Below are 109,458 nucleotides of genomic sequence, written 5' to 3' on the forward strand. Positions count from 1 at the left end.
AAAACAAAATAAATGTTCAACTGTGTGGAAAAAGAGTAGCTTGCAGAAAAGGCCAGAGTGGGTAAAGCAATTGTGTTAGGATGGTTTTGTTTGTTTTCAATTATATACAAATAAAAGAAATTCACTGGCGATTACGATACAATCCATTGTGTAATTTGAGCGCAGCTGTATACGTTTTCATTACGCGATGTATTGGCCAGCGCTGACAATCTGTCTCGTGCAGCACGTTCCAAGCGGAGCGAAGTGTGGCGTGTTTGCCTCACTAATTGGGTGATCGCGAGAGGCAGCGCGTGGCTGCGATTCACATTAGCTGCCGCAGACAGACCTCGGCTCGTGCAGCGCTTTGTTTCCATAGAGACTACGTGTGCTACTGTGGCGCCATATAGCCATCGTCATCGTACAGCCCATCTTGCGTGCGCTGCACTATGCTTTTCATGCTTTCGTCCCACCAACGACAATTAAGAGCGGCCCTTCGTCGCGGGGAAGTCCAAGCTTTCCAAGCTTCCACACAAATTTTCCAAGCTTTTTCACACAAAAATGAATATGCGACTGACCGGCAGCTAGGGTTCTGAACTGAGAAGTACTGCTTCATATAGTAAATAACACTGATTCGTTTGCATTTCGGCAGTGTTTATTCTCGAACAGAACTATGTAATGAACGTGACAGTGCAAGTTTGTGTAGTGTGCGTACTGGGCAAAAATAATCTAAACTCTTGCAGTGCACATAATACAGCAGAAACTTGTTGATACAATCCCGTTACACACGATTTCGGCCCCAACGTTCGCGATGGAGAACAAGACAACAAAAGAAGACTCAATAGAGTAACGCTTATTTTTGACCGGTTCATACGTTCCCGGAATACACGATTTCTCGGCACCAACGTTAAGTACATCGCAAAACTGCGATCGTATGATACGTTTTCCGGCTGCTAGATCCTGCGTAAAAAATAAAATGCGCGAGGCGTGCAAAATCGAGAACAGTGCAGTATACAGCCGCCCGCCGGCGGCAGCTTCACCGCAATACTCGCCCGCCCGTCTCGCGGGAGAACGCCGGCGCATAATTCCGGTACCAGCAAACCTTCTCCGGAGACGTTGCACGTCACATTTACAGCTATTGCAGCCAACCCTATCGCGATAAGCATATTCGGCCATCTGTTTCACAGCGCGTGGTGCACGCTTTTAACAGGCGATTACACAAACGCGCCGCCTTTCCCTGCAACAGTCTGCAATCGTACCCGTTTTCCGGCCGTTAGATGCCATGTTAAAAAAAGAAGAAAAACAAGGCGTGAAGAGCGCGCGATCGAGAACAGTATATAGCCACTCGCCGCGGCAGCTTCACCGCAATACTCGCCCGCCCGACTCGCATGAAAACGCCGGCGCGCGCTCAGTTTTATTCCGGCACCAGCAGATCTTGTGCTGGGACGTCGCACACCTTATTCACAGCTATCACCGCCAAACCTATCGCGATAAACTTCTTCACCTATCTGTCTTAGAACGCGTACTGCACGCTTTTAGTAGGCAATAATCCAAACCTGCCGCCGTTCCCTGCTGCAGGCGGCGCGACGCGATCATCGCGTTTCGCTTCGGCGGCATGCAGCATCGCCTACTACCTCGATTTCTATTCGGTTTCCTGTCGCTGTCTTTAAACACTGCGCAATAGGAAAACAAGAAAATGTCTCTCGGGCCGTCGAAGCCCCGCCAGCTCGACGCGCTTTGTCATCTCGTGCGCAACGATTCGCGCACCGCTTTGCATTACGTAATGTCAACAACAGTTGAGTGTGTCCAATTTTTAGTCACTTCGGATCGTACGTTTTCCCGGTTATTACGTTTCCCTCGCATCCCCCCCCCTCCAACACGTATGAACGAGGTTCTACTCCGGTAGCCAATGACTGAAGTTACTAATATCAACTGTTGAAACTGAACTTGAAGTAATGGAATATGTTCAAGTAAATTTTTGCAAAAGAAAGCAAGGTGGGGGGGGAGGGGGTAACAAAAAGATAATGCATGGTCCATGGTAATTGTGTTAGGATCATTTTATTGTTTTCAACTAATTCGTATACAAATAACAAAAAAAATGGCACATTTAGTAAACAATGTCAACAAACAGTATAAACAATTCAAAAGTATACATAATGTTCTGTAAAAGTGGAAATACACGAGACACTGCTAAAAAAAAGCTACTCAACATTTCGACTGTCTGCAGACATCGCAACTAACTGTGCAGAGCAGCTTTACCACAGCACACAGACTTTAAACATTCTCTTTAACAACACAGTCGCAGAAAACTTGCAGCACACCGATCACTAGTGGCAAACAGCTGATGAAGGTAGTAATACCAGTGCTTTTCGTGTTCGATCACGTGGTGCATTTCTTCATCTACAAAATTGATTGTTCTCAAAAGAGAGGACGCTCTTGTGTTTGAATTAGGTCCCCATGTAAGACTGCTTTGCAATACGACAATAAAGGACTTTCAATCAGTCACCGTGGAATGTTTCGTTGATATGGCGACATTTTTGTGGTGAACTTTAATGCCATGCTTAAAATGCAGCACTAGCCCTGATTTGTTCAATTGGAATGAACGGAGAACATGCATCTGTAGTGCAGCCGAATAAAGAATTCAGATTTTTTTTTATCAGTAAAAATGGCAGCGCCTCCATCTGCTGCCTGGAGCAATGAAACTGCTCCACATTTTTTCATCTTGAATGGAATTTATTTATTAAAAAAAAATTGAGTGTGCGCACTTGCAGTGTTGCCGAGTAAATTTTTTTTTTTTTTCACAGAAAGAGGGATGGTGGTGAAATCTGCTGCCCAGAGTGTGAAATTGCTTTGCATCCTCTCATACACGTGGCAGCTCTTTTTTTCCCCTAGGAACAGATGGCGCAACTGTTCCTTTAACTGTGACTAAACGCATTTCTTTTGTCTGGAATCACTGCAGGCAGTGTGCGCTGTCAATTTACCCTGTTGAAACAGGAAATTGGTATACATTTAAACATGGCAGTAAACTAAATCATGAAATGGCCACCTTTCCGAATGTTGAATGTGCAAGTGCCAGCAGATCCGCCAAAACAGTTGATTATACTGGACCCCCTTTCCCCAGCAACGTAACCTACAGTAGACTGCAACTGCACATAATGAGCTGCACTTCAGTACAAGTTGTGATACTAGCACTAACCAGATAGTAATGTGAGCCTCATGTTTTCATGAACAACTCTGACTAAAAGTTTGAACGAGCTTTACCCAGCATACAACCTCTCAACTACATCACCTATGGAACTAGTTGCAACAGTCCATGTTACTCAACGGAAAGGAGAGAATAGCCTCGTGTTAGTGGATCCATGCAGTATGTGTGCATGGCATTGATTAAAGGCAATGTGATCGAACCTGAAGGAAAAGGCCGTTCTATTTGCATAAGCGGAGGATTGTTTCTACCTGCAAAATCACAATTACAGATATAACACATAGTAGAGACAATTGCATACTCAGCTGCGAAGTAAAAAACAGAGTGCCAGTCTAATGTAGGTTTGTTAACAATCGCATGTTTCACCGAAACTGCATTTTGCCATCTGTGTTTCTGTCGTACTCTTCCGTAGTTTTTCCAGTAGTAACAGTGGTTGCCATAAAACATGGTCTTCATACAGCAGTTTGTGTTGGCTGGTTGGTTTAGTGCTTTCATGTGCCCTTGGGGCATATCTCTGCCACTATCGCCCTTTCACATGCAGCATCACGCAGGGGTTAGACGGGGGAGCATGACTTCCCTGCAACAATTCACATGAAAACCACTGCCAACAAACGTAGCTCAAGGTGTTCCTGGCTTGGCCCAAGCATTAACGTGTCTCCCTGGTGGGTGTTACGCATTGAATGAACAGTGTAGAAGGTACCACAAGGTACCGCAAAGTGTTGTGGTGTACCATTTTAGCTAAGTGCTAGCACTAGTGGCTACTAGTACTTAGCAAAGTACTATTTTACTGGGAAGACTTAAAGTGCTCTGTAACGCGCATTGTTGCAATGCCCAAAGAAGTATCTATTTGACAATGGAGCTTAATGGAGCATATGTTGGGTACAACAAAGCGCAGTGCAAAAAAAAGACATTGCTACTGAAGCGCGCGCATGCGTGCACAATGGTGGCCATTCTTGACTAGCGCACAATTAGCAGCGCGCTAAATGAGCATGTTGCATGATTAATAGCATTCGATAACACGCATTCATAGAGCACAATCGCTGCAGAGAAAAAATTTTTTATGGCAAAAAAAAAAGGAAAAGAAGAAAGGAACGAGTATATTGTCAGCATCTCATTTAAAATCCACAATACAGTAGCTTTGCTTTTTTTTCTGAGTTCCCCTTGTTAAAAGTAAAACCTAATGTATATGCCAAAAACACTGTACATAAAGAGTTTTGCATAATATATGCACAAACTATAATACTACAAACGTGCAGAAAAAAAAGTAAGCAAGAAACACTGAAAAAATAACATGTACTATAAATGGCAGCTATCACACAACGCTTGATAACATCTCTACCCAAGTGTGGCATGCACATTACGCCCTTCATATCATGCATGTATGCTGGCAGAGTGAAATTATTGCTTTGTAAACTATCTAGTCGACAGGCACTCTGCGACTCTGTATATTCAAGCTATGATTAACCACTACGACAATGTGATTTTATTAACCTTTAGCTGGCTACGTCTGGCAACACCAATATAAGATTGAGGAAACGGCTTCTATTTTCTAGCACAGACGAAGGCGAAAAAAGCACAAGCTGAATGAACACTTCCCCGACATCGCAATACAGTACATTACCCATCGCAGACAAATGAAACAAGGCCACTGAATAGGGTTGGCTGACATTAATTGCTGAAAGTTGACCAGTACGGCTCACTAAAAGTTAAAGCTACTTTTATTTTTGTTTTGTTGACTGCAAATGTTCGCTGCCATCTTATACTTTGCTGTTTAAGTTCGAATTCTCCTGTTCATGCTTCATAAGTCCGTAAGAGTAATATCGCTTAGCTATCCATCACTTAGCTCTGATGGTAGCTCTAATTGATAACACCGTTGCAGGGTGCCTAGACGACTAGAAATGATGTTGATTTGTCGCCTGCACAAAGATTTCTAGTCGAGAAATGCAAGACAGCTGCCTTTTTCTTTCACATTTCTTGCTACAGTATGAAGCAAGACAACTCTCTGCACTTAAAACGACGAGCAAATGCGAAGCGCATTGTAAGGACAAAAATTTGTATCGCGCCACTTACAGGTATAAACTATGTCAAGAGTGACTAAAAGCAAGAAATGATGCTGGTGTTTGTTCTACGTTCCGCTGCATTATACAGAAAGCTTCAGAAAATGACAGAAAGAAAAAGTTTCCACAGTGGCTTCCACAGATAGCAAGCCTAATAGACAAAACAGTGCCTATCTACGATCTGCATTTAAAGACTTGTTTTTGCTTGCTTATCACTATACCTTCGGCCGGCCCATTAATTAGGCAAAAGTATACCGTAAGTTCATTCGTGGCAATAGCAAACTTATTCATTCTAACAGCTTGGAGAAAAAGTGTTAACTTCACAAATACTGATAAGACCTATGCAAGTAAACATAATCAGCCTAGAACAAAACTAATTATATAAATAAAACATATAGGGACACACACATGAAAGTAGGTGCCCATAATGTAGCAAGAGTTTTTCATGACCAGAGCTTACCAGTTCTGACTTGAGCTGACCTGGTCAGAGCTGACCTGGTCGTAACCTGGTCGTGACCTGTGTCGTTACCTTCTCGCCAGAATAGTATATAAACATAGTAAAATTTTCCATTCACTAAACAGCTGCCCTGCGCATCGATACCCGTGACCTTTTTTGAGCACTGGGAAAGCGAGAAGAAAAAAATTTAAGTGCGTTTCCTTCGGGCGAGTTGAGTAATTTTAGCTGCCACAGCCGATAGTAGTGATGCCAACTGGACCATCCCGTGGGAGCTGAAGCTTCACAGGTGTAGAACTTTGGTAGTGCGCCGACTGGGTTGTTGTTCTTCCTTAAGTATCCCGTTGAATACACCTCTCCTCTGTCCTTTCACAACACAGCTTGTGAACTTTCACTTTTGGTTCCCCTCTTACGGGATGTGGAACTCCCTGTACTGGTAGAACACGGCGACCTGCAAGAAAGATGTGAAACAGGTATGCATTCTGCAGTACATGCTCACGTTCATGTTAACTCCAACTGCTGAGAACTTGCAGTTATAATGCGGAGAGGCCGGAATCTTGGGCAAGCACCTCTAACTATAACTGAAACTGAGCAAGGTGCAGATTTGGCCTAGTTGGTTAAACATGACTAAACTGGCAGCACGAAGTTAGGACTTGGGACAAAAAAACAAAACAAAAATGCATAAATTCATTACTTTACTTCATTCATTACTTACTTTATTCATTACTTCTCTCCACCTTGCGGGTTTCTGCAGAACTACTACGGCAAAACAAAAATAAGTCAGCGCTATGTATTGGTTCTTTCTTCTGTCCAAGTTCTATCTTCGTGCTGTTAACTGTTTAACCTCTAAAAATACTTGCACTTTCACATTGTTGCATCTTTTCTGTCACAATCTTGCATGTTGTGCTAGGAAAAAAAAAGAAAAGAAACAAAGCTCATGAAGTAATTACTGAGTCTCGTGCAAGTGAGGGCTGAGTGCCATACCCAGCTAATGTGCTACAGAACTTAACTGCACTTAACTGCACAGCCTAAATTTGTTGGGACTGTGCAATTCTGTAGAAAACATACAAAGTGACCTCCTGAAAGGTGCTTCACAGAGTGGAAAGAGCACAGAAGCTCGACAGACAATGAAAGAGTACAAACTCTTCCTGGACAATGAAATGGAAAGATGGCGTATTCTGTCTGTCTGTGTGCTCTTGGTCACTAAAAATGTACAGTTAAACCTGAATATAAGGAAGCAAGTAAAATTGGCAATTTGCTTCGTTATATTGAAATTTTGTTGTATTCAAATTCTTTGTATTCCACCTTGCGGGCTTCTGCAGAACTACTACATCATAGGACATGATGCGGCTTCACTTTGGTGGTTGCTGTTGCGGCGCCGCACGCAATTTGAGAGGCGCATTTGCAAGCAGCCACTTGTAATTCAATCATTTGACGATCTGCGTCTAAGGAAGTTTACATTTACTGTCTCGGCATTCCTTTGCTGTGGAAGCAAAATTTCGTTATAGTGAAATCGCATACAAACGCACTTCGTTATATTGAGGTTCTAACTACATAGTGTTCTATGGACAAAGAGGTTATGAAAAGTTAAATCCTTAATTACATCGAGAATTTCATTATATTGAAGTTAGTTATATTGAGGTTTAACTGCACCATTTTTTAGGTTCCGATTGCTCTGTGCTATTTTCTTTGAATTTTCCACAACCCTACATCATCATCAACTATGGCTAATACAGCAAAACAGTGCCGAATGTGCAAATTAGCTAGCAAGATTCTTTACTGTTGATGGGCATTTATTGGTGTTACCACATTTTTACTCTAAATCTACGGTAGCCTAATCTACCCCAAGTGACCGCAGCGTGAGGTCAAGATGGTCAAGGACACCATCCTGGCTTTCATAAACCAAGCAGGGTTTCAGGATGCTATCTAACTTGTAGTTTATCCTTCTGAACCTAACACTCCAACCCCTGCATCACAGGTGACTCCAGTCAAGAGAGCACCACTCGAACAATTGACAAAACACCAAGGGGAATATATAGTACTAGAACACAATTGCTACATTATCCTGCCTCTGTTCTTCCCTCCAGATTTCAATATTTGGCCACGGCGTGCCAACGTGAGATGTATCTACCTGTGGTGCACTTACATGTTCTCTTTCAACAAGCTTAAAAAAATAAATTCACTCGTGTCACAGATTACTTGCAGTGAAACAAAACACACACAAAAAAGAAAGAAAAAAATAAAGCAACTGATTAATATTTGAACTTCTCCCTCTACTCATTTTTATGACAAAATGACATATTTGATGATCATGAACACTTTACGACCATGAAGTTTGTGTGCATAGGCAGCATGACGGCTCACCTTGTCCTTAAGCTGCTGGCAGAGCTGCAGGGCTATGGTGAACAGTACAAGGACTTCACTCAGCCAAGGCACAGACGTCTCTGCCTGAAATGCACAGGTGTTGCAAGTTGTGTAAGGACAGAATCTTGGGAGAGAGAGGGACAAACTTTCGTCATGTAATTAGCAATTATTTAAACAGCTTCTGTCTCCAGTAAGCTCGATTCAATAATACTTTGACAAGCTCATCAGAGCTAAAGTGATCTAGGATATTTCGGAGCACTAATCTGTCAGCTTATCTTGGCTTGATGTATGCCTACAGTGTCCCCTTTAAAGAACCAGTCCTGTTATAAATTTTACCAAAACACTGGAAGTTGTAAAGTGCTGTCCAGAGAGCGTATCACCATGAGAACTTTCCAAATGGGGTTAGTAATAGTGGAGACCGAAATAACTCAAATGTTGTGAGCCGATGGTGTGAAGAGGCAAACTGCTCTCCCCAAAGCAGAGCCTCCCTCTCCTTGCCTCGGCCAACGAAATTCAGCATTTCAACAAGTTTAGCATTAAAGGGACACAAAAGCAAAATAATAAGCCAAGTTAGATCTATGGATAATTTGTCTGGAGGTCTAGTGTTGATTTCTGGGCGATCTTATGTAGTCCCCACGTGATTGCGCTCTCTCCCGCTCACTGTAAATAATCAGCCAATGCTGATGTCACATGAGAGGTGCCACAGTCCAAAATAGGTGGAACTACTCCAATTTTCTGTTTTCCTCATTTTCTTTTTGCTCACAGAAGCTCTACTCTTGCTATGAATGACAAATTGGTTATTAATAATAATAATAATATTTGGGGTTTTACGTGCCAAAACCACTTTCTGATTATGAGGCACGCCGTAGTGGAGGACTCCGGAAATTTCGACCACCTGGGGTTCTTTAACGTGCACCTAAATCTAAGCACACGGGTGTTTTCGCATTTCGCCCCCATCGAAATGCGGCCGCCGTGGCTGGGATTCGATCCCGCGACCTCGTGCTCAGCAGCCCAACACCATAGCCACTGAGCAACCACGGCGGGTAAGGTTATTAAACAAGCCTAACTTTTCAATCAAGCTTGACTTAACATTATCTGTTAGCATCTCTTTTAATTAAGATAGACTCCAAGTGTTTTCCAACCTCCATACTTGATAGGCCTCATTCTTCCGTGCGCAAGAAGCTGGTAGTATGGTTTGTACAACTTTAAATATGTATAACTGTCAGTATTTCTTTTACATTTCATCTGTTTACTTGACATTCATAGATATAATATTCTGCCGATAAAATTGTCAGGCTTCCATCAGTGCACCAATGCTTAAGTGCGGTTAGGAGATATTTAAATGGTTGCAGAAAGACACTAACTGCATACACAAAATAAAAATTACGCCACTAGGGCTCATAGAAATGTACTGCAGAAGAATTGACATTTGGGCAAGTTGATACTGGATGAACCTCTTGATGAGGCAGTGCAAATGACGGAGACATAAGGAAGGAAAAATAAAGGACAGTGCTATCCTGTATTCGTCGTCCTGTACACAGGACAGCGCTGTCCTTGCGTCTTCGTCATTTGCACAGACCCATCAAGAGGGCTCATAGCTCTTCTGCGTGCCTTTTGTGCGAACAGCCTGTGGTTTCAACGGCACCAGTGCAAGCGGCCCCGTCTTACCTGAAAGACATCAAACTTCGTCTGGCCGTGCGAGTCCTTATGGACGTAATACACAGCAAAGATGAGCTTGTGGGACTGCACATAGAAGCTGGCGCCCAGATCTTGAGGCAGTGGTGGTTGCAAGGATTTCTGCACAGACATTCCAGAATCGAGCTGTCTAATTAAGCTCCTCCGGTCACTTGCGGCAAAACTTCAAAATGCCAACAGGCGAATTTTACGACAAGCTTTGCAACATCACGTCTACTGCTAGAGCTGCCACAGTACAGCAGTATTCTTTAAGGAACTGAATGACAACAATGGTTCCAATGTTGTTTTACGATTACTTTTTGACGTTCCCTTGCCGTTCCAAACCAGCTTAAACCATGCAATTTTACAGCAAGATAGAAAACTTGGCAAGTTAGTGCTGATGCATATTTGTGAATGACAGAATGGAATTAAAGGTGTAATTTGTCTTTATCTGTGTGTCTGTTCTGTATTTTGTGCCATTCACGAATATAAACCATGCAGTGCTCCTAGGAGCTGGTGATGTGGATCAAATTATGAGAGCACGAGATAATTCTACAACAGATGCAGAGTGAAGGAGATGCTCCTCTACTAGAAGCAGCTGTCATGCATTGCGCTTAACCAACTCTGCCTTTTCGGTGTTGCAGAGAGCTAGGCTGACATCAGACCAAAGCGGATGTCTGGAAGGTTCTCTGATGGAAAGCAGAAAGTAAAAAAAACGCTGCTGAGCACGCACCATGTTCCGGCTTCCAAGAATCTCGTCGATGGTGCGTTTCTTTGGAATTATGAGGCTCGCCCTACCCCTCTGCAGACAACCCATTACGGTGGTCATAAGCTGCACAAGAAAGTTCCAGGAAGGTGAGCAGCTTATAACAACAGTCTTGAGGGCATTGGATGTGATCAAAGTAATGAAAACAGAGTGAATTGTACCACGTGGAGATGTAAAAACGATAGCACAAACACTCACTCGCAAGCAATTTCTATTATGCGAACCTGTAACATCTTGCTACCTGGGATATTCGGTGGCTTACGTAAAAGGACAGCTGAGACAGAAGAGGAAGAAGTGGACCTGCTCCTGCTCAAGACTTGGAGCCAACCAACTTTTCTCCGCAAGCACTGAGCCAGCTGCTCCTAGAAAATGCCGACAGTTCTTTTCAACGTACACGACAATATACATAAATTGATGTTGCAAAAAGCAATATTTAAAGAATCTTTCAGCGGAAACAGAGAGAAAAAAAGGCATGTGCAGTCATAAGTGATGACTTAATGCAAATTGAGATATTGTGAGCAAAGGCTGCAGAGGCCTGGCTAATACAGGAAGCACTTGTTTTATCAATTCTGTGCGCTTCATCACTTTTGTGGCCTCTTGCTTATTGACAAGAAGTACATGCATGCCGTCAATGCGGGCTTTACATTCACACGCATAAAAGTGCTTAACTCTAAAGAGTTTTTCAAGCATGAGGTTGATCATCTTAGTGGTGGTGTTGGAGTCATACAGAGAAAATTGCAGGTGTTGCATTATTTAAATGGAGTAATGTTTCACAGGGTATACATATATTACTTATATATCTGTGGAGACCAACAGTTCTGCAAATTTTGGGCTACAACAGTGATCCTTTGAATATGACCATTCCACTGCTAGTGAGCACACACGTTTTCACAGACAGACATGCCGAGTGCGTTACATGTGAATGGCTTGCTTGTTACTAGTTTTGCGGGAACAACTATGTAGGCAAGATGCTCTTAAAGTGAACTCACAAGGTGTTGAGTAAGTGGTAAAAATAGTGCCAAAATAGCCACGAAGTTATACCTATGTCTCACAATAGCTGCCTCTGTGGAAAGTATCAAGTACAATGGATACAGACGTGTACCACCATCTGCGACATACAGTCTATATATATAAATATATATATGTATATAGTCACATGTCTTGAAAGAGGACTGACAACATTTAATGAGGACAGCTGGCTCCTGAAAAATAATGGCAGTGGGAACAAAGCTGTTCTATGTGCTCGGTTCATCAAAAACCCTGCCTCCACCTTTAAAATATACTCTATCTAGGTTTGCCAAAAGCCAAAAACACATATTTGTCCGGAAACACTTTGATCTATTCTAAGTCCTTTAAAAAGGTTTAGAGAATTAAGACCCGGCTAGCCAAAAAAGTGGCCCAAATATCTTTTCACATTCCTTCACTCCAGCTTGGTGTAGAGTATCTATTTTTGCTTGATAGCAGTTCTGCGACATCCTTGGATTGAATTAGCCTTTGATTTAGCCTTCGCCATAATCCTCCTAAACAAAGTAAAGGTTCTGAAATGCAAGAGCACGGAAAGAATATGGGAAAGACTGAGCGTTCTGTCTTTCCTGTAATCTTCTCACACTCTTTCACTATTCTGTCTTTCCCGTAATCTTCTCGTGCCCTTGCACTATTCTGTCTTTCCCGTAATCTTCTCGTGCCCTTGCACTATTCTGTCTTTCCCGTAATCTTCTCGTGCCCTTGCACTATTCTGTCTTTCCCGTAATCTTCTCGTGTTCTTGCACTATTCTGTCTTTCCCGTAATCTTCTCGTGCTCTTGCGCTATTCAGAACCTTTACTATGGCACACCAAAAGGTCCAAATTGCCATGATGGTGCACATCATGAACAAGACAGGAAATGTTTTTTTTTTATTAAACAGCATTTCTGATGGTGCCACAGTTTTAAAGTGATGATACCTCTGATTTTACTGATTCTAATGCAATAATTATTTTTTTTTTAAAATAGACAAGTAACGAGTGCAGCAGGCCTAAGACATGTACAAATATTGTTACAAAATTCTTAAAAAGTAGTTTGTCATGGGTGTTACTATGGCTTCTTAATTTAAAAAGCTTGGCAGGCTTTTCACTTCATATAAAATTGGCTTAGAGCACTGTATTTGTTTTGCACTACTTCTTGGTTCTATATTAATTGCCTCAGTAAATAGCTCACCTCCAACCAAGTTGTGCAAAAAATTAGACTTTTTGAATTTCTAAAAAGTTATTTACCCTGCAAAAAAAAGTATATCTTAATTTACACATTGAAATACATAAACTCAACAAGTTTCATTATTAACCAGAAATAATAATACTACTAGTAATAATAAAAAAAACATTTCAAAGTGCAGGGTCCTGCACATTAAAATACATAAACTCGGCAAGTTTTATCAAACTCTACCTCGAAATTAAAGCACATTTTGAAATGCAGGGTTCCACCTTAAAGTGTCATCTTACAGAGATCCGATTAGGAGTGGGGCTTGCAACATTTGTTGGCTCTTTCGCATTCAAGTAACTGGTGCTGCACCTAAGCCTTGCACTGGATAGAAAATAATACAGACTGTTGCTAGTTTCTTGTGAAGAATGAAGATGTAAGCAAAAAAATGTTTTCAGTGGCCGCATTGTGTAAGGATTCTTTTCCGTCAATTACATTCTTTTCGTATCGCCCTTCATAGTAAGTGGCCGATTCTGGCAATAATGTAGGCATGACATCCTGCCAATGAGCAACAAAGTGCGAAAAGAATAGCAAATGAGAGGAATCACTACATAATATGGCCTCATATCCCGATGGTTGCTTTCTTCATAGCCAAAGCGGGCAGCCTGTGTTTGGGCAAGTGAACCTGTTCAACAGTTGCACCTCGAGTGGCAAACTCTCGCGTGGAAATACAGCTTCGCTTGCTTTAGAGTCCGTGTGGTTCGAAAACTTTCCCGCCTGCGTGGACATACCCCTCCACTGCTGCAGTCTGATGCAAAACGATGTCACAGTTAATGAAGGGGCCTTATCACTGAGCACTTGCCTGGGTTACTTCTTCCGCAGACTTGAACTGAAACTTGGTTTTCGGTGGCGGCGGCGTGAGCAGTTGCAAAGCAGTCATTAGGTTGTTGCCCGCGTCTTGCACCTTTGATAAAGGGCAAACAACCACAAGCAAGAAACTGATAAGCCTTATTCCCTTCATAGTGCTTTTTTACTTTGTCGACTCTGTTTTCAGCAGCAAGGCAGAGCAGGGTAACGGAAGACAGTCGGCCATACCTGCTGCAGCTTCCATTGGCAGTCATTCTGCACTATTGTCCTCAAGGTGGTGCCGGGATGCTTAGGAATGCGCAGTGCAATGTCCTGAAATATAATCAAGGTGTGCATTGCATTACTACAGCTGTCCTTTCTATTCTTTGTTTTATCATAGTCTCACTGTCATCAAGAAGTTTAGAAAGCTATCATCCACAAATGCCTCTCGTGAAACTCGTTGCTAATTTGCATAACATTCAAGAACTGCAAGTACATTTGGCTGAACAGCCTTCGTTATAGATATCTATAAGCGCTGTAGTCTTATCCTATAAATCTGATCTCTCAGCGTTGCCTACGTTTAAGGTACAGTACTACAGATTCATGTTGCTTTCCTTGAGCCCTCGAACTATCTTTGAAACCTTGTATGTGCTTTCAAATACGAATTCATTTGTTCAGCAGCACAGCGTTCCATACCTCTGCATAGAAATGACGAAGCTGTATGTTAACCCAATTTAATGGCCCGCTGTGCATGTATACGTGAGAGATGGCATGCAAGTGAACAATTGCACTACATTACCCTACATTTCCTACTTTTGGTAATAAGGACTGAATGTGTCCACTCTACACACATCTTTCATATCTACTACAGGCTACAACACGATAATAATGAGCTTTTGCCTGTGCATGAATTATTATCGTTTACTGGAATACCACGGATGCAGAGCGCTAGTGATATCATCTTGTGTTGCCGAGTTGAACGAAAGCACGAAAAACTAAGATTGCAATGACCACGTCCTACTTAGCTGCTGATGTCGAGGTATCAGCAGTAACATACATTGGCCTAGAGTGGCTTTCTTATATTTTGTTGTTATTACGAGGGCATCCACGCAACACAAATCAATTCCTAACACATATTCTACTCGAACAGAATTTCAGAAAATGTGGCCAACAGTGCTACTGCCATTCAATATTCTGGTATTTTGTAAACGAGAATGGTTCATGGACATGCTAAAATTGTCTAATATCTGCACTTAAGATAAACAAAGGAAATGCATCAGTGTAACATCACAGTTGGGGACTGTGGCCATTTCGACCAGTGTTTGGTAACGTTAACACAACGAGATAAGACCGAATAGGTTTGCTAGTTTCAGGACAAAAGCAAACTCTTCTGCTGTCTTTCCTGCTTCATTTTTATGACAAACTACAGAAGAGTGGACCTGAAATTTTAGATCTGGTGCACATGATTCTATAAAGCCTCAGTATCCCATTTGAACAGGTCTTTAGTGCAGACCTTTGTTAATTTCGACTATGAATGTACTCATGCACCATAATTTTCGTGCATCATCAGTACATTAGGGCAAGAAAAATTGGGAAGTAATCAATATGAAAATTTCCACTTACTGCGTGGCTGATGCTATCCCCTGACATTGTTGCCAGGACTTTAATTTGCTCAGGGGCAGCTGTGGAGCTTTACCAAAGAACAAGACAAAAGAAAGGAAACGTCAGCATAAAATAAAATAACAATGCTTTGCAGTTAACAGACGCTGCAATTAACTGCTGCGAGCTCATTCAGCTTAAGTGAAATCACACATTGCATGCATGAGAGATGTCTACAGGAAAACCATGTATTTATGTGGTGCAAGATGTTCCTGTAACTCTGAAGGTGGGCTATAAGATATAAGATATAGGTTACATTATGTCAGTGCATATTACCGAGTTATGGCTAATGTGGTCAGGTTATTGATTCCTGAAACATGGTTAACATGGCTGGGTTAGAATGCTGAGTTATGATTAGGTTAAGTCAGTTTGGCTAGACTACTGGGCAGTACAGTACAGTTAAGTCAGTACAGATTACCAAGTTATCGTTATAATACTAAATATATTACTAAGCTAGGTTAGATTGCTAGGTTCAGAGTCCTGTTATGGTTTGGTTAGTGAAGATTGCTGAGTTATGGTTAACATGTCATGGAGACAAGCACAATTGTGATCTACTGTGTCAGATAACATTGGCAGTACCATGCACGTATGTATATGTACTATCATGGGCAAATGAAACGTGTACAAGTTTGGGTTAACTAGAGCACATTATTTCATTCTTGCCTTCGCCGCAACGCACAATGTTGTTATGACTTTAGTTTACACACTGAATTTGAAGCCTGCACTGTTTTCAGCAACAGGATAGTAGCTGGACAAACTCTCACTCACATGTTATATTACTTGTAAGATGTGTTCTACTTTGTATTTTTTTATTCGTGTTTAATTTGTCCATGGTCATAAAACAGCACACAGTGAACTTTCGAAACAATATTTCACATAAAACCTATTCAGCTTAGTACAAATCTTTATCTGTGCATTCTGCTCACTAAAAAAAAAAGTAGAAAGAACTAGGGAAAACATATGTTAACACAAAATCGAGAGAGATATAAAGCACAATGTTACAAGGACACGTTGTAATTACAAGAACTCCCTATAAAACAAACATCAAAGGACCTTGGAAATGTCCTTGTCCTACCACATCTTCATTAACAGGTCACTCAACCTATGGAAGCAAAGGGCTTCCCACATAGCTCAGTTTTAACTTATGGAGATTACCACATGCAGAATACTGTGAATAATGGTCAAAATGGCAAAGCATATCAGCACTCAAAAGGATGATTTTTTAAATGATATATATCATTGCGAACATGTCTGGCTCTGATAAGCATTCATACCTTGTGCTGTTCAGGATCAACTTGTCAGTCTTGACTAGGTTTTCTTGGTCGGAGAATGAGTGTGGGAAACGCTTGGAGCACTCCTGAAAATTTTACAAAATATAGCCTTACATAATGAAATATATAGTGTAAGGCTGAAATCGGGGCCAGTTGGCTGTACATTGTGTTGGACGAATGCGATGTCTTGCACAAAACCAAGAACAACGTTGAAACGGGACGGGACACACACACACACACACTGCGCATGTGTTCCTTCCCTTTTTTGAAGTCGTTCAATTATGTGCAAAACAGCGCACTTATCTAATATATGGCGACATATGCCCAGATTCCGACATACATTACAGACCTTTCCAAGACTTTAATGAAATTCGCATTCGTTGAAAACTTTAGCTACAATTCCAGTTTGTACCTAGCTCTCTTCCATGCCAACTTGGTCCCTCGGTGTGTGCCCTAACAGAAAACCTCGGCAGCATGTATGTGATATCGGCATGTGCCCATTTTTGGCCATTTCTCCAGAATGGATGTGCCAATGTAATGTAAGGCGTTAAATACATTAAAGTGACAACGCCCCATCTGCAATTACAAACACGGATCCGCGTTGAGTGTGGCCTCATGTTGGAGGGCCACTGTAATAAAATTGCAGCAAGGATACTATAGAGATTCCACAGAGTTTCAACTGGGGTGCAACGATTACAACAAGATATACTGTGTTGCGGCATCATTTGGTGTTGTGGTTAGCAACGAGACTGCCACTTCGTGTGTCTGTGCAGGCAATACAGTGTGTCATACTGCATTGCTTCAATTTACATCGCATTAATGTCGACATTCATCGTGAGATTGGCTCTGCCGGAATGTTTTATCTTTTGTTTGTATTTATTCGTAACAGCAAAACAGTGTATTTATGACTTAAGCTAAAGTTTTCAATCAGCAAACCTGCAGTCAGTGGAACCGTGACAGAATGAGCACCAGAAAATGGATATCACACACATATATGTATATTTTCACAAAATGCTCTACTGCAGCTACGTTAGCTCCAGTTAAGATTTCAAAGACTTGCACGACACACGTGCTTTAGCAATTACAGAAACAGCCAAAAAGAAGAAAATACAGCCATATATAAACAAAAAGGCAACTTGTTTTTCAATCACTGATAATCTGGTTGCCAGAAAGCCTCAACACCTATAGCTCGGGTTAATTAGTGTCGACAGAAAAAGAATAATGGCACCGTTCACTTATCTCAATAGGAGCGACATGCTTTTGCTGAAAACACGCCAGCGTGTAACTTAATATCAAGGGCAGCGTTTCAGCAGCGATATGCAGAATGCAATAAATGTGATAAAAACAGACATGCTGTAGATATACCAGCATGATGTCTTGCAGCTGCTGCAACACAATGTTTACTTCTTCTTGCAAAATCCATTCGAATTCTGATTTCTGAAATAAAGAGAGAAATCAACTGCGGCGGGTAATTTACAGTGTCTAAAACGTGCAACGATGGCCACGTTCTTGCATTCTGCGCAAACAAGCATCAACGTGACGAGGCGGAGCGGCGTAAGCTGGCGAAAAAAAAAAATGACGATGTCTTAGTTCCTCTTCTTCATTCGTCATTTTTCATGCTCTGAGAGCGAAATTGATTTATTGCGATCCACGCAAATTTGCTCAACTTAACCACGAGAAAGCAAGAAAAAAGAAATTCATCTTTTGGCGACTGCCCATTTCTTGTTCGCGTTCTGTAGCGAGCGCTTCGCGGTGATCGCAACGAATGAAAATTAGCAATGTGAAACTTGGTTAAGCATTGCACACGATAAAGGTAATCACGGCGCAAAAACTTGCAACACTCAGCAATCACAAACATCTAACACCGATAGCTTAAAGGAGGCAGTAAATAGCACTTTTTTTCACGCAAGCACGACTTCCGTGATTTGCAAAATCAGTGGCCAAAAGCATGCTTAAAAATTTACTCACTAGCGCTTCAATCTCCTCGACGTCTGCTTCCGCCATTGCAAGATGGTTCTGAAAGCATCAGCTGTTTTTGGTTAGTTTCGTAGACGCCGAAGGCATTCATGCTATCGCCTAGCGATAGCATGAATGGGTGCGCCAAAATTTGCGTAAATATTTTTGCAAAAATGGCCTGAGTACTCTGCCGCTCCGTGCTGCGCCATGATTCGCTTATTAGCGCATAAATTTGCTCAAAACGGTTTACAAGCCAGCAGCCCACCCTCCTTCACAGGGGTCCTCTCGGCGTCCGCGGTCGCGGTTGTGTGTGCGCCAACTGGCCTGCGGTTTAAACGTGCATTGAAAGGTCGAGTTATGTCTTGAAAGTGCGGTGCGTTTGAGTGCGTCGGTTCCTGCACGTCGCGGTGTGATGACCCTGCGATGAGTGCGAATTAGCTCGTTTCAATGGCTGTCAACTCGCCGGCGACTTCGCAACGCCAGGACGAATCTGCCGACAATGTGTCTTTCGAGGATTACGTCGGTGTGCTGTGCTACCATAGTGATACGCGATGTGGCTTGGTGGACTACCCAAACAAGGGCCTGTGGTTGCCCCACAAGGAGATCGTGCCCGGCGAAAGCTGGGACTCTGCGATGGAGACCTTGCTGCGAGACGTGAGCTTCCTTTCGCAACACGCTCGCGCGCTCGCTGAACACACCCTCATGAGATCGCCGCACCTTTTGACGTCGAAGTACGCTTACTTCCTTAGCGGCAGTGTACATGTTACGTTCGCTTTAGAAGTTGCTAATAAACGCGCGACGCCTTCGTCGCGAGCTTGGTTGCTCAGGAACGTCGAGATGTGTCGCCTTTTTGTCGGCAGGAAGTTTAGTTAAGCTTCGCCCTGCAGGAAGCAGTCTTCGAAAATGAGGTGCAGCATTCACGAAAGTTTATTTCATGTACGAAATGCGCGAGCAAAATAGTCACGCAGCCTGAATACAAGGTCGCGCACACAAGTGCGGACCTAATAACGTACTGCTCGACTTAGGACACGGTTTCCACGCCCTAAACACTTATATGTCAGTTGCTGCACTACATTGAGCGATTTCTCAAGCCACAGAAGTAAGCACATGCGCCCGTTTGGTAAGTTCGTGACGAAACGTCTTGAGTGCAGAACGCACGCCGTCCCATGTGTACTAGAAGCCGCACGCGAGCGCGCGCGATTTAAAGCGACGTATCGTGTCTGAAGCACGGAATACTCAGTCGCTTCTCACCTATATGAACTTGGCATTCGCAGTTGTCGATCAGGTCGTTCACCAATCAGGGCATCATACAAGTGTTGCGGATACAACCAGCTCTTCACCGGCCGTTCTTCACGAGGGTCATCTTCGCAGTACGGGTCAACGAGCAGACAGAACATCCCTCCGACGAAGCGGTACGGTTGGTCATGGCGTTACTTTTTATTTGTGGTGCATTTTTCGGTTAGCTGCGAAGTTATGACGCGCTAAACAATAATCTGGGACTCGTCTTGATGCACATGCATAAAGGAAGAAACCTTGGCTTGTTTTTGTGCCAAACAACTTTGTAATATCTATGTTGCCAATTCATGCAGCATCTTGTAGGCGAAACAAAGGGGTCGTAGGATGATGGATACTTGTAGTGATCAATGGCGGGCGAAGGAGAGACGCAGCATGGGACAAATGCTTTGACAAAGACTTTTTGAAACTCCCTGACAAAGACAATGCCCCTTGTCTTGACGAAGCGTTCACTCCAATCTAAGGCTTTGCAATTGTTTATCTATACCGTGCACTTTGCAGATGGACCACTTGTATGACACTTCTGTGAGCTGTGGTAGCTATGACTTGTGTTGTACTTCCACTGTTTTAACTGAACACACGACTAGAGGTATCGGTGAGGGAAGAAAAGAAAATGTGCATACCACTTTCGTACTTTTTATTTGCTCTTGTCTAACTGCAGTGTTACGAATGAAATCGATGGATTGTCACATGCTGTTCTGCTGCAGTTATGTACTTGAAGCTTTTGTGTTTTACCATATACGTTATCATCTTTGTTTTAAACTACACCAACTCAGTTGACCAAGCTTTGGTTTTAACCAAACAAGAAAGTTGCCATCCAATGTCAGCAAGACACAGAAAATGCGCAGTTCATTTCTTCTCGTGGATCATAACTCGGAACAATGTTTATTTAGCAGTAATCTGTACATGTTCTCACTCGACTTCAGTAGCACTGCATGCTTTGAATACAACAATCACGACTTAATAGAAACAAAACAAGGTATTGTACACCAAGGCTTTCTTAATCAATGTTCATGATTTAGCTCAATCTTTTTTTTCTGTAACATATACTATAACGAACTGGCTCGTACAGTGTTTATTGCACAGACATATTGACTGTTTCATTAATTAGGAATAAATGACAAAAACAATTCTGACTGTGATTGTTTACATAAAGAAAAAGTGTGAACTTAGGCTCCTTTCTTTTTATATCTTGTGCTAAAATTGAGCATTCAGCAGAATTTATGTCCATTTGTGGAGTCTTCCCTCCTAAAACCCATGGCATGCTCACTTTAGAATAAACATAGTATTGGCCTTTCCAGATTCATAAGATAGGTGCACCCTGCTTATTAAGGCCATGTTAGGTTGTTATTACCTTAATTTTTTTCAGAAATTTGTTGCCTATAGGCTGATCATTTCTGAATTCTCCAGAATTTTAAAAATCCCCTGTGGCAGATCGCGTAATTCTTGTCATTGAGCTGGATCATTCGAAGAGGTGAACATTACAGGCATGAGAGATCGAAACAGATAGTCAACTAATTACCTTCTCGCTTAATTACTTTATGGCACATATTGCAATTTATTCATTGTAGCCGATGACATTGCAAACATGTCCATTCGAAGTGAATCTCCAGGATCACACCAGTTTTGCGATATTATTTCCCACGATGTGGGATGAAATACATGGGTGTTCCAGTTATTTTCGTGCTTCAGTGCATAGCAATTCTTTTGTTCCAAAATAAGTGGAACAACAGTGCATTTCTACTGTCAGTTTGATGGCAGATAACTCCAAACTTGTGTCATTCTGGAAGTTAATTCCAAGTGAAAACTGACCAGCTACAATTCGTAAATTGCAATATGTGCTGCAAAGTAATTAACTAAAGTTAATTAGTGAATTTTGAACATTAGTTTAGTGTGTGTTTTGATTTCTCGTGGAAGTAATGTCCACCTCTCTCAATAATTCAACTCAAGGACTATAACTATGTTATCTCCAACAGGTGATATTTAAGAACTCCAGAAAACTTAAAAAGGATCACCCTGTATATGATTGCATACCTGCCGACTTTCATGGTATTATCATCAAATGCCTTATTTCTGGAGCTTTGCTTACGATTATCATATTGATGCCAATAAAATTAAGATTTTTCATTGGTGTACTATTTAGAGTTGAACTGATGTCAACATAATGCAAACAATAGTGTTTTTTACTTTATTTTAACAGAATTTTTAAATGTTGCTTGTGACATGTAGCGGAATTCTACTTGAGCTAGATTGCTCTCAGATTCAGTCAATATTTGCACAAGAAACGAAAGTGGGTATTTTACTAATTAACAAAATTATGATAATCATATATTTAACTAATTACTTAATGCTGCGTATTGCAGCTTGACTAATTGCAGCCAGTCACTTTAATGTCATATTAGAATGAATGACGAGGATGACATCAGTTTCAATACATGCATTCGCATAGTCTGTGATGAAATTATTGTGTTCCAGTAACTCTTAAGCTTCAATTCATAAAAAGGCATTTTGTTAAAAAGGGAAGTTGAACAGTGCATTTTCACAGCAACTTCAACTGCACTTATCTCAGAACTGGTGCTAGTTTCAAAATTTGTTCTAAGTGGAATCATTGGCTTCAATTCATGTGCACTACAGTGATTAGTTGAAATGCTAATTATTGAAAATGTGTTAATTTGTCAAATAATTATGCATAGTGATCTCCAGTATATGTAATGTATACCTCTTAAGTATTCTAGCTCAATAAGTAGATTTCTCTCAAATGCCACGAGTAATTTAAAAAAATTCTGTTAACCTTAAACTAAAGCACCTGCTATAGTTGTCGAGTGATTTCTTGGAGGCTTACTTTTTGGACCCGCATGATTATTCTGATCTATCGGCAGCAGTGCCACCACTAAAATACCAAGTGAAATTTTGACTGCCATTACATTTCACAAATAAACATCATGAACATTTCCCTTTTTCTGCACTGCAAATTGTTTTTGTTTTTTTTGCTGTGAATGTAGAGAAGCATCCCTACAGAACAAAGGCAGGTAATTAAAAATAAATAAAATAACCCGTATGTGTTTTCACTAATGCAGGAACATTTAGTATTTTTAACAAAATTCTGGCATTTATTGACCCTGGTGGTAGTAATTTTTAGATTTTCAGTTTGGCAGGTCTGTAATTGCTTCTCAGTAAAGTTCCATACTGTGAATGGTACGAAAATGTGCTTTCGAGCTGATTCATACCTTTTGCTGTGTTGTAATGTGGATTATCTTATAGTCTAGAAAACCATCGCAGTATTGAATATCCTCCCAGAATATGTTATCTTGCAGAACAAAATTCCTTGAATTATTCTAAGATGACCAAAAATGTTCTTTATTGTTATATAATTGTTTTTATAGACAAAATGCTGTAGTACTGGCTTGAGTTCTTTCTGTAGATTGGGGCAACACCACAATTGTATGCCATACCTGCTTTCAGGTGAACACAATGTCATACATAAAACTACAGCACACATGTGTCTTACCTTTGTAAATAAACATAGTTTTTGACATTCTAAAATATGCTGTGCTGAAATCATTGAACTCGGCATTTTACAGGGCCTTAAATATAACATATTTCTGCCCTCGATGACACCTTTGACATCTAGGATAATTGACCTTGCATCAAAGTCGTCTGTGCAATTTTTTTTTATTGCAGTTGTTGCTATAATCCCATAGTGCACACTATTATCCTCTTCTCTAACAGGATTTTGTAAGAAAACTAACCCAAGCTTTTAATTAATCTTAGTTCATCTTGAGGATCTAGGATATTTGGGATAGGGGTTCTTGAGGTAAAGCTTCCTTGTAAGATGGCCTTGTACCACTTTTTGAACGTGGTAAGTAACCTATATTAGATGCATGGCTGTGCTGTCATTAACACCTGAGACTGCTTGCACGCATCCGAGAATGTACAATAGAACAAGATAAAGCAAAAGAAACACTACATCACTGTGGCGTGTAGTGTGTTAAGTGTTTGCGGCAGCCTTCACTGTGTGTGGCATGAAAGAAGTGGAAGTATCACGGAGGGGTTGAAAGGCAATCTTTGATTGCCAATCACTCCGCTTATATGCAATGCATTCAAATCACCTTGCTGGTGAGTGTTCTTAAACTGGGGCCATTTAATGCCAGATTCATTCCACAATTTTGTTAAAGGAGGGCTGTAGGGGGCCCCCTTTGAAGGGGTGAAAACAAATGCCTACAAGCCCATCTGTTTCCTTCTGGCGTGAAGCTGGCAAAACAGGTGCACATGCAATGGGTGTCAGCCGAGGAGATCCAGCGCATGGTGAAGCTGCGGCCGTTGCCATTCCTAGGGGTGGAGCCCGCTGAGCTTTGCAAGCTGCTGCTGCAGAACCGGCAGCCACCTGTGCCGTGCGAGTTTCTCGAGATGAACGCCAGCACGCCGCTGACGGCACAGGGCACGCCTACACGCCCCAATGTGCCCGCCCGAGAGTCCCAAATCGAGCAGATGCTGGAGTCGGCAAAGTTTGGTCAACAAGGTTAGTTCAATCGAAACAGCTCCCAGCTGCTGGGAAGTTGTGCATTGCATTGTTCTTGCAATGGCATTCTTGAGAGTGCTACATTGTGAGTGGTACACCTGCCTTAAAATGTGTTGTAAATAAATATACAAGAGATATAAAAAGTATAACACGAAATGGTGCTGTGGTCTAGCTGTCATTTATGAGTTAGGAAGTTGAAGTCTAGTTGAATAGAGCATCTATATCCAGCGGTCTGCATCAGTAAATTTAACAAGTTGATATGTAAATGTATTTAGACCGCAACACACTGCTTTCTGTACCAGTAGAACTTTTTTTGTTGTGCTGGTGGTGGTGGTGTCAGCAATTGTGTAAGTAAAGCTTCATTGGTATTCTGTGGTATGATTAGCATACTCCAGAAGGCACATAAACTGTTGTCGAGTTGTTTTGCTTGCCCGCGCAGTGTCTTCTCTTTCTGATTCTTCTCACAGAGCAAGATGCCGTGCGCTTTGACTTCTTCAAGTTTACAAAGCCCAGCACATACATGAATGAAGCAATATTCCAGAAGTACGTCACTGGCCTAGGTTGGGAAACGTCAACACAGCTGTCTGACCTGTTCAGGTGAGTTTTGTCCCAGACGTATCAAGCTTTTGTCAAATTAACTGAAGGCATTAAAAAAACGTGAATGTTGCGAAAAATGATGTAGATGCCATTGACTGTGTCAAAGTAAAACTGTGTTACAGAACCCTTACATTCTGCTTGATCATACCTGTACCATTTGGAATCAGAGAACCCAAAATGGTTCAAAAACTTTGTTTTATTTTGACGTGGTCATAAGTCACAGTTTCATCTGAGTAACATGTCTGAATTCTCTTGAACACTCAGCTTAGCACGTAAGTGTTTCTGGTCCTGATGGTGTTTTGCCACTCCCATAAAAAAGGTGCTGCGAACCTACAGAAGGTGTGGACAAGGGTGTTGTCGGTATATTGACAGGTTTCGGGTAATGTAGACGCAACAGGAGACAGGACGAGACAGTGTCGTTTGACATTGATGACAGTGTCAGTGGGCAAATCAGTCGGCTCATTATTTACAGAATACCTGCATTGCCATAAAGGCATTACGTAGGGGGAACAAAACATAATCAGTAAAAACAAAAAACGAAAATGTTTTGCACAAATATACTCCTAAACCAAGCACTGCAATAGCATTTAGAGAAAGACATACAAGTAAAGTGAAAACAAACGGGTTTTCAGGAGCTAGAGCATGTATAATTGTTTTACAGGAGCGACATCACAGCCTGGAATACAAGAGTTTGTTATGACACATTTACTATATCAGTTTGATAAACTGTTCCATTATCTTATTTATTTAGGGAAAAAAAAAAGTGAAAAGTTTTAGGCAGTATTCGCAATTTAACATTAACATCTTATGTATGCCATCAGCTGTACCCACACCTTTGCCACAGTTATTACATATGGGGTGGGTACAGTTGATATTGTACATAAGATGTTACCCTACATACATAAGAGCACACCCTTCTGTAATACCCCTAACAAAGGAGTCTTTAAGGAAATAAAAAACTGACCATGATTGACTGTCATGATCTAAGACAAGACGCCATTGCTTCCCTTACCTGAGCAACAATGTGTGCATTTGAAAGTGAAGAGAGGGGCTTTTGCTGGCATGGTTTCCATGGCAAGGGGAACGGGGAAGTCTGTAATATTTGAACTAACAGAAAAGTAATTTTGGAATTAGTGCTGACCTTGCACTGAGTATTATTTGTTTTTTGAAGCACTGCTGTCGAGGCCGCACAGTTTGATGCAGTAAAGTGAATTCGCTGGACACATTTGCTGGCAAGCGTTCTTCAGCGAGTCTCCCTAAACCTTTCCAAGTGAAATCCTGCGAATTACCCTAATGGCGAAGTCCATTCCCTGAAAGTGACACCAAATTTTCCCGTACAACACTAGTGTAGTACCTTGTGGCCTGAGACAGCAAAAAGGTTTTCATCTTGAGGATTGGGTTGGGCGTGAGAGCAGAGCAGTCCATTTGTTCGTTTTGTGTGCTCAGAGCGATGGACGTGCACAACCGTGGGGCGCTGACCTTCAAGGAGCTGGTGCTTGGGCTGGCAGCCATGGAACCGGGAACACAGCATGGCGGCAACCCTGGCGAGCAGCGCTGTCGTCACATCTTTCGCCTCTATGACACCAACTGTGATGGCATCATGGAGTATTCAGAGTTCAGGCAAGCTTCCCCTTCTGACAGCGTACTACGAAAAGTAGGCTGCTTATGCCTTTGCTAAATCTGGCCTTCAGTGAGTGTACAGGCAATATCTTCTCCCAAATTTCGTATAGATTTGCGAGTAGTACATGGCCACTGATGACTTGCTGTGGCGGGCCAACCTTTTCTATGAGTGTCTTGTTGTTAACACCTTTGCCTTTGTAGGTACCTTAAAATGTGCAAGCGCCCTCGAGTATACTGCTTCTATATCATTCAGGCCGCCTGAATGTTTAAACTTACTTGTTGGTCAGATTCAAAAAGTATGGTTACCCAGAATTGCGCGTGGTTGACCAAGTACTAATTTACAAGGATCCAAGTACTAAATGACCGAGTACTCTGTATGAGGTAGAATAAGCACCAAACGAATTTGTGTTGGTATTTAATGCTGCTAAGAGAAGTGCTGTCTGTCCCTCTGTCTTTGGTTAGTAAATTTTCTTTACCCATGTGAAGAGCAATGGTATAAACTGGCGGTTACATATAATGCAACATTATGTGGAAGGAAAATCCTCTAAAATATTAGTTTTGGGGCATTTTTGCACTCACTCATTAAAGTTTCCTTCTCACCTGTTTTCCTTGGTGGTCTGCAGAAAGATGGTCAAGGACATCCAAATCATGAGAGGGATCACCATGGATGAGGCTGCCCTGGACAAGTTCACTGCTACAAGTGCAGTGTGAGTGCTTTCTCAAAATTATTTGATGTCATTTAAAAAGATTTTACATAGCTGTTATTGGGACCTTGCAGCTGCATTTGCATATAGTAGTAATTTCTCTGTAATGACTATCATCATGCTATCATACGGCAAGTCTAGCTTAAAACATAAGCAAGAGTTTAACCTGCAGAAAGGAGCTTAGCCAAACCTGATGCCTTCTTTTCTAAAAGTAATGTTGACGAAGTGCGTGCTCTGAAATCAATACTGCGTTGCATTGTTGGTTGCAGCTTTGAAAGTCTAGCAGGGATCGACTTCGGGCCTTGTTAGTTTCTCGTGACATCGCTGACATAGTGTTTTAGCACGAAAAATTTTTCACAGACACAGGTGTGTGTGTTGTCCCTTCCTGTGTATTCAGAATCTCGTACTCTACAATACTGGGCAAATGCCTACCCCAAATTGGTAGATGTAGTAGAACCTTGTTCACACGTTTCTGAACAAAAAAAAGAGAACAGTAAAAACCGTATTAACCGAAAAAAAGTATAACCAGTAGTAATTAAAGAAAATTTACAGACTCAACTTTAGTTGACATCTACATAATGCGAAGCGTTGCTGCATGAGACTCCAATGTGAGCCAAGCTGGTAGGTCTTGAGCGGCTTGAGCAGCTGTTGTTTTTAGGGCTTTGGCAAGGTTCTGCCAGGTTCTGCCTGGGCCAATTCCGCCTGGGTCGGCAGATTCTTCGAGCAGGGCATTTTGGTGGGAAGTTGGTAGGGTCCAAGCAACCAGAGACGTGTGTTGTCCTTTCCATATTGCATAGTGTTTTCAGAGTACGATGGGAAATATAAACGAAATTGGGCTGGTAAGCAACAGCGCCATATGATGCCTATGATGCTGCCAGAGCGATACATGACAGTCCCTTTAAGCCACCTGCAGCAGGGAACGGCTGTGCTTTTAGGTTATCGCCTATTAAAAGCGTGCAGTACGCTTCTGATGGAACTACGCTCCACGTGCTGTGAAACAGACAAGTGAAGATGCTTAACGCAATAGGGCTGCCGGCGATAGCTGCGAATGTGGTGTGTGGCGACCCTGGAGGACGTTTCCTGGTACCGGAGTAAGCAACATGGTGCGCACCAACATTTTCATACGAGACAGGTGGGCGAGTATTGCGGGGAAGCTGCTGCAGTGGGTGACTACTGTTCTCGATCGCGCATGCCTCATGCCTTTTCTTGTTTACACGAGATCTAGTGGCCAGAAAATGTATCATACAATTGCAGTTTGGCGACCTACTGAACACTGGTGCCAATAGATCATGTTTTCTGCGACCTATGAAGCGGTAAAAAATAAGCGTAACTCCATTGGGTCATTTTTTGCATTCTCGATCGCTAATGTTGGCACCGGGAAATCGTATGCAATTGGATCGTATCAAAGAGGTTCTACTGTAGCTGCGAAAGGAAGCTATACAAACTCATACATTGGTTAAGAAAATTGGCGTAATTTTCTTGCAGAAACCCATGTCATTTATGTCGGGAGTGGGCAGTGCCTACAAATGTGTTTTGTTGTACATGTCGTGGGCAGGAGCTTTAACTTGCCGAACGGTGGACAGCTGCCGCTGAATGAGTTCCTCCTGGCCGTTGGGCAGCTCAAGTTCAGGGGGACCTCGCTGCTGTTCCGGTCATCGTCTTCGGTGTTGCCCACGCTCAAAAAGAAGTAGTGAGTGCTCAGCTCCTTTCCCTAAAGTGCCCCTCACCAGGTCCCAGAGCAAATTTTGGTTAGACCCTGGAATTGTAGAACGTTCTAGGGAGCATTCTATACTGCAAGAATTTTAAAACTTGATTCATTAATATCAGAGAAAGAAATATCTCAAAATGTTGTAAACCCATAATTTCAGGAGGCAAGCTTTACTGCCAACATAGACACTCTCTTCCGTATCCCTGTCTAGCCTCCACAAGTGAAATTCCTTCCCTGTGTTCTCCCGAACCAGAGCCGGAGGATCGTATCACATATGTGTCACGGGCTGCCCCGTCTATCCTTTTGTTTCTCTTGTGTTCTTGCTTCGCAGTGCACTTCCGGTCACGCCCGAGCTGTTGTGTTTGTCTCGTTTCGCGCTGTGCACGATTTTGTGTGCTGTGCATGTGAACACCTACATTGTTGCCTGGCTGCTGCACTACATTGAAATGGATACCCCTCAGTGCACGCATGCTTGGAGATAGTATAGTTTTCCGCAATAATGACTGCACGATGTGGGAATGCGGCACACAATTGAGAGGGCTTGCGGCAGCTCAGGATATTGTATAATATCTGTCACAGCCAAGTAGAGTTTCTGAGTCATTCCAAAACAGATTGCATTGCACTGACTTGACACCTTTAGGCCAGGATTTCTCCAAAATTCATATCAGACTGAAATGCAGATAAGCCACAACTGTATTAATAAAGGCTGGACCCTAATGCCAGGCACAACTTAGACTACTGGGTGTGGGAGAGGCAAAGCACTTTGCAGGTTCTTTAATATAGATAATGGTGCTTAAAAAATATGGGTGGGCAATATTTCAGATGTGGGCAAGCATTCGAAGCTTTAAGGTAATTAATAGTCTCTTCCCTCCCTGCAGAAAGAATGCTTATATTCTTTTTCTCTCTCTCTTTTCCTTCTTCTATCTGTGAAGTTTTCTTTGTCATCATCACAGCGTGAAAAGTTGCTCAACATGTGCATTTGCTGCACTTGGTTGTCTGCCATCAATAAGGCATAAAATTGTGTTGCTTTCCTGCACGTTGAGTTCCCTCGCATTTGTTTTCCTCGTTGCTTTGTTGCAGCACGCAGGAATCGCTCATCGAGCCCACCACTAAGAGGTCCAAAATGTTCCATCCAACCATTGGCAACGACAACATGGACCAAAGTGCTGTGTGTGAGTGCGGTTTGTGCACTTCTTTGTGACAAGTAATTGTGTTGTACACTTGCCAAAATAATGGGCCTCTTTTATTTATGGCAGTTGGGTAACTTGCTGGCTCCTAGATGCCAGCCAGTACTGAGTCGATAATCATCACAGTCATGCAGGCTGGGAATCCTATGCAACTGGATCTGTTTTGATGGGGTAAGAGAGGGGGCTGTATGGCTCGAACCAGTGTTGTTTGCCGAGATGCACATTCCTCCCAGCTGACCACATGTGCTGACCACATGTGCTGATGTCGTGTCATTCTTTTCCTTACTTCCTGAGCACTGTTCATTCGATGCTGATGATGACTGCATCAGTGAAAAGAGCCACTTGAGCAGCTCTGACAGAGGTGCTGTGGCTTCACGGTTATAGCATCCATCGTTATAGCAGTGTAAGAAACGGTCACAGACAAGAAGTAAAAGGATGACATTAGCTCTCTTCCAACTTAATATTTGGGAACACCTGAAGGAATAATGTAAAAAGTGGAATGTGCCAAAACGAAAACGAAAGAAAAATACTAAACTTGTTACGAAAGCACATATAGTACACTCGGTCCTGTGTGTTAAAGTATGATCCCAATGCGAGCACTCGTGCTTTGATAGGCAAAGTAAGTGAAATGTGAAAGAAATTCGAAACTTGTTCAGTTCTTTGTATTCTTGGCCAGCTACGGCATTCCACCACTGAGCACAATGTTGCAGGTTTAATTAGTACCCTGTCGTCACAGCCACATTCTGATGGGATGTGGAATGCAGAAATTGTTGCATTCTTGTAGATTCAGGTGCATGTTAAAGAATCCCAAGTGGTTGGAAGTTAGTTTAAAGCTGTTTAGTGTAACACCTCTGGCAGTCTGCTGTTTATGTATGAAAAGTGAAGAGGCGTCATCTGACTAACATCTTCCTGTACCTTGCGTGTCCCCCTTGCAGCGGCCATAGAAGACTCGGCATCAGCCGAAGCTACCAGCCGGTTCCCTTCCCACGTCGGTCACTACGAGTTGGCGACTCACTCTGTGAAGGTGCGTCGTACCGGCACCCTTGTGGATGTTCTCTCACTTTGGCAACTTGAGGGTGAGTACTGGCAGCATTGTTTGGAAGCTTATAAGTGTACCAATTACGAGTAGACAGCAAGAGGGACAGAAAGAGATGTTTACAAATACAAGGCACAAAAGGGCCTGTCTGTGAAAGAAAGGACCTTAAAAGTGACATGCATCCCCATGAGCAATAGGGGATGGGTCACCCAATTTTGCACTCAAGTGCTCACAGCTGCTAGAAATCTGTGCCAAGCATGAAAGTTGTCGACAAGGCGAAATGATCAGCCAAAAAAGCTACTCTGTACATAGGTATTCTCTCATTGGCTTTAAATCTACCCTTTGCGACTAACTGTTCGTAGTGAATAAACTTTCATATTGCCCACTGGTGTATATATGCAAGTTAGTGCATGGCATCTTGGTAAAGAGCAATGACGATAGATGACAGCAAAAGAGATTGGATAAGTTGGCAAATAGAAGACCTTTAGAAAAGGGGCCCTGAGCCAGAGTAAGAAACTTTATAAGTTAGTGTATATAGCAATTTATCATCCCTGCTCTTTCTTTTCTTAGTGCTCTAATGGTTTCATAATTTTAAGCAGGATAAGAATTTCAGAACTGTTAAAGAGACAGATGATGGAAGACGTTGCTGACACATCTAGCTAGCAGGGCTGGTAGCTATAATCATAGAAAAAAAAAAGTGCTTGGAAAGTTATGTGTAGGACAGACATTAGGGCAAGAACTAGGCTACTGTGTACATTAATGTTTTTCTTACTTTTGTTTTGCTACCATACTGTACACTAGCAGCTACTTTTAAAAAGGGCACCTGTGAACTTTTTTTATAATGTCTAGTCACCTGGCTTACCATAGCTAGTTGACAATGCGTGGTATCTTTCAGAGCTGACGTAAAACAGCTCTAATTCTGCTGCTTCAGTGGTGAAGGTTGAACAGATAATGCACCTAACTAATGCTATTTCATGGAGCAACAGGCTCCTTCCACATCGTTTGCTCTGCTATGAGCAGTGCAGACTGTGAACTTAGTGTTAGTATTTATGTATGCTCTTTGTGTTGAAGTGTAAATCTATTGCTGGAAGCTAGACGAGTTATTGTAGGTTACTAGCTGGAGGTTATGGGTGCTGTGCAGCATGTTTGCAACACTAAGGAAGACAACACGTAAGCAAAAAGGTGCATAGGACCAGCACTCGTGTCACAGTGCACTGTGGACCTATCCTGTACTGCGCACTATAGGTTGTGTACCCATTCTTATCTGTGCACTGCGTACTGGGAACTCATCTTGTACACTTGCAGTCCTGTGTTTCTGTTCCATCTTGCTCAGCAGCGTAAACATTTTTCAAAGTGTAAATCTGTCTCATGGCTTAACTATAACTCGTTGTAACATGTGTGATTGTAACTGTATAACATGGTTTAAATGTAACTGTAGCTCGCATTGCGTGTGGCTAGTACAGAAAGTGAGCCTCCATTTTATGCATTATTGTTGTGGTCGCATGTCCTTGGCTTCTTACATGTGAGTCATTGCAGCAGCAGGTTCAGGAAATGAGGCAAGCAACGCTGTATGTCTGTGACAATGTCCATTTGTCTCAACAGCAGTGTTGCTACAACTGCTAGTGTTGAAATATATTCTCTTTGTAACGAAAAAAAAAAATGTAGGTTTCTTTCATACGTGCCAGAATGTGGAAGCACGAAATGCATCTTTAATTGAGGTTGACTATCATTAGCGCACATGGTCTATTCCACATCTCGAAAAATGTATTGCTAATTGCACACCTCTGTGCCTCAGAGGGGGGGTGGGGGGGGTTTCAACACAGTGGTTACGACCCACCAAAACGGCTTTATGGCTGTGTTTTCTGCTGCCATCACGAGGTCGTGGGTTCGATTCCCGGCCAGTGGGGGGCAAAAGGCAAAAATGCTTGTGTACTTAGATTTAGATGCATGTTAAAGAATTATAGGTCGTCAAAATTGATGTGAAGTGACCACAGTGTCTCTCATTGCCAGTGCGTTGCTTCTGGAGGGGAAAACGAACAATCAAATTCCTTTTTCTTTAACTGTAGTTACATGGCAACCAGTCAGAACCACAGTTCAAGCACCCTGCATGCTGCGGCAGGCTACGAGGCTTTGACAGCGAATACTATTTCAGTAGCAGCAACAAATAGAACACTCAACCAGGCACCGCTTGCACTGTCGAAAGCACTTAACCTTTGACCCTGTGTTCAGTGGCTGAACAATGTCATTGCACCTTGGAAGTGGCAGTTTTCATATAAGCGCCCCTTTTCAAGCTCTGTTTGATCAGAAGTTGCTGTTTGGCGACTACTCAACCTCTCATAATTGATTACTTTTCCTGTATCAAACTGATACAAAATTTATGGATTTGCCTTCATTGACTGAATGCTTTCACCAGTGGAGTAGTGGCACTGCTTACTGTGTGAAAGCAAATGTGCTTCACCGCCCGATGGCAGCTATCCTTTACTTATTTTTGCAGGCACGGCTGCCCTCACAAAAAGTTCTCGACTGGGTGAGAAGACGCGGTTTGAGAGGCTGCCCTCAATGGATTCGTTCAACCAAGTAAGATGTTGCACCTCCCATCTCTGCCAAGAGATGACATGAAAGTGTGAAATATTGGCCCGCATTGAAGAAAAATATTTTTTTTATACTCTAGTCTTGATGTAATAAACTCTAATATAATAGAATATTTGGACACATTGAAGTAATCCTTAAATTCAGTTGTTCACACCTGCACTATATGAAGGGGCGCAGAACGGACTATATGAAGTCCACAGCAGATGTTCACAGCAGCATACGCTGATGTGAACATCTCAGCCAAGTTTTGCTGTTGTACGTGGTGCATGGAGCTTGCAAGTGGATCGCGAAGTCACCTTTCTCGCAAACGCTCTCTTTTCAACAGAAGGCCCTGTCCTCATTCCCTTCTGGACGCACTATTTTGTCATCCTGTTAGACGGTTGCTATTGGCCGATAGTTGACATCAAGCTAAGGTCGGCTGTATGGTGTAGATACTATGGGCGCCGTGGGGTGCTGCCATGAGTCCACTGGCTAAGGGCACTGTGGCTCGCCGAGGACAGCCGCATTTGGCTTATCTTTAGCACGTCGTCGGCAACAAAGGTGGAAGTCATGGCGTCCACGTTAACATCCAAAATTAAATTTGAACTGCATGCCACGGTGAAATCTAGAAGGTGGAGCATTGTGGGCGTGCCCCACTGTGCCGTAGGATTTGCACTGCAAGGCATTGAAGAAGTAACGGGAGCACAGCGGAGGCCAATAATTCCGCTTCTGCTGAACGCCCTGAAGTACATATTGCGGCAAAGTATTTCTGAAATAGCCTATTTTCACTTCTAATGCCTTTCTTCTCATAGATAAGAAGTGGTTCAGGGCCCCTTTAATTGCTTTTATTGCTTTAATGGAATTGAGAGAGCAGGCTTTGAAGCTGTTTTGGCTGTAGCAAAGCAAACTTTGTTTGCACGCTGCTCAATGTTTGTGAGCCATCTGCAGAAAATATAAAAACTGAGTAAATTACAAATGCGCTCTTTTGTACATTTGAGTAATCTTATGTACACACATGGAACTTTATTATTTCATTTTTATGTCAAGTTTTACACAGAAGGATTAGTATTTGTTCAATTTCTCTCTAACAATCACTCACTGCTCTGTGGGTATGGAGTGGACTTTGGTAGACTGGAGGCATTCTACTTCTTCTTCATCTGGTCAGTTTCACCCTTTCTAACCCTGTTGGTTTCCCTACGTTGCATTGGAGATATGCGGCCTCCTCATTCCATATTTGACATTGTGGCATGTTTAGCCCCATGCACATTAAAAGGAGACACTCCTGCAGAGTGTTTGCTGGCATGCCCCGCAGCTAACCGCCTGTATGTAGCTATCAGCCTGTAGCTAACGCTGTCCTCGCCTTCCTTCACTATAGAAGTGGGTAATGTTTTAGTAAAGTGGCTTATCACTATGTGGGGCAGAGGTATAGAAGGTGTGCACTGTGTAACAAGCATACGATGTTCAATCTTGTCTTTGCCAGAGCCAGACAAAGACAAGATCACTTTTTGAAATGTTGGCTCCAAGCAGGGGCGTTGATCACTTCAGGTTGCCATCTTCCTGCGAACCTTGACCGCATTCCTTGACCTTGGCAGTTGTTCAAACTAGGGAGCTTGGAGCTAAATCTGGGTCGTTGGTTGGGGGGGCTGACCTGTCAGCGCAGAAGTCCCATGCCAATGAGATGCTGGCGGGGCTGCGGTACTTTGAGCGGGCCATCCGCAAGGACAACCCGGAGGGACGTCCTGGAGGGGGTCGCATGTCCAAGGACGCCTTCAGCTGGGGTGAGGTGGACCGGCAGGCCCTTGCACGCTGTCTGCTTGCCATGTGCCGGCAGACGCGCGACATCATGTTCACTGAGTCGCGACTGCTGAAGCTCAGCGTACCGACCTACATTCTGGGTGAGCCTCGCACGAGAGTTCCAAGATGGACTGTTTTTTTTTATTTTCAAGAAGGTGAACAGTGAAGACAATAAGACAATTTGATCAGGACAGATGTGCTGGCTTTGAACAGCTCATTTGTCCTATTCACATCACTTGTCTCATTGTCTTCACTGTTTGCCATGTTAGGTATATGTAGTCTTGCTTTCTTGTTGTAGGATGTAACCCTACACAAGTGAAAAAAGTAGCTAAAGCACAGACTTGTTTTGAAAAATAGGTGTGCTTGCCATCATATGCAACAACCATTGGAAAAGCCTTTGTTTCAGCTTCAGTTGCTTTCTCATTTGTCATCGCTGGCACGAACTCTTGAAACTCCTGCTGTATACAGTGAAAACGTCATTGACCCAACTCTTGCATAACCAAGTTTTTTCACTTTTGCCTTTGTCAGGTGACATCCATGGCAATTACCGGGACCTGGTGTGCTTTGAGAAGGCGCTCTGGCGAATGGGGCCTGTGCTGACGCCAGCCAACTTCCTCTTCCTCGGTGATTACGTTGACCGAGGAGAGCACGGTGTGGAGGTGTGTGCTTGTGTGGTTTTATTTGTTTATTGCTCCTACCTGTATTTCTCCTCCTGCCTGTAGCCTCATAAGTAAAAAGGAGTAGAGTACAAAAAGCTAACAAAGACCAACTTGAAATTGAGATCATTTGCTGCATGGTTTGATCATTGCTACATTGAAATTTCTTCACTGGCTCTTCATTTAATAAGAATAGATGAGTGTTCATGCTGACATCAAACGCCATGTTAAAGTTGTCATTGCTCAGGTCACTGTAAGCTTAATTATGACTCCGCAGAATTGCAATAGTTGCGCGCATTTACAGACAAAAAGTTTTCAGCCACGTTTTCTTTCTCATGTCAATAGAAAAACTGCAGCAAAGTTTGAATGTGATAATTTCTTCATGAATGAAAGATGGGTGTTCAAATGAACTTTTCTATGTTGCAGGGTGACAACAGGCATTCTATGGTTTGTTGCAAACACATAAAGAGAGATTTTTGGAGGTGTGAGCATGAATTTCATGCTCTGATACCAGCCATCTTGCATTGAAGAATATGTCACACCATACTTTTTATTTTAGTGCGAACAGAAGGACAAATAATGGATTGGAACATAAAACTTCTTGCTAGGCGTGCATGAATGAATGCTCTCATATCGCCGAATGGAAGTGAATAGTGAATGGTCATACAATTTGATTTGAAAATCAAATATGTACTATTCGATTTTTTTGAGTATTCGGTGTATTCAATCAGTGTAAAGACCCATGCCATGCTGCATGTCATATGCTCTGCGAAGCCTCCCATTCCCGGTGCCACACAAGCGAGCACTTGTTTTTGCCGAGTGGTCTGCTTACGGGCCACCTTGGCTGACGCAGTTGCATACTTTGTCTTTGTGAGTGCTTTTGCCCTACCCGATGTCAATCTGATGTGGGGATTGTATGGTGCCGCAATAGCCAGGGCCGTTATGCCGGCACAGTGTTCGTCCAGGTCAATAGGACCAATCGTAACTGTAATGCAACATGTACAAAGGTAATGGCAACAAAAGCAGCATGTATTTTGAAAAGTGTGAAAGCACATGTGAAGGCATGTAGATCCTACTGTACTAGATATGCGGTGACGAACTTAATGCCTTTTCAACAGCCGTCAATATAACTAATGCGCGTGATCTCTGGACCTATCACTGATGAGCCACCTGTATGAACACACTATAGTGGCAAGCAGTCCGTTATCGGCCAGAGCGAATTTTCGTAATGGCCACACTCTCTAGGCCATTAGGCTTAATTGGCGCTGCTAGCTTCGTTGGGTGTCGACGACTAAAGTTATGATTTGGTGCCAAATTGACACAGATCTATTCATAGCAGCCGCGCTACGCTCAGGAAGCCGACAAACCGTCTTACAAACAAAAGAGAGTGTAAGGATGGCAACAAAGTTGCTCTCGGCCGCCATCTCTGTGATACACCGTATACGGCAACCTCGTTCCTGACATTGTGGACACACATTGATCTCTTTTTGTAGCTTTGAGCAGCTCGTCATAAGATTAGCTTGGGATTTACATGGCGAGTGCAAAAGTGTCATGTGACTACAGTGCACTGACCGCCTGCCTGCATACACTTATGCGGACAAAGGATAGACGAGTTGGGGTGGTGTCGCACATTACTTGCTGTGACACTCCCGATTTCAGAATCTTTGACAGGTGGCAAATCATGCTGCACCTGACAATGAAAAGGTGCCTCTTTATCATTGGCTCCAACCACAGTGGACCCGCACAATGGCAACGATGGCTACGCGAGGAGATCGAGTCACCTGATCCGTGGCCTGCATGTTCGTTTGTCGCACAGATTGACCTTCCGATAACCCACCTGCTACAAAGATGTGAAAGCCCTTCTGCATTTTGGAGCAAAACTTGAAAGGAAAACTCTCAGTGCAGTATGATAGTATCGCAGGGCTAATTGGGGATCTCGGGGAGAGGTGTTCGTCCTGCAGTGGACATAAAATATGCTGCTGCTGCTGGTGATGATGAAAACACAGGCCTACTATTGAACTGAGAACCTCATCGGCATTCAGTACAACATAACGTCACTATCTCTTTAGCTTCGGAAGGAACAAAGTATCTGATTCTATTCAACACAAGTTCTATTGATAAAAAATATTTCCTAGATTATCATATGCTAGAACTGAGCTGTAATAACATCTGTCGTACTAATTTGCAGTTCTCTTTAATGAAAGTAGACCATACGGTGTATCTTGATTTCTATGCATCGAAGTCATTAATAGCTTGCTTATGCTTGTTATGCATGTGCAGCTCTGTGTTCTATTTTTGCACAAAATTTGTAAGCATTAAATTTTGTGATAATTGATACTCGATTTGATATTCAATTCCAAATATACTATTCGGTATTTGCACACCCATACTTCTTGCACTGCTTACTGATCTGCCTTGTGTTGCAGTTTTGCTCACAATAGTCAAGTCTACCCTCACGTGAAAAAGTTCTTGAACTGTGACACCTAAAAAAAATTGTCACTGATAAAGTATCCTCTCAAAAAGTGTAATGTTTAATGTATACTTCCTGATGTGACCATCATACTCTACTTTAGATACCTAGCAATTAGGTGAATTTACTCCTATATTCTTGTGTTATTAAGTTGCTAATAATAGATTACATTTTGCTTCACGCATCCTAGTTGCACTTAAAAGTAGTACTTGCCTTTACTTTTCTCAATTTTTTTATGATGCTTTCTCCTGTTTCTACAACAGGTCATTGCACACCTGTTTGCCCAGAAGATACTGGCGCCCGACAAATTTTTTCTCCTCAGAGGCAACCATGAGGTGCGAAGCGTGCAGAAGATGTTCACCTTCTACACGTAAGCTCGATTGAAATGTGCACCCTCTTCTGTCAGGTTATTTGATGTCTAGTTCGCGAACCTGGAAGCACCTGCATATGCTTTTGGAATATGGATGCTACAAAAAGAAAAGGAAGAACAAGAAGAAATAATTGTGTCATAGCTGGTGCATGACTTATTCTTCCGCTTCACTCCCTGACATACATTCTCTCGTTGATCCCTGCTGCACAAGTGCTAGGTGGGTACTCTATTTGTGTTCACCTAGTGGACATGTCCATTTTGTCTGCTGCTGAAGTGCTGATTGACTGGGGGTGCCTGTCTCCTTCTCACGCATGCCCCAGCCCAGCCAGTCAGAACTTCAGCAGCAAACAGAATGGACATTTGGAAAGATTGGATGCCCTCTGTAGACGATCACAAGGAAGAAAACGGGACAGGCGCAATACTGCTATTTTTTAAACAAAATCTCTTACTCCCATGCACCGTTTTTCAAACAAACCTGAGCCAGAGGCGCCTGTCCCGTCTTCTTCCTTGTGATCATCTACAAAGCACATCCAATCTTTCCAAATACAATGAACCAACTTGCCCAACAATGCATCCTGCTAAAATGGACATGTCCACTAGGGGAACACTTACAGAATACCCCCCTGAACTATTATTCTTAGATGGCTTGCTGTGGTAACTCGGTGGCTGTGACATTCCGCTGCTGAGCGCAAGGTGTTGTGAGTTCGATTTGTGGCTGGTGAGTGCCCGTGTGTGTGCTGGGGGTGGGAGGAGCCCCCTTCCTGCTCCTTCTAAGCTGGATAGTAAAGGTCTTGGCTTCCCATGCGTCTTTCCTTGTCATTTTTTATGGCATGTAACATTACGGTAGCTAGCCACACATTGAACTTTCGCCTTTGGCTTGGGTTTGTTTGAAAAACGGTGCATGGGAGTGAGAGATTTTGTTTAAATATAACTGTTGCATGGCTTTTGGAGTTTGAATTCGTAGGAGTTTTTCTCTATTCAAATGCCATAGGACTTTTCCAGGACCAACCGAGCAGTTTGAATTATCCATTGCTTTGAATTGTAAGAGATTTCAAATTATAGAGCTTTCACATTGCCGGCACCAAGGATCTCTGATTGTTCAAGGCACCTATCGCCTAACATGTCCTGAATTTTCACTTTAGGAACACGTCATGTTGTGGCTTGCAATGTTACATGGAGTATTGCTGAGTTTTGTGCCCAGTGGCCGAATTAACATGTGATGTCTCGTGGTTGGCTCTGAAGTCTTTTTCAGCTTTGTCAATGACTGGTATTGTGTACGTATCCTGATTGAAGCTGTACCACTGGTACACAACTGCAACATACTGGCACACACCAGGATGATGCTTCAGCTGCCAGGAGTTAGTGTGACTGATTTCTGCCAATATGCCAGTGCACCGCCAATATGCAAGAACTTTGCTAGGCAAAGAAGCCGACAAAGTTAGGCTGGCATCTGTCTTGTGCTCGAACTTGTTTCAGCCTGACTGGAGTCTTATACTGCTACACATTCTCCCAGTAAACACACTCATATACACTTGAACTCCATTATAGCGAAACGGGATATGATGAAATACAGTCGAAACCCGTGATAATGAAATGCTGTGACTACGAAATTCTCGCGACAAGGAAATATTTTCGTATCCCCAGGGAACGTCTGTAGGATTCAGTACATTTGGCTTCTCTCGACAATGAAATGTCACTGTACTACAATCCTGCATCAATGAGATTCGCTGGAACATGAACCCGCATATTACCTACTTGCGCAAGACGAGCAGGCTTCAAGATGCGTTCAAATGCAGTTGCTTTGCTCTAAGATTGCACAAAATACCACCACATTACACTTGCATGGATGCTGCCATTTCTGTGTATGAAAACAACCAAGCGCCAGAAGCGATCGTGCCAGAAACACTTCATGGCCGCCATCTAGTTTGTTGATTGCTTGTTTGAAGTGGCAAACATGTGGCTACCGACATGTGATGGCAGTTTTTGCATGCCTAGTGCAGTGCATAGCGAGAAAAATGCAGCAAAAACAGAAAATCCACGTCCCACCAACGTAGAATTGTTTAAGGGGCTTGAGACGGTGGTTGCAGGCATGGAGTGCCATGCGTTGGGCCGTGATTGAGCGATTGTTCAGGAATACGCATTCCTTGCTTCAAGAAGGCTATATTTGGTGCCACCTGACAAGCATCACTGGCGAATTCTGCGCTGGATGTAGATTTGCACAAAGGAGCCGTAATCTCGATCGACTTCCCTCGGTTATACGAGATATGATCACTTTCACGCTCGGCGCAGGACACGTCGGCGCCTACAGGTGACAGCGTGCGCTGGAGAAATGCTGTTGAATGCACGGAGTGGTGTTGCTCTGCGTCTGGTGCTGAGTTATGCAAAATCTCAAAAAAGTGATTGCATCTCTGAAAGCAATTGACCGAGACTACCGCTCCACTGCCGTGCTGCCACTGCTGATCGATGCGTCCCACACAATTTCTACTGTCAGCAATGTGGTTTTATGTCCTTGAGCAAGCTTGCCAAAGTAGGCGAATGAAATTTTGACTGTGAAGTTTCATTCTGCGATGCGTTACCTAGCTGTGCCGTCTCATTTTACAACATTGAAATTCTCGCGAAAGCTAATTTGTTCGCAATCCCCGCCAATTTCCTTATGGGGAGGTTCAACTGCAATGGATATAACGAAGTACTAAATGTAATTCCCTTTGAAATCCCCATAGAGATCCACGTACATTAAACCTGCATTTTAAAGAAGTGAAATTCTGAGTAAGTAACTCTAAATAAATTCTGTAAATATCTGAGTAAATAAACAGACTAATGGATGGAGGTGAAATTGTACTACATAGATTACATGCTAACACGGCAAGGAAGTTCAGATTTTCTGAAGCTTCCATTTTTAAATAAAATGTTATTCTTTTGCTAAATGTTCTGCAGGAATGGTGGAAATATTGTGTGGAAGTTCTCCAAGAACTTATGCAAGCAATGCATGCCACAGAGTTTACTTCTTCCTTTTCTCTCTTTTGTTTTGTGCAGTGAGTGTGTGAACAAGTTTGGAGACCGTGTCGGCGTGGAAGTCTGGGAGCAGATAAATGCCTGCTTTGACGTCATGCCGATAGCTGCTGTGGTGGACACAAAGGTAGACCTGTAGATGTTATGAGTCTCTGGCACACCTGTCCTGGTTAAGACAGTCATGTTTAAGGAGTTGCAAGAAAAAGAAAAATGGGGCTATTTGGGTTTTAAATCAAATTGGGTCACCGCGGAAACTGAGGGCAGTGAGTGTTGTTGCAGCAGCAGCTGCAGCGGCGAATCCGCTGCTCTCTCTCGGTTCGGTGCCGCCGTTTGTCGGGCGCCATTTTACTCACCGTCGGCAGCAAATGGTGGTGATGGCGTATACAAGGTCACTCACCACTCCTCTGGTTGGGTGGCGGGAGATTTGAATGTCGAAAAAGGTATTCGCACCCTTCAGATTCAATTCTCTCGTGAACTAGGTCTTTTCTTAGCACGAGACAAGCGTTTCGAGGTTTCTGGAAAGGTATTTAAACAGTCCACTTCGACTTAGTATTTGCCTTTAGTGTCCCTTTAAAGTCCAATAATCCGCAAGTTTTTACGCCCCCTTCCATCCAAGAAAAATCGGTTGGCGACTGTACTTATTTGTATAAAAGGTTGAATCTTATTATAAAGAAATTTCGACATAACGACATAATGTCCCACTGTAACCAACTTCGTTATATCAATATTTAGCTATGTATTGTCTAAGTATCTAGGAAGGTAATTTTTGCTGTGCTAGCTTCAAAATTAGTCTGGGATTTTACTTTATATTTAGTTTATCCTTTCATGCCTGAGGTTGCAACGAGTCAATTTAATACTGTTGTGAACCTGTCCTTGTGAAATGTCTCTTTGGTGAGTGGTGGAAATGGCATGCATCGACATTGTAGCATCAGATTTAACACAAGTGCTGCAGCGCTACAGCAGCAATGGCTAGATTGCTGGATAGGAAAATTTCCTGCCAACTTTGTTGCTTTGTTATGGCCTTTAAAAAATGGGAATAAATGTCCTGCTTTCAAGACAAAGTAGAGTTAAAATGCAGTTTTCCAAAGCAGGAAGTCCTGCCTCAATGTGTTCCAGAAAACTGCTTACGGTTGACCGCAGGTTTGTTAATGGCAAGCAGAGATTGAAACTTTTGATGTGCTTTTGTGTAGGTATTCTGCGTGCATGGAGGCATCCCTCCTCCATGGCTTGGTGGTGGCTACCTAGCTGCGATAAACCAGATACCAAAACCACTGAACGATCCCGAAAGCCAGTCTTCACTTGCCTGGGAACTGATGTGGAGCGACCCCATTTCGTAAGGACACTTTGTATTGCTTTCCGTGCGACATCTACTGGTGTAGTTATACAGTGACCATGTAGACCACGTAGTTATGCGTGTATGTCACATTAAGTTATACAGAAGACTTCCATTCATTCGACTCTTCGATTAATTTGATCCCGACCGAAGGTCCCAGCCAGCGCCCTTGCATTCCTATTGGCCGAAACTTTCGTTATTCTGATCCTAAAATTGGCCTTCGCCGGATAACTTGAACTTGACCGGTCAACATGCACGCGCCTGACCCCTATGGTAACCGCATAGCAATGCCTTTACTGGCAGCGTATGTCTCGACAGAGCTTGAGGGACAATAATTGCATTGAACACGTGTCATCCCACGTCGAAGGCAGCTATGCCTACCCCAAAGAATATTTCAAGCAGCAACGGTAGCTCATAATGTTTGATTGTTGTATTTACCCTATTGTAATGCACACCCTTTTTTTGCCCGTAAAAATCAAGCCAAAAAACCACGTTTGTATGCTTGCAAGGTACCTTGCGTCAAGCTGATTTTAAGAAATCGGCTACCACTGTGCAACACATATTAGACCCTTGCCCATTTTTCTTGCTAAAAATTGGATGCGCGTTAGATTTCTGCTTTGGTTAGGAGCTTTAATGTTATCGGTACGTTAGTTTTCTACTTTGGACACATAGAAAGCAGGCACACATTTGATATGGGGGTGTGTTAGAATAGGGCAGACACTGCCCACTGAATAAGCTCTGTGTCTTGACGTTTCTTCTGCATCTTGTTGAATTCGACCCAGAATATAATTCAATCAAACTTGTCGGTCTGGTCAGGGTCGAATTAACAGAAGTTGTCTGTATATTTGGCGAGTCAAACAGACAGTCAGCTGTCCGGCAGAACACCTGCTATACTCCAACTTCCTCTTCCTCCTCCTCAGATTTTCTGCTTAAGCTTTCTTACGTGCAAGCACACTGTGCTTGCTCAGAAGTGATAACCCGTGACTCCTTTTACTTTGGAGCTGTCTTAAGCTAGTTTCCAGTGTTTCGTGATGTGCGTAGGAAAGAACTATCATGTGGGGCCAGTCTTGTGATAGTGCGGAAAGGGTCCCAGCTCAATGGCTCATACCCCTGTGGGCTCGGGGACTTGTAAAGGGCCATTGAACTACCCTTGTCACACCTAGGACCCAAGGAGGTCCCAGGCACAAGGGTAAGAACAGATGTTCTTGAAAAAGTCTTTCACACAACTTTTTCAAAATGGATTGTTAAAAAATTCTCGGCACCAACCACGCAACATACTCGTGCCACTGATCGCACATTAGTCGTCATCTTCTACAGCTGGCTCTGTTGTGCAAAAAACTATTATCATGAACAACGGCTCGAGCATCGTCGTCTTCCACAGCTGGCTCATTGGCGCCCTCGATGTAACTGCACTTGTGCCACTGCTCACATATTTGTCGTCGTCTTCTTCCACAGCCGGCTCCATTGCTGCTCCACATTCCATTGTAAAATTTCACTTCTGTTCTGTTGTTGTAATGGGGAAGTCGCATTTATGGGGGTATGAGTCATTGCTTAAGAGGGTATGAGCCATTCATTGTCTTAAGTGACAGACACATTTAATAACAGTGGGGATACGTGAATGTGTGTGCATACCTACCATATTTACTCGCATAATGATCGCACTTTTTTGTCAAAAAAATTGATGCAAAATCAGGGGTGCGATTATTACGCGGATTAAATTTCCCACGAAAAGAAACATTTTCTTTTGTCATCCTGCATTCGCTGCAGAATGACAAGCAGGCGGCTGCCGCTGTCAGTGCGGGACACCAAAACAAAAATGGCAGCCTGCTGAGCAAGCCAAATGCGTCGAACGCGATTATTTTTCTTCTTGTGAGTACATTACGCTCATTGAAACAATTTCTTCTGTATCAGTAATGAATAATATCGTTAATATCAACAAGTTTGCAACAATAACGTAGCCATGTCCTCTTTGAGAAGATAGAAACAGAGCAGTCATTGAAAGAAACACATGGCGGGCATGCTGTGGAAACTGCAGCATTTGTCTTCACTGCTATCCTAATACGGCATGTTTCCGCTAAGGGTGGGTGTATATCTTAGCTGCATTACAAGCGTCGGCGTATGTATAGGGTACACTTCTAACGTATCAGTGTTAACGTGGCCACTATCGTTTTCGCTCGCGATTTGCGGCGTGCCCACGAGTGCAGACGAGAAGAATCGAAAGGCGCCCTTTATGTTGTTGTTTTTGACCAAAACCATTGTGAAGCCTACAAATAATAAAGCCGAGGCAAGTTTGGTTGTAGCTTTTTTTTTTCATGGAAGTGCGGGAAGTGATGAAAAGAATGAAATAGGGCATCTGCTTAAGAATGTTGGGTGCATGCAGACTGCTTGGTATGTCTTTCAAGAGTTGTTCGTGTAGCATTCGACTGATGGTAAGCGCAGTCATCATTAGCTAGACTTGGCACATGACATATCGCTGTGGCAAGTTCAGGGTGCGATCATTACAAGTAAAAGAAAAAAATCATTACGCGATCATTACGCGAGTAAATTATATCGACACCCCACCCCGCCAAATCGCAGGGCACTGAATAAAGGTATTTGAATGAATGAATGACCATAGATCAGGGCAATAAATGTGTTCGTACCTTCGTTCATAATTCAGTATCACCTCTCTGTTGTGCGCTAAACAGCTTCACTGGTCATCCCTCTTCACAAAATAGATTGGCTCGTGCTTTTTATTGCGAAGCAATACTACTTTAGGTCGCACTTCAGCCTGTTCCGTGGCGAGGCGGTGGTAGGCACCATTGACCTTTAGCGTGACCTCGCTGCGTGATGTCACACCACGTGACCTAGAGTGACGTCACACCAGCTGTGTAAAAACGGGGCCCCATCTCACGCCGTCGCAAGGCGAGGTGGTAGCCACCAACGGCGGCCTAACTCCCGCTCCTCTCACCAGGGGCGCTACGGTCGGTGTGACGTCGCACCAGCTGTGTAAAAACGGGGCCCCATCTCACGCCGTCGCGAGGCGAGGCGGTAGCCACCAACGGCGGCCTAACTCCCGCTCCTCTCACCAGGGGCGCTACGGTCAGAGTTTCCCCGACAGTGAGTCTCCTTCTAGTTCAGAACACTGGAACGCGACTAAACGGCAGAGGCGTGTCCAAGAAGCCCGGAACAGCGGCAGCAGCGGCTCGAGAAGGAACGTGCGTTTCGAGAGAAGGAAAACGAAAAGCGAAGAAAACAGCGTGCAGAAGAAACACCCCAGCAGAGACAAGAGCGTTCAAAGAAAAGACAGGAGAAATCTCTCACCAAGGCTGGCCCGACTCAACCCGATTTTTTGGCAATGACGCCGTAACGACGCGGAGAAAAATGGAGTGTTACCGCACCGTCGGCCAATCGATACTGGAAGATTTTGTAATGGGCACGCTGGTGAGGGAAATGTTTGTCGGCATACACGGATTCGACGGATGACTTCCTCTTAGATGATTCACTGTAAGCCGTAACACTAGCATAACCCAACACTACCACCAGCCATACTACCAGCTGATCCGAGAATAACACGCTATTGCTTGGCAATCACCAGGCTTAACCAAGCTAAGCCGCGGCCGTTTTTTTTTCACTGCCTGCATTCACGAACAAATGATAGTGCATTATACGCGAAAGATAGAAATAGGTGTGCATTATGTAACTCACTGTGACGTTAACTTCATATAGTCACATTGTAGTGATGATAAACATTCCAAAAACCGTGAATTGGGAAACTAACTCTCTATTGGGCAAACCTATGCAGAGAAGAAAACATTTTACACTCAAAGCACAATGGTATCGGTGAGTACAGTTGGCAGTCGTTGAAAATCTGATCTGCCGTTCAGATGCGCGGGATATTTATACATGACTCATTGAACCTTCCAGCTTAATCTCTGGTGCTCACGTAAGTTCTAGAATGTACACCACTAATCGCACTGCGCATGCAATCTGGTTACACAAGGCTTGGTGAAAACATAGACAACAGCTGAAACCAGCGATGACTTTTGAGAAACCTCCGATGCAGAAAGGTGCGTCTTGCTCTGAGCGATAGCCTTCAACATTTGTTAGCTGGTGAAATGCAGTCACCAGATAGAGCTGAACTAGTACGCATATCAATATGCTAGTGACAATACATGAACAAGTTATTACGTGGCAGAAGTTGCAAATCTGAACATAATCGTCATAACATGAACGCAGCGACACATTTTTACGAGCGCACTGTTTTCGCACTCACAGTCAAAACATAACGGAACCCTAAACATACGCAAACAATACGCAATTTGGTGGCATATTAGCTCCACAGGTTATAACTTTAGCATTAACATATGAAGAAATTGCTCTGTAATAGATATTGTGGACCAAGAACTTCACCATGAAACAGGTGAAGTGGCAGATTTATATCACCACAATAGCTTCTGCAGAACTTATGCTAAGTATTGTAGAGCCCTACTCACAGCACGGCTGGCGCTATCACACCTGTCATGAAGACATTGTTGGCCTCATAGAAAGCACACATGCGCACAAAGCGATGGTGCAGTCAGGTAGCCCAAAGGCAGTGTTTGGCCGGAATTGCCTTGGGATCATAGCTTCAGGACGCTGGGAACGGGAAATGGGTTCCTTACTTTTTTTACTAAAGAAGCATAGGTTTGTTCTGACGCTATGCTATCTATATGTTTGTTCTGCGACTACTTTCTTTACTGTTTCTTTTCCACTTTCTTTTTTTGAATTGCCAGTGCAATATTATTGCAGCCTTTTGCCTAGCTGTGTGCAGCCCCGTGTTATTGTAAAATGTACTGTTGACTATTATAAAATGAAGGCGCTCTTTTTTTAATGCAGCTTCCATGCCCATCAATTGGGTTAGGAGCTCTTGGACCTTCTTTCTTGATACAGTGCCCTCAGCGTGAAATTAATTAAATAAACATCTGCTTCACGCAGGCATCCAACCTGCCCAACTTTCACTGTTTATGTATTGGCAGCATGGGGTGGTACGAGGATAACACAGAGCGAGGATTGTGCACCCAGTGAAACTATCCCACTGTGTGTCACTGTCTACATTTCAGCACTGAAGCAGACCAGCAGAGGGACTTTGTGCCCAACATGAAGCGAGGCACAGCACACATGTTCAGTGCAGAGGCCCTCGAGGAGTTCCTCACCCGCAACGAGCTCTCACACGTCGTTCGGGCACACGAGGTCCAGCAGGCTGGATTTCAGGTGGGGGAACTTCTCCTTTGTGCTGCAGATGTGTGCTAGAAAATAAATTGATCAAGTGACTGTGGAGCTCATTACCTCAGTATTGCATGGCAGCAAGCTTTAATTGCTGTCCTTTTGATTAGAAGTTCAGACAATTTCTCCTCCTGTGTCAAATGAGCAAATGAGATGAAATGACAGAGTTTTGGATGTGACACTATAGTTTTTGTAGTATGAAAATGCCATTAATACTGGTGGCCATTCTTGTGGTATAGAACATGAGGCTGGAAGGAACCTTTCCACTATATAGCATCGCCCGTTATTGTCGTTATGTTGGCCTGTAAGAAAGACTTTAGTAGAACTTGTGTCATGTGTCTGCTAACAACATTGAACTACGGTAGCAGCACATAGTGTTGTATGTAGATTGGCTTTGGCAGACTTTAACCATGAATGGTCACACATATTGTGGGATATATTTAAAATGGGCCACTTAGAAAGTGTTGAGCAACGTTTTCGTCCACCACACTTGTTTTCAGCTACCAACAGTAGCACTGTGATGAATATTTGGCCATGGTAGTGTGCCCAGATGCCATGTTTTATGTCTCCTTTTTCAGATTTTGTTTGAGAGGAGTGTTTCTTTTACATTAGGTGCTTAAATATAATGAGCACCGTAGAAAGACGTCGCCAGCTTATGTACACTCTGTACATATTTTGTGTAATTAGCAGCCAACTCAGTTACATGTAATCAATGAATTGCTTGAAAGAATTTGACTGCTACCGCGCTGTGCCTTGCTTGGTCAAATGTCCAGCAGTCCGCACGCCTAGCTTTTGGCACAGACTCCTTTTCACTGCACCTGCCTGTGGTGACAGATACAGCTCCCATAATTTCTCCTGAGTTCACGCGTAAATCAGCACTAGTACAACAACGCAGATGTGGTAGATACACTCTAGGCCAAACTCTGCTGTACTGAGCAGCTTAAGGAGTGTTTACATAGGCACAGGGATGCCTGCTAGTGGGCAACCCCGTGCCTATGTAGCCCATTTATCACCCACCCCGCACAAAGGAAGGAAACGAAATGTAAAAAGGTGCATTGAAGTTGACTGAAGCTACATGCCTTCAGTGCTTACTACCAGACGCACTACATCTATAATAGAAAGGTAGTTGGGGAAGCTAGTGTTTCCGTTGAAAAAAAAAAAAAAACTGTACAGGGCAGCCTACCTTACGAATTTTGCATGTGGTCTTCTTATGTGCCCCTGCCTGCCCCGACGTGCGCTTATGCCTAAGAGCATTTCTGCAATAAAGCTAATACTGTGACATAACCGACCAGTGAAACTTTTTGTCATGCTCTTCTGCTGCAGGTGCAGCAGAAAGGAAAGTTGCTGACCGTCTTCTCGTCGTCGCACTACTGCGGCGGGTCCAACGAGGCGGCCTGCATCTTGGCAGACCGGCAGAAATTGAGGACGATTCGACTGGACACTACCTGAGTGCCACCCATGCACCTCTGCTCTCATAATTTGCCTCCATTCCCTTCTCTGACTGCTCGTGTACGGAAGTGCAATGGACAAGTTCAGTGTACAGGGCTTGAGCTGTTATTTTCATACTACATGCACTGCATTGCTGGCATATGCGTGTGATTTTCAAACTGTGTACAAATGAGATAAAGCTGCTTTGCTTGTTCCTTTTTTTACACATCTTTTCTTGCTCAAAGCCTCTCATTTTGCATCACTTGCTAGGTTTCTTTGTTTCTAATGCTCCTGGCAGAAAATGTCTACGTAAAGGCACTAAAGGTCTGTGCACTTCACTACACTTGTTTTATTTGTCTCATTTCTCTCATTTTCTGATTAGCAATATGGATAGATATATATATATAGGGCATTAAGCATTGATTTACTGAACTGCTGTTAGGCATATGAATTTTCTGTCACTGGCATGTCTGCTAGCATGATATAATCAGCTGTAGGGGTGTTTTGCTTACAGGGATTCGAAGTTTGTGTAAAAGTATGTGCTTATAAACCAAATTCTTTGTTCGCGGCGTGCTTAAGTTGACTTGAAGCACTTCACTACATCTTGTTTTAAGTGGCTTGTGAGTTTTGAAGCAGTAGTCGCTGGTTTGCTGACTAGTGATATATGGTGTTTGTAAGTGCTTCAAACACCCTTGTTTTAATCAGCTTGTGGCTTTTGCATTATGTGTTGGTTACTTTTTTGCTGATTAGCAATATGTAGGGCATTAGGAATTGATTGACGTAACAGCTGTTGGGCATGTGAAATGTTTTTCACTATCACATCAAGCAGTGTGATAGTTGAGTGGAAGTGTTTTGTTTACCATAGTTGGAAATTACTGCATATGCTTATGAGCACGTAGATAATTCTTTTTCTACTGGACGAATAAGTTGGTATGAATCTGAAAAGTTCACTACAATATGGCCTTGTACACTGACTATTGATTTATGTAGGCGTAATGAGAACCACTTCACAAATGGAGCTGGATCTTTATTGATCTGATGGTTGATGTCATCCTACACAGTGCATTCAAAGAAAAGAGCTGAATCTTTATCCTATACAGATGCTTACAGGTGAATGAGTACTTTCAAAGAAAGTCTGTCAGCCAGTGCGAAGTAGGAAGGTGGAAAGGAATTTGTGATTTATTAAAGGTCTTCACAAGCATGTGCACCTTCTGACATGCATATTCAGTGATGCATCTTCCTTTTTATTGGCAGAGAACTATCTGCCATTTCAGCACTCGTTTGTAAGCATCGACTTGTTGGTTCCATGTGATAACATCTCTTCAAACCTTTACGATTCAAAGCGTACAGATTATGAGGAGGGAGCTTTATAGTATTTTAGTTGTAATTAAATGTTTGTGCAGTTCATATGGAGAGTATGTTGTTAAAATCAACGACAGTGTCACACATAGTGCACTTGCAACCACGCTTTATTCCCTACAGCCTGCCAAGATGGTTTCTCCCTCCGATGTGCCACTGTGCTCTTAACTAATGCCAGCCTGTGTTTGGTGTGGAAACCGCAGCCCTCGCATTGGTGCCGTCTATAGACTATCCACATAACTGCTTTTCATTGGCGCTGCTTCACTCTCATAACATTTCACAAAATGAACATGGAACACTAATAAATGGTCTATACCATCAAGCTAACTTGTGTATTTTACACAGCTTTAGCAAGATACTACCTTTCTAAAAAAATAAAGCTCAGTCTGTCTGGAATCTACTGGCACTAAAAGGGCTAAGTTAGAACTTCATCCTTGCAGTTAGTTTTCAATAAATGGTGAGACTATTTTCTTATACTGTTTAAGCCCAAATTCATTCCACCATTTATCTCCTATCCATTTTCACCCTCAGAAAAGTTACCCTTTGCGGTGTGGTAAAACATATAGCTGCAGTTTTGCAGTGAAACTATATGGGATTTCACGGCATGTAACAGTGATGGCTAAGTACGTTTTTTACACTTATGATAGCACAGATATTTGTAGGTTTGGTGTTACACTTATGATAGCACAGAAATTTGCAAGTTTAATGTTGTTATAAAAGTTACTCTTATAAAAGAAGCAGCACTTGTTACTGGTTCTTGTTACTCTGTGTATTGCATATAATGAGACTGCTTACATGTTGTGTCATACAGAACATAATGCTGATGGTCCCAGCCCAGCGAGCCTCATCTGGTATGTGGAAATTAATCATAAAACAGGCTTAGCCTGGTGCAGATTGGCCTGTTCAAGTACATGTAAAGTGGAGATATAGCTTATGTTATTGCATATATGAACTGATTTGAATGACATTTGTTTCGTTTAGAAAAGAAACCTACTGTAATTGCTGTCGAGAGCAGATCTTTCATTTAGACCTGACATTTAATTTAGTGTGTTAAAAAAGAGAGAGAACTACAGTACCAGGCTACTACTTTAAATCACTGCTACAAAAACACACTATTGCATACCTGTGAACTGCATCATGTTAAGAGCAAATAGAATATGTTTCTAGTTTGCATGCAAATATGAAATGTGCTTCAGAGAAAAGAAAGAAGAGTTTTCATTAGCGTTCCTATGCTTTACAGAATACATGTTTTAATAAGTAAGTGAATCATCAACATTTGGTAGCTGCATACTCCAGTAGATTTATTACGGTGCGCTTGCCAAATTACATGCCAAAGTTACATGCCAAAGTAGCCTACACAGTACATTAGGTGCCAGCTGACATACTTGTCGTGGGAACTGCCAGTGAGCTCTCCTTATATGAATGGAGAGCTTCACACGTTGTTCGCATCTGTTTGTGACCATTACTTAAGAATCATAATTGGTGCTTTCATTGCAGCTTTGCGTCGACTGATCAAGCCAAGTGAAATGTGATCAGCTTAGTATTTAAACTTGTTTATAAAAGCAGTTCAGAAAAGTACATTGCTGTTAAGATTTGTCAAATTTACACGGCAAAGCTGTCAAGGAGTCTTCGACAACAGTTCCTGTGTGGCGATAGTGTGCGATGGCTTGCTTAGTATCAAATGTCAAATCAGATAGCCAACAACGAAACCTGCATTAGAGTACCGAATTTTCGCTTTGAAACATCATCAATTATGAAATAAAAGTTACCTCGTCTATACCTCATTCGAACAGACAAAAAGATTTTAACATGCTTTTTTAGCCAATAATTTGCGGCTTTTGTTTCTTATGTCACATTTCAGTAGCTCCATATTGGAGGTCAGCTAGAAATTATAGATGCGGCCGTGAAAGCCGACGGTGTGATCCAGCAATGCTAGGAAAGCCTGTAGTGGCCGTATGACCTGGTATTCTTGGTGATGAATCATCACCAAGAACAGCCAGCAAACAGACTCCTAGTGCTACCGACAGTGTCCGAGAACTTGTTTACACACCTTTACTTTTTTTTGATGTAATTGTTGCTCAGATTGGCATAGATTTGCAGAACCTCTTTTTTAGATATACCAATATGGAAAGGAACACTTAAAAGGCCTACTGCAACAAAATTTTGGACAGTGTAAAAAGCCTAGTCTAATATCATGTAGTTATAGAGGTGCCTCCGTCCAAAACTTAAAGTTTGAAATACGAGCAGAAGCGTCGTGAAACTGAAGAACAGAAACAAGAGAACACCGCCATTACTGCTCGCCAGAAGCAACACATGCAACGTTTGCTCAGCATGACCTCCAACACTGCGACGGCTCAGCCCCGTAACCCAGAGACCACGCTGCCGTGTAGCGTCGAAACTGTGGCTGCTGCGGGTTGTGGCGATGAGCCCTCTTGCTGTTGAAGTGCTCGGAACTACCGCGTGCTCCCATTGGTCTCTATCTCCATGCATGGCAAAACAACTCCCTCCAAGCACCCACGATGTGTACTAAATAATTTTGGATGCAGCATGCTGGGACTGGCACCATAGCGACACCAACAGGTGCCCACACTGTCTGCTTAGGTGCAATTGAAAGGCTAGTGACAAGAAAGCTGTACGATGAAATGCGCTGCGGCTTTGCAAAAATTGGTTTAGCGGTACATATTACTCATTTTGTAACAAATTTAGCCAATGTGAAATTTGTTTTGCAGTCGGCCTTTAATCAGTGTTCGAAATAGCATTTCGTATAAAGGTGTGAATCAGAACATATTTGCACTACTATTTCGTGCACAATTTTCGTGTTGGATGCCACCTGCCAAATGGAACATTTTTTTATCTGAGCATAGGGACAAGAAAATTATCTGGCTGTAAATGAAAGTCTGGTGTTCCCTTTCATATTGGTGGTTCTTTTGCATAAAATGACAAAACTGGGGGGGGGGTACATGTCTGTGTAGTACTGTCGGGTGTAGTACTGCTGCTTTTGAGTTCATGTACCCAATTTTAGTGTTAAGCAAACTTATTCAATGAACAGCCTTTCCTGCTGAGTAATACTCGGCATGCCTGTCCCGGTGTACAGTTTGAATTGAATTTTCTAATATGTTGCCTTAATAAGAGAAAATAAAGGATTTGAAATGTGGCCCGCTGTAGTGCGTTTCTATGCGATGTTAATGGCAGGCTTCCAAGCATTTCTCCTACATCTAAAGATCATTTTCTTTGAGCAGCCTAGATGCAAGAATGATGTTGCTGTATCAAAGTGCAAGGTGTAGGACCTAGCAGATTAGAAAATACAAATGTGGGAGTGCTTAAAAGGCCTTGAAGATAATCGAAACTGCCTTGCGATTGATTTCTGTGAATCAGGCATGAAAACTTTTGCTTTTTAAATGTGTTGCATATAGATACGGGCGGGAGTAAGTTTCAGCAACAAAATACCCTGTGAGTATAGTTGCCATTGCCCAATAGGTCTCAAATGTTTTACTGTGTATATTGTCAAAAACGTTTGTGGGGCGCGGGCAGAAATGGTACTGTTTCTTGGATCCCTTCATCCCATTAACTTTCTATGCCGGTAGGACAATTTAAGAATTTTTACCATTTGACATTCACTTTATACAGGTGGCTTTCACTGTTTAGTGCCATGAAAGAATCTGCCAGTCACCAGGGTACCCCAGTGGCAGTAGTGTTCTGCTGCAGAGTGGAATGTAGGTTGCAGGTTCGGTTCCCACCCAGAGCGGATGCATTTCAGTGAGCGTGGAATACAAAAACACTGGTTTAAATTTCGGGGTTTAACATCCAGAACCTGCACAGTGGATTAGGAGGGACGCCATAGTAGACCACCTGGGGTTCTTTAATGTGCGCAGAAATGTATAAGTACTCAGGATCTTTTTTGCATCTCATGCCCCATTGAAATGCAGCCATCCGTGTACCATGCTTCGGGTGGACAAGAACCACAGGCAGTTAAATTAATCTGAAGCCCCACTCCCCCTCAATGCTCTCATAGCCCACGAGTTGCTTTTGGGTGGCTAAGCCCCACAATTGATGCTTCTGCCATCCTCATGCAATCAAAATGCTTGCAACGCTTAATAGGCAAGTTGACATCTTTGCCTATTGACTCATGGTCCTGCATTTCAGCTGTCAAGTGACGTCTGCATCCATATAGCGAGAGCATTGAAATGCATAAATCCATGCACTTGATCTAATTTGCACTCATCTAGCTGTGCTCACACTGTACGACTAGTCTTTTTTTTTTACAGTGGGTGCTCTTAATGCCTTATGCAACACACAATAAAAAGATTATGCAGGTACAATGCACATTTTGGAATTTGCGTGAAGTGATTAATGAAATACTATAAATTTGCTGCCGATTTCATTCCTGCATCTTTGGCGTAAACTGCCGCATGCGCATGTGCTCTCGTGCACCAGTAGTATGCAGTGTTACACCTCCTGTAATGTTTGTATTTCATTTTTTTTTTCTAATTTTAAATGTATCGCCTACTTCTTGGTCGATCCCCTGTTGTGGGTATGTACCACAGTGTGGAGATCATCATCATCAACACGCGGTGATCATCTCAAAGAGTTGGTGTTTCCAAGATAAAAGTATTCATGTAATTGTGGCCTAATGATTAGAGCATAAGGCTGCCGTGCTTCCCGGGCGGATCAAGGTTCGATCCTAGCATGAAGCACATGATTAAACTTTTTTTTTGTAGCAGCGGCCCCCAACCAGCCGGCAGCAACAGTCGGAAAGTCCGGGAGGGTTTGGAAAGAAAGCTTCGCTTTAAAACCTGTGTTGTTATAACTATTTTATTGTGAACAGGTTCATTACTTTTCAATGCCATGGAAAGAACATTACAAGATAACTTAAATATGTGCGCAAGTGTGTTTGCACGCTCTAAGTTATATTAGCAGATTGCTTAGGTTACCACAAGCACTGCAGTGATTTAAAACCGATTTAAGCTATCCCACCGAGGACAGACACAATACCCAGCATGCAAAGAGCTAACAAAATTTACAAATGAACTGAATTGCACATTCCATAACTGTTTTGAGACAACTACGTGTAGTTCCACCTGCAAAATAAGTTACTGTTTTTAATTAAATTTCTCAGTTTGCTGAAGTGCATTTCAAGCGTACTGTCTCCGGTCATGCTTCTGTATTGTAGTTGAAATAATTCTTGTGCACTGACTGGCCATGTAACCAGGGTATTCTTTTCCTGACTGTAGCTGCTATTGCAGAGCAACACTGTATGAAAGAAAAAGAAAATCCACATAGTGTAGAGGTTTGCTTAGAACAACATATTGCAAATTGACAAGAAATAAAAGTATACAAACAATGCGATCCAACAAATGCTCACACTTATATGCGCATACATTGTATGCCTGACACTGTTGCAATGGCATAAGGTGCCATTTTTTAAAAAGTTTACCTTCACTTCACTCACCGACCCAAGCACCGTTTACATATTGGACCCCTTTGGAGCCACTGTAGCTCAACTACCAAACTACTACCAGTAAATTGTCGAAAGGAAACATTCACACACAAAGGAGCACGGTGTGAAAATAATAGCACTTTGTGCAACAATTTCAAAATAAACCTCAGATATCAACCCAAAACATCATCAAAGTGAAATTTATGCATAATGCACACAAAAAGCCCAACTTAGAAACATATCTGTACATCTTTTAAATTGGCCTACTTATGTAACAAGCAAATTTCTTGCAGTCCTTGCAACCAAAACCTTGCATGTGGCCCACAAAATACGAAGTAAAGAACCACACAGAAAACCAGCAGCAGCATCGTTATGTCCTGCCTCGTTAAACAACACCTCAAGCATTGGAAATGAACACATCAGCAGAAAGGAACATTCACATGTAAAAAAAACAAATGTAAAACTATTGCAATCACATTCTGTCCAATCCGTTCAGCAAAGAAACATTCACACATCAAAGTAGCCCTACATAAGCGAATAAACAAGTCACATTCTGTCCAGCCCTTTCAAGCCGAACCTGCTCAGTACACCAAGCACCGTCTTCTGAACAGCCTTGAGGAGCCAGATTCGTGCAAACACAGTGGCGTTCAAGTGTGGCTCTGGATGAACGAGAACACGGATCTTGCTGTAGTAGGCACTGAACTCTGTGCAGAGTGCCTCCAGGGCTCTGAGAAGACTGTGTGCGTTGACTTCGACTTTGACGCTGCCAGACAGCGTCTGGGGCATGGGTTCTTCGAGCACCTGGCAGCACAGCAACAGTCTGTGCCAGAGAAGCCACTCCGACTCTTCGGAGAGCAGGTCAAAGTCGACGTCTTCCAGACTGCACAGTGCTGGGTAAGTGCCTGGAAGTCCAAGGAAAAAAAGAAAAAGCAGTGGCATTTTGATCAAAGTGCACAGTTTTTGCAGTCTTTGGCCGATTGGACAATGCACAAAAAAGCGTTGGCAGCTTGCAAATTTTGCAAGAGAAAGCTCTCATTCACAGACTACGTATCTACCACGAAGTGGATTAACCTAACCTGACCTAAGCTCCCTTGGAGAATGGAAATGTGCGAAAGATTGTCGCATGCTTAGAATATGTACAACTCTCTTGCATCTTCCATTTCTAGGCACTATAATATGCTGATTTGGTTTTGCCACTTTCTGATTCTTGTGTACCAGTTCTCCACAATGAGCTGGAGAGTATTATTCGTGTTCAGGAGTTCCTACTCTGATAAGCAGTGAACCTTCAGAGCTCTAACAAGTGAAAAGGTGAAACGAGCTTATAGGTGCTAGATGGCATTCTCATTTTTTTAGATTTTAGGGAACTTGGCAAATTTTTTATTAGACTGACCGTGTTTAACACTCAACAGCTGCGCTGTGGGCGACAAAGGATGCTGTTGTGGAGTTCTGCCAATTTTGATTGCCTAGCATTCTTTAAGTAGGCACCTAAGCCTACATGAACCAGTATAAAATTTCAAGAACTGTCATGGTATTAATGGAATGATAGGAGGTGGTCAGCATAGACTTCCAATAAACCTGACTATATTGAAAATTATGGTTGTACACAGGTAACCATCAACATAGGTTGAGTGTTCCTTGCATAAAATTTTCAACTGTAGAGGATATCTTGGCCGGGGCTCTGTATATCCTCTGCACTACACTGAATTCAGCAATGCGGTGAAATTAGTTTCAGGAAGTCATATCTAAACTTGAGATAGAACGATATGCAAGATGAAGTATTACCTGCTTTCACATATGACTCGTACTTGTTTAGTATAGCAGCAATCCTAGCCAATGTGTACTGGGAAACGTAACGGCCCTTTTCTGCCTGGCTTAAGCGCTCACGCAGTTTCAACTTGACATTCTGCTTGCTTGAAAGGAACTCATAAGTGACTTCAGTTTCCACGAGCACATCAATTGCTGCCTGTAAGTTGTTGCCAGTCAGTGATGACTCATCTTCAAAACAGCATCCTCCAGCAGAGGCCAGCAGGTCTACTTGAGGACGGTGAAAGGCTCCAGTCACAAAAGTCCTCCTCTGTTGCAAGTAGTCATCAAAGGTGCGGTCGCTTAGTTCGAAAGTTCCCTCATGAATCAGATAAAGCACTGTTGGCTGGGGCCTGTTTCGCTGTTCCTGGGCAAGCATTATTGAGCACAAGAGCCCAGCTTGTTGTACCACAAAGCTTTTATAGGCCGGGACAACAATAAGGACGGTGCTAGGCTTAGCGTCACAGTGAGTTTTGAGGATGCATGCAAGTTGACATGCAATCAAAAATGCAGGGCTTTCAATGCTCACTTTGCCGAGGTACACGTCATAACCAGACACATCGACACCTTCACTCACAACGTAGCTTTTAAGATCAAATGTCATGTCACCCTCATCAAAAAATTTCGTGCACTTAATCAGGCAAGCCATGTCATTTCCATGTGTCCCATATGGAAAGCCTTCATTACACGCTATTACGTTATGGAAAGCATGACGCGCTAGTGCATGTAATGGCTTGCTGGCATAGATAGTAACATCTACATTCTTCTCAGCATAACACCTTGAAGCATAGGCAGCTAACATTTCAGTTCGTATTCCTGTGAATGAGTCATCTAGGTGAGGGACAAACACCAGCACATTTTCGCTGCCGCCCCGCTGCTGCCGACAGTTTGCTCCTCGCGTGCCAAGTATAAAATGAAACAATGAACTGTAGGCTGCAGCTCGGCTCAGGGAAATATCGACATAAGAGGGTGACAGGAACTGGCAACTGCAAAGAGGCACACTCCACGACGCACTCGCAGATAAGAGTTCACGAACCAGACGCTGCAAGTGCGGCTGCAGATTTGAGTGGCCGGGTCTTCCAACGAATATTCGATAGTCCGCCGGGCGCTTACGCTTCTTGTTGGAGGAGCAGCCGACGGCTTCAATCAGAGGAATGTCTGTCACGCGCACTCGATCACAGAAGTCCTTGACGAACAAAGCAATCGAGTGAGAAATTTCCATGGCTAGGAGCGACACCAGATTATCACTCGCGGTTTCGTGGCTTTGGCGCATAGTTTTTTCTTACGTCGTCGTTGCAGCCTTCCCTGTTCCGCGCTATCTCTACCGCGTAGAACTGCACCCTCGGAACGAGCGTCGTGTTTTCTTCAGCGTAATCTTTCTCGCTGTTTAGTCGGAGTAGAGTGGCGAAGTTGAAGTCTTCGACGACTTTCTCGAACTTGAGACAGAATTCCCTCCATTCCTTTTTTGACTCTTCGGTCTTGATTTCGGACTCCACGAGATGCTTGACATCCAAGTCGGGGAACCGTTCCCTGAATTCCTTGTATATTGCTTCGTCGTGAGGTGTCAGCTTGAGGATCTTTGGATCGACGGCGCTGATCAGGTTGAAGTAGACTTCCATGTGCTCGACAGCTTTTATGGCCCAAAGGGATTCGACGGTGGGATCGTTGCCGAACTCGGACGCAGGCCTCGTAAGCAACTGCGCCGCTCCGAGCGCCGCTACAGGGTCCACACCATCTGCGATTTTCGCCATCGCTCACCTTGGGTCTCACGGCCGAAGCGGTTCTCTTACGCGGCCCAAGTGGCTATTCATTAGGCGGTGATTCCGCAAGTAAAGAGGTTCTATACCGGCAGTAAACAATCCACATGAACAGCACGTGTGCCTGACTGCCAGTTCATGTGACCTCGCATGAAGGCGAAGACAACCGAAGACTTCTTGAACCGGCTACAAACAAGACGCACGTAATCGCAGAAGTTTTACTCTCATGTTACATTTGGCTGCATTGTTACAAAAAATGTTACAAAATAAATTAAAAAGGCTATTTGGAAAAAGTTATTGCGGTATCAACTCATATTGCTTCTTAGTTCTCGACAAAGCTATCGTCATCGTTTACCTGGTGGGGGCAGCGGGCGTGCCAAGTCAAGCCGAATTTGCGGCTGCAAGCCAAAACGACAAGTAAGCGTTTCGCGCGGAGTCTTTCGCTCGTTTTTGTGAGCAGTTCTGTTAAACTGTGTTGTAGTTCCAGTCGTGTAAATCGCAAAGATGACGATGTCAGCCGTAAACCCGTCCAGTCTGCTGCCCTTGGGTACAGTTGTTTCTTTTGCAAGAGTTCTTTTGCGGCGCAACTTTCGCAAGCGCGTGTCGACCGTTTTCTATTTTAACTCCGTTTACTGTCATCTGTTGCAGAGCTGATCGACAAGTGCATCGGATCCAAGATTCACATAATCATGAAAAGTGACAAAGAGATAGTGGGAACGCTACTTGGCTTCGACGACTTCGTCAGTATCCTTTAAGAGTAGTCGTAACCCCTCATGTTTAACCGTGTTCATTGTGTCCAACTTCATGCCGGTTTGTCGAAATTCTCCTTCACGACGGTAACCTGCGATAGATATGGTGCTCGAAGACGTTACGGAATAGTAAGAGTAGATTCTACTACTTCGGCAAATTTGTAGTTATTTTTTTTTCGTGGGCAGCGTGTTAACGAAGTTGTGTTTCTTTACAGCGAGAGTACCCCTGAAGGCAGGAGAATTACGAAACTCGACCAAATTCTTCTCAACGGTAACAACATTACGATGGTTAGTAGTGCTGCTTACTTTTTCCCATGTTGCATTTACAGATAAGTTGAAATACTTTGTTGTGATTATTACAGTGGTTATCTTTTTGCCCCCTAGATGGTTCCTGGAGGTGACATGCCAGACTCTTGAACGAAAATTCATCTGGGCCTTCTTTTCACAATATGCCTAAAGAAGTCAACTTTGCACTCATTCGAAGAATGTACATATGAGGATATTAAAAACATGTCATCCCCTTGTTTTCAGTGTAACGATGCTGAAACTAATCTCTGTTGTGTGCGGCTTGCATGCACTGAAATAGTCTAAAACGGTACTAGTGTGCTATTAGTATATAGTGCTGTTCATGGAAGCAAGCTACACGATTTAAGCTGCTCCAGTGAAATTTTGCTACACATGTGATCCAGTAGGCTCGGTGTGCTTTTGTCATAAGGCAGGTTGAGCCGTCCTCCCTCGTGGAGCATATCACTGCTTGCTTATGACTGGTACACAGCACTTTAACACAGGCTATGCAGTTTCATGCCAGCTTTATGTGCAGGAGTGCACATAAAGTGGTGTAATGAAACATTCAGAGGCCATATTTCTTGGCATTCCATTTATTTTACAATAATTTCACCTTTCATCATTGGCTTGGAGATTACTCTCTTGCCAACATAATTTTTGGGATCAGCCACTTGGTTCCTCCAGCTGACCTCCAAAAAGACAAGTAAACTTTTTACAGGTCATCTTGCATGAGACAAAACTGTGCTTCAAGTACAGTCATTCTTGAAAGACTCCTGTTTTGAGTGCACAGTGAGAGCGGACTTGAAGCTGGACAGTGGAGTGCTTATTATGACTCCAGCATTTAAAAGCTCTGAAAGATAGACAAAACTGGCAGTACTGCGAGTAGCTGTGAGGACTAGTAGGCCTGGGGATGCGATCTGAAACATTGTCATCGAAGTCCCCGTCGTTACGATTGATGTATGGGGTTAAACATCGCAAAGCGTTGTGCGGGGCTGTGAGGTGCTGTTGTAGAGGACTATGGATTAATTTTGAATGCTGGGGCTCTTTAATGTATACCAAGTGCTAGACACACACATTTGCATTCTATTCCCAGTAAAATGCGATGGGAAGTCAAATCCATGACATCGTTCAGTACTGAAACACTACAGCCACTCTTATTACAAGAGTATAGCGAACTGGTTATGTTGCAGCTCTAATCTGAAGACTTCGACTGAGCAATTGCAGCCCGCACATATACAACCGTAACTCTGACCTTTCCCTTGGCTTTGAGTGGAACAGGAAGTTTAAACAAAAGCATGCTTGACCTGCCTTTTGTGAATGCCACCTCCCAGAGTGAGCGCCTCTGTAGATAAAATACCGAAGCCACAGAAATTGTCACGAAAGTGAAAAAGGCCATTGCACGAAAATAGTGCAGACGTTGAATAAGCAACTTTCACCTGTGCAGACAGGAGCCTCCACTTACTGCATCTTTATTCACGGAACAAATGGAAGCTAAGCAGCTGTCTCGCTTGCAAGACAGAGGTTCTCAAGAAAACGGATTTGAAATAGTCAACAGTAGCTGCACAGACTGAAGCTTCAGCCTGAAGTTGTTTTGACAAGGGTACCCGTCTTTGTTGGGGTAAAGAATAAAGACAAGTTCTCTTAAATGTTGGCTTGAAACTAAGGCTTCTCTTGTGCAACTACTGTTGATCATTATTCTACTGCCACACATACTGTTGGCCTCTCTAAGCAGAAATAAGAAGCCAGTTGATTGCCCCATTAGAAGTAGCCTGTGCTTACAGTTGCTTCAAGGTACTAGTTGGGCAGACATGATTATTATAAAGGGTGATAGCGACTGTATTAAAGCAACAAGCTTTGCACAGTGCACAAAGTGCAAAGTGCCAAAGGTGTGTTGTAATTGGTGCTGGCTATCTACCAGATTGAAATGAACAGTGCAAATTGAAAGGTTTTCAACAAAGCTATCTCGGCAGCTTCACAAACAATAAATACATTTGTCCAAGAATTGTACGTTGTGGCATACTTTAGTGGCAGATGCTTATATACTGTGAAAACTCTTCACATTAACCTTGTTAGTAGATGTACTGGTAGCAGTTTTAAAAATGATCATGCAAGAGTCAAACAAAAAATCAATTAGCCAAAGTGTTTAATATTGAAACATACAACTAGAATTTAGTAGCCCATGTGTAGCTACATAAGTACAGCTGGCAGAAAGGAATCACTTTTGTGCGATGGCTGCTGGTGTTGGCTCCTTCTGTTTTGCCTGGAAAAATATAGAAACCATGACTGAGAACTGTGCCTCTAATTCACTGTTCGCATCTCACGTACGCACCTAAATACAGTGTCTAAAAATTTTGAACAACTTTTTCAAAAATTCATTTTCTGTTTTGTAGGTAGTGTTTGGTTACATTATTTGAGTATAGGATTAACGTAATTTCGAGGAAACAGTTAATTTGTATTCTAGCACCAATCATTCTTCGTGATGACCCGCAGTGTAGTGTTACATACATATATGTCCAGTGCATAATATTGTCCACTTTAGCCTAAGAAAGCACACAAATTTCACTTAATGTTTTCACTTCAGTGTTCCCTCTATGACAGACATCACTTGTAAATTCACCAAAGCAGCAGCAGCAGCAGCCTTTCGTTATGACTTCATTGTATTTACTTGAACTTTATACATTGGAGTTTGGCCACTGGGAGATGTCGGGAGCACATGTCTTGTCAACAAATAAAGGAGGTAGTGTAGGCGAGGCCTTGCAGAAAAAGCTAGAGAAATGTGTTGACAGTGTCTATATTCTTTTTCTTGGTTCAGAATTCAACACACTGGAGGCTGCCATATCATCTCAGGGGTGCAACTGTTTTTTCAGCCAGCAACTGATACTAGTTATGTTTGTAATGCTGTGCATCGTTTCAACACTAGAAAGTGCCTATAAAAGCTACCACTGCAAAACATTACCATCAATAATCTTTAACCAAAGTGATATGAAGAAAGAGACAATGAATTGGGAGAAAGCATAGTGGAAATTATTCATCATGATAACTTGAAATGTAAAAATTGTGGCCAAAAAGACAGCCACATCTTTCACATTAAGCTTGTGGTACTGTGGCAGGTGTCCTCTTATTCATTTTCTCGTGTATTTGTGAATGTGATTAGCCATAGGAGTGTGTTCAGCTCCACCTACAATAAATTATCTTTTACCTAGTTTCCTTGTATTGTGACTAACATGAGCCTCTTGGATCTGTTTATTATTTTTGCTCATCAACCAAGGTGGTGTTACTGCAACATGCTGCTGTAGCTTGTGAGTACCGTTTCGGTTCTTTTATCAAAAGGTAGTTCGATGTAGTCGTTCTCCCTTAGAAGCCAGGTACTCGCAAACAAAAAATGCCTAGCAAGTAATGAAGTTGTACTCAAGCACCCCTCAGAGGTCACCTCACTTGAGGTAGGGTGGCAGTGCACTGAATGCAAAGCACATCAGCCAGAGAGAGGGAGAGAAAAAAATGCCAACACACACCTATGATTAGCTAGAGGGGCTGATTATTGAGCCACTGCAGAAAGCAACCCAGTGTCAAAAACAAGCATTTTATCACAGCTTTCCAGAGGCACTGTTATATACTGGTAAGTTCTAGCAGAAGCGACGTAAAACTGAGATGAGGCACTTGGCACACGTACCATTAGCAAGTGAAATACAAACAAGGAAAAATACACAATGTCAATTAATGAATGTGAACCTAGAAACAAAACAGCAAATTACAGTGCTTTAAATGTGTTTGCATTTGAATTTACCCCGACAGAGTGCCACACTATAACGACAACTATAAACAGACATATCGGTACTTGTAAAAACACATGGAAAGCAAGAAAAAGAAGCAGTGGCTAGTATGTGCTATTTAAAAGCAGCCTGCACTTGTTACTGTTTCTGCTTACAAAAGTTTCGTGACGCCACAACACTGGTGTATGTGCGGGGTACCTGATGCTCTATACTCTTACTACAACCCCATACACCCAGTCCACAGAATAAACCTCTCGTCATTACTTCAGTGCACCGATTAAGCCACCGCCCATTAGGCCTGAGCCCTGAATTCAGCACCGTTCCAGCTCATATTAGCATGGAAATTCCTACATCGGCGACTCTTGCTCCTTCACAGTTGACAAGCCTTTCCCAGGTGACTTTTCATCATCCTCGCTTTCCAGATATGTTTCATGGCGATGCATTTCAAGACATTGAGGAGTGCCTTGATCAGTATGAGAGTTGCTAAGGCCAATGATTGGAGCACAGAACAAAAACTTGTGCATGCTTATTATGCACTGGAATACCGCTCGCATTTGGTGCCAGAGCGAGGAAGCGCAACAGCTTACTGAAGCGCGCTTTCACAAACCAAATGAAAGCGTCGCCACGTATGCTGAAGATATGACCCATTTATTTCTCTGTTTCTCTGAGCTGACCCCGACATGCCCGAGACTAAGAAAGTATGCCATCTCATGCAAGTAATGAAAGAACAATTGTCCGCAGACCTCGTACGACACCCACCAACCACAGTGGACGAATTCGTAAAGGAGGCTGCCATAATCGAGTGGGCACTTCAGAAACGATGCCGGCACATTGACTGCCTGTCCAGTAACATACCCATGAGTGCCGTCGCTGAGGATGCCTCCACTAGGGAAAGCTCTCTGCGAGAGCCGATTCACAGAATACTGCATGAGGAACTGTAAACCCCGGTTGCTCCTTTTACTGAGCCAGCACTCGGTTCAGTTGCCAAAGTAGTCTGCAGTTTGTCGTTCTTGCAACACTGCAGATGTAGCAGCATGCCTACACATGGATATTACCATAGCAAATCACTGCTATTGTGATATGATTTGGCTAAAGTTTGACTAACTTGAATAAAAGGGGAACTTCTAAGAGACAGCAATGAAAAGTCTTTGGCTTCCATTAACAAGGTATAAGAGGCATGGAAGACGTCATCCATTGAGTCAACAGTGAACATATGGCATGGTGTGCGATATTCAGGTATTTGAAGGACAACAGAAAAAGCACCCGTGTTGGAGTGGCTAGGCAAAACTACTGTTTTGACACTGGAATCATGCAGCACAGCAATTAAAGCTGCCGTTGCTCATTTGTGTAGGCAACCCCTTTGCTGCTTCTGGTGCGACTATGCAGATTGTTAACTTTTATTTATTTATTTATTTGAACCTCAAGGGTCCCTGGCGGGACATTCCGGGACAAGGTTATCTGCCAGTGAAGGAAAAAAACACAGGAGATATCAGGGACAGCACAGAGGGAGTGCTCGTTTTCAGTAGCATTGGAGGGTTACCATCCCTAACCTAGCAAATTTTTTTGTAGTGACGGGCGAGTGAATGCGTCCAAACCTAATCATACCTGCTATATGGCTGAGCATGAGCATCTTCTGTGGAATATTGGTCGTTCCAGTCAAGCCAGCCAGTTGTTGTGAAGCTGTTGTATCTTTTTCTTTTTGTCAGGGTGAACAAGCCCACAGCAATGCTTGACACAGAATACGACTTCAAAACGCTTTAAACAGCGAATGTATCGTGATTTTCTTGCCCTTAGCCAAATTAGCAAACTTTATTACCTTAAAAATGGGAGCGGCAACCTAAGTACTTCCACGTAAGTTGTTACGCTGTACCTGTTTAAAGTGTCCAGACGGTGTATCACGTAACGACTCTAGTTTCATCTATTGACAGGTGGCTAAAAAAATAATAACCTAGTGTTTTGTATCACACTCCCACAAGGGCGGCGGTTAGAGAAGCTGTGGTACATTAAACATGCTCGAACAGGGGCTGACTGGATCGACCACACGAACCTTTAGCGTATAGGCGCGCAGCAACGTAGGCTCGTTGAATGTGTGCTGGCAGTTGTTGTAGCCCATCCCAAATCCACTACCGATGCCGAATATGACAGGCCAGGCACGCCCTACGAAAACGAAAGTGCAGTGTTAATACCGCATCATTTATTTCTTGTGCAGTTCGATAAGTAAGCCGTAGGGCTCCTTGTAAGTTTACGTAGTGCTCTAATACCCTGCAGCGAAACCACTGCTTTCACTTACTTTTGAACAGCACTAGAGAAAATAGAGCCCCAACACCAAAGCCGGCACCTGGAAAAATGAAGGTTATATGATGAACTTCAGCTGGCCATCACCGCATCTGTCAACGTAGAAACGCGACAAACAAAATATACAGAATCGACTCGGTGGTTTGGGTCTGTAAGAATGCAAAAAAAAAAAAAACTTTTCAAGCGGGCTTCCTCGTACCCAACCCTTCCTTCCCTCGGCATGTATTGATGTAATGCCAGCTTATATTGCCGGCGCTGAAAGGATCTGCGCTTGCAAATAACACGAACACTGAGCAGCGTGCCACCTCCAGGCAGACGAACGCTACAGTGAATGAGCGCTGCTTCCATATGATACTGAACGACTCACCAACTTTAATTAACGTGTCCGCGACACATTTATCCCATTTCTCGCCGAGAACGTCCTCCGACCTTGTCGCCATGTTTATGCGGGGCGCAGGGTGATGTCCCCGACAATCGCGTTGCCTGTGAAATCCAATCCTAAACCAAACCTTGAATTCGTATATAAGTGAATTTCAATCATGAATACTTTTTTTAGTACGAGCAACCTAATGTTTGGTTTTTAAGCATGAGAAGTAATTAGTAATTTGTGGTAACGTAACATACTACTTTCGCCTTGACGAGGCTTTTTAAAGCCAAGCCGCAATCAAAATATAGCCTAGTCTGGTTGCTGGTCTGCTGGTGCTGCGGTTTCGGTATGTCCAGAAATGTTGCTGTCGCGTAGGTCATTTTGCGCCTTACCGTCAGGGTCCACACACGGATGTGTCAGCCGCGTTTTCGGACTCTGGCCATGTTTAAGACGAAGCAGTAGCTATAAGAACATAAAGGTATGTACTACATACATCGCTTTCGCTCATTCTTGTGGAGGTGACTGACGCGCAGTAACAGCTATGGTGCCGGCTGCAGGCATTTCAAACTTTCTTTCCCGTGGTCTCGCAGGAATGCTACCAAGTTCTTGGAATCGGCGAAGATTCGAGCATGAAGGAGGTGAAAGAGGCCTTCGTCCAGCTGGCTCGCAAATACCACCCGGACAGCGGCAGCGACACGGCGAGCGCCGCTAAGTTCGACGAAATCAAGAGCGCTTACGAGAGCGTTCGTGATCACCTGTCCCGAGATGCGGCTCCGGCGTGCGACGATGTCAACGAAGTCTTGCAAAAAGACTTCGGCATCAAGGTATCGGAAGTATCGTATACTGCAACGAAGCAACGGCGTGTTACCGGTTTTACTGAATGCGATGTGGTTACCACACGACTGTGCAATCTTAAGGAGGCCCTGAACCACCCCTTCGGCTTGGTGGAAAAAAAAAAAAAGTTCGCGGATAGCATTCGCTGCTGTGAACATCTCAGCCAAATTTTGCAGTCGTGCGCGGCGAATGGATCTCAGAAGCGGAGCGTGAAGTTACCCTTTTCTTAAACGCTCCTTTTTCAAGACAACCCTTTTCCTGAACGTTTTATTTCGTACTATAGCAGGTTACCGTACTCGGCTGCTATTGGCCAATAGCTGACATCAACCAGGAAGGCTGTTTGGATCAGTTCGCGTCTTCCTGCTATTGCTGCGTATATTTATTGACGCAGTTTAATAAACAAGCTTTTGCGGCTAAGTATTTCTGAAATAGTCTAATTTATATTCAAGTGCATTTTTCGACTTCGATAGAAAGTGGTTTGATTTAAAGGAGCACTGACGTGATATTTTCGACTATTCATTTCTTGCGTAGAAAATATTTGGAAATCCTAGAAAATATAGTGACAAGCCTCAGAGCGCTGTTAATAAGTTAATATAAATACAGCGTTTCGGTTTCATTCACGTCACATGCTGTGTCGTGACGTCTCGACACAATATGTGGGTGTAGGGCATTGCAATCTTTTGACACTCGTTCCGGTTCGCTTGGTCGCCTCGTAAGTGACTGTCAAGAAGGTTAAGTGTATAACGCCTTTGGTGACCACATACCACGTTGTGGCGTCAAAAAACAGTATCCTCTTGGGAAACTAAACCGAAACTGGCTGAAGAAAATCTCTTATAATAAATTATTTACAGCGTTCTGAGGCTTGTAATTTCACTAGGCTTTAGAGCTCCGTGACCTTCTTTTAACGCAAAGAAAAAAAAAACGATAATAGTCGAAAATATCATGTGCGTCTTGCAGACTTGCCTACAAGCGCTGCCATCGAATAGGAGACAGTTTTTTGCCCTCTGCACGTGGTCACTGGTGACAGAACACGCAGTCATCCATAGATAGATCAGGTGTCATCTTAATTAAATTATGGGGTTTTACGTGCTAAAACGACTTCCTGATTATGAGGCACGCCGTAGTGGAGGACTCTGGAAATTTCTACCACGTGGGGTTCTTTAACGTTCACCTGAATCTGAGTACACGGGTGTTTTCGCCCCCATCGAAATGCGGCCGCCATGGCCGGGATTCGATCCCGCGACCTCGTGCTCAGCAGCCCAACACCATATCCACTGAACAACCACGGCGGGTGCATAGATCAGGTGCCATTATAAAGCAGTAGGCGCCGTGGGTGCTGGATATATGTTTCATTCTGGCCCCTATACATCTCAGCACGAGGCATTTAGTCCGCCCCCCCCCCCCCCCTTTGGAGCTTACATTTGAGAAAAATCTTAATGACAGCGTTGATGACCCTCTTCGATAACAGACGTGACAAAACAACTCGGTATCGACAGGTATCCGCGGCGTTGACAGGCTACACTTCATAGTATAGGCTATAAATACGTCGCGACGTAGGAATTGAACCGTTCCATGTCTGCGCCGTGCAGCACACGGTCCCGCAGCATCGGCAGTACCTGAGCTTCGATGGCGTCGGCCACGGGACACCGACGCAGCGGTGGCAGCAGTACCAGCAGCACCGGCTACAGCAGGCCGTGGACAGGGTGCACGACCACCGCGTGGGCAAGGACGTCGCGCGCAACGAGCGCACGCTGGTCCTCAAGGACGCCACGCTGGCGCGGCAGTACAAGACCACGTGAGTGCCGCAATGCTGCTCACGTGGTCACGTGGTCATCTCTCTCGCTCTCACTGGAGAGCGAGAGAGATGAAAGAAGAAAATTCCGGTTTGCTACCTTACACTAGGTAAGAGGTCGGAGGGGTACGTAGAAAGATAAGAGGGAATTAGAGATAGAAAGAGAGCACGTGCCCACAATCACTGCTTGTTGACAGCGCAGCCAATATGCTGGAGCATCAGGTCACACTTGGCATTGTTATTATGATATAGGCTCTGTGGCTATCGCAAATATGCTGTGCGCTGAAGAACCGAAAACACGCGTCCGTCATTCACGCGGTAGCCGTGATAACGTCTCCGCCGTCGGGATCGGAGATTTGCTTGATATAGAAAGCTGGGATGATTTGGATGTAGGCATCTCAGGCATTTCCAGCGTTAAAAAAAAAACTGGCTTAGCTCAGCTAACCCTGGATATGCAAAACGAAAGCTTGGTTTAGCCTGTTTAAGTGTTGGTTTCACTTGGTTAACCTTTGTTTGTATGACGGCAGTGGCTAGGTCGGTAGCTAGACATGACTGTGGTTAGGGTTGGGTAGATACGCATCGTTCGACGGTGCGTCCTCTGTTGTGCCACAGGGAAAGCGCAAGTGCTAGACCTGCAAAGAGACGCCGCGAACATGCGCATCGTCGAAGCACAAACGGAGAGGGCGCGAACGCGGTCGCTACATTGATCTCGACGGTTCTACGCTTGTCGCATTCCGGACCCTCCCCAGCGAAGCAGTTTGCCGGGCGATATCGGCGGGATGGACAGACGCCGCTTGGCGACGACGGCTCAAAGCCTCCCGCTCCCGCGCAACGCTCAGAGGAGACGGCCCGGACTCGCTCTCATCCATGTCCAAGCTCGCACTGACCAGGCGAGCGCGGCGCTCCTCTTAGCCGCGCGGCGAGTCACGTGGTCAGGCGGTGACCCAGCTGCGGAGAGCGCATGCGCCAAGCCGGCGGCAGCGGCGGAGCTCGGCGCGGCGCGTTGCAAAGTGCTACGGCGCAGCTGCGGTCAAATGAAGGTCAAATTGCTGGCGACGGCGAAACTCGGCTCGACGCGGTTAGTAAAGCTTTCGCTTTAACAAAAAGAAACGCGTTAGAAGAACACAGGAAGTTCATTTCGTATCTTGTTCTAAAGTGTTTTCTTTTTTTCCTCCTAAGGCACTGGAAATATCTCGGATATTGTACGTGTACATTTCGATTCTGTAATAGTAATAAAGGCCCCTCTTACCGTGAGGAGAGGCTTGGTAAGCCAGAAAAAAAACCAAAATGTAAGTGGCGCCGCCGCCGTGAACTTCCCACACGCGCTCGACGTGACGTCACGAATTCGGAAAGCGGCTGTTCGGGTCTTGTTGAACGCTTATCGATGGAGACGGTTTGCGTCGCTTTCTGTAGACACCGAAGGCTCGACTTGGAATGTTTTCAGAACTTTTCCATTGCCAAAACGGCCCGAGTACGACAATGTACTCCGAAATTCGAGACGTCACATTGACGTGCCGGGACAGAAGCTTCAGCACAAATTCAGAAAAACGTAGCTTTGGACTGTATGTTCTCTAAACGGATGCTGACCAATAACATTAAAAGACTACTAGGAATCAATCTTATTCCATCATGAACGAAAATAAAATTTTCGAAAGAATGTTTTTCAAGGCTATAGCTGGTGGTTTAATGTTTTTTTTTTTGTAGTGTCTCCTTTAAGAGTGAGCTTTAGCTCGGAGGTTCCTATATAAATACGTGGGAAAGGAGAAATTGTTTTTTTAGCAACCACAGAACTACATTTGATAAAGCTTGTTGCATTTAAAAGACAAAAACTAAAATCTAGTGACCTGTGACGAATTCTTAATTTAGGCCTTCGATTTCTTTATAAAAGTTGTTGAATATCGCAAATTTTCAGAAAACGAAACTATCAAGTTTAGAACCCTGTAACTCAGCAATGGAAAGCGATATCACAATTCGGTAAGTTACATGTAATAGTACATATAAATCGGACAAATTTGATGTATTATACATGGCTCTCAAGTAGACCACTAATATGTGAGTATGACTTGCAAAACTCTTGTAAACACTGTATAAAACTCACGCAAGATATAAGTTGCTGTATCGAATTTGTTCGCTTTGGATGCTCTAACGGATGCAGTTTACAGAACTGCTATGTCTGTTCTTGGTGCAGAGCTACGGACTTGCAAATCGTACTGTGTTTCTTTTAACTAACAAATTTTTGAAAAATTACACTTTCGACAGTCACTATAATTTAGCTTTCTCTTTCCAATCCATCCAACTTAAAATCGGCCGATTGGCTATCTCAGAAAAACATTTCTGCGTTTTACAAGTATTGGAATAGGCGGAGTCGGAGTTGGGCCCGAGCTAAAGCTTCCGCCTATAAGTATCGAATATGCTTATAAGATAAATTAACCTCCACATTCTGCGCTACCATACTTTTCTCTTTTGGCGATTTCCTAGCTGTTACATTTTCGAGGCCCTTACGTAAAATTTCCGCGGCTCCGGTTACAACTTATCAGCGGGAATCTACTGTACAGTTGGGAGGGAGCTACAAAAGTGGGCTTCTCCTTACAAAGATACTTATAATGGGAAAGCCAGCTTTCAAGGGTGTCTGCTGCATGCAATTTTGGTTAGAGCAAAGGAAGTCACTGCGCGTACGACGGACTGCAACTGTCTTTTGGACGTCTAATCTGACTGCTGTTGGACACGCATTACTAAAGAGCTCCGGAAGCGTAGGCTAACTCTTGTTTTCAGCCGGCGGAGCTTTTTAGGGTCAGAAATTTTCCAGGAATTCCACGTGTGCAGCACGAAGAAACCGGGACTTCGTGCCATGCAGCGAAGGCTAGGGCTCGCGTCAGCCAATCAGCAACGAGAGCTGGCTGCGTGTTCCACGGAATGGATGAGGTGGAGGACTGGCCCGTTGTGCAATGATAATACTTCCGTGAAGCTTCCATTCAACAGGCGTCGCTCGGAGATTTAATCGCAGGAGGGCAATGGCCGAGTCATTTTCGTTGGGTGGCGCGAGCCATGGCTTTAGCTGCACTGACACAAGGTTGGCGAGTTTCTCCTTTTATACTAAGTCGAAGCTCGCATATACAGATGATCGCCTGCGAGCCGGTGTATCTCGTCAACCCTTGCCTGATGGCAAATGATGCTGCCGATTCGTTGCAGCTTTTTCTGCTTGCTTTCCTATAGTGATAAGGCAAGTTCGTTTTGTCATACGAAGCGATTGATGCTGCGTTCCCTGAAAAAAAGAAAAAAAAGGAAAAAAAAGAAGTCAAGCTAATAGAACGCAATATAAAGCCAAGGCACCGAGGCGGACAGTACGAACGCCAACATTTATGAACTGTCACAGTTGACTACATATGTGGCGTTCCGCTGCCTAGCGCAAGGTCGATGGTTCGACTCGCGTCCGCATTTCAGAGGGGGCTAAATGCTACCTCCCCCCGTGTATTGATATGTGTATTGCTCATTTCTCTGTGCAATCTTTGGTAGCTAGCGCTTGATGCCACTTTGAAATGTCAAACACGATAACCGCATCCTCCTCAGTGCATATTCGATGATAAATTTAGCTTTATTTCTTCTTGAAGTGAAGTGCATCGTAAAATTGGCAGTCTCTTTGTTGGAGTCTCTTGCCGGCGACTCTTGTGCATTGTAGAGAGACGTGCCCTCTTGTTGCTGGGCTTTGTTATGCGCTACTAGGTCACGCAGCAGCCCACGTTGTTTCGTACGCTCGTATAGCATCTGCTTGTTGCATTGTATATATACTTGCTGCTTACGCAGCCAAGCCATCGAGCGGCTGGTGGAAGACCTGATCCAGGAGTCGATGGCGCGCGGCGAGTTCAACAACCTGCCGGGCTCGGGAAAGCCGCTCAAGTTCGCGCCCGAGAACCCCTACGTGGACAGCACCACGCGCAAGCTCAACGAGGTTTGGAACTAACACCGCCTTTATAACGGAGTCTTTCTTTGCCTGTATACCTCCGCCGGGTTTGGTGTGCGTCGGTCGGTCGGTCGGTCGCTGGGCTTCTCGCCTTGGTTACTTATAGTGCGTGGACTCGGCACTCGTACTATAGAGTATCAACGAAAACAGGTACGGGTTATTACAACGTGTCGCTCAGTAAAAATAATTGCGTCCGACGGTGGAGAACCGAAACCGGAGCTCCCAACGTACGCGTCGCTTCGAAGCGCAACAATTTGTTTGCTTATGAAAGTTAGAGCGTGTCAGTTTTAAGTCGCTAAATGTGATATTGCACCGCCTCCGGAAGCGACCCAGGTCGGCGGCAGAAAAAGAAAAATGAAATTATGAGGTTTTACGTGCCAGAACCACGATCTGATCATGAGGCATGCCGTAGTGGGGGACTCCGGAATAATTTGGACCACCTGGGGTTCTTTAACGTGCACCTAAATCTAACTACACGGGTGTTTTTCGCATTTCGCTCCCTACGAAATACGGCCGCCGTGGCCGGGATTCGATCCCGCGACCTCGTAATTAGCAGCCCAACACCATAGCCACTAAGCTACCACGGCGGGTGTCGGCGGCAGAAAGGGGGCGCGCGGCGTTGCGTGTTGTGTAATGCGCAACCCCCTCGTGCGCTTTATCATTTTAGTAAGAAGCTCTATGTGCTTGCCGGTGCATGCCAGATCTCGTCTACGCGCCTGTGAGCGATGTGAGTCGTGGTCTTGGGAGTCTGGCGTCACACTGAGGGTCGCGCTCTTGCCTACGCAACTGGTGCGGTGTTTAGAAAAAAGTAGCTGGCCTACGCTACCGGGGCGTTGCGCAGGGAGACTAAGCGGGCCCTCGCCGTCGTCCGAATGTTTACAATAACGAGAGTTTCTTCCTTGCTGATGAGTATACGAGGTCGGGAGGTTGAACGAAAAAAGGAACAGAGTCTTATTTACACTGGTAGGGCAAACTTACTTACAGGAAAAGTCATCCTCGTACTTGCAGGAGCACGGAGCACAGTACGTATTCACTCCTAGCTATATGCATTGTGCTACACGATCTTAGAGGAGCACGCTAAATCATTCTGGGAGAGCACACACCCTACACGGAGAACCATTCGTATTCCCTATAGATCTGTAGTTCAAAATGACTGTAAGTTTATACCACAGTCTGGTTGGCTAGTTGGTATGGCATTATTTACAATCTAGCGCAAGAGCACACGGACGATGAGAGAAGCAGACGGGACATAGCTCTGTATCCCGTCTGCTGCTTTCGCCCCTCCGTGTGCTTTTGCGCTGTAGCTGCTTAATTCCCTAGATCACTTTCCTTGGGAAACCGGTCATGTCATCACCGGCCAATAGGAATGGCCGAACTGTTCCCAGTATGCCGCCCAGAATGTTGCACCACCCTGCCGGACTTTGCCTCTGATGTTGTACCTTCGCTGTCGCATATGACGCAATGACGAGATAGTCGGGCGGCAGCAGTCGACGCCGGTCTCGCGCTCGGACGTTGGCTCCAGGCACAGTTGGCCGTTAGACCTTTCACAGAATGGGGGCAGTTGCAGACATTTCGAACGGACGTTTACCTCGCTGGTTGACCCTTCAGCATGACCCATGACCCTTGCGTTTTGTCTCGGGCTAATACGCCAAACGTATAACGGCGTTCGCGGGCGGCGGGGGACAACTCATGCGAGTCGGAGAGCGTGCGGGCGCGGACGTCTGCACCGGTCCGATTTAAGAGGAAGCTTTAGCTCGGGCCCAACTCCGACGCGGCCTATTCAAATACAAGTAAAACGCAAAAACGTTTTTTCTGCAATAACGCCTGGACCGATTTTAATGAAATTTGCTGCATTTGAGAGAGAAATATAAATTATAGTGACGTTGGAAGCGGAATTTCAATTAAGAGCCTAAACTCTCCTACAAGAATTTTCAAAAATTCGGAAGTTAAAAATTAGAAGCACGAAGTTCACAAATTAATAGCTCTGCATCAAAAACAGATATCGCAGTTCTGTAAACGGCATCCGTTAGATCATTGAAAGCGGACAAATCTGACATGTCATTTTGTATCTTACGTGAATATGTTACGTTGTGTACAAAGGTTCTAAAAAAAAGCTGTATTTACATATTACTAATTTTTTGAGATTCATGTGTAACATGCCAATATTTTCCGCTCTAGATGTATTATTAGATGCAATTAATTAACAGAATTGTGGTGTCATTTTTTTTTTATTGCGGAGTTACAGAGTTGTAAACTTCATAGTTTCGTGTCGTGAAAATTTTTGAATTATTTTCTATTTTAATTTTAAAAAATTGACGACCTCAATCACAAATTCGAAACCAACAGTCACTAGATTTTAAGTTTTTCTTCTAAATGCAACAAACATCGCGAAATTTGGTGCTGTGGTCAATCAGAAGCGACGTCTGCCAAGGCGTTCAACCAGGAGCGAGCGTGCGCTGGAGCCGGTCCTTCGATGATGCTGAACGCTATTCGGCGCAACTCAGGCATAGGCGCGTAGAACCGAGCAGACTTGCGCCTGCACTCGTACCCAGAGCCTTATAATCCGCCGTGGTTGCTCAGTGGCTGTGGTGTTGGGCTGCTGAGCACAAGGTCGCGGGATCGAATCCCGGCCACGTCGGCCGCATTTCGATGGGGGCGAAATGCTAAAACACCCGTGGTGCTTAGGTTTAGGTGCACGTTAAAGAACACCAGGGGGTCGAAATTTCCGGAGTCCTCCACGACGGCGTGCCTCATAATCAGAAAGTGGTTTTTTGCACGTAAAACCCCATAATTTAATTTAGAGCCTGATACACATAGGCGAAACACACGTTATCGACGAACTTGACGCACAGCCGTGCGTCGTATAGCTTTCGTGACTGCGCTGGACTGAGAGTTGCATCCACGCAACAGCCGCAAAAGACGACGATGCTTCAACTAGGCAAAAAATAATAAAGCGACGAGCACAGTGTGTTACCAAACGGTATAAGCTTCGCTTACTTTGGCAGTCATCTTCTGTAACTTCTGCAAGGCTATTTATTTTTTTCGAACTTAACCGCCCCCCTTCCGCGCCCTCGAACGCCTTCAAAAACATGTGCCGATGCTTTCATCGGCGGCTTTCTTTACCATCGTTGCCATGGTAAAATAGAAATTCATTTTTTTGAAGCTTGAAGAGGAGACAGAGACTAATGGCATTTGCCTGGCAGAGGTTTCTGTCACCGCATTTGCTATAACTCAGCCAGCTGTTCGAACAAATTTGTTGCAATAAAAGAAAGTAAAAAGTACTTCGTACAGCGTGCAAAATAAGAGCGTAACAGTGCATAAATCACTGGTTAGAACACACAACAATGCATTTCCTAAAGCAACATAATAAGCCATAAGCACAACGCCAACATCTCGGATAAAAAAAAAATCATGAGCAATTCCACTCTGCCAAGGTGGTGGACCAGCGAAGCTGCTTAGCACACGACACGGAGGTGACACATAATTTTGAACAAAGGTACGAACTCGCATATTGCCCTGATGGGTGGTCATCGTGACGAAAGGTGCGCACACTCATTTATTGTCTTGATCGGTGGTAAATATTTCACTTGCAACCGCAATCACATTCTTTGATAACGTCATCGATGCACGTACGTCGCAGGGTGTCGGTTGGGCCGGATCGGTGTGGCATCGCAAGGGATATGTCTGCAACACGAAACACGTAAACCTCTACATTTTCGGTACTGACACATCCACATTGAAACCGCCGACAGCGACAACAGGGGTAGTGCCATCGCAGCTAATTCACGCAAAGTGAGTAGCCGCGAACCTAACGGGACTATGAGTCATTGCATCTTTTGCTTACTTACAGGGGTATGAGCCATTGCTCACGGGGGTATGAGCCGTTGCTCACGGGGGTATGAAACATTGACGATGATAATTTTTGTTCACGTAGAACAAAAACGCACGTAACCCTAGCCATGTACGGCTTCGCCGTAAAAAGAACAAAACACACGGCTCGGTATGTGTACATGTGTTTCAGATATTTGCACGTGCGCTTGGCATCCTGCGGGATCGAGAGACGGAGGTTGCTGCACACAGAGTGCGGCGCGGCGCAGCTCAGTTCTCTCGCGCGACATTGTTCAGTTGACAATACCGGCCGTCCGCTGGTCGCGCAGGTGCTGATCACCAACGGCTACGTGCCCGAGTGGGTGATGCTGAGTCGCGAGATCGCCGACGATAAGCGGCGGCTGCGCAGTACGCTGGCCGAGCGCCGGACCCAGCTGGGCGCGTCGCCGCTGTCGGCCGACGAGCAGCGCCTCTGGCAGGAGGCCGTGCGCAGCCTGGGCTCGGCGGCGGCGGAGATCAACCGCAAGATCGACAAGTTCAACATGGTCGTTCCTATGCTTAGCAAACAGCAGGTGAGCTTCGGTGCGCCGTATATTGTATAGGACTTGCTGGCAGGATGTACGAGAACGAGACATGTACGCGCACATAAATACATTTGTAGGTCATGGCCATGTACGTGCACGTACGTGACGATGGGAAACCTGTAATGACGAACAATGGCCGGTGTTCTAGGATTCAGAGCCAACCTTTCGCGTCAAGAGGACATCTCTTCGTCAGCGCGTTTGGACAGCGTTTCGCGAAAGGGGGGGGGGGGGGGGGGGCAGGCAGGGGAGGGGTTCGTCGATTTCGACTTTGTGAGTACATAAATGCCTCGTATATACTGGCAAAAATGCTTTTTGCGGTTATATAATTGTTCGTTAGAGCAAATGCCAGCCAATCGTGATGCTGGACGTGTTACATTTGCCAAAGCAGCCTGGCCAACGGAAAAAGCACTTATACGAAAAATAAGTTCTGCGATTTGGGGCCCAGCTTCTTTCAAGGTTCCTCGTTTGCCAGCACTCGTCGCTGCCGCGTGGCAATACCGGTCCCGTACTTCGTTCCAAAGCGCCGTCTTACGCGCGCTTTTTTCTTTCTCTATTTCAGCTGCACTTCTCGCTGGCATCGGAGAGCGAGAAGATCCTAACAACCGCCGTTCCACGGCAAACATCTGGAGAAACGGCGCAGGCTCCCAAAGTGAAGAGAAGTAGCGACGATGAAGGTTTCCTTTCTCTTATCTTTGGTGCAATAACAAAATGGTAGCGCGTATTGTTTTCAACCAGGACCACGAGTGCTGCCTGTCTCTTCTCTTCTTTGTTTTTTTTTCGCGCCTTCTCGTGCAGACCCTTTGCAGGTGGCTCGATGGCTATGCAGCTTTCCGAGGCTTAGCACGATGTCGCGGGTTCGAATCCCGGCCACGGCCACCACATTTTATTCGTAGATTTAGGTGCACGTATACGTTACGGATGGCCTGGTGGTCGAGATAACTTCGGAGCGTCGTAACTACGGCGTCTTCCACACCTCGGGCGTTGATGCCTTGTTGATCAAGCTTATCAGACTCGGTAAGAGTAAAACGCGGCGCTTGCATTCGGTAAAATTTTACTAGCAGCCAAGCAAGCAACATTGATTTAGCAGCGCATGCAGCGCCATCTCATCAGCGAAAAAAAAATCAAATTGGAGCAAAAAAAAAAGGTTCAGCTGGAGTTAACAAATAGAGAACGAGGGTAGGGGTGTATAGTGTGTGTGAGTGGTTTTAAAGGGGAAAAGGAAGAGATAAGTACAGCGCTGTTACTGCCTCTCGTGCGAGGGCACCTCCACGGCGCTGTACGGGTGAGGGGAAAGGGATAAAAAAGGGTAGCGGAGAAAACAGGGTATAGAAGGGGTGTATAGTGGGGGGAGAGTTTGCTCATTGCACGCCTAATTTCGACAGCGCGTGAATTTTCTGTGCCACATATTTACTGCATAACAGAAAAAAAATTAATTGTAGGGTTCTTTGTGCTAGTTAAGACCGCGATCTGATTATGAGACGCGTCGTAGTGGGGAAAACTCCGGGTCAATTTTTTTTTACCACCCGGGTTTCTTTAACGTGCACCAAAGATGCACGGTGCACGAGCATCCTTGCGCCACCCCCCTCCTCCCTCCTCCTCCCCATCCTCCTCCTCCCCCCCCCCCCCCCGACGGCGTCCCTCGCAATCATATTGTGGTTTTGGCAAGCAAAAAAGCCCAGAATATCAATGAATGCTTATAAAAACGAGAGTGGGAAAAACAAGCACAAGTGGTCGACGTTAGTCGACGCTTGCTTGCAGCATCAGTTTTAATTCCACATAGCGCGTTACGTAGCTTGCGATAAAAAAAAAGTGAAGAAAAAAAATAAAGACAGCTACACGAAGAAAATAAAAAAAATGCTGTGGAAAGAGTTCAACATTATGAGCTGTCGGCCCTGATGCATCGGGAGCGCTTCCGTGATGTGGCTATATGACATTCTTCGTCAACCGCGCTGCACGTGCATTGTTCAGGTAAGTCAGAGGCGGCACCTGGCGGTGAACCGGCTTGCTTTCGTGGCACGGCGCCTAGCCATAGCCTCAGAGCTCCGCGTTGTCTCAGTCAGAGTCGGGAACGTCTATGGACACTCGTTCTGAAAAGAGCCGCACTGAATGAAATATGGCTTCCAGGTCATTTTAGGCGATCAAAGCAGAAAGCTGGGCTAGTTGGTGTATCATCATTCTTCAAAAGACTAGCGCAATAAGCAGGGACAAAGACAGAGAAAACGACAGGACGACGACAGGACGTCCTGTCGTTTTCTCTGTCTTTGTCCCTGCTTATTGCGCTAGTCTTTTGAAGAATCATTTTAGGCAATTGCCCTTACGAAAACGAAGTTAGAAACATAACAAAAAAGCTTTTTTTTTGTGTACGTTAGAGGAGTGTCTTTGCCGGATCAGTGTTGTTTCAAAATTTTGTGGCTTTGAAATGGAAAGCGCGGTTGGCGTCCCGTTCACACCGAAGGCGTGATCATGGGAATGCGCATGTCCATGCGTATCGCTAACGTTTGCTCAGCGTCAATGAGTATAAAGCGCTACATCATTCATGCTACTGCGATGCTATGTTATCTTAAAGCTATCAACCGCGCCCGGAACAGTGTGTACTAGAAGACACATGGTACGTAAGAAAAGAAGAGAAGGAAGCGAAGTGAGGGGAAAAGAGACACACAGGTATGGCACATACTGTACTGTAGCCGCACGTTCTTTGTCTCGGAAAGTTTTAGCAACAGGTACACGCGCTGACGTTGACAAATACCAAAATACTGGACGACATGCCTAAATCGTTCTTACTAGAAAAAAAAGAGAAGGAAAAAAAAAGAAGAGAAAAGAAATACATCAAACTTCCTAGAAGAGATGAAATCGCAGAAGTCGCATCAACATTAGTTAACAAGTTGACAAGAAGCAGCTATTCCAATAACGTATCCGTGGTCACGTGCGTCACGAGATGTCGCCGCGAACTTCCACATTTACGGTGACGCGCACACCATAGCCTCTCCGTTAGCAACTGTGCCAGGCATAACTGCTTCGTTCGACTATTCGATTTATCGCACACAACAACAACACATTCCGTCGCGAACGAAAGGCGCACCGCGATGCTCACTTTTGCGCCGCTCGACCTGTTCGAGCAGGGCGATGGAGATGAAGCCCGCCACCATGCAGACGACCAGGATGGCCGTGGCCACGACGAAGAGCAGCAGCGACTGGCGCGAAGAAGAGCCGCCGTCTTCGTCGTCTTCGTGGACCTCGTCCCCGCCGCTGCGAGCTGCTGCGTCGTCGCGCTCGTCCTCTCCGTAGTCGCCGCCGGCACGACGCTGCCGCTGCTGCTGCAGGCGGCGTTCGCTCCTCCTGCGAGCGCTTCTCTGTCAAGCACGACGCGTAGATCCTCGCGATATGTACGTGCGTTGCGAAGCGCGCCGAAGGCAACGATTGATTGAAAACTTTATTGGTCCACCGAGCTGGGGTGCCCGCCTCTTAATCTACACGTAGGTAGGGGGAGAGGACGAAGCAGTCCCCGCATGTTGAGGACGGTGAGTCTTCACGGCCTCAACGGCCAGGCGGATGGCTCGACGCTGGTCGTTTGCGCGTTCTTTTTTTGGAAACGTGCAAATCGATGTGATGATGACGACGAAGAGGAAGTATAAACGTTAGCTCTTTGGCCTGTTGATACACTTGAATTAGGAAGGAAAAGCGCCAAGACGATCACGAGAGGAAGTACGACACAGGACAAGCGCCGCGTGCGAGTTTGTCCTGTGCGCGAGTTTGAATTTGTCTCGTCGAGGGCAGGGGTTTCGAGCGCGCTGATGTGGAGTCAGTAGTAAAGCGGCTGAGTAGAGCACTGGCTTCGGCTAGTCGAGGTTGTGCAGGTAAATAGTCGCAATTTCGTTCGAAAGGCGAATCATTGATTGCGAAGATCAAATCATTAGACAGCTAGGTATACGAAGTAAGGTTATCGGCCGTATATGAACTGCTGCAAACTTTCGCTTACTGACTTAAACTAACAAGCACGATGTCGCGCGCACGGGCAAACGAGAACACATCTCGCTCGATGACGACGCACACCCGCCGTCAGAACGTTCTCGCGAAGAAGAACGGCAGCGGCGGCGAGCCCCCCGAATGCCCCTTCGTGCTGCCATCTCGCTTCAGTGCGAACTTATCTTAGTGCGAACTTAACTTAATGCGATCTTATCTTAACTGCCAGTATCATGTTAATTAACTGTGATGTGAAAACTTGCATTTTTGTTTCTAAACTCAGATTCTTTCTTATATTACCATCCTTGGGCAATTGTTTTCGTTTTTCTTCCTTTTTTCAATTAACTGTTCTGCCTAAATGCGTATTCATATACATGTCTACTGTATCGCCCAACTGCCACGCTCTCAAATGAGAGTAGCAGTAAATAAAATAAAATAAACAAGGAGCGCGAGAACGCAGCGCACACGAGGCCATCTCGGATAGGCTATAGCCTTCGAACCCACGGCAGATTACCTCCGAGATATGACGCTCGCGGCCGCGCTCAGCCGCTCCATGCTCAGCCGCGGCCGGGGTGGAAGTAGAGACGCACGCTATACTCTGCCCCCCTTCTCGACCCCTCCCCCCACCTTCATTTCTCCTAGGGCGCCTCCTCTCCCCGCCTTCCTTGCTTGCGCGCGCGAGAAGACGCTGCCGTACCAAGCCACCGTCCTTCTAGGATCACCCTCGCATGCACATGCTTTCCACCGCACGTACAGCGTATACGGCACACGGGTGCGATCTTATCGCACTTCGACTTTATACTGAACCTCACGGCGGCGACGACGGTGGGAATTCGCCCGGAGTGTTTATATAATTGCTATCGCAGTACAAGACGCTGAAATTTGAGAGGACGACACAAATTTCACATTTGGAAACATATGGTGCGCTGTTTTCAGTATATATATATATATATATATATATATATATATATATATATATATATATATATATATATATATATATATATATATATATATATATATATAATCAGGGTTTGACGTGCCAAAACAACGATCTGATAATGCGGCACGACATATATATATGGGGGGGAGTGGGTGGATGGATAGATGCAAAACTTTAATGAAAGTTCTGAGGTAAGCGACTCAGCGCGTTGCGGGCCGCTCCCATGCTGGTACAGTCAGGCCATGCCCGACCACCGCATCGTGGGCCCTCTGGACAGACCATAATTGCGCCCCGGCATTGGGGCTCTTGATAGCGGAGCGCCGCTTGTCCTCATTGATTTGTTCTGCCTCGCAACGAGGGGCAACGCCAGAGCATGTGGTCTAGGCTAGCGAAGTCATTGCAGTGCCTGCAAGAACTACTGGCATAGGTGTCGGGATAAAGCTTGTGGAATAAAGCCAGGCTGGGATACGAGCCTGTTTGCTGAGGGTCAATGCCTACGCTCTATTTAACTTCTTGTGAGGAAGGGGAAAGTCTCTCCTGCCGAGATAAAAGTGCTGCGTAATTTCATTGTATGTGGTCGGTTGATCTCTGTTCTCGACCACTGCGGGCCGGCGGAGTTCTCCATGCTAGCGGAAACCGAGACGTCGCGCCTTAAAGTGGGCCAGCTCGTTGAGGTTTGAGGCTTGTGGGGGAATCTGAAATAATTTGGACTTTCAACGTGTGAGCCTAAATCTAAGTGCACAAGCGTTCTCGCATTTCGTTCCAGTCGACATGTGGCCACAGCGGCCGGTATTGAACCCGCGACCTCGAGCTCCAGCAGCGCAGCGCAATAGGCACTAAGCTACCGCGGCGGGTCCCCCAGGCTGTAGGAGCCATCGAGCGAAGACGGGTCACCTTGTTGAAACGCTGTCTGACGCTTGCCTCGTTCGCCCGCCCTTGATCACGGTTGCAGGGTTTGTAGACTGTTCAGTAGTGTGACGTTTCTGGTGGAAACCATTAGACCCTAGCATACTAGCGGAGCTAGGTCACTGGTGTAGGCTGCCGTCCTTGAAAACTAAAGACTGCCGCGCCCACTTCCTTGCCACCGCTCCCACGAACAAAAACTACAAGACGCGATGATCGTGCATCGTGAAACTGTACACTGCAGAAAGCTCGTCAACTGGGCGAGTGGATGTAATGTGTCATAGCGAAAAGGAGCACGAACGGGACAGGAACATGTTTCCCTGTGTCACCGCCCTGTTCGCGTTCTTTTTCTTTTTTCGCTGTCAGCTGCACGCGATGAACAAAGAATGCAGCGAGGAGGTACGTACTTACTCTTGTCGCCTGGTGCTTCGAAGTTCCCTCTGCTCGTACTCCGCGCCGTGCACCCGCGTCAGCGTGCTCACGGTGACCGTCCGCACTTGCTCCACGGTCGTCGGCGCGAGCATGACCACGCCGTCGTCGTCGACGACGATATCGCCCTGCAGCGCTTCGCTGGCCCATGCCGGCGGCGGCTCGGCGGCTGCCTCCTCTGGTGCGGCCGCGCTCTCTTGCTCGGGAGGCGCATCGGGGCTAGCAGAGGGGCTGCTCCTGCTGCAGTGGCGGGTGAAGACCTCGCTGTATATAGACCAGCTAAGCAGGCACCAGACCAGATGTAGAGGCAAGTTACACAGGCCGACATCTTCACTTTTCTCCCATTAAGGTATCTCTCTCTGTGGCTTATGGCCAGTGGCGTAGCAACAGGGGGGGCCGGGGCCAGCGGGGGGGCGTCATATACGTCTGAAGACACCCGGAACTTGTTATCCTCGCGTTCCTCGACTACACCCGGGGGGGGGGGGGGGGAGGAGTGGTGACAGAAGACCTATGGGCCCCGGGTGCCAGAGGACCTAGCTACGCCACTGCTTATGGCCCACTTTTCGCCGTCAACTGTGTTCTGACTGTTTACGAAGAGCCATTTGGAAGTATATAAACCAAGGATAGACCTATAGAGAAGTAAAGTTGTTAATAACTGCTGCCGTTAGAAGATATTTATTTTTACTTATTTGCTGATACTGTATACTGTAGAACTGCTGGGCATATTTTGCGCGTGTACAAAATGAAAGGCTTACGGGAAAGCAGAGGAGCCTACAAGAGGTCTGTGAAATATCAATAGTCCTTTTACATAGAGGCTACAAAGCACCCGTATCTGTGTGTGGGTGCGTAAAGTACAGGTGTACCCGCTGTACCCCATGACAGTTGACCATTATTCCAGAAATGCCAAGGTTTATTACACATGTTCGTGGAGCGTTTAAAACGTTTCGTTTCTCGGTTTCAATAGTGTAACATCACCACGCGGTTCAGCACCGCTGGAAGGGCGGGGCCTGCGTGACCGACGTTCCGGCCCCGGAATTAACGCACTGTTTCGTGTCCCCTCGTTAATGCGATTCATGTTCACATCTCGCAAAGAAACAAGAAAAAGAAAACCACGCAGTTATTCCTAAAGCTTCAACCCTGTCGCGGCTGCACGATAGCCAACAGAAGCAGCGCCTGGGCGCGAACAGTCGCAGCGAGCGGGAGCGTCGTACCTCATGTCGCCGCGACATGTTGCCGTCCGGCCGGCTGGCCTCAGCGACCGTCGCCGAGACAACGGCGGGGCTCAGGAACATGGGCCACAGCCGAGGCCCTCGCTACGGCGGCGGCGAAAGCAACGGCTCTTCTTCGTTCTCCTCTTTTGCGAAGAACTGAAATTTGGGGTAGATTCATCGTGGTGGTGGTGATGATGATGATGATGATGATGATGATGATGATGATGATGATGGCAACTTTATTGTACCGCCGGATAAGGAGGCCCCTACTCCCCGTGCCCGGCACACAGGCCTTGGGGACGGGGGCCGGAACCTCCGCGTTTAGAAGCAAGCAAAGAGGTCTTGACTCTTCGCGGCTTCTTCCGCCAGGCGGATGGCGTGTTGCTGTGGAGTAGGGTCCTCGCTCCGCAGCAGGGCTTCCCAGGCCTCTCTACAATTTATGTTTGCTTTAGCCCCTGGTGAGCTAGCGCATTCCCAGATTATGTGATCGAGGGTCCCTCTCGCCCCACAGTGTTTGCACTTATCGGTTTCTCTGTCATGCATAACATGGTATGCCCAGACCGGGGTGGTGATGATGACGTCATTGATTGGTTTGGCGCATACCCACTCACGGGGATTTACCAAGGGCCGGGGAGAGAGAGAGAGAGAGAAAACGTTTATTGTCAAGTGAGTGGATTTTTCTTTCCCAGCGGTGTGGCCTAGCGTGGCGTCTGCTTTGCCGCGACGCTATCAGCCCATTCCGCCAACCGTATCTGGTCTTGCGGGTTGGAAGTTTTCGTCTTTTTCTCCCACTCGTCATGTGAGGGAGCTCGCAGGCTTTGCTTATGTGCTCAGGAAATCAATTTAAAGATCTATAATTTTGTCGCATAAATTGAAGCGAGGAAAATTCATAACGACCCGCCGTGGTTGCTCAGTGGTTATGGTGTTGGGCTGCTGAGCACGAGGTCGCGGGATCGAATCCCGGCCACGGCGGCCGCATTTCGATGGGGGCGAAATGCGAAAACACCCGTGTGCTTAGATTTAGGTGCACGTTAAAGAACCCCAGGCGGTCAAAATTTCCGGAGTCCTCCACTACGGCGTGCCTCATAATCAGAAAGTGGTTTTGGCACGTAAAACCCCAAATATTATTATTATTAAAATTCATAACGGTTCAGTATAGACTGTCATTCAATCAAGAGAAAAAAAAGTTATGCATAATATAAATAAGGCTACAAAGGAGGAATGAAAAGAATAATACGGCCACCAATGAAATCGGTTTAATCTAATAATAAATTTTTCTAAGGCGATGAACACATTCCTGTGTGAGTGTCCAAGCATAGACGCTCCGAAAGACAGCAGTCCCGGAGTGTTCAACGAGTTACAAAAATGGCACAATGGGGATATTGCCAGACCAGATCGGTGCATCTAAAAATTTAGAGATGGGACTCGACAACGTAGTCTCGTTAATGTGGTACATATCTCTTTTCCCGAAAGAGTAAGATGATTTACGCGCGAATTCTTCTGGAAGCACGTCACATATCCTCGAAAAAAAAAAAAGAAGAAAGAACTGCACATGTATGCGCCCGTTGCTATTCGGTCGCGTTGTCCGCCGTGGAGATAGCTCCTTAGCCGATAATGATAGCTCCTTGGAAAGCACGTGATTAGCGTCGCGTGGGTGTTGGTGGTGGTGCTGTTGTTATAGGCGGTTTTAAAAGCCTCGAAAGCGAGGCCGGCAATCGCCCCACCCGTATAGCGCTTCTTTCTGGATGTACAGGGTGCCTAACGTAACTTGAGCCACGAGGTCGCGGGATCGAATCCCGTCCACGGCGGCCGCATTTCCATGGGGGCGAACTGTGAAAACACCCGTGTGCTTAGATCTAGGTGCACGTTAAAAAACCCCAGGTGGTCGAAATTTTCGAAGTCCTCCATTACGGCGTGCCTCATAATCAGAAAGTGGTTTTGGCACGTAATACCCCATAATTTAATTTTTTTAGCGTAACTTGAGCCAAACTTTAAAAATATGCAAATGCCACGTATCTAGGCGGACCCATGGTAATGTTGTTTGCCGTCGCTTGGAGATACTCTGATTAATTTTTTTTGCATTCCGCGTAATCACATAATTAGTCTTAGTTAATCAACTTCTCAATTATTACAATTAGATGAAAAGTTTCAATGAGCGAATAGTAGAGCAACATGAAAAATTCTCTATACAGCTTTCTGTTGCTCAATACGTGCTGCATAAAAGCGTTTTTTCCGAGCGTGAAGGAAGCCTGCAATTTGGAAGTTCCCAATTACAGATAGACGTTCTAAAGAGTGCTGAAATAAGAGTGGAAATAAAGAAAAGCTACGTAAGACGCTTAATTAGCGAGAATAAAATTAAGTCTAGCAGGGTAATTCAGGTTTCTTATTCAGATTTATTTCAGTAGATAACATTTGATATTTACGAAGTTCACATACAGTAGGAGGTCAAATGTTTCAAACCTTAACTGTATTTAGATATGTGCCGTACATCCCTGTGAATACGCCTCTCACCAGCATTTTTCTCTCGACAAGCATCATGCATCACCTTCGTCCTCGTGACGCGGACAGCTAACAGCTAACAGCTACAGCTAACAGCTACAGCTAACAGCTACAGCTAACAGCTACAGCTAACAGCTACATGCGACCAGGCTGCGCTCGTGTCACTACAGCTACCTTGCTAACTCAAGCGAGCTTCGCGCGTCATTTGAATGCCCGCATAGCGTTGGACGTGGTTCATTCTGTGTGTGCGTGTGTTTTTACAGCAAAGCTGCATTCATCGTAATGCATGTAACATAGCGTAGCAAGCACGAGGGACAAGTCGAGACAGGAAGCGCGCTAACTTTCAACAAAGATTTTATTGCGGATGCTGAGCCTATATATCCACCAATCCGAATCCGCAGAGAAGACGAAGGTACACGGCCACGTACGAATAATGTCAAGAATTCAAAGCTCTTTCTTCGATAAATTCACTGACGGCTACATGACCCGATCATCTCCTGCCCGGGGAATATCGGTGGCTTCTGCGATTCCCCTGTTAAAGTTCTTGCGATGGTGATGCACGACAACAGCCTGATCAAAAAGATAACGGCAAGGTGGCTGCGTGTCACATTTTTTTTTTTTACAGTGGGCTGCTAGTTCGCCACGCGTAGCAATATTGCTGACTTTTTACGGCGAAGCTGTTTATGCGGACCCTGTGCCGTTGTCGGACTTCGCTATAAAGAGGCCACGTGACCTAGCGAGAGAGGAAAAGAAGAGCTCAACAGGAGGAAAGGGGTTGATGTGACCCTTTCCCCCTGTGAGAATGCTATATTATACGCTATTCTTATACGGTTGTCACACGGTGCGTTTCCGGCGATCGAGCCAGATCGGCATCGAATTTGTCGAAGATCGATTCCCCCCCTGCCGCGTAAGAAACAAATGCTATGCTGGTGGTTTGCGGCCAACGAACAGTGCCCAGCGAGTGAAATGCCATACTAGGAGCGCGTGGCTGCCGGCACATCTTGAGGCAGCGAGAAGTGCCGTCAGCAACGTCAGTCGTCAAAACGACTGCAGAGCCCGCATCTACAGTGGTAGGCCCAATTGCGCCCTTTATACGCAGCTTAGGATAAGTGGTTCCGCTCATTCCATCCCAGCTACAACTGCGAGAAGACCACGAATAGTGCGTACTTCTGAGGAAGAAGCTGCTTGATGATGATGATGATGATGATGATGTCCTTGATGAGTTTGGCGCTTGCCCACTCGCGGGGATTGGCCAAGAGTCGGGCAGACTTTGCTTATGTGTTCAGAAAATGGAGGTAAAAATGTAAATTTTGTTACGTGAATTTAGGCGAGGGAAAATCGAAACGGTTCAGTAGATTGTCATGCTACGTAGAGGAAAAAAAATAATTATCTATAATATATCAAATGAGGCAATAGAGGAGGAATGACTAGAATAATACGGTCATCAATGAAATCGGTTTGATTCAATAATAGATTTTTCTAAGGCGACGCACACATTCCTGTGTGAGTGCCCAAGCACAGACGCTCCGAAAGACAGTAGTACCGGAGTGTTCAATGGCAGGCCACGCTGTCGCACTGTAATTTCTAATGTCATTTTCCTCATGGAGAAGAAACGCCGGAATTCCAGTAGGTAGTGCTCAATCGTCTCTAATGCATCGCAAAAATGGCACAATGGGGATATTGCCAGACCAGATCGGTGCATGTAAAAATTTAGAGATGGGACTCGACAACGTAGTCTCGTTAATGTAACTTCCGTTTGTCTTGCTCTGCTTACCGCAAGCGTCAGTGAGAGTTGGCTCGTGAACGGGCTCGTCGTCGTCGTCAGGCCGACCCCGAGCCGTGCGCCAGAGATGCCGAGTTTAAGCGGCAGCGCCGGGAGGCCGAACCCGAAGTGCGTCATGTAAGTCACCGCCCAGACAAAAACCTCAGACGCAAAGTAAAAAAAAAATTGAGACTACCGCAAAAAAAGAAAAGAAACACTACTAAAGCATGCTCACTATGCGAAACACGCAAAAGCGAAAACGAGGTGAAAGAACGGCGACACAAAAGATTTACCATATAAGCTGCTTGCGTAGTTTGAATTGCATGGCGTAGCACTCGGTGTAACTAACACAGCTTCGCTGTTCGCCCATCTTCACGTACTGGAAGGGGCGGTGACTTCTTTTTGTTGTTATCCTGCAGACGCACATTCAAGTACCTGTCGGTCTTATCAATGTGTGGCGTCTTTCACAAGTGAGTGGAATTCTGTAAACAACTCCCGTTTCGCAGGTGACGTAGGCATCATAGTGCCTGTTGGTACAGTCTGGTTTGCGCATTCTCGTAGGGCAGCACAGTTGCACAAACTCAAAGGCATATTTGGCGCCGTGAACAGCACTTTTTTTTTTTTTTTAATGCGAGGATAAATGCCTCAGGGCATACAAGGGTATGGGATGCGGGTGAACAAGGATGATTAAATGAATGAAAATAGATTTGCTGACCTAATGAAGTCCAAGAGGGATCGATAATGCGGTCCCTGCGTCCAAGCATTGTAATGGCTCAGATTATGCGGCGAGAGTCCCGCTGCTGCGAGGTGCCGGAGCCTCGTCGGTTTCAGAGCAGGGCAAACCCACAGCAGGTGGTGGATGTCGGCTTCAACGTTTGGCGACTTGCAGAGTGGGCACTCAGGACGAGGATATAGCGGGCGAAAGTGCGGCCACTTCCCAGTCACGGCAGGAGTGAGGGCAACCCCGACCCGGATCCTCCGAAGCGCAACCTCCTCTGCACGGGTAAGACCGCGGGGAAGGTTTACCGCACACGGAGGTATGAGAGCACGTGTGCGTGCGTGTATGGAGGTATGTGAGCACGTGTGAACAGCACTTCGACGCCGGAACGTTGTCCTACCTTTTAGAGATTCTGAGAAACCTTATGCACGTAAGGAATCACTGCTACCTTCCTCTGCACTGCTACCTTATCTTTGTATCTTCCTTCTTTTCTCTCTCTCCTGTTTTCCGCTCTCTGTTCGACACTCTTGCGCTATTAAGCCTTACTTCTGCGATGCACCGATGGAATCGTCGCATCAGTCCATGGTCGAAAGCCTTCAAAGGCAGGCGGCACGCTTGGAGGCGGCACGCTTGGAGGCGGCTGGGTATCCGAGCCACGCTATATTCTCCGTTGCCGCAGGCCGGCATCGCAGAAGGAAGAGCTCAAGAAATGCCACTTAGCTGGACAGAACAAAGGTAATGTTGTTTGCCGTCGCTTGGAGGCGAGAAAATTGTAGAGCGACGCGAAAAACTCCCGACACAGCTTTTTGTTCCTCAATAGGTGCAACATAAGTGTTTTTTTCTGAGCGGGGAAAGAAGCCCGCGAATACACGCAAGGTGCCTCGAGCGGCCAGTCGCGGCCAATGCTTCATTAATGGTACGGATGTTTGTTTTGAGCTTGTCCTTTTTCGAAACGTATGCTGTTCTGTGTGTTGTGTGGGTGATTTCAATAAAACGGAGGTATGAGTCATTGCTGACTATGGTATTTCCTGTACCGCATGACTAGAAGCTGCGTTTATTCAGGCATAAGTCATTGCAACTTGCCACTTAAGGCTTTAGCCTTAAAGAAGGTGAGCCATGGACCGATCCCGGAGAGAAAGGAGGCTTCAAGCACTCCGCCAATAATAATAATAATAATAATAATAATAATAATAATAATAATAATAATAATAATAATAATAATAATAATAATAATAATAATAATAAATGAAATAAATTAATCAAGATGCATCCTAACAAGTCGAAGGGTATATTCGAATCGTTTTTCAACAGCATATGGACTCACGAGTAGGACGCATTGCCATATACGCAAATGAAAGACACAATTGTCACATCCACTGTGCATATATCTCCAGACGCACCGTATGGAATATGGAGAAGTTCATGACAATTCACTATGCATGGGTTAGACGTAATGACACTTCTCTTGTCATCATCGTTCGAGACTTCAATGACAACATTTCAAAACAAGACAAGAAACGGTTCAGTCAGTATTCGCTAGAAGAATTTGGTTCGTAGGGCCACACCCGTACAAGGCACTCAGCTATATACGCAACAACGGTCGTATAAGATTTAGCTTTGGCTGAGATTCTGTCTAGCGTTGTAGCCGAACCAAATAGTGTATATCACGGTAACCACAAATCTGTCGTCACTACCATTACCAAATGACCAAAATGAATGCATCCACCCAGGCTGCCCTTGTCTAACCACGGGTGATGCGCTACACCTTCGCTGGTCTTCGTTATTCAGAGAGTGAAATGGCCCCTCAAATTTTGGAGAAAGCGGGGCAGAAACAAAGTAGTCGCTTGATTATTTCGGCCAAGCCGCACGTCGAGCAGGCCGCGGATGGAGCCAGGCCTTTGCTGCACCTCCGGGATGGCATCCGGGAGCATCTGATCCGGAGCCGCAGCAGGACAGACCGCTCCTGCCTTGTGAGGCCGGCATCAGGAAGGGGACATGGGGGTCGACCTTTGGTGATGCACCGATCCGAGTGCCGGTATTTGGTAGCATATACACTAACTCTATGCCTTGCATGTATAGTCGAAGGCCGTTACAGTGGTTTTGACGTGTACAGTGGCGTTGTCTGCTGCCTTTGCGAGACCGTCAGCCTCCTCGTTGCCCTGGACGCCGCGTGAGGGGAGCCACTGCAGCGACACCTTCAGGCATTGCCACGTTACTGTTGAGAGACTGTCATAAAGGTGGCAAGCGTGATGATTTTCTTGTATCGAGCACGCCACCGGTTTGGAAGGACAACCGGTACAGAAAAGAAATCGTGGGAAAAAAAATGTGGGTGTCTATGCTTTTCTGAAACAAAACACCGTTTACAATATACTCCTATTATTTCACATATGTTCTCTAGAACAATAGAGTAGTCATGATTAAGTAAAAAGAAACATGGTTAACAATAAACTTGTTAGGAATACTACTTAGGCTTAACAATTCTCACAAGTGCTAAAGAAAAATATTTACCGAAATTGAGAATATAACTTGGAGCACGTGAGGAGGCTCGTTGTTATGGCTTCAAAGCAGTGGTGCGGTTACGAAATGGCTCCGAAGCAGTGGAGGCTACAGTATGCGTCACTTTTGTGCACACTGTAAACATTGAATATTTTATAAGGTACCTGGTCGCGAAGCTTCCATAGGAGCCCATATGTTCAAAATATGCCAGTTCATCGGCGGTTCATGGGGTTTAGCGCCATCTGTATGTGGTGGGAACACTTCCGGCGGAAGAAAAAATAATGTGAAGCCATATCCGTTATAATCCAAAGTAACGTGATTTTGTCTTCGAAGGCGCGAAATTTGTTTTGTTGGTCTGCCTTTCGAGCTATATATTCAAGTGCCCTGCCAATCGACTTGATGGGCGTTTCGAGCTTTCAGCGCGGGAAGCGATGCAGGAAAAGGCCAGCCGTACGGTTGTCGAAATCAAACCCCTGCACAGAACACACTTTCTTTGGAGGCCGACAAAAGCTTTAGGTGTAGAGCACTGATCCTATCGTCGGATGCCAAGCCCGCCGGCCAGCGCAGTCGCACGAAAACAACCAATTAATTAGTCTGGCGGTCGTAACTCCCTACTTTTGACTGAACAGGTTAAGAAGCGATGAAGCTACCCGCGCCACCGAATTCAGACAAACTTCGACAAGCACAAAAAGCGCAACCTATGAGGTGGGCCTATTTCAACAGGTGAAGTTTACGAGCGCGCCTTTCTGTACATTTCAAGAGCTGCATTTCATTGCGAATGATAGTGGCGTCAACGCCCCCTGTAACAATGGGCTCTGAAAAGAAATGTATTTATTAATAGTAATAAATTCAATAAACTTGTATTTTCTTAACTCCTCACGCATATATAAGATGGGCCAGGAATTTTATTTTCGTTGAATGAATCTAACTATGTCTCGCTTTAATGTAAAAAGAAAAAAAAACGCTTTTTTTCTTTTTCAATGTTTGTTCTCTCCAAACATAGTCGCGCTTCAATCGCTGCTCCCATAACGCCCCTTGCTGATGTCGGTGACACTTTGTACTGAACCGCTTTTCGCCCGAAGCTTCGCGACCTATTTGGATCGACCTTGCATTTTATACATGTGGCAATTAGTTGATGTGTGACTGTGACTTTCCGTGGATCTATGTGGTTATCTGTTAGCGAGTGAGGACTCGGATACTACTTTGAAAACGTGCTGTGTGTGCAATGATTCGTTTTTTGTATATGTTATCGTCCTGGGGCGCTATTCTGGACACGCATGGCGGCTGCACGTCCGCCATTATCCGCCATGTTTACTCTCTGATTGGCAGTCGAGAGGTCACGTGTTTTGAAATTTGTGTCGGGAAGCGGAAGTATTGCAAAATGCAATTTCGCGTTTTCATCAAGATGACGAAACGTGACGTGGAGCTGCAAATGTTATGGACTAATACATTTTTTTGGTCCTTGGCAGATATATTGTGATGTTAGCGCTTCAAAAAGAATGTGAGCGGTAGCGTGCAGAAGCCAGTGCAATGCATCTGCAATTGCGCGAATATGTGGTGGCGATTCAAGATACGCGCCATGCCAGCTTGCTGATTGGCTGAAGGAATATCTCATGAGGAGCGTCACAGGAAGGGCTGTTTCGTAAACGTCATTTTGACGATGCGTGACGTTGCGCTGGGCCGCCATTGCTGAGATTTTCCGCCATAATTTTTGCTGCGACGAGCCGCGCGAATTATGCTAATGGGCAGCCATATGCAATGGCAGCTGAGAGGAATGCGTATCGCCACATTTTCCCCGTCGTTTGGCACCACGAAAATCTTTTGTTCATAACGCATGCTCATAGTATTTGCATCGCTCTCGGGTGGTGTTGGCATTTGTGTTTGGAGCCATCATTTTTTAAAAGAACGCGTTTATACGAAATAATATTGGTTGAACATAGCAAACTTTCGGCAATGTTGTCCACTTTTCACTGCTGCATTTGTATTGTAATCAAGATTAATGCCTTTTCGCACAATAAAAAGTTATGACAACGGCCTCTTTCTAATTTACAAAAAGAAATGTACGCAAGGCGGCGCCTTGAAGTTTCTTCCGTCGGTGCGAGTAACTAGCGAAATGAACAAGAGATGGCAGCGCCGGCGCTTGCGTCGCTCTAGTGGATATCTCTGCCGTGCGCAACGCTGTCGATGATATTCGGCCGTTTCTCAGCCAGCCGAGTCGGGCTGAGTCACTTGCGTTTCACGAAATAGCGATAACGTGACCTAGAACGTGCGCGCATTACCACTGGTAGGTCGCGTATGTTGTCTCAAGCAAGAAAACAAGCGCGTTGGCTCCAACATGCGATGACTCATTCCATTTTCCAGGGACACGCATCCTAGCTATTGAAGCAGACGATGGCTTGTACTGAAGCTGAAGTAATTACAACTACAACTGAGTTCATGTTTTGCGAACATGAGGGGAACAATCGGCCAAGTTCCTGTGCGACCGTATATGCGTGTTGATCATATACAGCTTTAAAAAGATTTAAGCAGGTGTTCGAAAATATCATGCTGCTGCCATTAGCTAGAGGTTTCCCAAGAGAACTCCGCGTTTCACATAGTTTACATTTTGATGTAATAGGGAGAATTTTAAGCGTTAACGTTTCTGGCATATTTAGGACCGTTAAGATTAACTATTGGACCCTCTTCTTTTTATTTTACTTTTTGATGCCTGATACAGTAGTTTTGCCTCGTACCCTCACTAAAATAAAAGATCCAGATTCGTTTTGTTTTGTGATTGCAAGGACAAGTTAATGAGTACAGGTCAATGGGTACAGTTAATGGGGACAGGTTAATAAATGGGCTTTCGCCATAAATTACGCGTTAAAGCTCTCTACAGTGTTATGGGCTTGCCTAACGAGCAGGAGCCGCTAAGGCAAAATTTAGCGAGAAATGGTGGTACGCTTTGGAAACAATCCGCACGATGTATGGCTGGATCAAACACAGCCTTTGTAAAAAAATTCTTATTCAAGAGTTAGATCGTGTGATACGGCTGCTATCAGCTATGCTATCAGCTATCAGCTAAGAAACTGCCTCTGGATATAGCTGAAATCAAAACGTTTGAATCATCTCTCAACACGAAGTTTGAGACTTTGGATGCTCGTGTATCTTCTCTGCAGTCACCCTCAAAGTCTATTAGTGGTGCGCAGGCTGCTAATGACAACCTACACACTCAAATCCAGCAATTAAAAACGCTATCTCAACTTCATTTTGCAGAAACGATAATATAGGAAACAGGTCGAGTAGAGACAACTTTATTCTACGTAGTCTCGGCGAGGGCCCTAACGAGAATTAGGAAGAACTTTCTCGCAACACAGCTAAGTGGTTCCAGGACGCTCTTAAGATCGCCTGTACGCGTATCGAAAGGTGTCTTAGACTCGGGAATATTTTCAGGGGCCGGTCACGTGCCGTTATTGTGAAGCTCCTTGATTTTCAGGATAAGGTGCTGCTGCTGAGGTTCGAAATATTTGCAAGAAGTTCTTGGAAGCGTCCTCCTAGCACAGGTATAGTGGCTCATCTGTGCAACTTCGATTTGGTAATGTCTTTATTGACAGGGTACGATACGATTGGGATGCCACATACAATGCTCTCGCCTGATCATCTGCTGGCTCAACTAAACCAGCCGAAGCACGTGCCAGGGCCAAATCTCCTTGACTTCACGATACTGGTAATAAACTTTCCATTTTAAACGTTAATTCAAGAAGCCTTGTCAGCAATTTCCCTAAATTTATTTCCTCGGTCTCGTCTTACTCGCCACATATTATCGGTTTCACTGAGACGTGGTTTCATGATGGTGTGCACGATCCTGAAGTAACCCTCCCTGGCTTCAAAGTGGTTCGGGGAGACATGAAATTCTGGAGAGGAGGTGGTGTTGCACTAATTCTTCAATCTCACCTCCACTTTTCTACACTGCCTGCCCGGCCTGATGCTGAGTCTTTGTGGTGTAAAGTCCAACTTGAAGATATGTCTTTGTTTATAAGGGTCGTTGACCGTCCGCCTGGTTCTAATGTTGAGTATTTACACAACACAAGTGAATTTTCGCATATTTATGATAATTCATGTAACGCTACCTGCATGGTCGAGTTTAACGCTCCTGGTGCTGATTGGTCTTCTATGAAAGTGAGCGGACGCGAAGTAGCTATCGGGTGGGAGTTGGTCGAGATTTCGTTGTCCTGTGGCCTGCACCAGAACATTAACGATTTCACTCGGCAAACTTTAGTCCTTGATCTTGTTTTTCTTGCTACTTTTTAATGACGGTTATGAATGCGATGTTATTCATCGAATATTTGAGCACGATACTGTGGCAATTCCATTTTCAGGCATCGTCCTTAAATTTCGCTATATCTCCTGCAGATTCCTGGCTTTAACCGTTCTGATACTTTGCCAGTAAGAGACGCTTTATGCGAATCTTTTGATGTGTTTGAAATAATAAGTGTGACTAGTGATTCTAATACCTTGACAAGTTTCTTCGAAAATCTTGTCAGTAAGTGTATCAACCTTTGCATTACCTTAAAAACAAAGAAAATAAACACTGAAATTCCTTCGATGACTAAGGTCCTTTTGTATTTATCCTGTTGTGTGGCCGGATTATGTCGATAAAAACGCTATGGCGACTCAACAAACCTCATGCAGTTCCGTAGCGCTACACAAGACTTTGTTCTAATATGGTTGGTGCAAAAGAATTTTACTACAAGGTAACCTTGCCGAAATGAATGAAGACTAATTCCCGCAAATTTTGGAAAGCTATCCTAGCGCTTGGGTCATCCTCGGACACGTTGATAATTAACAATGTTCTGATACGCAGACAATAGCTTCTTCTTTCACACCTACTCCCACTCTGTCTGTAGAGATACCTCTGATAATCGGTAATCCTGATACTGATAACTCTGATACTGATAACTCGGTAATCCCTGCTCTTGATTCCCTACATTCGACGATGTATCACTGTATACTGAGGGTATACTTAACTTAATCCTAAAGTTAGACACCAAGAAGTCGTATGGTCCTGACCATCCCCCGACTCGTTTTCTCGTTCGATACTCTTTTTCACGCAGCACTTATCTAATAATTATCTTTGGAATTCCCTCCGAACTGCTACCCTTCTTCCCTCGTGGAAACTCGCTTCAATTGTCCCCTTATTTAAGTAGCTAACGATCAATTGTTATCTAACTATAGGCCCATATTCTTAACAGCACATGCATGTTATTTAGTCAAACACATTATTTGTAAATATAGTATGGAAGTTTTTGAAACTAACAGAATTTTTATGCGCTTTCCAGCATGACTTTAGAAGTCATCTCAGCACTATAACGCAACTAACAGAATTCGTTCACGACATCAGCAGCTATTACGACATAGGTGACCAGATTAATGCTATATTTGTAGACTTTGCGAAGGCCTTCGACACTGTCTCGTGCCCTAAACTTGTGCATAATCTGTTCCTTACACTAAAAAAATGCATCCTTGTTTGGCTGGATATCGGATTTCCTTTCCCAGCGCTAACAATATGTACGTTTGAACTCTACTAACTCACCCTTGATGCCTGTGTCATCAGGAGTTCCCCAAGGCTCAGTACTGGGTCCTCCTTTATTCCTGCTTTATATTAATGATCTTCCCCTACACACCTCAGTTAAAATACGCCTTTTTGCAGACGATTACGTGTTATATCATACAATTAAATCTCTAACTGATAATGCTCTCCTTAACAATTATTTCGCTGTCTTCTGTAAGTGGTCGAAAGCATGGCAAATGAATGTCAACTTTTGCATAACCGTATCCGTGTCCTTTACACGACGTTCATGCGTTTCCTTTTCTACCTATGCCTTTGATAATATTACTTTAATTACAGTGCTCGAATTCAAATATTTAGGTATCCCACTAAGACACAATTTGTCATGTTCGAAACTCCTTGATGTCAGCTGTATTAAGGCCCTTAAAAGACTAGGTTACTTACATCGTACGCTGGATCTTGCTCATGAAGAAACTAAGCTTCTACCATATAAACCCCTAATTCGCCCCATCCTCGAATATGGCTGCGTGGTATGGAAGTCATACAGGCACTGTGACATCAAAAAACTAGAATCAGTGCAAAAAAAAAAGGCAGTGTGTTTTGTTTGTAGGAGTTATGACAAGGACTTAATTTTCGCCGTCTAACTCGCTTCCCCTACTTGGTCTCACTCGTCTTGCAGAGCTTCGCAAACATGAATGCCCAAAATTTCTTCGCATGGTAATTAATTATCGTCGTCTTTCTAGATAACTATTTTACCTTCTCCACACCCTCATCTACGAGGAGTCGCTATGTTCTAAATATCTCAACCTTTTTTGCCCGCACTAATTACTTTAAATACAGCTTTTTCCGTCAACAATTACCAATAAAACAATTGACGCAAGCTTGTTTATAAATGTCCGTAACTTTGTTGTTCATCGCCCACTCCTGCAATATCCTCTTTGAGGGTGCAGTATGTATAAATAAATAAATAAATAAATAAATAAATAAATAAATAAATAAATAAATAAATAAATAAATAAATAAATAAATAAATGCAATTAAGCATTTGAAGGAGAAGCAGAACGTAGGGTAAAATGTAGGAACAAGAAGGACGCGTAAGACAGCTTATTGTTCAGCCATAGTGAGGGCTTTTCGAAAAAAAAAAATTAACTGGGGCAACTTGGTCGTAAAGATTTCAGTGGTAGCTATACACTGTCGTGGCGAATGTAAATTTAAGTTATCTTGGGAAAGGTTTGTACAGGGCTCCTCAAAAACCCAGTGGCTGGCCCGACGACAGCGACGACGAGTTGATTCCTGTGTAAGCATGAGCTCCGAAATCGAACGATCACAATCTTGGAGGCCATGGTGACAGATATTGGATGAAACATATGAAGACTATATTGGAGTGCCCTTTTACGTTCGTCTCCTCGATCATCAGACACCTTTGTAGACATCAGAGTGTTTTAGATTTGCGGACGGAAACGGCTTGCGTACGCAAGGACTAGGGGCTACGGTACTGCGCATGCGCAGACCCCTAACGTCTGGGTCAACACGCATACGCAACACCGGCGTCCCTAGTTCTTGCGTACGCAAGCCGTTTCCGTACCCTAATCTAATACTGTCTATCCTTGCCATTAAAAAAGCAAGAAAAAAAAAGAAACGGAGAGGGCGAAATGCCGAGCGGCCTCCGCGTGTTCGTGGCGTAGTAGCGGATGTCCGCGTGGCCTAATGGATAAGGCGTCTGACTTCGGATCAGAAGATTGCAGGTTCGAGTCCTGTCGCGGACGCGTGCGTCCTTTAGCATTTTCTTTTTCTTTGCGCGTAATGAGTGGCCGTCGTAGCCATGGTAGCCAGTAACTCTGTTCAGTACAGTAACTCTATTCCTTGCATATATAGTCGAAGGACGTTACAGCGGTGTTGACGGGTGCAGTGGTGTGGTGTACTGCCTTTGCATAACCGTCAGCCTCCTCGTTGCCCTGGAAGCCAACGTGAGAGAGGATGAAGTCCCTTGATAATTTGAAAGTACCGAGATTCTGTGAATTCTGCCGCCGCGCCGAAGACCCTCGCGCGCCCTGCTCTTCCCGCCTCTCGAATCGGCCCTTTTCTGAGCAATGATTGGCCCCTGGGGCCGTAGACCAGGAAACGTGCGCGAAATGACGCTTTGCTTCTGTTTTTATTTTACATGGGCGCCATTAACAGGCTGCCTCCCTCTGTTGCGAGTCAAGCTCCGTCGGGGTACGAGGGGTAAGCTCTGCTACTTTTGAAGGTCTGCTTTTTATGTCTTTTTTATGCTCGGGTGCTGCGCGTTTCAGTGCACCAGCCGGGTTGAAAATGGCTTTACACTGTTCACAATCCCCCGAAGAAAAAATGACATGGCGCGTAGGAAGAAGTGCATTCATAGCATCGCCCATAAGGACTTCGTTCCGACGAAGCATACTGTGCTCTGTGAGCTGTGTATTTTTTTGTACTTAAAGGACTATGTCTGTTTGAATCTTATTGCGAGTTAATGAGAACGCAGTCAATCTTGCCTAAATTGTTTATTAATTTGGCCGTCGTGTTATACGTCATGTTTTTATTTAAAAATGGTAATGGTAATGGAAGAAGATAAAAGTAGTAGTAAGAATTCAGGTGTAATGCTAGTAGTGTAATAATATAATATAAAATAATGGCTATACCTATACTGACTGCGGAATTATGTGACCAACAATGATAGCTAATCCGAGTGTGAGTAGGAATGAATAAATAACAGTGAGAATAAACAATGGCTAAGCTATAATGACTGAGTAATTATGAATGACCTAAATAACGACCGTGAACGAGTCAGCGAAATTGAGAATAATGAAAGACGACCTCCGAATATAGAGAATGAACAAGACTAATTCACCTATACTTATAGTGACACGGGAAAACTGAGAATGGCCATGCAAATATAGGAATGAATAACAATGACTCAATAAAATTAAAAACGACTACGCAGAACTGAGAATGACTAAGCAAAATGAGAAATGACGCAAGGAAAATACAAATAATTAAGAATGACTCAGCAAAATTAGGAATGACTAAGAACGAACTATCAAAATAGAGATTGATTCAAGCAAGTTTACATGGCTATGAAAAACTCATTAATACGGAAATTGACTAGGCAGAACAAGGCACGACAAAGAATAACTGCAAAATTTAAAATGGCGAAGCAGAATTGATTCACCAAAATTGAAAATGACTATGAAGGCCTAAGCAAAAGTCAATTTTTGTATTCAAGAAGTAATAACGCCGCTGCATGGAAATTTCTCCGAGGAACTAAGAAACTATCCTGCCTCTAAAACCATTCGGGAGCAGCTTCATAAACAGTAGCATTTGTGCGATAATCCTGCACTAGATGAAATCTGCATTTAGCATATCGTCAGTGGGCTGAAAAAGACATATTGAGGAATGTACACATACATAACGCACACATTCTGCCACTAAAACTGTGCACTATTAATACGACCGGTATTAAAATGGCAAATCCTGTGTGGGCTATAATAGTGCGCAGTTATCGTTCATGCCGTAAGCGTTCACACTTAACGCTTTCGTTGCGCAAACGAGAAGATAATTACGGAGGCTCATGGTAGGGTCGAGGCATGTCCGACCACTTTCCCGCGTTTTTGTTTTATAGTAGTACGTAACAAAGAACGTCAATTTCGGCGCGCTCGCGCGTGCGAGCCACGGCATATGGCCGGCGGCCCCCCGGTGGCCTTCTCAGCGTGCCGTGCGCAGAGCGTGCAGACGGCCGGGAGAGGATATCGAGGAGGAAAGCGCCGGAGTGGAGGAGAGTTTCGCTACTTTCTATATTAAGGGGCTTTAAGATGGGAGCCACTGCAGCGACAACTTCAAGCATTGCCACGGTACGGCTAACAGAGTGTCCTAAAGCTGGCAAGAGCGATGATTTTCTGGCATCGAGCACGCCACCAGTTTGGAATGAGAACCAGTACGGAAAAGAAATCGGGGCCGGGTGCAAGGGGGTGTCTAAGCTTTTCGCAAACGAAACACTGTTCACAATATTATCCTATTATTTTACATATGTTGTCTACAACAAGAAAGCAGTCATGATTAAATAAAAAGAAACATGCTTGATTTTATACTTGTTAGTAATACTACTTAAACTTAACAATTCTCACAAGTGCTAATGAAAACGTTGACCGGAATTGAGAATATGACTTAGAGCAAGTGAAGGAGCTCGTTGTTATGGCTTCCAAGCAGTGTTGCTGTTAAGAATTGGCTCCAAAGCCGACGGTTTATGTATTTCGTTGAATTTGACTGTACGCAACGTGAATGCAGAAATGTTGAACATAATTTTATACATATGACAATTACATTATGTGTAACTGCGTCTGCCCTTGCGTCTATGTGGTTGCATGTTAGCTGGTGCGGATTTGGACACTGCTTTGAAAACGCGCCGTGTGTGCAACGCTTCGTTCTTTATATGTTATCGTCCCCGTGTAGTTGTGCCGTGATGGTGACTCAATGTTCGTGTCGTGTCTTACTGAAATAAACAGACGGCTAAGCGTATTACTTCAGCTACTGCGCAAAATATCTCAAAATGTCGCTATTTGTTCATTCGTTCCCCACAGACACGCCTAAGTTCCCTTTTCAATATTCGAAAGAGCTATTCTATTCGTATTTTAGGCCATGATTACACCTTTCATGGCATATCAGACCCTGTGTGACTCTCAATTCTTGGAGATGTAAGGCGAAATATTCAGTACGTTCAAGGGTATGATTTACCCTTACGAGTAAGAAGGTACTTAGCACAATCTGCATTTTGCGGCTGGGTGTGGTACGGCTGGCGGACGTCGTCGTGACGATGACATGTCCGGGCGGTAGCAGCCCGGACATATTTTTTACCACCCTCCCTCACTACCGCTGGCACGAAAAGGCACTACGGCTGGACCAGCGACTCGGACATTCCGTCCCATGACAGGAGCCCATTGAGGGCTTCCTCTCGACCCCGGAAGCCTCGCGCTTCTGCCGGGTCGTGAGAAGTGAGACTTTCTGCGCCGACTTCGGCGCTACTGAACTCGCCTCTGACCGTCCAAGGTACGCTAACCACTATCTAGCAACGTGGATCTTCACCTCAGAGTGATCACTTTTAATGTGCGTGATATCCGTAGCGTCCAAAAGCAGGCAGAGGTGGTCGCCTTTGCCCGTTCGTCGCCTTGTCGCCTTGTCATCTCCTCTGGCTACAAGAAACAAATTTCTTTGAGGTGTATAAGCGGTGTCCTGATGTTCAAGCGCGCTTTCAGTATTGACTGCTTCTTTTCTTACGCCACGACGCGTTCGAGTGGTGTTGGAGTGCTTGTTCTTAACCGTAACCTGTTGCGCGACCATCATGTAACCTTCGACGCGCTCGGACGCGTGTTGGCGTTCGACTGCACATTTCACTTTGTACGCATTTGATTACTGTGTATCCATGGTCCGGCGCAGTCTGCAAATTCTAATACCTTTTTCAAATCATTGGATCTATATTTCATAGATTCGCGTCCGGTAATTCTCTTGGGCGACTTGAATTGTGTACTTCATTCGGATGCTGATGTCCAGGGCACTGGCAGGGGCAGGCCAAACGGGAGCGCTAGGGAGCTAGGTCGGCTGGCGCAGCAGTTTACGCTCCTAGACGCGTATGAACTGCTCCACAGTAGTACGTACGTTTGCACGTGGCGTCGCGGGGCATCGTCGAGTAGGTTCAACAGAGCCTATGCACCGCGATGTCTTACCGGCTACGTTCATGTCGCTGATGTGCGCTCACTCCCTCCTTCGCCAGTAAGGGACCATTGCCCCTTCGAGTGCTTTTTTTTGTAATCCAGTGCATTAATTCATAACACAAACATGATCATATGCCATGCTTTTTCTTTAATGTGCTTCTTACCGCTCCCTTTCCACTCCAGTGAACTTGCCAGTATCTATAGCATCGACAAGTTCATAGACCAAACCGTCATGACATTAGTCAGGCAGCGGCCTCAGGCGAGCTTATCAGTGCGCGTTTTCCGAACATCGCAGACCCGGCGCCGTAGCAGAAATCTTCCTCGTGTCTGTGCTTGCTGCATACCCGAGTTGTAGCCGATGCCTGTTTGCGGGTTTTATATTTTGCGAGGGAAGCTTCGCGCAGCTTCTTGTCCTGCGGCTACGTATGAATAAGACTGACACCGGGCTCCGTTGCGTAAGTCCGGCACTGCGGCACCGAGCAGTAGCCTACCATGTTGCGCGCCTTCAAAAGCAGCCACTACCTTTTGTAGCTCTTTCAAGCGTTGTAAAGGAGACACTCGAAGCGGGAAAATCCGGCCACTAAATGAGGACCGCAGCGCACGGGGGAATTTAAACTCTCGTTTTCAGCTCGCTTCGGCGCTCCCAAAGCAGCCGACGCGGCGGCAGTGTCCACGTGATCCCTCATAGCACGTCACGCCCACGGTGGCGCCAGCTTTTCCAGTGGTGGAGCTCGAGGCCAATATGTTAGCGGTCCCAAACGCAAGCCGCAGTGAGGTCGCATGCGCTCGCAGCGCCATCAGCGTATTATCTTTGCTGCGTATTTTTTTTAATACGCAATCAAGCATATGAAGTAAAGCACATAAAACTATTCTTGTTAAAATCAGCCAATAGAGAGGTTTAGCTTGTCCGGTATTCGGGTAAACGCAGGGGCGTTGGGGCGGAGCCGTAAAAGGGAGCTAGCTGCCTGCATGGTGCAGCCACCTGGTGGCGCAAAGCTCAAACAGATAAAAACAGCTAATATTGCAGTAACCAAGTGTACTTAACTTTGCTTCGGGTGTAAATTTGTGGCAGCAACACGATTACGCCAGTGCTGAAAATTTACACCAGCAGCGATGTAGAAAAGACTTGGTTACAGCATTAGCTGTTTTTGTCCGTTTGAGCTTTGCACCACCAGGTGGATGCACCATGCAAGCCACACCCGTTTATATACTCCCCCGCCCCAACTGCCTGCGCTTACCCGAATACCGGACACGCTAAACCTCTCTAATATATATAAAAACCACGTCTGTCGACACTTGGCGAAATATCTTTAAGATCATCTACCCGCTAGCTACTCGTAAGTTCTCGTACACCGCGAGAGTCACGTGCATAACGTGACCGCTTAGGGGCAGCGATGTTTTCGGCTGCCCGAACAAGCCAAGGAGGAAAGTGGACGTAGCTGTCTGCGTATGCGCAGTACCGTAGCCCCTAGTTCTTGCGTACTCAAGCCGCTTGCTTCCCATAAACTTACCAGAAACTTACGCTTACCATAAACTAATAAGATTACGGGACGCAAGCGGCTTGCGCACGTAAGAACTAGGGGCTATGCTACTGCGCATGCGCAGACCTCTTCGTCGAGGTGCACGCATACCGTCACCTGTAGTTCTTGCGTACGCAAGCCACCGTTTCCGTCCCCTAATCTAAAGCTCTCTATTCTTGCATTAAAAGAAGAAAGAAAAAACTGGCTGTGGCTTAGCTAAGGATAAGCCCAGGATGCGAAGCATACTAGCCTTTATTTTAACGCGACAGCCTTAAGGAGCTCGTGTCGCAGAAAAGCCGGTGTCGTCGGCGTCGGCTAAGGCGTGCGGCGCTTGCTCAGGCGCACATTTCTTTGTCGTGCCGAACGCTGCGTTGCTCGACGCTCAGCGCGTCCGATGCGGGGCGCGTAGTCGCTGCGCCGTAGCAAAGCCACCTAGAAACAGTCTCTGTAGCACGCCGCAACCTTCGCTTCTCATTCCAACGAGCAGCTCTGTCTCCAGGAGGCATCGCACCTCGTGAGTGTCTAGCAGAGGCAAGCGCAGCTGCTTATATACCGCCGCGACGCCGCGAGCGACGGCGCGAGTTGGAGCTCCGTTTCTCCTCTGTGGTGACGTCACGGCGTCACGTGGTCAGCCTTGAAGGCGACGCCGCGAGCGACGGCGCGAGTTGGAGCCCCGTTTCTCCTCTGTCGTGACGTCACGGTGTCACGTGGTATTGAAGGCGACTCCGCCGCGCCTGAGCTGGGTTGAGCTCTAGTAATATGCTTCGCATAAAAGAGAGGGCGATATGCCTAGGGGCGTCTGCGTGTTCGGAGCGTACCAGCGGCGGTCCTCGTGGCCTAATGGATAAGGCGTCTGACTTCGGATCAGAAGATTGCAGGTTCGAGTCCTGTCGCGGACGCACGTCCTCTGTCTTTTTTTTTTTTTGCGCGGAATGAGTGGCCGTCGTAATCACGGTAGCCACGACTCATTGCCATCGCATGGTCAGTGATCCACAATGACCTTCCATTTTATCTGCATTAATTTTGAACTTTTCTTCATCCGTCCGTCTGTGCAATTTTTACCCGGAAAGGGAGCAAGTTCCGATCGAAATGTGCTGCTGAGGAAAAAGGATGCGAGAAAATGGCGCGGATGTAGTACAGCCAACTAGTACCAATTTTAGCTACATCTCTGTGCGCGTGCTTATAGTGTGCGTACATGCGGGTGAGTACCTTTGTGAACAAGCGGCCACACGTGATCACTGCGTAAACATCCGTAAACTGAAACACGGGGTTCTAAAAGACGCCCATTGAAGAGCGCACGCAAGTACAGATAAAGAAAGCGAGAAGGGAAGCCGGAAGATTCATAAAACCGAACTTCTGCCTCGCGACCGGAATCAGGACGTATATGTGGAAAGCGTAAACGAAAACGAGACGGTTTTAGCGCGACGCTTCTGAGGCGAACTTAAGAAAAACGTAGAGCGTTCCGCATGACGAATGGATCAGAAATGCCAAATCCTGTGGCGCCATCTGGTATACAAAAGTCAAAGCACTTTCGATAGGAGCGGCGACGCGTCTTTTGTTAGGCTGAGCGGCGTCAGAATATGAAGCTGACCTTGATAATAACGGCATACCAAAACTTTGGCCTCAAAGAGACATGAGACTAAGCGAAAACGGATTCCGCCATTAATGTCTTGCTATGGCCACGAAGAACAAGCAACAAAGCCTAACCGAAATCATGCAGGGTGTCTCACTGCCGCCATGCAGTTACTCTAGCCATTCAAAGCCGGTCACGCTAAACCAGAAAGTTAGCGCACACACATAACCCAAAAAAGCTCGTCGCAGCATTTTACGCCTGTGCATTTCGCAGCCACTACGTTATAGCGTATGCAAGAGCTTTGAATGCGAGGCGACCGCGACGAATGTAAAGTCTCATTGGACGCATCGGTGTTCGTCATCGCAGCCATGTTGACATCTTCGCAACATCGGGGGTTGCACGCACTCTTTCTTGGCTGTTTCGCTTGGCAGCGCCTCTTTAGCTGACAAACTTTCTTTGCAGAGCTGCAAACGAACACAGACGTTTTGTATCCGTCACTGTCAAATGCTCCGGAATTGTATAACCATTATTAGGAGTAGCAGCAATCGTTGATTCAAAGCTTGTTTGAGGACCCTAGCATTAACAGCTACATAGTCACTTTGTACTTTCTTTAGATCACGAGCAATTTTGCTGGAGCGATTTAAAAAAGGGATACCCACTACTTCTGTCGGAAACTGGTCCTTGGAATGTTCATTATTTTTTTCAGTGTGCTCTACAAGCTTTGCAGGGAAGGTTCTGTGCTAGCTTATCTAACCACTGTTTACACCGATAAGGCGTAGCTGTAGTTGTTGGTCCGAAAAGAAGAAGCGCATGTACAGTCTATAGCAAAAGTTTGCTGTGTGCGGTTTCCCCATCAAATGTCAATGTCTACACTGTTAAGGCATGACAGCTCGTATTTAATGAATAACTCTGTAGGTGGCGAATGCTACTACATGCTGGAGCACTTAATTCGAGGCTGTGTGACCACGCTTCGCGAGAATTACGCTTCTTGGCAGATCCTACGTCCCGTATACTTTTGTGGTTGACTGTACCTCTGTCGTGGATAGACGAAGCAGCGTGTCCTCATGAGTGCACTTGAAGAACCTCGACAGGAATAAAATATGTCCTGCTGCTGTCCCCGGCGGCGGTAGCCAACTGTCGTGCATTCACAGCATGGCCCATGATTGCGAAGGCTAGAAAGACGGAGATAAAATTCTCCGGTTGCTACACTTGTGTGGAAATCGGTATTAATTAGAGATATTGTTTGAGCAGATGTTCGCTCACATGTTTCGCAAACGTAGTGCTAACCACCAGAATGTTTAGACAAAACGGCGCGATGGATTTAAATTCATGCAAATGTAACGCCAATTGCGCATGTGCAATGTATCGTTTATTCCAAGGTAACGCAGTCACACAAATGAGCGCCTCGCCATTCTCCCTGCAACGCA

At 44.8% G+C, this 109,458-nt stretch overlaps 8 protein-coding genes and 2 non-coding genes across 12 annotated transcripts; 5 read left to right on the plus strand and 5 right to left on the minus strand.

The window, feature by feature from the left end:
- Nucleotides 1–3,314: 3,314 nt before the first annotated feature.
- On the minus strand, nucleotides 3,315–18,464 carry rogdi (rogdi atypical leucine zipper). Of its 2 annotated transcripts, XM_065430425.2 has the most exons (10): nucleotides 18,411–18,464; nucleotides 17,808–17,879; nucleotides 16,446–16,528; nucleotides 15,136–15,202; nucleotides 13,762–13,845; nucleotides 13,529–13,630; nucleotides 10,461–10,559; nucleotides 9,722–9,850; nucleotides 8,054–8,137; nucleotides 3,315–6,140 (listed from the first exon to the last, which is right to left on the minus strand). In XM_065430425.2, the coding sequence occupies exons 1-10, from the start codon at nucleotides 18,444–18,446 to the stop codon at nucleotides 6,099–6,101; spliced, it is 798 nt and encodes a 265-aa protein (XP_065286497.2). In that variant the 5' UTR covers nucleotides 18,447–18,464; the 3' UTR covers nucleotides 3,315–6,098. The 2 variants fall into 2 exon arrangements, with proteins under 2 accessions (XP_065286497.2, XP_065286498.2); XM_065430426.2 differs by lacking the exon at nucleotides 17,808–17,879 and having other exon boundaries at nucleotides 18,411–18,450.
- A 375-nt stretch (nucleotides 18,465–18,839) lies between these two features.
- Nucleotides 18,840–50,161, plus strand: LOC135910633 (uncharacterized). The gene is made up of 17 exons (XM_065442645.2): nucleotides 18,840–19,052; nucleotides 19,673–19,810; nucleotides 23,943–24,210; nucleotides 24,678–24,807; nucleotides 26,254–26,427; nucleotides 27,051–27,134; nucleotides 28,687–28,821; nucleotides 29,920–30,011; nucleotides 30,962–31,102; nucleotides 33,557–33,639; nucleotides 35,294–35,528; nucleotides 35,956–36,086; nucleotides 38,817–38,923; nucleotides 41,957–42,059; nucleotides 43,123–43,265; nucleotides 48,347–48,497; nucleotides 49,833–50,161. The coding sequence occupies exons 1-17, from the start codon at nucleotides 18,846–18,848 to the stop codon at nucleotides 49,956–49,958; spliced, it is 2,448 nt and encodes an 815-aa protein (XP_065298717.1). The 5' UTR covers nucleotides 18,840–18,845; the 3' UTR covers nucleotides 49,959–50,161.
- A 5,929-nt stretch (nucleotides 50,162–56,090) lies between these two features.
- On the minus strand, nucleotides 56,091–59,758 carry LOC135910634 (DALR anticodon-binding domain-containing protein 3). Its single transcript, XM_065442646.1, has 2 exons — nucleotides 58,516–59,758; nucleotides 56,091–57,635 (listed from the first exon to the last, which is right to left on the minus strand). The coding sequence occupies exons 1-2, from the start codon at nucleotides 59,756–59,758 to the stop codon at nucleotides 57,280–57,282; spliced, it is 1,599 nt and encodes a 532-aa protein (XP_065298718.1). The 3' UTR covers nucleotides 56,091–57,279.
- Nucleotides 59,759–59,780: 22 nt separating this feature from the next.
- Nucleotides 59,781–60,469, minus strand: LOC135910638 (protein PBDC1). The gene has a single exon (XM_065442652.2). The coding sequence runs from the start codon at nucleotides 60,285–60,287 to the stop codon at nucleotides 59,781–59,783; it is 507 nt and encodes a 168-aa protein (XP_065298724.1). The 5' UTR covers nucleotides 60,288–60,469.
- A 199-nt stretch (nucleotides 60,470–60,668) lies between these two features.
- Nucleotides 60,669–61,567, plus strand: LOC135910639 (U6 snRNA-associated Sm-like protein LSm5). The gene is made up of 5 exons (XM_065442653.2): nucleotides 60,669–60,840; nucleotides 60,942–61,037; nucleotides 61,144–61,171; nucleotides 61,258–61,330; nucleotides 61,427–61,567. Exons 1-5 carry the CDS (start codon nucleotides 60,798–60,800, stop codon nucleotides 61,457–61,459), a joined length of 273 nt encoding a protein of 90 aa, XP_065298725.1. The 5' UTR covers nucleotides 60,669–60,797; the 3' UTR covers nucleotides 61,460–61,567.
- A 1,886-nt stretch (nucleotides 61,568–63,453) lies between these two features.
- On the minus strand, nucleotides 63,454–67,887 carry LOC135910632 (MICOS complex subunit Mic10-like). The gene is made up of 4 exons (XM_065442644.2): nucleotides 67,760–67,887; nucleotides 67,388–67,435; nucleotides 67,145–67,254; nucleotides 63,454–63,587 (listed from the first exon to the last, which is right to left on the minus strand). The coding sequence occupies exons 1-4, from the start codon at nucleotides 67,830–67,832 to the stop codon at nucleotides 63,543–63,545; spliced, it is 276 nt and encodes a 91-aa protein (XP_065298716.1). The 5' UTR covers nucleotides 67,833–67,887; the 3' UTR covers nucleotides 63,454–63,542.
- Nucleotides 67,888–68,058: 171 nt separating this feature from the next.
- Nucleotides 68,059–79,492, plus strand: LOC135910631 (dnaJ homolog subfamily C member 28). The gene is made up of 6 exons (XM_065442642.2): nucleotides 68,059–68,237; nucleotides 68,350–68,583; nucleotides 70,183–70,388; nucleotides 74,187–74,331; nucleotides 78,501–78,743; nucleotides 79,315–79,492. The coding sequence occupies exons 1-6, from the start codon at nucleotides 68,118–68,120 to the stop codon at nucleotides 79,468–79,470; spliced, it is 1,104 nt and encodes a 367-aa protein (XP_065298714.1). The 5' UTR covers nucleotides 68,059–68,117; the 3' UTR covers nucleotides 79,471–79,492.
- Nucleotides 79,493–80,486: 994 nt separating this feature from the next.
- On the minus strand, nucleotides 80,487–86,361 carry LOC135910615 (uncharacterized). 2 transcript variants are annotated; one of them, XR_010567099.2, is made up of 4 exons: nucleotides 86,202–86,361; nucleotides 84,969–85,230; nucleotides 81,847–82,091; nucleotides 80,487–80,842 (listed from the first exon to the last, which is right to left on the minus strand). XR_010567099.2 is itself a non-coding variant. In XM_065442624.2 (4 exons), exons 1-4 carry the CDS (start codon nucleotides 86,204–86,206, stop codon nucleotides 80,808–80,810), a joined length of 543 nt encoding a protein of 180 aa, XP_065298696.1. In that variant the 5' UTR covers nucleotides 86,207–86,361; the 3' UTR covers nucleotides 80,487–80,807. The 2 variants fall into 2 exon arrangements, 1 of the variants encoding a protein (XP_065298696.1); XM_065442624.2 differs by having other exon boundaries at nucleotides 84,973–85,230.
- Nucleotides 86,362–100,914: 14,553 nt separating this feature from the next.
- On the plus strand, nucleotides 100,915–100,987 carry TRNAR-UCG (transfer RNA arginine (anticodon UCG)). The gene has a single exon. It is a non-coding gene; the product is annotated as a tRNA-Arg (tRNA).
- A 6,297-nt stretch (nucleotides 100,988–107,284) lies between these two features.
- TRNAR-UCG (transfer RNA arginine (anticodon UCG)) lies at nucleotides 107,285–107,357 on the plus strand. Its single transcript has one exon. It is a non-coding gene; the product is annotated as a tRNA-Arg (tRNA).
- The last annotated feature ends 2,101 nt before the right edge of the window (nucleotides 107,358–109,458 follow it).

The sequence above is a fragment of the Dermacentor albipictus genome, chromosome 2 (assembly GCF_038994185.2).
Source record: "Dermacentor albipictus isolate Rhodes 1998 colony chromosome 2, USDA_Dalb.pri_finalv2, whole genome shotgun sequence".
NCBI lineage: Eukaryota > Metazoa > Arthropoda > Arachnida > Ixodida > Ixodidae > Dermacentor > Dermacentor albipictus.

Excerpts from the sequence above, each read along its gene's own strand:
- rogdi (XM_065430425.2), bottom strand. The coding sequence starts at position 18,446 with ATGGCGGAAGCAGACGTCGAGGAGATTGAAGCGCTA. Across the intron at positions 13,846-15,135 it reads GGGATAGCATCAGCCACGCA|GACATTGCACTGCGCATTCC; the intron begins GTAAGTGGAAAT and ends ATTATATTTCAG. Across the intron at positions 10,560-13,528 it reads CTGCGGAAGAAGTAACCCAG|CTTATGACCACCGTAATGGG; the intron begins GCAAGTGCTCAG and ends TTTCTTGTGCAG.
- LOC135910633 (XM_065442645.2), top strand. The coding sequence starts at position 18,846 with ATGGCTGTCAACTCGCCGGCGACTTCGCAACGCCAGGACGAATCTGCC. Across the intron at positions 24,808-26,253 it reads CAGCTGTCTGACCTGTTCAG|AGCGATGGACGTGCACAACC; the intron begins GTGAGTTTTGTC and ends TTGTGTGCTCAG. Across the intron at positions 26,428-27,050 it reads ATGGAGTATTCAGAGTTCAG|AAAGATGGTCAAGGACATCC; the intron begins GCAAGCTTCCCC and ends GGTGGTCTGCAG.
- LOC135910634 (XM_065442646.1), bottom strand. The coding sequence starts at position 59,758 with ATGGAAATTTCTCACTCGATTGCTTTGTTCGTCAAGGACTTCTGTGAT. Across the intron at positions 57,636-58,515 it reads CGAGTCATATGTGAAAGCAG|GCACTTACCCAGCACTGTGC; the intron begins GTAATACTTCAT and ends TTGGACTTCCAG.
- LOC135910638 (XM_065442652.2), bottom strand. The coding sequence starts at position 60,287 with ATGGCGAAAATCGCAGATGGTGTGGACCCTGTAGCGGCGCTCGGAGCG.
- LOC135910639 (XM_065442653.2), top strand. The coding sequence starts at position 60,798 with ATGACGATGTCAGCCGTAAACCCGTCCAGTCTGCTGCCCTTGG. Across the intron at positions 61,038-61,143 it reads TGGCTTCGACGACTTCGTCA|ATATGGTGCTCGAAGACGTT; the intron begins GTATCCTTTAAG and ends AACCTGCGATAG. Across the intron at positions 61,172-61,257 it reads CTCGAAGACGTTACGGAATA|CGAGAGTACCCCTGAAGGCA; the intron begins GTAAGAGTAGAT and ends GTTTCTTTACAG.
- LOC135910632 (XM_065442644.2), bottom strand. The coding sequence starts at position 67,832 with ATGGCGACAAGGTCGGAGGACGTTCTCGGCGAGAAATGGGATAAATGT. Across the intron at positions 67,436-67,759 it reads GGACACGTTAATTAAAGTTG|GTGCCGGCTTTGGTGTTGGG; the intron begins GTGAGTCGTTCA and ends TCATTTTTCCAG. Across the intron at positions 67,255-67,387 it reads TTCTCTAGTGCTGTTCAAAA|GGCGTGCCTGGCCTGTCATA; the intron begins GTAAGTGAAAGC and ends TCGTTTTCGTAG.
- LOC135910631 (XM_065442642.2), top strand. The coding sequence starts at position 68,118 with ATGTTGCTGTCGCGTAGGTCATTTTGCGCCTTACCGTCAGGGTCCACA. Across the intron at positions 68,584-70,182 it reads AAAAAGACTTCGGCATCAAG|CACACGGTCCCGCAGCATCG; the intron begins GTATCGGAAGTA and ends TGCGCCGTGCAG. Across the intron at positions 70,389-74,186 it reads GCGCGGCAGTACAAGACCAC|CCAAGCCATCGAGCGGCTGG; the intron begins GTGAGTGCCGCA and ends CTGCTTACGCAG.
- LOC135910615 (XM_065442624.2), bottom strand. Across the intron at positions 82,092-84,972 it reads CGAAGCACCAGGCGACAAGA|GAGGAGCGAACGCCGCCTGC; the intron begins GTAAGTACGTAC and ends AAGCGCTCGCAG. Across the intron at positions 80,843-81,846 it reads ACAGGTCGAGCGGCGCAAAA|AACGAGTGTCCATAGACGTT; the intron begins GTGAGCATCGCG and ends GGCTCTTTTCAG.